This window comes from Bufo bufo, chromosome 3 (genome assembly GCF_905171765.1).
Source record: "Bufo bufo chromosome 3, aBufBuf1.1, whole genome shotgun sequence".
NCBI lineage: Eukaryota > Metazoa > Chordata > Amphibia > Anura > Bufonidae > Bufo > Bufo bufo.
The window spans coordinates 50,082,041-50,226,219 of record NC_053391.1 but is presented as its reverse complement, the minus strand read 5'-3'; positions in this window follow the sequence as shown (position 1 = coordinate 50,226,219).

The following is a 144,179-nucleotide window of genomic DNA, read 5'->3' as shown; positions in this document are numbered from 1 at the left end:
TGAATTCAATGTATTTTCTATGGAATTGCTCCATCATATATACAATGGAAAGGACTCCACCTGCATTTACTTCCATATTAAGACTCAGTGATATGCAAGGCGCCATGGAAATGAAGGAACACCATATTCAAGACTCATGTGATATGGATTCCAAAAACGCTTGTGCCCTTACTTTTATTTATGGAAACCTTTCTGTCTGAATTGTTTTTTTCTCTACTATGCAAACTTCCTTCCCAGTCCATCAGGTTGTATTCTTTTAAAGAAATGACTAATAACCAATACTATCACCTCTCCATAGAAAAAGAGAAAAATGTTTAATTGTGATGATTCCAACCGTTGTGATCTCCACTGATCACAGGAAAAAGCGTCCCGAGCCTCTTTTTTGAACAGAGTGGAAGTTTCCATGCTTCATTCACTGTCTATGGGACTGCTGAACACAGTGCTCGCATATCTCCTGCTGTCCCATAGAGGTGAATGGAGCAGTGGTCATGCTGCTAGTGGTCACTACTACTACATTTGCAGAGTAGACTCATGGACCCTTAGTCTTATGATTGATAGAGGTCCCAGCGGTGGGACCACCAAGGATCATACTTTTATAACCTACTGTATGTTGTGGATCGGTGATATTAAGACTGGGTTCATACCTCTACTCTAATATTCATTGTGATTTCTATTGGGGGTTTCCATCACTTTTGATGGCAGAAATAATTCAACATGTAGCAACATGATTACCCCTTTCTACCCCGGAGGTTTTCTGACTTAGCGTTTTCGTTTTTCGCTCCCCTCCTTCCCAGAGCCATAACTTTTTTTATTTTTCTGTTCACATGGTCATATGAGGGCTTATTTTTTGCAGGACAACTTGTACTTTCCAACGCCACCATTTAATATTGCATAGAATGTAGTAGAAAGTGGTCCAAAATTCCAAAGGTGGTGGAATTGGGAAAAAAAACGCAATTTTGCCACAGTTTTATGGGTTGTTTTTTTTACAGCAGTCATTTTGAAGTAAAACTGACTTGTGATCTTTATTCTCCAGGTAAGTACAATTTTGACTATACCACATATGTATACTTTTCCTTGCGTTTTGTTGCTGAAATTTTTTTATAAAAATTGCATTTTTTCTAACGCCTAAAACTTTTTTGTAGTTATGTGTGCGGAGCTGTATGAGGGCTTATTTTTTTTGGGGTGATCTGTACTTTTTATTGATACCATCCTGGGGCATATACGACTTTTTGATAACTTTTTTAAATTTTTTATGTGAGGAGAAGCAACCCAAAAAAATAAAAACCTGCCATTTTGACCATTTTGCCTTTTCCCGTATTGGATTAATACTTTTATATTTTGATAGTACAGGCGTTTACGCATGAGGGAATTCCCATGATGTGTATTTTTTCATTTTTATTTTATTTTTTATTCTCATTTTGGGGAAAGGGGGATGATTTGAACTTATATCTTTTTATTTTTTGTTATTTGTAAAAACTTTATACATTTTTTTCCAGTTTTTCATAGTTCCCATAGGGAACTATAACAATCAATCATTTGCATTGCATCATAGCATTGGAGTCTATGATGATTTTACTACTTTCCTATGGACCCTATTACAGGCAAGGGCTCCATAGGAAAGACTGTGTAGCAGCCTCCTTTTATAGACTAAGGCAGGGGCTGCCGCACACAAACTCTAGCTCCTCCAGATGCCACATGGGGAAGACGGTACATAACCGGAAGCGCGTGCTTTCAGTTTTCAACGTGCTCAGATGCCATGGTCAGGTTTGACCACGACATCTGAGGGGTTAAATGTCTGCGATCGGCATTACTTCCGGCTGTGAACATTAGCCGCAGGTGTCTTCCGTAGGAAACAGCAGGCACCCGGTTGCTATGGCGCCCGCTCGACTCGGTAGCGGGCGCCATCTTTAAAGACTAGTACTATTACGTCACATGTTGGGAAGGGGTTACTGTTAAAAAGAAAGAATCTTGAAGGATCCCATTAAAAGTGGTTGGAAGCCTTCTGGTCAACTTTTAGATGTGTTCGATTTGTCACAGCGTCATGGTTTCTATTATAAACCAAGATACTAGTGTCAATATACTGTAGCCTAACAAAGAGAACTGGTGGACAGAGGTGAGCAAATCAATTCTAAAATTCAACTCAAATTTTTCAAGCATTTCAAAATCTAAGGAAGCTGAATTTTTTGTTGATTTGATTCAGGAAATTCAGAGAGAGAGAGTTTTCCAGGCAATCAGAGCTCTTTCGATTTAGGTCTAATTTATTTTATTTTACAAAATAAAAAGGAATGGCCAAATCGACCAAATCGGACCATAATCAAATTTTAAGAAATTCGCTCATCTCTGTTGGACCACCTCGGGAAACAACTGCTTTTTGGGTTGATATTTTGTTACTACAGCTGCTGCATGTCCAGCATATATACAGTATTCTATATTTAGATTTTAACAACTCTGCAGTGTAGAGTTGCTGGAAGCTAAAAATTCTGTGTTAGAAGTAAGCAGGACCTGCAGTGCAATGTCTAACGTTAACTTGTCAGGTTATCCCACTGGGGAGTATCACATAGATATACAATTTTAACTTGTCTTGACAAGGTCATCATTAACATAAAACAGAAGCACAATTTATGAGATTAATGATATTGTTGCCCACCCTGAAAGTTGTGTCTGTCTCTAACGAAACCCAAATATCACTCCCGTTATTTAGAGTACTGTATAATGAAATTATAACGCTAAATTCCTGTTCCTCTAATTGTTAATGGGCGTCATTTGTATTTTATAAATACAAGTGCTTTTGAATTGTAGCATCCATTCTGTAATTTAATACATTTAAAGGGGTTGTTTCAAGTTAGTCCCCATCCACAGGATAGGGGATAACAAACTGATTGGTGGAGGTACGACTGCTGGGACTCCCACGATCGTGAGAATGGGAACCCTACTGTCCTGATGGGGCATCAGGCTGCACATGTGCCATGCCTCTCCATTCATTCTCTTTGGGACCACCAGAAATAGCCTAGCACTGTCAAGATATTCCCAGTCCTGTGTGAAAGGGGACAACTTGAAAACTTGGCATAACCCCTTAAAATGAAAGAGTGACATGGACTAGTAGACGTGACGTCGGGTATCATATGAAACTGTTTGTAGATCTGTTTAATCTATACACTCATGATATTATAATATATAGCTTAAAGGGGACCTGTCAGCAGGATCAACCCAGACATAGTGTCCCCTAGGGTTGATCTTGCTAATTAAAATGACATATAGATGGTGAAAATTCATTGCGCCGTTCCAGAGAAAAAAATAGAGTTTTATTCCATATGCAAGTTAGGAGTCCAATGCCCCAAGAGTCGGAGAGGGGGCGTGAAAATGCAGGAAGGCAGAGGTGCTGAGGTGCACAGTGTCATACTTGTGATTAGTATTTCAAGTGAGATGCTGTGAACTGTAATACCAGACACAGCCGCTACCAAAAGTAAGGGAAAATGGCACTCAGCGGGCACCACAACTAGTGTTCAGCGAACTTGTGCTTTCAGCGTACAAGGTTAGGGTTCGGGTTATCTAAGAATCCCGTTATGGATTCCGCTACCATGGACCATAACTGAATTCTATGCCAGCATGCACCACGCAAGCCTATAAGAGGCATTCCGTCATAATAAAGCCCATGGCCAGAATGCAATATGGAATGCCTCTTATAGGTGCATGCCATCATAGAATTCCGTTATGGTCCGTGGTAGCGGAATCCATGACGGGATTCTTCGATAACCCGAACCTTGTAGGCTGAACCTGACCTTACTGTGAATCAAGTTATACAAAATCTCTATGCCAGTTTAATTAACCCTGTGTTGACACATAGGGCGCTAAAACCCTTACAAGGAAGGGACCCTGTTAGGAGTATGTGATAGAAATTTGATTAGTGATTGTATTTTCTGCATTAGGGTATTAGAGTACTTTCACACTTGTGTTTTTCTTTTCCGGCATAGAGTTCCATTCTAGGGGCTCTATACCGGAAAAGAACTGGTCAGTTTTAATGCATTCTGAATGGAGAGTAATCCGTTCAGGATGCATCAGGATGTCTTCAGTTCAGTCTTTTTGACTGATCAGGCAAAAGATAAAACCGCAGCATGCTACGGTTTTATCTCTGGCCAAAAAAACGGAAGACTGCTGGATTCCGGCTTTTTTTTCCATAGGAATGTATTAATGGCAGATCCGGCATTCAAAATACTGGAATGGCGGATCCGTCCTTCCGGTCTGCGCATGCGCAGACCAGTAAAAATGTGAAACAAAATCGAATACGGATCCGTTTGTCTGTATGACAAACGGACAGACGAATCCGTTCCTGCAATGCATTTTTAAGATGGATCAGTATCCTGATCAGTCTGAAAATGCGATCAGTTTGCATGTGTTTTGCCGGATCCGGCAGGCAGTTTCGGCGACTGAACTGCCTGCTGGATTCCTCTGCCGCAAGTGTGAAAGTAGCCTTAGTGACCATTTCAGTCAACTGCCTCATCCCATATTTGTCTTAATATAAGTAATAAATAATATCGAAATCCAGAGAATCCGGGGGGACACCCGCTGATAAAATGAAAAAAGCTCCTTCGTCTCCAAACCCACAATAAAAATCCAGATGGCGGATCATAGAGAAGCATATGGTTTGGTCATATGTCAAAGTGGAGACAGATTTAGGAGCCTTCATATTGGTAAATTATACAGTATTTTTCCGCAGGAGACATTGAGGTCGACATTCATGAAAGCGTCACATATTACATGCACATTTTAAGTATAATCCATTACTCCAGAACGGATATCTTTTATCTCTCATATATATAAAAATGAATTCCTGTCTGTCTGTTCTTTATGCTTGGTCAAATGTCTGGACCAATCTGCACCAAATTTGGCACATAGGTACATCAGGAAGGTTTTCGTAAAGGTTGTCTAGAACGTGCCATTCTTGAGATATTCACAAAAATGTATTAGCCATTAGGAGCTTGCAGTTCATATCCTAACTGCCATACACATGGTCACATGAACCTTATTAGCCAATAGAAGCCCGCGGGTCCTTTAGTCTTGACACTGTTAAGGGCACAAGGCACCGTCAAGGTCACTGCTAAGGGGGCAGGGTGCTGTGGAGGTCACATTTTAAGTGGGTGGGCTGCTGTGGAGGTCAATGTTAAGGGGAGGGAGGCCTTTGGAGGTCAAATTTTAAGGGGACAAGGTGCTGTTGAGGTGACTGTTAAGGGAGCAGGCCATTTTGGAGGTCACTGTAGGGGGCCGGGCTACTATTATAGGAGACAATATGGATATCTTTTAATCACACATAAACATTAAATGAAATAGTCGAATTATACCCGCGTGAAGCCGGATCACTGTGCTAGTTTTATTATATATTCTATCCTGAATCTGTAAATGACGTGCTGCTCATATGTCGCTAATGCTGAATGGGCCTTTATTAAAATGAGAATTATCTGCTGGATATTAATTTTTCACTTTTATTTTAAACAAAATCATGAAATGATTCAGTCTTCTGCTTTCTTCCAGGCTCATATAATGCACAAACTAGAAATTATTATAATTATCATTATTATTTATTATTAAAGCACCATTCATTCCATAGCGCTGTACATATGAGAAGGGGTATACATACATAATACAGACAATTTCACTAAGCATAAACAAGACGAGCTACAGACTGGTACAGAAGGAGAGAGGGCCCTGCCCGTGAGGGCTTATAATCTACATGGTATGGGAGAAGGACACAGTAGGTGCGGGTGAAGTTGGTTGTGGCGGTATAGAGGCAGCAGGGTCACTGGTTGTAGGCTTGTCTGAAGATGTGGGCTTTCAGGTTTCTTTTGAAGGATTCCACTGTAGGTGAGAGTCTGATATGTTGGGGTAGCGAGTTCCAGAGTGTGGGGGGAAGCACGGGAGAAATCTTGGAAGCGATTGTGGGAAGAGGTGATAAGAGGAGAGGAGAGAAGGAGGTCTTGTGAGGATCGGAGATTGCGTGTGGGGATGTATCGGGAAAGTAGCTCAGATATGTAGGGAGGCGGACAGGTTGTGGACGGCCTTGTATGTATTTGTTAGTACTTTGAAGTGAATTCGCTGGACAATGGGGAGCCAGTGAAGGGATTGGCAGAGGGGAGAGGCAGAGGAGTAACAGGGTGAGAGGTGGATTAGTCGGGCAGCAGAGTTGAGGATAGATTGGAGGGGTGCGAGAGTGCTAGATGGAAGGCCACAGAGGAGAGTGTTGCAGTAGTCTAGGCGGGAGATGATGAGGGCATGTACAAGCATTTTCGCAGATTCAAAGTTAAGGAAAGCGCAGATTCAAAGTTAAGGATGCGGGAGATGTTTTTGAGTTGAAGGTGGCAGGTTTTGGAAATAGCTTGGATGTGCAGTCGGAAGGAGAGGGCAGAATCCAAGGTCACTCCAAGCTAGCGGACTTGATTGAGCGGAGAGTGAAATGATAGAAAAATAAATAAATGTAATAACAAAGAAAAAACAAAACATTTATAAAAGTTATTAATTTTCACTACATGACCTGCACAGATTTTAATTTACTGCAAATACGTAATGAAAGATTGTGTTCAATGACAGCAAGTGGCAAGCTTTGAGGAACTGATACACAAGCTCCTTGGTCACCATTAACCACCTCAGCCCCCAGTGCTTAAACACCCTGAAAGACCAGGCCACTTTTTACACTTCTGACCTACACTACTTTCACCGTTTATTGCTCGGTCATGCAACTTACCACCCAAATGAATTTTACCTCCTTTTCTTCTCACTAATAGAGCTTTCATTTGGTGGTATTTCATTGCTGCTGACATTTTTACTTTTTTTGTTATTAATCGAAATTTAACGATTTTTTTGCAAAAAAATGACATTTTTCACTTTCAGTTGTAAAATTTTGCAAAAAAAAACGACATCCATATAGAAATTTTGCTCTAAATTTATAGTTCTACATGTCTTTGATAAAAAAAAAATGTTTGGGTAGAAAAAAAATGGTTTGGGTAAAAGTTATAGCGTTTACAAACTATGGTACAAAAATGTGAATTTCCGCTTTTTGAAGCAGCTCTGACTTTCTGAGCACCTGTCATGTTTCCTGAGGTTCTACAATGGCCAGACAGTACAAACACCCCACAAATGACCCCATTTCGGAAAGTACACACCCTAAGGTATTCGCTGATGGGCATAGTGAGTTCATAGAACTTTTTATTTTTTGTCACAAGTTAGCGGAAAATGATGATTTTTTTTTTTTTTTTTTTTTTCTTACAAAGTCTCATATTCCACTAACTTGTGACAAAAAATAAAAAGTTCTATGAACTCACTATGCCCATCAGCGAATACCTTGGGGTCTCTTCTTTCCAAAATGGGGTCACTTGTGGGGTAGTTATACTGCCCTGGCATTCTAGGGGCCCAAATGTGTGGTAAGGAGTTTGAAATCAAATTCAGTGAAAAATGACCTGTGAAATCCGAAAGGTGCTCTTTGGAATATGGGCCCCTTTGCCCACCTAGGCTGCAAAAAAGTGTCACACATCTGGTATCCCCGTACTCAGGAGAAGTTGAGGAATGTGTTTTGGGGTGTCATTTTACATATACCCATGCTGGGTGAGATAAATATCTTGGTCAAATGACAACTTTGTATAAAAAAATGGGAAAAGTTGTCTTTTGCCAAGATATTTCTCTCACCCAGCATGGGTATATATAAAATGACACCCCAAAACACATTCCCCACCTTCTCCTGAGTACGGAGATACCAGATGTGTGACACTTTTTTGCAGCCTAGGTGGGCAAAGGGGCCCATATTCCAAAGAGCACCTTTCGGATTTCACTCGTCATTTTTTACTGAATTTGATTTCAAACTCCTTACCACACATTTGGGCCCCTAGAATGCCAGGGCAGTATAACTACCCCACAAGTGACCCCATTTTGGAAAGAAGACACCCCAAGGTATTCCGTGAGGGGCATGGCGAGTTCCTAGAATTTTTTATTTTTTGTCACAAGTTAGTGGAAAATGATGATTTTTTTTTTTTTTTTTTTTTTCATACAAAGTCTCATATTCCACTAACTTGTGACAAAAAATAAAAACTTCCATGAACTCACTATGCCCATCAGCGAATACCTTGGGGTCTCTTCTTTCCAAAATGGGGTCACTTGTGGGGTAGTTATACTGCCCTGGCATTCTAGGGGCCCAAATGTGTGGTAAGGAGTTTGAAATCAAATTCAGTGAAAAATGACCTGTGAAATCCGAAAGGTGCTCTTTGGAATATGGGCCCCTTTGCCCACCTAGGCTGCAAAAAAGTGTCACACATCTGGTATCCCCGTACTCAGGAGAAGTTGAGGAATGTGTTTTGGGGTGTCATTTTACATATACCCATGCTGGGTGAGATAAATATCTTGGTCAAATGACAACTTTGTATAAAAAAATGGGAAAAGTTGTCTTTTGCCAAGATATTTCTCTCACCCAGCATGGGTATATATAAAATGACACCCCAAAACACATTCCCCACCTTCTCCTGAGTACGGAGATACCAGATGTGTGACACTTTTTTGCAGCCTAGGTGGGCAAAGGGGCCCATATTCCAAAGAGCACCTTTCGGATTTCACTCGTCATTTTTTACTGAATTTGATTTCAAACTCCTTACCACACATTTGGGCCCCTAGAATGCCAGGGCAGTATAACTACCCCACAAGTGACCCCATTTTGGAAAGAAGACACCCCAAGGTATTCCGTGAGGGGCATGGCGAGTTCCTAGAATTTTTTATTTTTTGTCACAAGTTAGTGGAAAATGATGATTTTTTTTTTTTTTTTTTTTTTCATACAAAGTCTCATATTCCACTAACTTGTGACAAAAAATAAAAACTTCCATGAACTCACTATGCCCATCAGCGAATACCTTGGGGTCTCTTCTTTCCAAAATGGGGTCACTTGTGGGGTAGTTATACTGCCCTGGCATTCTAGGGGCCCAAATGTGTGGTAAGGAGTTTGAAATCAAATTCAGTGAAAAATGACCTGTGAAATCCGAAAGGTGCTCTTTGGAATATGGGCCCCTTTGCCCACCTAGGCTGCAAAAAAGTGTCACACATCTGGTATCCCCGTACTCAGGAGAAGTTGAGGAATGTGTTTTGGGGTGTCATTTTACATATACCCATGCTGGGTGAGATAAATATCTTGGTCAAATGACAACTTTGTATAAAAAAATGGGAAAAGTTGTCTTTTGCCAAGATATTTCTCTCACCCAGCATGGGTATATATAAAATGACACCCCAAAACACATTCCCCACCTTCTCCTGAGTACGGAGATACCAGATGTGTGACACTTTTTTGCAGCCTAGGTGGGCAAAGGGGCCCATATTCCAAAGAGCACCTTTCGGATTTCACTCGTCATTTTTTACAGAATTTGATTTCAAACTCCTTACCACACATTTGGGCCCCTAGAATGCCAGGGCAGTATAACTACCCCACAAGTGACCCCATTTTGGAAAGAAGAGACCCCAAGGTATTCGCTGATGGGCATAGTGAGTTCATGGAATTTTTTTTTTTTTGTCACAAGTTAGTGGAATAGGAGACTTTGTATGAAAAAAAAAAAAAAAAAAAAAATCATCATTTTCCACTAACTTGTGACAAAAAATAAAAAATTCTAGGAACTTGCCATGCCCCTCACGGAATACCTTGGGGTGTCTTCTTTCCAAAATGGGGTCACTTGTGGGGTAGTTATACTGCCCTGGCATTTTCCAGGGGCCCTAATGTCTGGTAAGTAGGTAAATGACCTGTGAAATCTGAAAGGTGCTCTTTGGAATGTGGGCCCCTTTGCCCACCTAGGCTGCAAAAAAGTGTCACACATCTGGTATCTCCGTACTCAGGAGAAGGTGGGGAATGTGTTTTGGGGTGTCATTTTACATATACCCATGCTGGGTGAGAGAAATATCTTGGCAAAAGACAACTTTTCCCATTTTTTTTATACAAAGTTGGCATTTGACCAAGATATTTATCTCACCCAGCATGTGTATATGTAAAATGACACCCCAAAACATATTCCCCAACTTCTGCTGAATACGGAGATACCATATGTGTGACACTTTTTTGCAGCCTAGGTGGGCAAAGGGGCCCAAATTCCTTTTAGGAGGGCATTTTTAGACATTTGGATACCAGACTTCTTCTCACGCTTTGGGGCCCCTAAAATGCCAGGGCAGTATAAATACCCCACATGTGACCCCATTTTGGAAAGAAGACACCCCAAGGTATTCAATGAGGGGCATGGCGAGTTCATTGAAAAAAAAAAATTTTGGCACAAGTTAGCGGAAATTGATTTTTTGGATTTTGTTCTCACAAAGTCTCCCTTTCCGCTAACTTGGGACAAAAATTTCAATCTTTCATGGACTCAATATGCCCCTCAGCGAATACCTTGGGGTGTCTTCTTTCCAAAATGGTGTTATTTGTGGGGTGTTTGTACTGCCCTGGCATTTGAGGGTCTCCGCAATCATTACATGTATGCCCAGCATTAGGAGTTTCTGCTATTCTCCTTATATTGAGCATACAGGTAATGAGATTTTTTTTTTCCGTTCAGCCGCTGGGCTGAAAGAAAAAAATGAACAGCACAGATTTCTTCATTCGCATCGATCAATGTGGATGAAAAAATCTCTGCCAAAAAAAGAAAAAGGAGGGGAAAGGCGTCTGCCAGGACATAGGAGCTCCGCCCAACATCCATGCCCACTTAGCTCGTATGCCCTGGCAAACCCGATTTCTCCATTCACATCAATCGATGTGGATGAATAAATCATTGCCGGGATTTTTTTTTTTATATATACAAAGTGTTTGCCAAAGTATATGAACACCGCCACCTCCTCAGCTCATATGCCTCGGCAAACGTATCTTTTACTGCAGAGGAGAAATCTCGTCTTGCAGCGCCGCATACACCGACTTGCGTGTAATCTGACAGCAGCGCAATGCTTCTGTCCGAATGCACATCAGTGCTGCAGCTAGTCGATCGGTTGGTCCACCTGGAAGGTAAAAAAAAAAAAAAAAAAGAGAAAAAACCAGGCCGCAACACAATAATTTTATTAACTTTGGAAGAGAACATAGAAACTTTAACTTTTTGAACTGAACATTAACCTTTTTGCTTACTGGTGTTTTTTTTTTTTTTGTTTTTTTTTTACCTTTATAGAACAAACCTCTCCTTCCCCATGGGTCAATGTGCAAAGCGCAAATCGCCCAAAGATGTGGCGAAGTACGTTATGCACTTTGTCCCATGTGAAAGGAGACGTTTGCAGCAGCTGTGAGTGAATGGGCCCTAATAGCCCTGTGTGCCTGTCCTGGTGAGATGTGATCCCTATGCTAGGTGTACCTGTGTGTGGTACTTCCGGAAACACTCTCCTAAGCATAGGGCAGGGTGGTCAGGGCAGTCAGGACAGAAATAGCGGGTGTCACGCCTTATTCCACTCCTGCTACAGACACGACATCTTTTTCGGGGTGACGGTTGGATTGAGGTACCAGCAACGACATTGGGGAAATGTCGCTCGTGTAGACGGCTAACTACACTGGTGGATGGGGCCACGGAACCTTCTGGATACAGGAGGTTCTCGATGATCTCTTCCTGGAATTTGAGGAAGGATCGTGTTCTCCCAGCCTTACTGTAGAGAACAAAACTATTATACAGCGCCAATTGAATCAAATATACAGACACCTTCTTATACCAGCGTCTGGTTCTGCGGGAAACTAAATACGGAGACAACATCTGGTCATTGAAGTCCACCCCTCCCATGAGCAAATTATAGTCGTGGACTGAGAGGGGCTTTTCAATGACACGGGTTGCTCGCTCAATTTGGATTGTCGTGTCTGCGTGAATGGAGGAGAGCATGTAAACGTCACGCTTGTCTCTCCATTTCACCGCGAGCAGTTCTTCATTACACAAGGCAGCCCTCTCCCCCCTTGCAAGACGGGTGGTAACAAGCCGTTGGGGGAAGCCCCGGCGACTAGGTCGCACGGTGCCACAGGCGCAAATCCGTTCTAGAAACAAATGCCTAAAGAGGGCCACACTTGTGTAGAAATTGTCCACATAAAGATGGTACCCCTTGCCGAATAAGGGTGACACCAAGTCCCAGACTGTCTTCCCACTGCTCCCCAGGTAGTCAGGGCAACCGACCGGCTCCAGGGTCTGATCTTTTCCCTCATAGACACGAAATTTGTGGGTATAGCCTGTGGCCCTTTCACAGAGCTTATACAATTTGACCCCATACCGGGCACGCTTGCTTGGGATGTATTGTTTGAAGCCAAGGCGCCCGGTAAAATGTATTAGGGACTCGTCTATGCAGATGTTTTGCTCGGGGGTATACAAATCTGCAAATTTCTGGTTGAAATGGTCTATGAGGGGCCGAATTTTGTGGAGCCGGTCAAAAGCTGGGTGGCCTCTGGGACGGGAGGTGGTGTTGTCGCTAAAATGCAGAAAACGGAGGATGGTCTCAAATCGTGTCCTGGACATAGCAGCAGAGAACATGGGCATGTGATGAATTGGGTTCGTGGACCAATATGACCGCAATTCATGCTTTTTAGTTAGACCCATGTTGAGGAGAAGGCCCAGAAAAATTTTAATTTCGGAAACTTGGACTGGTTTCCACCGGAAAGGCTGGGCATAAAAGCTTCCCGGGTTTGCGGTTATAAATTGTGTGGCATACCGGTTTGTCTCTGCCACGACTAAGTCCAAGAGCTCCGCAGTCAAGAACAGCTCAAAAAATCCCAGGGCCGAACCGATTTGAGCCGTCTCAACCCGAACTCCAGACTGGGCGGTGAAAGGGGGAACTACAGGTGCGGCTGAAGTTGGTGACTGCCAATCAGGGTTTGCCAGCACCTCAGGGACTCTAGGGGCTCTACGGGCCTGTCTGTGCGGTGGCTGCGACGGGGTAACTACTGCACGTGCCACCGTACCAGCTTCAACTGCCCTTCTGGTGCTCGCTACTTCACCATGTTGTACGGCAGTGCTGGTACTAGGTCCAGGAAGGGCTGCGCTGCTGGTGTATGCCTCACCACGTGATCCGGCAGCGACAGCCCCACTCTGCTGCTCTTGAAGCGGATCCTGCGTAACCTGTGGTCTAGCGACACGGGGCCGGGTACGCCTGGTGCTATCAGGGACCTCAGCCTCCTCGTCCGAACTTTGGGTCAGAGAGCCACTGCTTTCCACAGGTTCATATTCTGACCCGCTAGATTCGTCAGATGAGGGTTCCCACTCCTCATCCGACTGGGTCAGAATCCTGTAGGCCTCTTCAGAAGAATACCCCCTGTTTGACATTTTGGACTACTAAATTTAGGGGTATTCCCTGAGACTACCCAAGAAAAAAAGCAAACCTGTCTTACAAAGGGGAGGCTAGCGAAGTACCGGAGGCCGCTGCGGTTGATAAAAAATATCAAAACTGATTTTTTTATCGCCGCAGTGCGTGTACAGTGAATGTGCAGTGATCAAAAAACAAAAAATTTTTTGTCACTGCGGCGGGGCGGGCGTGGGTGAACGCACGTGTGGGCGACCGATCAGGCCTGATCGGGCAAACACTGCGTTTTGGGTGGAGGGCGAGCTAAGGTGACACTAATACAAGTATAGATCTGACAGTGATCAGTTTTGATCACTTACAGATACTATAAAAGTACAAATGCTGATTAGCGATACGCTAATCAGCGAATAAAAGTGACTGCGGTGCAGTGGGCTGGGCGCTAACTGACGCTAACTACCTAACCAAGGGGCCTAAACTATCCCTAAAACCTAACAGCCAATACTAGTGGAAAAAAAAAAGTGACAGTTTACACTGATCACTTTTTTTCCTTTCACTAGTGATTGACAGGGGCGATCAAAGGGGTGATCAAAGGGTTAATTGGGGTGCAGGGGGGTGATCTGGGGCTAAGGTGTAGTGTTTGGTGTACTCACAGTTCAGTCTGCTCCTGTGCTGGATCCAACCGACGAAAAGGACCAGCACAGGAGCAGACAAGCCATATAACAGATCATATTTACTAATATGATCTGTTATATGGCTTGTGATTGGATTTTTTGAAAATCGCCAGCCTGCCAGCCAATGATCGTTGCTGGCAGGCTGGTGACGAAATTGTTCTTTAACTTTTGCCGGCCCGCGATGCGCATGCGCGGGCCGGCAATACCCGAAATCTCGCGTCTCGCGAGATGACGCACGGATGCGTCCAGGAGGAATGAATCAACCACCTTCCGGACGCATCCGTGCGTTAGGCGGTCGGGAGGTGGTTAAAGGGGTATTCCCATCACAATGATCACAGTTTAATCTGTTAATAGGGTGCCAGTGATCATTTTTGTAAATATATTGTATAAGCAAATTCCCACCCTTCTTGATCAAATTCTTTCCCTCCTACCTCATTGTTGTTCTTTGGTTTACCCTAGTTACGGCAACCGCTCGCCTGCCGACTCCATGGGCCGCGCTTTCACAGATGAACCACATTGATCTAGTGGCCAGCCTCTCATTTAATTCATGAATGCGCACGGCCCCCGGCCGGCCACGCATGCGCTGTTCTTTATTCCTTTGTGCTACATCTGAAACATAGCCGCGCATGTTCTGTTTGCAGTGCAGACTTCAGAGATAGGCAATAAGGAGAAGGAGCGCTGGACTGACTGCTTCCGCTCTGCTGTGTAAGTGAAAGCATGTGCTCGGCGTGCTGCATGACCGGCCATGGGAGACTGGTCAGTGCACATCTGCCGCTCTGCATGCCACGTCCTCCAGCTCTCACACTGAGCAGACCTTGCCATTGTGCTGTGCCCCCTTGTCACTGGCACCTATGGAATGGAGGGACACAGAGGGGAGGACATTATGAAGTGGAGGGACATAGGGGACGACATTATGGAGTGGAGGGGGAGAATAGACAGATGTAGCAGAGCTATATAGGAAGCGATTCATCCACAGTGCTAGTGGGGGAGGGGAAGACAGATATAGCAAAGCTGTAAATAAAGTGATTCAAACACAGTGCTGGTAGTGGAGAGGAAGACAGATGTAGCAGAGCTGTATATGAAGCTGTTCAGGGAAGACAGATGTAGCAGAACTGCATATGAAGCGGTTCATCCACAGTGCTAGTGGGGGAGGGGAAGACAGATGTAGCAGGCTGTATATAAAGTGATTCAAACACAGTGCTGGTAGTGGAGAAGAAGACAGATGTAGCAGAGCTGTATATGAATCAGTTTAGGGAAGGCAGATGTAGCAGAGCTGTATATGAAGCGGTTCATCCACAGTGCTAGTGGGTTAAAGGAAGACAGATGTAGCAGAGCTGTAAATGAAGCTGTTCAGGGAAGACAGATGTAGCAGACTGTATCAGAAGCGATTCAACCACAGTGCTGGTAGGGGACTGGTGAAAAACAGATGCTTTTGGGCTAATGTATATTAGTGACTTATTGTTTTGCTACACAGATTGGGTTTGTAAAATATAAGACAGGTTTTGTGTGTAAAACTGTATTAGAATGCAGGACAACATGTTACTGTCTACTGAGCTCTCTGACCATTGCTCTCTGAGTAATGCTTCCCCAGCAGCAGGAATGGGTTTCACAGACACTGCAGGCTGCCAGACTGATGACTCATACTATCCACATGAACGGGCACGCAAGGACTGAGTTCTCAGTGTGATGTCATAAAGAGGCGTGGCAGGCCTTCACTCAAACTGCGGCAGGCCTTCACTCAAACTGCCTAAGCCCGCCCAGCCTTAGGGTCGATTCACATGTCTGTAGTGTGTTGAGGATCCGCAATACACCGGGCTGGCACCCCCACAGAACCGCCTATTCTTGTCCGCAATTGCGGACAAGAATAGGACATGTTCTATTTTTTCCGGAGCCGCGGACCAGAAGATTGGAGGCGCGCTCCGGAAATGCAGATGATCTCTAGTGAAGCAGTAAGAATATATTGTACCAAACATTAAACTACCCAAGGCCTGATACAGACAGGTGTACAGGTAGATTTCTATCCACAAAACACGAATGTACCTGCTCATCCATACGGCATCCAGGTGCATATGAATGAAAGAGTTCCGGATAGAAAATGGATAAGAATGGACCATGCATGATACAGAGTCGCCCACGAAAAAGTAGCCAGTTTCCAGTGATAGTATGACAAAATCAACATGCAAGTGGATTGTTGTTGTTTTTTTATTACCCACAAATGACAAAGGATCACATCTATGCATCTTTGCTGGCTGGATCATGTTGGTTGATACTGCTTGCAGCTCTTCAGCAGTGACGCTGCGGATAGTGTTTGTGATGTTCTCCTTGAGTTCATCCAGGGGATGTGGATTGTTAGCGGACACTTTCTGTTTTAAATTTCCCCACAGATAAAAATTGCATGTGGACAAGTCTGGGGAACGTGGTGGCCATAACTTCTCGACTTCTCGCTCACAGTTCACTCCTTCGTAAACACTCCATGAACCCGTCCAGTGAGTCCCGTGAGGTGCGGCATGTTGTCGCATCATGTTGGAAAAAGCAGGATTTTTTTAGTTGGTTGTAAAACTGTTCAAAGTTGTTCAGGTAAATTGCAGTATTTACAGTTGATTTGAAGAAAATTGGGCCCACTATTCGTGTTCCTGACGCTGCGCACCAAATGCCAATATTCTGGTTGTGAAGTGGGTTTCGTGAGTCAAATGGTGATTTTCAGAGGACCAGTGGCTCGTATTCTGGTAATTTATGGGCCCTGATGAATGAAAACAAGCTTCGTCCGTCATGAATGAAGTACAGCAATGGGTCCAAATGTCTGCCAGCAGTCATTGTTAGCAACCAAGTCCAGTAGTTTCTGCATTTCGCTTTGTCAGACTCTTTCAGTTCCTGCACACGTTATTCTGTACAGTTTCAGGTTCAGAGATTTCAGCACTCGCTGACACGTCGTTCATAGTACTCCAACTTGCCTTCGAGTTGATTTTTAGGGGGGGGGGGGGGTCCTTGTAATACGCTGCTGAATTTCATGCACAACTTCAGCCGTCATGATCGATGGAGGCCTTGGTTTCTTCATGTTTTCCAGAGAGCCAGTCTAATGCCATTTTTTGAACCAGACACTGAATACAACATTTAGCTGGTGATTTTAGCCTTTTTTCTAACATCCTTTGAAGGCTTTTAGTCACACAGTACTGTAAATAAAGTAGGCCTTTGTCTTTTGTTATGCACAATAAGGGTCTCCCTGTTGCTTCATGTTCGCCTAGTCAATTACCTTGCATGAGAATCTGGGTATAGTTATCACCTAGCTTTCTCTGGTTGATTAAAGTGGAGTTGCTGATTGTTGAGCCTTTGTATATCTAGATCTCACTCCATTCTGGTTGTTGGGTATGGTGTTTGCTAGATGCATTCCCTTTTGTTCTGTATTCTGTGATCTGTAGCATGGTCATATCTCATTTTAGTGTGCGTGTTTTCTGTTTATTCTGGGATCTATAGCTCCATCTTTCTAGCTGTGTTTGGAATTTGTCTGTTGCTGTGCTGTTGTATTGGTGGGTTGAACTCAGATAAGGTCAGATCAGTAATGCTCCATTTCTGTTCACAGACATATATCCACTATCCACCTGTATCTATACATCCACCATCCACTCCATTGCTGTATCATCTCTTCCATCTGTGACCCTCAGCATCCGTCCAGTACTGAGTTTGTGTCTTGTCTTTCAATGTTGATACATGCTTCATATATGTTATTTACTGTTAGGACTGCCATAGGTGAAGTCCAGTTCTGTGGTCTTGCATAACTGGTATCATTACACCAATAGGTAAAGGTCTGCTCAAGGCCTGATACAATGTATGTAAAAAAAAAAAAACATACACTGCAACTTACACTACAAGAGCATGAGCAAAACTTTCTAAAACAATAAAATGAAAAGAACAACAGAGTCTGGTCTGCATCAAGTCATTTAGGCAACTTTCCATAATGGGGAAAAGCGTCTATTTCATGACATGGGATGACGGTCCACACACCATCTTCCAGGTACCACATCTAATCTTCAGGAAATAGAACACCAATTATCTCATATCTGTAGGAATCCTGTGTAATGTTACTGCATCCTTCCATACGTAGAGAATAACAGTTCAATGGTGGTCTGCTGTATGCCAGTATTTATATAGTGATACATACTCTATGCACTAGCAGAGGTGATATGGCTAAATAATGCCAAACATTTGCAGTGAGCTTTTCTCACTGGGACTCAAAGCACAAGGATAGTTGCAGCGTTGGACTGGACCACCAGAGTACCAGAGGATCCTTCTGTGGGCCCAGGGTCTGATACCATAGCGGGCCCCAAAGGTCCAGGAGAAAAGTTCCTTTGGAGCCAGTTACTTACCACTAGGGTCTATTTATTTAAATCAAAACCTATTAGACTTTATTGATGATATGGGAGTTGGACCCTGAGAATAATATCCTCTGGTGGGCCCAAGGAACCGCAGTCCAACCGTGGATATATATGTGGCTGGGGAACCTCCTTAGGAAGTCTGTGGCGGCTACGTAACACAATTTTGTAGAAAGCCAATTTTTTCCCATTTTTGGAGTGTGGGAGGAAACCCACGCAAACATAGGAAGAACATGCAAACTCCATATTGTCCCTGGTCGAATTGGAACCCAGGACCCCATCGCTAGGAAAACGGAGTACCCACACAAACACAAAGAAAACATACAAACCCCAAGAGGATGTTGTCCCGAGTCATAAATCAGGACCCCAGAATTGCAAGGCACTAGTGCTAATGAATGAGCCGCGGTGCTGCCCAAATAAGCATAAAAAAGACTAAGGCCCTTTTCACACGGGCGAGTATTCCGCGCGGATGCGATGCGTGAGTTGAACGCATTGCACCCGCACTGAATCATGACCCATTCATTTCTATGGGGCTGTGCACACGAGTGGTGATTTTCACGCATCACTTGTGCGTTGTGTGAAAATCGCAGCATGCTCCTCTTTGTGCGTTTTTCACGTAACGCAGGCCCCATAGAAATTAATGGGGTTGCGTGAGAATCGCAAGCATCTGCAAGCAAGTGCGGATGCAGTGCAAATTTCACGCACGGTTGCTAGGAGACGATCGGGATGGAGACCCGATCATTATTATTTTCCCTTATAACATGGTTATAAGGGAAAATAATAGCATTCTGAATACAGAATGCATAGTAAAATAGCGCTGGAGGGGTTAAAAAAAAATATATATATTTAACTCACCTTTATCCACTTGATCGCGCAGCCCGGCTTCTCTTCTGTCTTCTTTGCTGTGTGCAGGAAAAGGACCTGTGGTGACGTCACTCCGGTCATCACATGATCCATCACCATGGTAAAAGATCATGTGACGGACCATGTGATGACCGGAGTGACGTCACCACAGGTCCTTTTCCTGCACACAGCAAAGAAGACAGAAGAGAAGCCGGGCTGCGCGATCAAGTGGATTAAGGTGAGTTAAATATATATTTTTTTTTTAACCCCTTCAGCCCAATTTTACTATGCATTCTGTATTCAGAATGCTATTATTTTCCCTTATAACCATGTTATAAGGGAAAATAATACAATCTACACAACCCCGATCCCAAACCCGAACTTCTGTGAAGAAGTTCGGATTTGGGTACCAAACATGCCGATTTTTCTCACGCGCGTGCAAAACGCATTACAATGTTTTGCACTCGCGCGGAAAAATCGCGCATGTTCCCGCAACGCACCCGCACATTTTCCCGCAACCCCCGTGTGAAAGGGGCCTAAGTACAAGAGATTTAGGCATTGGAAATAGTGATATTAGCAGGCAAATGGAAACTATAAAAAATTATCATCATCATTTTACAGGCTGGAGTAATTTTACAGATGCCTTATGTTCACATCTATGTGAATTTTTCATTGACAAGTGTGTACGGTAAATACTTTTGACACACTCGTATGTGATGTTAGAGGGGCAGGGTACTTCTTGCTGAATTTTGTTTGTTTTCCTTGAATTATATTACTGTACGGTAGAGAGCAGTAGTACTGTAAAAAAAAAGCTACACTCACCTCACAGATACCCTCCGCTCATATTTCAGTGCTGCATGGTTCCCCACTGCGATCTAGTTCCTGGTTCAATGACGATCATAGGGTAATGTGATTGCTGCAGGCAATCCCATGCCCTGTATGGATATTTCATAACTCAAAGAGGAAGTAGAGACCTGTGGAGCAAAGTTAGAATGGGAGCAGATGGGATCCTTGAGTTGGATTGAGCCCAGGAGGGGAGAGTGAGTGGAGGAGAGTGGTTGTGGTGGTGGCAACAGTGGGATTTGTAGCACTCATGGTGTCAGTCCTCAGTCTGGCGATCCCTGGGTGTTGGAAGGGCATTCCTTTTCTTCCCTAGGGGCACACCTTGGACTTTTAGGGTCTCCTGCCTGGTGGTGCCTGGGTTGCCCTTAAAGGTGAATGGTTGGCAGGGTGCGAAGCAGGACGGAAGGTGGAGGGCTGGCGGATGGATGGTAGAGTCAATGACGAGGTCCGTTTAGGTGCAATAAATAAAGTCTCTCTTTACTTAAAGAGGTATTCCGGTTGTTTCAAGTTATGCTCTATCCACAGGTAAGGGGATAACAGATCCATCAGGGTCCTACCGCTGGGACCCACACCAATCACGAGAATGGGGGCCCCGTACCCCCTGCAGCCCCCCTGAAATGAACGGAGTTGTCGGTCACACATGCGCACGGCAGCTCTATTCATTTCTATGGGAGTTCTGTAGATATCCGAGTACAGCACTCAGCTATCTCCGGAACTCCCATGGAAATGAGTGGAGTGGCCACGGATGTGTGACCAGCCGCCCCGTTCCTTTCAGGGAGGCTGCAGGGGATACGGGGCAGCTATTCTCGTGCAACAGCAATGATGGTAGTAATCCTTCCTGAGTCTCTCTCTAAACACACTTTGAAAACCTCCCAAATAACCACGGGCGTGCAATTCCATTCTCATTAACACTTTAACTCTGTTTTTTTTTTGTTTTTTTATATATATTTTTATTTTCCAAATCATAGTGTTAGTACATAAGACAATAATAATCATAACGGTATGCCTGACATGGCAAACATAAACATCCTTACAGATAGAAAAGTTCTATACAACATCCCAAGAACACCCTCACGACAAATATTAATGTCTATATCCCCCCCCCCCCCCCATTGGCTGCCGTCCACACCATCATTTAATGTTTACAATAATAACAATTTATGGCTATGTAGATCTGCGTGCAATTCTCTGTTTCCTTTCAATTTCCTCATAAACTCTAATTTTCTGAAGATATGCACCCCACTCCCTTATTGAGGGCGGGGAAACAGAGCCCCAATACTTCATCAATATAGCTTTAGCGACCATCAAACCCCGCATCCAAATCCGTCTGACCTGGGCCGGGACTTCCCCTTCTAACCCACATTCTCCAAAGAGCATTATCAGGATCCCTGGGTTATAATTCGTTGAGCTCTCCCTTTGTAGGGTAGCGAAAACCTCATCCCAGTAACTTCTTATTTTGCTGCAGCTCCAAAGCAAGTGGACATAGTCCGCATTAATATATCCGCATTTGGAGCAGCAGCAATCCCGCTCTTTATTTTGGAGAAATTTTCCTTGGATTTTAGGCGTATAGTAAAGTCTATGGAGGATCTTAAATTGGATTAACCTGTGCGCACTGGAAACTGACACCCTTCTCACATTCCTATAAATAGTAGACCACTGTAGTGGGGGGCAATTCAACTCTTGCTCCCACTTAACTGTGCTCTTGAAAGGTGTTACAGTTGCCAGTGCGATTCGGAGTTTTTCATACAGTCTGGATAATTTCACTTTTTCGAACTTCTGAGCGTCACAAAAATCAAAAAATATATTCTCTCGTGGAAAAAAAGGGCCTCTATTCCTAGAGGCATTAAATATATGTTTCAGACGTGAATACATAAATAAATCTAATGGTGAACTATCAGTAAAACCAAACTCCGATAGTGATTTAAACTGACCCATATAAAAAAGGTCAGACACCCTGTTGATACCCTTACGCACCCAATAACCAAAATCTGTAATTTTGAAGAACTCCTCCAGCTCCCTGTTCTCCCACAGAGGGGTGAAACCAAACGGACCGGAAGATTTAAGGGTCTTCTTCAGTCTGTTCCAAACCCTCTGCAGAGAGCACGGGATCAACAAGGACCTCCTCATTCCCATGGACCCATTCTCCAGGCATGCAAAAATATTATCCACTGGTTTATCAAAAAGTTTTGTTAAATATCGTGAAAGTAAACTCTCCTTGAAACAGCAACAACGCTGAATCTGTGCACACAAATAATAACCTTGAAAAAAGGGTAGTGACAGCCCACCATCTGCCTCCGACAACCATAGATATCTCTGCTTTATACGCACTCTGTTCCTTCCCCAAATTAAATCATTAATCATAGCCTCCAACCTATGAAAAAAGATATCATCTATCCAGATGGGTGAGGCACACACCGGAAATAAAACTATCGGGAGGATAATCATTTTAATCAAAGCTATTCTATCCGTCTGTGCCAGTATCAGCTTCCGCCAAGCACAGATTTTGTCCCTAACTTTATTCAGGACCGGGGCCAAATTAAGATCATAAAACCTATTTATAGGGAGCCCAATCTTAACCCCCAAATAATCTAAAGTATCATTGGGAACCAAAACACGAACTCGCCTCCCCTCGTCTACAGCCTTGCGGTTCAGCGGAAGAAGCGATGATTTTGACCAGTTAATTCTATAGCCTGATAGTTTACCAAAATCTTCTATTACCTCTATAACATACGGGAGAATTTTCCACCCCTGGTCCAAGAACAGAATCACGTCATCGGCATATAGACTTATTTTATCGCCCGCACCCGCAACTCCAAAGCCGTCTATACGTCTGTCTAAGCGAATCCGAGAAGCCAACGGTTCAATAAAGAGAGCAAAGAGGAGAGGAGACAGGGGGCAACCCTGTCGCATCCCCCTCCGCATCATAACGGGGGAAGATCTAATACCATTGACACTAATACATGCGACTGGGTGTGCATATAGCATTTGAGTCATTTCCAGAAAGGGCTTCCCAATGCCAAAATGGGACATTGTAGCCCACAGGAAAGGCCACTCCATCCTGTCAAACGCCTTTGCGGCATCTAAGGACAGAACGGAGTGGTCTATACTACCCCCAACAGACAGATTCAGATAAACCCTATATAGGCTCATCTGTATCTGTCGTCCCGGAATAAAACCCGTCTGATTGGGGTGTACCAAACCCGCTATGACCCTCTTTAGACGGTTAGACAAAATCTTGGCAAAAATCTTATAATCCGTATTCAGAAGTGATATGGGTCTATATGATCCCATATCACACGGATCTTTGTCCTTTTTCAAAACCAAGATAATCACTGCTTCCCCAAATGATGGGGGTAAAGCACCGCATCCGCAAGATTCATTCAGGACTAGAAGCAGAATCGGCAAGAGTGCGCTAGCGTGAAACCTGTATAGATCAAACGGCAATCCGTCTGGTCCAGGGGCTGATTTATATTTTAGGGAGGGAAGAGTCGCCTGGAGTTCCTCTAAAAGAATGGGGGAGTCCAAACGCTCTCTATCTTGAGAGCCTAACTGGGGAGCTCTAATTTTTGAAGATATTGATCCATAACAATCCGACTACACATAGACTCAGATTTATAGAGGGTAGAGTAGTATCTCGCAAATTCCTCCCTTATCTCCTGTGCAGAGTCCACACCAGCCCCCTGTAAATTCCTAATTTCTCTTATACTGGTAGACTCCCTCTGGTTGGCCACCAAACGAGCCAGAAACCGACCCGTTTTACCAGATTCGCAGAAACGATTCTGGCCTTGAAATAGAAGCTTATGTTGTGCTTTTTTATATAGTAGCGTCTTGAGCTGTAGGTTGGCCTCTTTTAACTCTTTAATAGATTGCTCCGTATAGGAGTCATTTAATGCAGCGCGTAAACTCCTTATTAAGTGTGTCAATTGTTGTTCACTACGCCGTGCTTCCGTTCTGAACCTATTAATTTTACTAAAGTATAGGCCCCTTATATGAGCCTTCAAGGCGTCCCATACATAGTGAATATGTGTCGATCCTACATTAAGGTCCCAAAATTCCCGAATATCCTGGTCTATTCGGGATTGCTCCCCTATCACATCAAACCAGTGCGGGTTCAGTTTGAAAGTTCTACCTGTATTTGGAGCCTCCTTAAACACAACAAGGACTGGGGAGTGATCCGAGATTCCATGGGGTTCATATCTCATTCTCAGGACTCGACCGCACAGATCACGACTTGCGAACGCCAAATCTATACGGGACATTGACCCGAATGACTGGCTAAAACATGAAAAGATTTTTTTATTGCCATATAGGTGGCGCCAGATATCGACCAGCGCCAACTCCTGGCATATAGTAGTCAAGGGGGATCCTGCGCGGCCGCGCCCGGAGACCGATGAGAACCGATCCAACTCAGGATCCGGTACTGCATTGAAATCACCTGCCACAAAAAGCGCACATAGATTTTTTGTAGAGATATATTGCACTAGCAGTGCAAACACTGTTGCATTAAATGGAGGGGGAATATAAATAAAAGCCAGAATGACCTCCTGCCCTTTCCAATACCCGTGGAGAAATACAAATCTACCCTCTTTATCAATCAAATTATCTAGAGGTTGGTACTCCATCCCGTGATGAATATATACACTAATCCCTCTTGCGTAAGAAGAGTAGCAAGCGTGGTACTCAAGAGATGCCCATTTCCTTTTCAATGTGTAAATCCTGTCTAATGTAGCATGGGTCTCTAGCAGTACCACAATCGCCGGCAGGTGGCGGACTACAAGGTCAAACACCACCGTCCTCTTCACCCTGTCTCCCAACCCTCTCACATTCCAAAATAGAATGTTACACGGCATATCCTAATAATAAATGAGCTTTCCATAACCCCCATACTTAACGGAGAAGCACTCGTATCTACACAGCAAACTACGGCAGCCAATCCCTCCCTTGAACCCCCCCCCCCAAAAAAAAACCCTATCTGGTTGACAGGGCATTTCACAATACCCATCAACCTCTCTCCTTCCACCAAACCTCCCCCCCGCCACCTCCCCTCATTAACCTCCCGCCTCACCTGCCTTCCGCGCCACTCATAGACCCTTCAAGTCCAACCATTGTGCCACTTCCGTCTGTGTGGAAAAGAACCGCACCGAATCATTATATACCACTCTCAATTTAGCGGGATATAACATTGAATAGTTAATCTTAGCTGCAAACAATCTTTTTTTCACCTCAAAGAAGGTTATTTTGAGTTTCTCGCGAAAAATCAGGAAAGATTGATATCAAATTACCGTTAAATTGTGTGTCTGCTATTTCTCTTTTGCGTCTAAGGACCCAATCCCGGTCCTTTGAGCAAACAAATTTTACCAGGATAGCCCTAGGAGGGGCCCCTGAAGGAGGTTTTTTTAAAGGGGATTCTATGGGCTCTTTCCACACAGAAGGTAGACACGTCATAGTCTGGTCCCAGATTCTCTACCAGCCATTTCTGAATGAAATTCGACGGGTTATCCTGTTCTGCCCCTTCTGGGAACCCTACTAACCGCAGGTTATATCTACGAGATCTGTCCTCCAGTTCTACCACTTTCCTTCTTAACCAAGAACGGTCTTCTTCTACCTCTTCTAATCTGTTCTTTAATAAACCATTCTCTACGGTGACAGAGTTGACTGCAGATTCCAATTCCTTCACCTTTAGTCTCAATTTCACCATTTCGTCTCTTATTATGGTGACATCACCTTGAACAACTGAAAGGGAAGAGGTCAACTCTGCCACCGAGGTATTAGTAGCGTTTACTACTCCCAGTATATCCTGGAGTTTTTTATTAATACTATCGAAACCTTCACTGTGGGAGGAACTGACCTTTGATAAACCCCGTTCTAACTGATCCGGAATTTCTAATCCTGACTCGGTCTGGGCGGTAGACCTGTGTACCCCTCCTCTAGTTTTAGGTGGTGGTGACTTCAAAAATTTATCTAATCGGGCCTGTGGGCTCCCCCCTGATCCTCCTTTTGGGGAAGTCACTCCTCCTGATTTACGAAACTTTGGCGCCATTTTTTAAGCTAAATAAATAGAAACGTACCCCTAAACACAAAGTAATTGCGCAATAAATACTAAATTACGTCCCCCAAATAGAAAGGCTGTAAAAGGTTACAAATACTTATATAAAGATCAACCCCTAGAACAGAGAGCGGTTCCTGACCACTAACAAACCAAGATATAACTGGTATTCATTCTATAAGAATCATGTGCGTGACAGTATGTGGCAAGGCCACTAATTAATGTCTTTTACTTAATTTAATTAAAAATACGTATTGCGCCTGGCTTCCAGGAGCGAACTAAATATAAGTAAGAGACAGGAATAGAGACAGGGGGCCTGCTAAACTAAGGCACAGGCATAAAAATATCCACAATATGTGGGCCCCCTCCCACCGCTATACCATCCTAGGAGACCCGCTATACAAATGAGGGACTCCTTTCGCGCGGGATAAAGATATAATATAATCCAGCGGCCTAGGTAGGAATCAACCCCAGATCACTGTGGGACCAAAGGGCTTATTACATAGAAGTCCTATAGGGGTAATATATTTTAAGCGCATGGGACCACTATAGTAGATCAGGGGAATGCCTTCTTAAACCCCATAGTCCTGCCCGACCATTAGAGCCCCCCAAATAGGACTGGTCCACCCAGGAAATAGAGCCAAAAAGGTTGTCCAGTCAATCAGCCCAAGACCTCTCAGCGCCTGGTATTGTTGAGTAAGTCAAACCCGCTTAGTACATCCGAAAGTACACCTAACAGTTGCTGATGGGACAGTGGGGAACAGCAAGCCTCCACCCGTGGTCTCCACTCCTCACAAGCATACCGCACGTCGAATCCAGGTGGGGGACCTCGCTCCAGAGGCCACAGAACACAGACCCCACTCACGGCTCCACCAACGTCTACAGCCAGTCACCACCGCTCGCCCGCAGCCAGCGGACGGTCAGAAGAGAGAGAAGCGCAGCGGTGCGTGCGGCTCACCAGACTCCACCGCAAGGTCAGCAGGGCCAGGATGGAAGGGGCACAAGATATCCACCATAGGATCAACAGGGCTAGGACAAAGCGTGTCGCACACTCCGGCTCCAGACGGGTCGCACTGTCTCCCGACATCCACTCAAGGTAGGAAAACTGTACCTCAGCCGTACATCGTGGGGACCTCAGCCGTACAACGCAGGGTCCATCACTTAGCCACTGCGTCCAGGAGTATCGACCGATGAAAGGGTCAGAGCGTCGTCCCCCAGGGCCCACGCCGGAATGCCAGGATCCCGTGTTCCACCCAAGGCAGCTCCCGGTTTGAGACAGAAGTGCACGCTCTCCCAGCTGGTCACTCGTAGGACTCCGCGTACCGCATCAGAGCAGGAGGCATGGAGAGAGGGGGAGGCGGCGTAGGGAGAAGCGCGACACGCACCCCTACGTCATGCCGCTACAGCTCTTCTGTAAGTACTTTAACTCTGTAATGCCCATTCTGTGGGGTGCACATCCTAGTTGTGGATGGACAGTCTGTCTCAAAGTGTGGTGGGTGCTGGAAACAATCAACCTTTTCCACTAAAGTCTGTTGCCATAAACGAGCATTACCTTATCTGTCTTTATTCAGTATAGCCTTGGTTCTCAACCAGCTATAAACATCTGTTGTCCTCCCTTAGGGGTGTTCTCTCAGTTCAGTGGCCCCTCTGGCAGCTTTCAGTCTCAGGGATGAAGATTCCCTGGTCTACCTCTAGTTTTGAGGTGCTTACATACATACCTTCCTCTAAACCTGCTTAGCAAAGACTCTTAACCCAGGGGATGGGACCAGTCCATCACCCTGGCCACTGCACTAAGACTGCCAGTTTTAACTATATGCTGCCAATACAAAATTATTAGGGATTCACAGTGCACAAATAAAAATAAAACACTTATTGCTTAGGCAATAAATTAGATTGAACTTTTTAGCATGGAATTAGCTCTTTAGCAGTGATCCGCTGGGTCGCTGCTTTAGCAGAATATAACTTTAGCTTTTTTTTCTTTTTTTTCAAAACTGCTCAGCTCCCGTCACTCATTTCAGGATATCTTGAACCAAGAGGGACACATCTGTGTAAGGGGACATAGAAGAACACTGTTTTAATGTAAGTTACGGCCTGCAGTAGTGAGTATGACTTTGTGTGCAACGGTTGAGATGTAGAACCTGCATAACACTTATGACTGAAACCTCTTCACTTTAGATATCAATGGGGTTTTCGCATGACTGGAAAACCAGTCTACTACTATTTATTTTTAGTGATTTTCATCCTGTGCTATCCTTGATGTGTTAATTTTAGACTCCCTCCCAATCTTATCTTGCATGTTACCTCCATACATTCTCAGGAATGATAAGATACAATTAAATGATAAGTTTAACACACTACGTTTTCCTCAGAATAGTTAAAAGCATTCAGAAAGACGTAGGCCCAAAATAGGGGAAAATCAGAAATGTTCTTGAGAAACAGTTCTGGCAATGTACTCATGCTCCTAGTCTTCAAAGGCAGAAACTGTCTATATTATTATAGACAATGTTTTAATGTAATGTAATTTTAGTGATGAATAAAGTGTGAATAATACATGTGCTCATATTTTCGTGTAAGATGGGTTTTGAAGAAGACATAATGCAGAAAACATGTAATTAGACTACATCAGTGCACATGTGGTAATGATGGAAACTAGCTCTCCTCCAGAAAGAAGAAAACTCAAAGAGCCCCCTATAAGTGACCACCCTGTAAATCAAAATCTGACTTAGGTAGCCACCTATAGGTGGCACTAAAGATTTTCTTCATTCTGAAGGAGAACTATTTTGCATATTTTTCCCCAGAAAGCTTTCCCCTAAAGACCTTCTTATAAACAGATGTCAAGAAGTTTATCTTACTAACCTTGATAACAGAACTGAACATAGTTGTCTCTTTAGCTACTTGCGGATCACCAGGCAGCTTTAAATTTTCTGCAGGTCTGCATGTAACTCTGCTATGTGTGCCATGTATACAGATCAGTAAGCAGCCATGATGCTTCCATTCTCTAGTCCTAGAGATCATATGATCGCCGAATGCCTGTTAACTGCAGTAGCTGCTGGGACTTAGAACACCCAAATTAGCTTTGCAGTGAGATTGTGCATCCCTGTCCAACATCTCAGAGGCTGTATTCCCCCTGTAACTGGGGCTAAATGTCAGCTCTAGTTATATAAATAAAATAAAAAAAATCCAATGTTAAAATAACCTTATAGGGGGCACAAAAAAAAAAAATATATATAATATATATATATATATATATATATATATATATATATACTGTATATAGACATTATAAAAAAATAAATAAAGCCAAAAAAGCAAAAATTTAAATAACTGAAGGAAAGGAAAAAAACAAAACATTGCTTTGAAAGCCATATGCACTAAAGAAGATGAAAATGTGCCTGGTTATGAAAGTGAAAAATGGCCTTGAAAGGTCTTGAAAGCATTTAAATAGGTACTGTAAACAAGAGATATGGTTGTTTTTTCAAGATGGGGGACTATGTATGACATATGCCACTTTATAGGTTGAGACAGAAAACTCTTCTTTGGTCATCATTGAGTTTGAATTCCATTAATTGTAAAACTGCATTACACATCATAGTAAATGTCTTATGCTCTTACTGTTGATGAGTAGACCATTTTAACGACCTTTCAGTTCCTGGATCTTCTCTTTAATCTTTCTTTAAGAAGTCTCACATTTGCAGTTGGTGTACCTGGAAAATGTATCTCTGCTGTCAGCATATCATAAAAGGTTATTGACTGAGATGACCTTCCTTCAGCACTGATTCCACCAGACATGGGATATAAGCCAGATACACGCTCATAGGGATATATCACAAAGGACATTTCTAATGCCACCCAAGAGCAGATCAGTGTGACTGATAACTAATTAGAAAGACAAACATAATTATCAAGGTCACTTTACTAAGCAACAATATGACCATTGTAACGAGGTACAAGGAATCATCGTGGATGATAGGTACGTGTCAACGAGGTTCCTGGCCTCGGTGGAGTAAGAGCCGGTTTTTATGTGTCAGAAGCAGTTGCTGTTTGACACCTTGATACTTAGTCTACTTTCACACTTGCGTTTTGGCTTTCCGTTTGTGAGATCCGTTCAGGACTCTCACAAGCGGTCCAAAACAGATCAGTTTGCATTCTAATGCATTCTAAATGGAAAAGGATCCACTCAGAATGCATCAGTTTGCATCAGTTCAGTCTCCATTCCACTTTGGAGACGGACACCAAAACGCTGCTTGCAGTGTTCTGGTGTCCGTCTGATGAAACTGAGCAAAATGTATCCGTCCTGGCACACAATGTAAGTCAATGGGGACGGATCCGTTTTCACTGACACAATCTGGCACAATAGAAAACGGATCCGTCCTCAATTAACTTTCAATGGTGTTCAAGACGGATCCGTCTTGGCTATGTTAAAGATAATACAAACGGATCCGTTCTGAATGGATGCAGACGGTTGTATTATCTAAACGGATCTGTCCATGACAGATCCGCACAAAACGGATAGCTGATCCCGCATGGCTCTTATTGGGAGTAGTCAAAGTGCTGGGTGGGTGACTACTCCCCATGTTCCAGGCCGGGTTTTGCCAGGCATAAAAACCAGCCAGTTGGAGAGGATTACCTCCGTCTGACAGTGGAGCTCAGGAGGTCTGTGTGCTGTGATATAAGGGCTTTGTTGGGATCTGCAGCTTGAGCCAGGCTGGAGGGCTCAGACCCCTGTGAGGGTGAACAGGCCGCCTAAGACCTGCCTGTGGACTTGGCAAGACAGAACTTCCAAGTTGTGAAGTAACACCCAGGAGAAAAGGTGACTGAAAAGGTGACTGTTTGTATATGAACTTTTCATGTGTGTGAACGATCACCAAGCAACTTGCGTTTTTGTTTTGCATTCACGTGTGAATAAACACTAATGTTTTGAACCAAGAACTTGTACTTTGCCTCTGTGCTGCACCTGCTAATCCTAACTACCAGAGTGAATCCCCACATTTGGTGGAGGATGCGGGCAAGTGCAGTGAGGCTGGCGTGAACGCCTATATATTTTTTGGTTTGCATTTTTGGTCATGGTTGTATGTCGTACATCAAACCAGTGGTATTACAACCCGTACCCCACGACAAAATGGAGGCTGTTGTGAAGTCCCTCGTGGAAGCTAATCTACAGCAGCGCGAGACCAACCTGCACCAACGGGAGGCGAATAAGCAGCAGCAAAAGACCAACCAGTTGCTGCTACAACACGTGATAGCTTTGCAGACAGCAGGAGCAACCCCAAGCGTCCACGATGCCAAGAAAGCAGTCCGTGCAGCGATCCCTAAGATGACACCTGCAGACGACATCGAAACCTACCTGGCGATGTACGAGAAAGTGGCCACCAGGGAAAAGCTGCCCCAAGACCAATGGGCTGCGGTCATCGCTCCTTTCCTGGCATCAGAGTCCCAGTGCGTATATTTCGACTTGCCGGACGATCAAGCGGCCGACTACCCGAAGGTAAAGGGTGAGATTTTGGCAAGACTGGTGGTAAATGTGTTGGTACGGGCCCAGTTGGTACGTCAGTGGGGGTTTAAGCAATCTGAGCCCGCAAAACCCCAGTATTTATGACTTACTCCACTTTTTCAAAAGTGGCTACAGCCTGATGTGCTGAGTCCCATGGCTGTGCTGGATAGACTATTGGCGGACATACTCTAGAGGGTGCTGCCACCCCCTCTCCAACTCTGAATCGGCCAGGTGTCTCCTGGAAATGGTGGACCTGGTGGAATGCTATGAGGCCACTAAGAATCTTAAGGGGCGTTCTTTCGGGAGGGGGGGCAGGTAAACCCCAGAACTCCCCACCCCAGGCCCAACGGTATGAGCCGGTGAAACCCACCTGGGAGGTTCCCACTATGGGCCGGACCCAGGTAATCTGCTGGCGGTGTCAGGAACCTGGCCATATAAGGGCTGAGTGTCCCCATCGGGTGGAGCCCATGGACACCAATTGTGGTTACCGTCAGTCACTGAATGTTATGAAACTGTGTGCCACAAGTACCCCAGAGGCTCTAGACCACTTGTGGTGCTGCTGGACTCAGGGAGCTTGGTGACCCTAGTAAGGGCTACCATAGTACGGTCCGCTGAGTATACTAGCCAGAAAGTTGGGGTAATGTGCATTCACGGAGACTTAAAAGACTACCCCACAGTGCTGGTGACTCTAACCATGGTAGTCGGCAGGTGGACCCACGAAGTGGCAGTCGTCGCAAACTTGCACTACGAACTCATAATAGGGAGAGACTTTCTGGGTTTCCCGGCCCTATGGCCGGTTGTGAGAGTGACTGGTACCCCTGAGTCAGGGGTGAGCCCAGGAGATTGGTCTTGTTTAGGAGGACGGCCAGAACTCTGGGAACCTGAGGCTGAAGGGCCAGCAGTAGGGGTGACTGCCACCTCGGTGGAAGAGGGGGAGACAACCCTGCGTAGGGTAATGGTGGGAGAAGTGGTGGAATTGCCACCAGGACCTGAGTTGGCAGACCTCAACGTCTCCGGGGAGAATTTCAGTACAGCCCAAAGCCGAGACCCAACCCTATCCCGGGCTGGGGAGAATGTGGTAATAGTTGATGGGGTACCCCAACAACCTGGGGCCGAGTCGATGTTTTCCCGTTTTGTGGTCAACCAGAATATGCTATATCGGGTAAACCAGCTGCGGAGTGAACCCATTGAACAGTTGGTGGTGCCCTGGGCTTATCGAAAACTCATGTTAGAGTTAGCCCACCAACATGTTCTTGGGGGTCATCTGGGACTGCAGAAGACACAGGACCAGATACTGCAACGGTTTTACTGGCCCAGTGTGTTTAGAGAGGTGGATGACTTTTGTCATTTGTTTTGTGACTTGCCCAGCCTGCCAAACAACTGGCCCCCAGCACCTGTTCTCCAGTCCCTTAGTTCCTCTCCCGATTATCGAGACTCCATTTGAAATAATCGCTATGGAGCTCGTAGACCCAGTACCGAATTCCGCTAGAGGGCACCAACATATCTTGGTAGTCCTAGACTACGCCACTCGGTATCTGGAGGTGGTGCCACTGCGACATACATCGGCCAAACTCATAGCAAAGGAGTTAATGGAGATGTTCTCCAGAGTGGGGCTACCTAAAGAGGTTCTGACTGACCAGGGGACAGGGCCGGCGCCACCAGTAAGGCGACTTAGGCAGTCGCCAAGGGCGCCATGCAGCAGGGGGCGCCCGGCGCCCGTTGCGGTAAAAAAATAAAAATAAAAAATTGCTTATTTAAGTTTCGGGGCGGCCGGCGCCGCCTGAGCGGCTGAGGCTGAGCGCTTGCCGCTCTAAAGAATCCTGCCTGCGCCTGCTGTGTCTGCTGTGTGCTGTTGTTAATGTAGCGTGGCCGAGCTCTGTTCGGTCCGCGGTACAGGAGCTTTTGTTTCCTGTACCCGGCCGGACTGACAGGAAGTGCTCACTTAGTGTGCACTTCCTTTCAGTCCGGCCGGGTACAGGAAACTAATGCTCCTGTACCGCGGACCGAATAGAGCTCGGCCACAATACATAAGAGGTGGGGGAAAAGAGAGTGACAAGGGGGGGTGGAATAATGTGTGACAAGGGGGGAGGGGGGTGGAAATAATGTGTGACAAGGGGGAGGGGGGTGGAAATAATGAGTGACAAGGGGGAGGGGGGGTGGAAATAATGAGTGACAAGGGGGGAGGGGGGTGGAAATAATGAGTGAGAAGGGGGAGGGGGGGGTGGAAATAATGAGTGACAAGGGGGGTGGAAATAATGAGTGACAAGGGGGGAGGGGGGTGGAAATAATGAGTGACAAGGGGGGAGGGGGGGTGGAAATAATGAGTGACAAGGGGGGAGGGGGGCTGGAAATAATGAGTGACAAGGGGGGAGGGGGGTGGAAATAATGAGTGACAAGGGGGAGGGGGGGTGGAAATAATGAGTGACAAGGGAGAGGGGGGGTGGAAATAATGAGTGACAAGGGGGGAGGGGGGTGGAATAATGAGAGTGACAAGGGAGAGGGGGAGTAATAATGAGAGTGACAAGGGAGGGGGGGTGGAAATAATGAGTGACAAGGGGGGAGGAATAATGAGAGTGACAAGGGAGAGGAATAATGAGAGTGACAAGGGAGAGGGGGAGGAATAATGAGAGTGACAAGGGAGGGGGGGTGGAAATAATGAGTGACAAGGGGGAGGGGGGTGGAAATAATGAGAGTGACAAGGGAGAGGGGGGGAATAATAAGAGTGACAAGGGAGAGGGGGGGAAGAATGAGAGTGACAAGGGAGGGGGGGAGAGTGACAAAGGAGGGGGGGAGATAGTGACAAGGGAGGGAGGGGGGGAAGAGAGTGACAAGGGAGGGAGGGAGGGAATAATGAGAGTGACAAGGGAGGGGGGGGAAGAGAGTGAGAAGGGAGTCCCCAGAGCCAGACCAAGAGCCAGACTGCAGCCAGAGACCAGATCATCTTATTGTCCTGGTGGTAAGTAGACAATGCAATACGTTTATTATGTAATTGTTTAGTTATTAATACTACATTGGAGACTAATTTACCTCACATTTAGGGTCCATTCACACATCCGTGTGTGTTTTGCGGATCCACAAAACACAGACAGCGGCAATGTGCGTTCCGCACTTTGCGGACCGCACATTGCCGGCACTATTGCGGACAAGAATAGGACATGTTCTATTTTTTTCAGGATCGGAATTGCGGAAATGTATGGGTCCGCAATTCCGTTCCGCAAAAAGGGACGGCTACAAGAAGCTGGATTAACCCTAAGGGAAACATAGCAGTTCTTTTAATTTAAAAGCTGAGAAAGGGGTGGAACATGATATGGGCAGATCATCTGATAAGGGGGGGCGTCAATTTTTATCTTGCCTAGGGCGGCAAAGATCCTTGCACCGGCCCTGCCAGGGGACCCCTTTTATGTCCAAGGTCATGCGGGAACTCTGTAAGTTGCTGAACATCAAGCAGATACGGACATCCGTCTATCACCCGCTAACTGTTGGCCTAGTAGAGAGGTTTAATAAAACGTTAAAAACCATGTTGAAACGAGTAGTGTCTAAGGTTGGAAAGGTCTGGGACCTCCTTCTGCTTTTTCTTATGTTTTCAGTGCGAGAAGTGCCCAAGGCCTCTACTGGGTTCTCGCCCTTCAAACTTCTATATGGCAGACATCCACGTGGTCTGTTGGATATAGCCAAAGAGGCGTGGGAGCAACAACCCACACCATATAAAAGCTTTATTGAATATGTTACCCAGATGCAGGAACGTATGGAAACCGTGTTGCCGCTGGTAAAAGAACATATGGAGGCAGCTCAGCGAGCTCAAAGTCGGGTGTATAATCAGTAGGCTCGGGTCCGGATCTTTAACCCAGGAGATCGGGTTTTAGTTCTGGTACCGACAGTGGACAGTAAGTTACTGGCTAGGTGGCAGGGACCCTACGAGGTACTCGAAAAGGTTGGAGAAGTAAACTACAAGGTACAGCAGCCAGGGTGGCAGAAGCCAGAGCAGGTGTAACATGTGAATTTGCTCAAACCTTGGAAAGATAGGGAGACCAGTACTGACAGCCCACGGCCGAGTTTTCTAGGAGGAGAGGTTCTGGCCCCTCAGTCTGATGTAAGGTAAGCGGTTGCCACAGTGAAGATTTCTGACAGCCTCTCCTCTAAACAGACTCAGGAGGCCAGGGATGACATTGTCACTGAGCCTCAGGCCAAAATCCGGTTGAAACCATGCCGGGTTCCTGAGGCTCGGTGACAAGCCATCTCGGAGGAAGTGCAGCTAATGCTGCAACTAGACGTCTTTGAGGAGTCCAAAAGTGAGTGGGCCAATCTGATTACCAAAGCCGGATGGGTCATTACGATTCTGTAACGATTTCCGGAAACTAAACAAAATCTCCAAGTTCGATGCGTATCCCATGCCCCGGGTAGATGAGCTGATTGAGAGGTTAGGACAAGCCCGGTATTTTTCTGTTTTGGACCTCACCAAAGGGTACTGGCAGGTACCCCTAACGGAGGCTGCCAAAGAGAAAACGGCCTTCATCACACCAGAGGGGCTATACAATTATAAGGTGTTACCCTTTGGTCTGCATGGGGCCCCCTCCACTTTCCAAAGGCTAATGGACATTGTGCTGCGACCACATCGTCGATATGTTTCGGCTTACCTGGACGATATTGTCATCCACAGTACCGACTGGAAAAATCACCTGCCCAAAGTGCAGGCTCTAGTGGACTCCCTTCGAAAAGCTGGACTAACCGCTAACCCAAAAAAATGTGCAATAGTCTTTAAATTGGTCAATGGTCTTTAAATGGTTGGTCATGCCATTTGGACACTAATGGCATATACACAGGATATTCCATAAAAGTCCAATCGGTGCACGTTTCATCTCTGGGACCCACTCCTATGTCAAGAAGGGGACCCCGTTGTGTGCCACCAGGAATGGAGAGGTGTCTGCTTCTGTGTGACGCTCTCCATTCACTTCAATGGGACTTCCAAAAATTGTCAAGCATGCTTACATGCTAATTTTGGAAGCATTTCGAAGTAGGAACTATTGGAAATTTGTGGCATGTTTGAGACTAGCATTGAGCGAATCAAATTATCTGAAGATATTTCTGTAAAAATTAAATTTGCCCACGAAGACGAATTTGCTTGTGCTTCATAGTAACAAATATATTTTGCCTGAAATGGCAGTAAAAAAATAAATAAATCATACTCACCTCATCCATTTGAGCCCAAAGATCCCAGTGCAAAATCTCATGCGCAGTGATATATGACATCACCACTCCAGCCAAGGTGATGAGGTCATCACATACCGTGCAAGATCTTCAATCAAGATGGCCGTTGTGGCCTCTTCGCAACAGCTGGAGTGCCAAAGGTTGCTGACCCCTGACCTAGGACAAACTCCAGGTGATGTTAGTAGCAAGTCTAATGGCCGTGAAAAGTGAGTTCCATAGAATGCATGCTGCAGATGGAAGTGAAAGGAACTAACATGGGAACCCAAGAGTGATACTATAGGTCTTGGCCGAGCGTAGAGCACAATTTGTTTGGTAGATAGAGGGTTTCTCCTTTCTATTCCTCTAATCCCGAACAGCTCATGATTTGAGGATATCTCATAAAGCAAGATGGCAGAGATGAAAAACAGTGGTCTAGGGAACAGTATGCAAAATGTATGAAATGTTGACCAGGATATATATCTCTGAAGACTTGTGATAACATTTTTAGCATGTAGTTTTATATTTCGAATATGTTACCTTTAACATAGTAACTTGTATAATCACCAGCCATGGAAATTTTTCAGAGTGGTTTTCAGCAGATTACTAGACACATCATGGAAGGGTCTGCAAAGAATTACCGACCTCGAAGAGTGAAAAGGTTGCATAGCCATGATTGTATACTTTTATCGAGTAAACACAGAAAGGTGTTTTTCATCTAAACCTACACCATCTATTTTATCTGATTTCTTGACTGATGGTCAGCAGATGTTTTCTGCAGAAAATTGCAGTGATTCTAAGATAAATAAGTAAAGAAAAATATGATCTGATAAAGATGCCAAAGGTGAGGTATGATGCTGCATCACATTGTCCCTTGTCTTAATGATCAATGCTCTTCAAAAACAATATGATGAGGATTGCAATTTATCAGCATCTGTTCCTCCGCTTGACATATTAGCAGAGATTTTGTGACCAATTCATCATGGTTGAAGTAATTGTTTACAGGTATATGGGCAATGGTTTAAGAAAATCATTATTATTAAAAGTATTTGCAGAGGACGTTGTCCACCCTTGAACTCCATTTTCTTTCTTTAGTCTACATAGGTCGTAATTTCTGTGCAGATTAATTTCCTAATATATGTTAGAGCTTAATTTTTCTCATACAGAGTACCAAATTCCCTGCCTAGATATACATTTAAAAAAATACACTGTAGGTGCATGTAGTCACCACTAGAGAGAGCTTAGGAGATTACTGCATTGCATTCAATAGCACACTATGTAGTAAAAACCCAAGCTCCCTCTAGTGGTGGCTAAAAAGAAAAGATAGTTTTGTTTTAAATCTATAACTATGGAGAAGATTTGGAGATTTGCATCAGAAAAAAAGCTCTAACTCTAGAAAGACGTATAGAGAAATGAATCAGCACAACATGATGGCAAAACGGGAAATTCTCCTCAAGCATACACCAAGTATAGATTAAGTTAAAAGGGTTGTGTTAGAATGAAAAAGGACTGAATTCTTTCCCAGAAACAGTGCAACCTCCATCCATTGGCTATGTCTGGTATTGCAACGCAACCCTACCCAAAGTAATCAGATTGACCTAAAATACCTAGCAAGATTAACACTGCTTGTGGTAGACAAAATGTAGTCCTAAACAAAAATAAAAAACGGAATTTTTTTTTTAGGAGATATCAATGTTGATTAAAGGGGTTTTCCAGACTTGTCCTCAGGGTAGATCAATAATAGCCCATCAGTGAGGGTCTGACACCCCAACGATCTTCTGTTCCCTGCAGCTTCTGGTGCTGGAACTAGCATATTGAATGAAACAAGAAGCACAGCTCCTTTCAAAGTACAGTGGTCATGACGGGTTACTAGAGATCAACTCTCATTTACTTCAGTGGAAGCATAGCTTCCTAGTACAGCCACTGTACTTTGAATGGAGCTGTGCATAACGTGTCAATTCAAAGTGCTAGATCCAGTGCCGGAGGCTGCAGGGAACAGCAGATTGTGGGGTGTGGGCTGTCAGACCCTCATCAAATCGTTATCAATATCAGAAGCCTGGAAAGCCCCTTTAAATGTAGTGTGTTAATGTACGTGTATTATAAATATGGTGGGTGGTGTGGGGCTCTTCTGCATATTACTTGAAGACCCATATCACCTTCAGTCCATCCCTGCAAACAGGAATAGGAAATATATGGGCACACATTACTGGGGATGGTCTACGCCACTGGCAAGAACAGCACAAATGTCAGTGAGTAATTCAAGTGATGACTTTGATACTTGTATCACTGGAGTCCTGGGTTCAAATCCAGCAAAGGGGAACATCTTCATGGAGGCTGTACTACAACTTTCTCCATGCCTGGATTCTCCAATTTTCTCCTGTAAAATTAGCCATAGGTGTGTATGGGATTAGATAATTATATTGTATGCTTTACTGGGGACAGGACCTAATGGTAGAGATAAAAAACAACAACTCTATAGTGCTTTGGAATATGTTGGTGCTATATAAGCTACAAGACATAAAAAACAAGACCATCATTCACACCAGCTTGCACATGGAAAGCCATGGCAAATAATGCAATTTCATAGATAATGCCTAACCAGTGAATCCAGAAACATACTAAAAAGGGTTGTCTCAACATGACAGTCCATTTCTTTATGCTCTAATACGCCCTATGCACATCTTAGAGGGGTGTTACTGGCTCGGGATTCCCCGCGATGGGCCAGCAAATATTACCACTAACAAGCACTGCCAATGGTTCCTCTTGTAATACTACACTTCTCCTGTAGTGGCCGCTAGTGATGAGCGGCAGGTGCCATATTCGATTTCGACGAAATTCGCGAATATTCGATAGAAAATTTGTTTAATATTCGTCGAAATCGAATATTCGTCATTATTCTAGTTATCGCGATTATTATGCGATTTAAATAATCGCGTATTGCGATTTTAACTTAAGGCTACTTTCCTATTGGTTTAATATCTAGAATTAGCGAAGATGACGAATATGACGAATGTATTCGTCATATTCCTCAAAGCGAAGATAACGAAGTATTCTACATCTTCGTTTTAGCTACCTATTCGTCAACTTCGCTAATTCTAGCAATCAAATAGGAAAGTTGACTATAGAGACAGCTGTGTTTAATTCGCTATGCGATTATATTACTTTGCTTTTTAAAAAAAAAATTGAATAGTTAAATACTTGATAAAAAAAAAAAAGTAATATAATCGCATAGCGAATTAAACACAGCTATCTCTATAGTCAACCTTCCTATTTGATTGCTAGAATTAGCGAAGTTGACGAATAGGTAGCTAAAACGAAGATGTAGAATACTTCGTTATCTTCGTTTTGAGGAATATGACGAATATATTCGTCATATTCGCTAATTCTACCAAGCCAACCATAGTAAACCAGTTGAAATAGCAATTCGATTAATTCAAGTTATTAATAATCGAATTGCGATTTCAACTTAGCACTGCTATATTCCATATGATATTAGGCTAGAATTAACGAATATGGAATATAGCAGTGCTAAGTTGAAATCGAAATTCGATTATTATAACTTGAATTAATCGAATTGCTATTTCAACTTGGACCTGGTTTACTATGGTTGGCTTGGTAGAATTAGCGAATATGACGAATATATTCGTCATATTCCTCAAAACGAAGATAACGAAGTATTCTACATCTTCGTTTTAGCTCCATATTCGTCAACTTCGCTAATTCTAGCAATCAAATAGGAAGGTTGACTATGGAGACAGTTGTGTTTAATTCGCTATGCGATTATATTACTTTGCTTCTTTTTCTTTTTTATCAAGTATTTAACTATTCAATTTTTTTTTTAAAAAGCAAAGTAATATAATCGCATAGCGAATTAAACTTAGCTGTCTCTATAGTCAACCTTCCTATTTGATTGCTAGAATTAGCAAAGTTGACGAATATGGAGCTAAAACGAAGATGGAGAATACTTCGTTATCTTCGTTTTGAGGAATATGACGAATACATTCATCATATTCGCTAATTCTACCAAGCCAACCATAGTAAACCAGGTCCAAGTTGAAACAGCAATGCGATTAATTCAAGTTATAATAATCGAATTTCGATTTCAACTTAGCACTGCTATATTCCATATTAGGCTAGAATTAACGAATATAGAATATAGCAGTGCTAAGTTGAAATCGAAATTCGATTATTATAACTTGAATTAATCGAATTGCGATTTCAACATAATTCTCAAATCCGACAGTACATTCTAGTATGGAGACGTTCCCATGGTGATGGGGACGCTCCATGAGCACGGAAGTCGTCAGAAGCGGCAACGGGCACTGACTGGAGCAGCCAGGAAGCCAGGAATCCTAAGGACAGGTAAGAACTACTTTTGGGAAGTGGGAAAGAAAAAATATAACAATAAAAAAACAAAAAAAAAACGAATATTCAAAATATCGAATTTATAGCACTATATTCAAAATATTCGCGAATTAGCGAAGTGGCCGATATTCGCAAAAAAAAAATCGATATTCGAATATTCACGCTCAACACTAGTGGCCGCCACAGGGGGTGGTAATTTCCCCCAAGAGAAGAGGGATATCAGTGATAAAACTACTTTAATAGAGGAATAACCATGAACATAATTGTCCTCTTCCTGCTCTGTAGCTCTAATCACTCTTCTGCCATCATTCTATGGGTCCATCAATGATCTCTCTGTGAGACTTTTCTGATCATATGTATAGATTTATATTGTAGCAGTATTTTATTTTTTTATTGCATAGGCACTTATCTCCCTTCGCTAAATCCTCAAACTGATCTTAAAATTGAGAGATTAGTCAACATGTCCTACGGTGTAGAACATGTCTAAGCCCGGACACCACGACAAGGTTTCTCAAGTAGCCCGGGACCCTACACTCTCCTACCTGAGCCGTATGGGCGATACCAGGAGCCAGTGGGCAAATTACAGGAGCATAAGGCCGACTCACAAACAACTCACCAGTTACCTCCAGCATGTGGCCATGCTTGCAATGGGAGGAGGGAGGAGTCTGTGAGTCCCACTCAAGACTTGCTGATATGTCCCAGGCCTCACAGGTGCACCTGTTATATTGTTATATTAATTATTACATCCGCACTTGTTACCTTGTGTAGGATGTCTATTGTGGTACTTGTGGTTCGCCGCGGGCATCCTCCATTGTATGCATTTTGCTGGGGATTGCCATTAGCAACGGGCCACAAGTGCAGGATTTGCTCCCCTATATATATATGCACAACTGCATGTGGGTTTGAAGCACCTCCTGCTAATGCCAACCTGTCTTCTTAGTTTGTATATATAGATTTCTGGAGGTGTATAAACTCCTATTTAAATGTGCCTGTTTTCCATCTACAGGCCACATTTAGGTGCACCTGTGAGGCCTGGGACATATCAGCAAGTCTTGAGTGGGACTCACAGACTCCTCCCTCCTTCCATTGCAAGCATGGCCACATGCTGGAGGTAACTGGTGAGTTGTTTGTGAGTCGGCCTTATGCTCCTGTAATTTGCCCACTGGCTCCTGGTATCGCCCATACGGCTCAGGTAGGAGAGTGTAGGGTCCCGGGCTACTTGAGAAACCTTGTCGTGGTGTCCGGGCTTAGACATGTTCTACACCGTAGGACATGTTGACTAATCTCTCAATTTTAAAATCAGTTTGAGGATTTAGTGATTCTGCAGAGTGCACCTGTGTTTGTTATTGTTTTGTTATATTGTTATATTAATTATTACATCCGCACTTGTTACCTTGTGTAGGATGTCTATTGTTGTACTTGTGGTTCGCCGCGGGCATCCTCCATTGTATGCATTTTGCTGGGGATTGCCATTAGCAACGGGCCACAAGTGCAGGATTTGCTCCCCTATATATATGCACAACTGCATGTGGGTTTGAAGCACCTCCTGCTAATGCCAACCTGTCTTCTTAGTTTGTACTTATCTCCATTCCTTTAAATCCTTTGTAAAGCACAGCAGGGAGTCACCCACATGACTTTCGTTCAGATAGTAGGGAATGATTAGAATCAATCATCTTGTATCCCCTGAAGGTCCTGCATTCATGTATCCTGACAATATGGGTTTTTTCTTGTGCTACAAAGCAATTGGATGAATTTTTGAGGCTTTTCACAGTTTTTGTTATGCTTGAATGGTTCATAAAGAAGAAATAAAAATAGGGAAAGCTCTGTTACTCTTGGCTTTAGCGCCCTATAGACCCACAGTCCGGTGGTTTTCATGGAGAGACAAGCTGCCTAAGCCTTCTAGTTGACAATCACACCAATTGGAGGATTTAACTATAACTTTTAACTCCAGAGGCTGAGCCATTAGATGTTTGATCCCAGCCTTTGTATAAAACAATCCAGCTGTTGAGGATTGATCCAAAGCCTCAGCGTATTGCTCTTGATTCCACTTGGCTTGCGGACATTTTGGATTACATAGGAGGATAAGTCTGATAAGATTATGGAAAAGACTTTTAGAAATATATGTTCTGCTAAACTCAAGACGGAAAGCCGATTGTCCTAAAGCATCTCTCTATCCAAATTCTAAACCTTGAACTCGGTTCTTCTAGTCTGCTCAGTATGTCACCTGCTATAGCAGCTTTTTGTTCTACAGAGCTGCTATTCATACTGTAAAGTAGGACATAAAGTTGTATTCATAGCCAGATATTTTGGAGGTTTTGGAGGACTGTTTTTAGACATACTGTATAGTCACCAATTTGCAGATACAGTAAGTATTCACATATACGTTTTCAGGTTACTGACGCTTCTCTGCCTTTTTTTTGCCAGCATGGAAGGGTATATCAGGGGAATTTCTTCTAGACTTCAAGATCCTCACCATAATGTATTTAACTCTGCTCCTTCCTGTCTTCTCATCTCACGTATTCTTGAATCTACTCTCTACCACTCTCCGCATCTCCTCAAACTCTGAGACACACAAGACTTCTCTAGTCTCTCCACTCTCTTCTGGAATTACCTTCCTCAACTTTACAAATTTTAAACGCTCACTGAAAAACTACCTCCTCCAACAAGCTTATACCCTAGCCTAAATAGTCGCCCTACTCGTATTCCATTACCACCAGTTAAGCAAATTTCAAACAAATTATAAAAAAACTGTGTAAACATATACAAATCGATTCTGCCCAAATTGAAAGGTCTCTTGCTCGTTCATGCCATCATTCATTCACTCATGCCATCATCAATTTCTTTTCCATAGAAACTCGGATTTTAAAGAATACACATTTTTGGAGAAATTCAGGGTGTATGAATCAATTTGTTCTTTACCTGAGTTAGTGCTTTCCATGAATTGTTATCCTACAGATAAGTCAATTTCCTCAAGACTCAACATATCCCGAAATGTGTGGCAAGAGATGACCAGCTTTGGAAAAAATAAAAACATGATATTGAGTTACTCAGAAGATCTAGCTATCTAGGTCTATCATATAGCCATCTATGAATGGACACCCAGGTCTGCATAGTCAAGATGTGGCCTCGCCATTGTTTATAGAGGGGTAAAAATATTAATTTTGCAATAGAGCTCATGTCTTTTCAAATAAAACACAATTGGAAAGGTTTTTCAAAACTGATGCAAAGGAAATCTCCTCTGTCATCTTTTGACTTTTGTTGCATCAGACTGGTATTGTGTGCTGGGATTTTAGTTTTAACTTGCGAGCACCTTCTGCTGCGCCCTTACCCTAATTCATCATATATTTGACTGAAGATGGTCCGTACTGTTCCATCCATCTCCTACCATTAGCAGCCAACCATATTAGATACTGTGGAGGACAGGCATGTCTTGTTCTACCAAACATAGTGATATGATGTCAATAAGTCATCTATGTCAAAAGGAATTAGAAAAACACAATGCCTACCTTCCAAAAATACTGCCACTGCTGTTCATGGGTTGTGCCTGGTATTGCAGCTCAGCCTTACTGAAGTGAATGGAACTGAGAGGTGGATTTCTTGGATCACTATGAATATTACTTGGATAATCGATATTAGGGGGATTGTGATGAAAGGGGTTATCCCATGATTAATGTAAATAATTAATTTGAGACATCATAGAGCACATGCCAATCTCTTCCTAACCAATCTAGAACCAGCCCTGCACCTCACATGGATCCAGAGCTTTCATCATTCCCTGCTCCAATTAGTCTGCTAGATTATCTTCAGGCTGGCAGCTCAGGAGTGTGCCCTTTCTTAGAGGATGTGTCCTTTCTCAGGGTGTGTGTTCTTGCCATTCCAGCTCTCTACCTATCACAGCTCAGGGGGCTTGTCCTTTCTGCTACGGCTCTCTCCCTGTCACAGGTCACAAGTTCAAACAGAAGATATCGATGGTGGCAGCTGAAGGATGCAACTGAGCATGTAGGACCACCTCAGTGAGGTGGACTGATAAATATGGAAAAAAACAAACAGCAGGTGGCGCCAAACAGATAGATTTTATTGATTAACTTAGTGGCTGTTTAAAATTGTTTACATTACATGCCATTATAAAATTATTCAGATCCAGTTGCTGGTTTTAAAAAATGTAGAATATTTTTCATGAGACAACCCATTTGATTGTAAGGGATCCACTTTTTTTTAAGCAATTGTTACCGGCTGCTCCCATTTGCTGTATGCAGTGAAATATTCCTAGTGCTGAAGCAATGAGCAGAAACAGATCTGTGCATTTATCATCCGGTCCTGAGCCGTCATGTTTGCTCCTTCCCAAATCCTATAATCCTAATAACAAAAAGACAATGTTTGATTACAGAGCAAAACATTTCGAGTCCATGTTTCATGCTTTGAATATTCAGCATTGAGCAATTTCAATGGTGTCTTACAAAATAAGTGCACTTTTTGTCTTATGTAACTGACCCCAGTCTTAGAAAGAGTGCCCCTGACATTTAATGAGGAGTCTAATATCTGGTGCTAGCAGAAGGAACACAACTTTCTGGCACTGGAAGACATTCCTCAGATGCTTGGAATAGTTGTACATAACATGGGTTGTTTTCTGCTGGATTTTTCCCAAAGTGTCCAGAAACTTTATCTTTAAGAAAACATCAAGCCGAAGCTGGCTTCTTAGAACTTCCAGTGACTCAGACACTGAAACAACGTCTTCCATTTGTCTGAGTGCATTTGGTGACTGTTCTTTGTGAGTACAGTATGCACTTTTATCATCTAGGTCAGGGGTGTCCAAACTTTTTTCGAGGAGGGCCAGATTTGATAAAGTGAACATGTGCGAGGGCCGACCATTTTGCCCAACATTCTTTGAACCATTAAAATTACATGCAAATTAACTATTTTATGCAAATTTTATTGCAAACGGCATACCTTTCATTTTGTGACTTGGATGACAAATCTAAACAGGTGTTAAATCACTCTGCTTTCAATATAAAAAACAGGAGGCAGCAATATGTCGGAAACAGTACATTACAAGGTTGTCTGTTAACTTTTAAATTCCAAAAATGTGAACAGGAACATAACACAAAGTATACACATATGTTCAAATATATTTATAACTGATTGACCAACTGACATTGAAGGGAACCTGTTATCAACTTTATTCCGCCAATACTATACTAAAGGCAGAATAAAGTAGAGACAGGTGAGTTGATTTCAGCGGTCTGTCATTTATAAGTTAACAGTAAGTGGTTGCCGAGAACCAACATCACAATCATTACAAACTGGGCCTGGAAAAGAGTCACGGCCACCTGAGAAGAGTCATGGTTATTCATGAATTCCTGCTCTCCTGCCCACCTATGACTGACAGTCTTCTACGTAGTTTTCTCCCATTCTATCTAGGAGAGAACTACCAGTCATCAGCAGATGGGAGGGGAGAGCAGGAGATTATGAATAACCATGACTCTTCTCAGGTAGATTTGACTGTTTTCAAGGCCTGGGCTGCAATGACTATGATGCTGGTTCTCAGCAACCACTTACTTTTAACTCATGAGTGACACACCGCTGACATCAGCATTTCTGTCACTATTTTATACTGCCCTCAGTGAGATTAGCATAAAGTTGATGACAGGTTCCCTTTAACTGAGATTTTACAATGTATTAATCTCAACTGAAAAAAATCATGCCTGCACTAATGTGAAGGGTGAAACTGAGATCTGGACTGCAGCAGATAGGCTAGATCTGGTTCAAAGGCTGTGGTTTTGATGCGCAAAATATCACGCAAGTGAGAGTCAATTAGTCTTGTCCGCATGCGATTCTTGTTAAGGTTCATAACAGAGAATGTCTTCTCACACAAATATGTTGAGCCAAACAAGCTCAGCATTTTCTTTGGTCGCTCTGGCCTTGTGGCTGTAAGTGTGGAGGCGCAGGGAGAAGGAAAGGCGACGTTAATTGGTGATGACTTTGATTATTATGTTTGGACCTGGAACTCAGTGCTAGAACGCAGCCAGAAATGTTTTAATACATTTTTTCTTCTACATTTGGGACCTTCACACTGTATAAATGTCCTCTGGGGGTAATGTGACCGTGGAGGTAGGAGACCTCAACAAACTGCAACTTAATCAATCACAATTATATGTTATGTGCAGTATGACCGATATTCTGGCCTTACAAGAGAAGAAAAGCCGAGATCTCGCGATGTCCGAGATCTCATGACGTCAGAGATCTCGTGACATCTGAGATTTGGGCTTTCCTTCTCCCTGAGCCCAAATCCCGTGAGATCTCGGACGTTGTGAGATCTCGGCTTTCCTTCTCTGTGAAGGCAAAGACCAAATCTCGCGTGATCTCGGACGTCGCCGCGAGATTTGGCCTTTGCTGATGCAGCCTCTTCCTGTGAAGCTGTGGGCTCCCGGTGAGTAGCTGGCGGTGACTGGTGAGAGGGGCCGGGGGCCGGAATACCCACGATTTAATCAAACCTCTGGGGGGCCGTTTTATTCCGGACGGCGGGCCGCAATTGGCCCGCGGGCCGGACTTTGGACATGCCTGATCTAGGTGATGGATCGGGACTCCTATGGTTCCAGGATCTCTGCTTTCTGCCATATAATGGGAACCTTCATTGTTCATTTCTAGAGGATAGGTCCTGGTCATGTGATGGTCAAGCAGGTGGGGTTTTATGCCCCAGTCTTAAAATGTAAGAGGAGCAAGATAATTTACATCAGTTTCTGGCATAATGTCTGTCTAGTACATTTGTCTGACACCACCCATCCTTTTCAAAAGTGGAGGCGTAAACACACTAAAAGTTGCAAAAACGTTGTGTAAATGATGATTTTGCAATAAAAATTGACTATTTGACATCACTTTCCTAGAGCTTGGGGCTTGATAAACTCCCCCCTGTAACTGTAATCAGCCATAGACCTACAGTATGATTTTTATTCCTTCAATTCTCAGAAACTGATACAAAGAAAACTGTAATGCTCCTTTAATTTTTTCCTGTATTAAAAGCAGAGTTTTCCAAGAAACTTTTACTGATGACCTATCCTCTGAATAGATCATCAGTATCTGATCAGTGGGGGTCCAACACCCGGGACCCTCGACGATCAGCTGGTTGAGAATGCAGATTTTCCTAGGCCAGTGATCAGCTCCATAGAAGTGAATAAGGCAGAGCTGCGATACCAAGCACAGCCACTATACAATACACAGTGCTGTGCTTGGTGAGCTGCGGGAAGGCCATGGCTATACTGAGAGCAGGGATGCCTTCTCAAACAGCTCTTGGAAAACCTCTTAAAGGGAACCTGACACATTGAACATTGTGTCTGAACTGCAGACAGCATGTTGTAAAGCAGGAGGAGCTGACCAGATTGATATATACTTTAATGTGAAAAGATTTAGTAAAACTTGTCATTTTTACATTTAAAGGGAGTCTGTCACCAGATTGTGACCTTATAGACCGCTTACATAGCGCTCTAGCATAGCAGTCTATGATTCTAATGGTACCTTTGATGTTTGCTTGTGAAGTTCCCCCAAGGCAAAAACGGACTTTTATTCATATGTAAATTAGGGCTCGCAAGTGCCCAGGGCGGCGTTCACCTCGTTGGAGCCCAGGCTGTTCTGCCTCTTTTCGTCATATCCCCGCCCCAGCCTCTTCCTCTGCCCGCCCCGCTCTTCCTTTGCGTCCTCCTTCTCTGCAGTGAGATCCCGCGCCTGCGCTATCCATTGCTTGGCCGGGGCATGCGCACTGCGATGCCCATTGTGGGTGTCTCTGGTCCGCCTGCTCGCCGCTGTTTCTCGCCGTTGGCCGGCGCATGCGTAGTAGCTACTGCGATGCCGTGCCCACAATGGGCATCGCAGTGCGCATGCCCCAGCCAAGCAATGGATAGTGCAGTCGCGGGATCTCGCTGCAGAGAAGGAGGACGCAAAGGAAGAGCGGGGCGGGCAGAGGAAGAGGCTGGGGCGGGGATATCACGAAAAGAGGCAGAACAGCCTGGGCTCCAACGAGGTGAACGCCGCCCTGGGCACTTGCAAGCCCTAATTTACATATGAATAAAAGTCAGTTTTTGCCTTGGGGGAACTTCACAAGCAAACATCAAAGGTACCATTAGAATCATAGACTGCTATGCTAGAGCGCTATGTAAGCGGTCTATAAGGTCACAATCTGGTGACAGACTCCCTTTAAATTCCTGCTCATTCTGGGCTCTGAGGTCCAGGAGGCGGTCCTATCAGTGATTGACAGCCTTTCCTCTATGACAGTGTATACAGAGAGAACTGTCAATCACTGATAGGACCTCTTCCTCATAGAGGGAAGGCTGTCAATCACTGATAGGACCGCCTCCTCATAGAGGGAAGGCTGTCAATCACTGATAGGACCGCCTCCTCATAGAGGGAAAGCTGTCAATCACTGATAGGACTGCCTCCTCATAGAGGGAAGGCTGTCAATCACTGATAGGACCACCTCCTCATAGAGGGAAGGCTGTCAATCACTGATAGGACCTCCTCCTCATAGAAGGAATGCCGTCAATCACTGATAAGACCCCCTCCTAATAGTGAGAAGGTTGTCAATCACTGATAGGACCGCCTCCTCATAGAGGGAAGGCTGTCAATCACTGATAGGACCTCCTCCTCATAGAAGGAAGGCTGTCAATTACTGATAAGACCTCCTCCTAATGGAGAGAAGGCTGTCAATCACTGATAGGACCTCCTAATAGAGAGAAGGTTGTCAATCACTGATAGGACCGCCTCCTGGACTTCAAAGCCCAGAGTGAGCAGCAATTTAAATGTATAAATTACAAGTTTTACCAAATCTTTTCCCATAAAACCATATATCAGTCTGCTCAGCACCTTCTGCTCTAGAACATGCTGCCTACAGGTTACTTTGCATTTTCATGGTGATTCCCTTTAAGTAGATCTTTGGAAAAACTGCTAGTAAAGATCCACTGGATCAGCTCAAATGAATTCTTCTGTAAAGCTATATCTCCAGTATATATGGACCCTGTAACATAGCGATATTTGCTTATATTCAGAGTGATATGCTTTTCTGTATAGCTTAGAACAATGTACAGGGTGGGCCATTTATATGGATACACCTTAATAAAATGGGAATGGTTGGTGATATTAACTTCCTGTTTGTGGCACATTAGTATATGTGAGGGGGGAAACTTTTCAAGATGGGTGGTGACCATGGTGGCCATTTTGAAGTCGGCCATTTTGAATCCAACTTTTGTTTTTCAATAGGAAGAGGGTCATGTGACACATCAAACTTATTGGGAATTTCACAAGAAAAACAATGGTGCTTGGTTTTAACGTAACTTTATTCTTTCATGAGTTATTTACAAGTTTCTGACCACTTATAAAATGTGTTCAATGTGCTGCCCATTGTGTTGGATTGTCAATGCAACCCTCTTCTCCCACTCTTCACACACTGATAGCAACACCGCAGGAGAAATGCTAGCACAGGCTTCCAGTATCCGTAATTACAGGTGCTGCACATCTCGTATCTTCACAGCATAGACAATTGCTTTCAGATGATCCCAAAGATAAAAGTCTAAGGGGGTCAGATCGGGAGACCTTGGGGACCATTCAACTGGCCCACGATGACCAATCCACTTTCCAAGAAACTATTCATCTAGCTGGCATGTTCCCTGAGTTTTTCCAGCAAGATGGTGCACCACCACATTTTGGGTGTCAGGTCCGAGCATTCCTAGATGAACAGTTTCCTGGAAAGTCGATTGGTCGTCGTGGGCCAGTTTAATGGCCCCCAAGGTCTCCCAATCTGACCCCCTTAGACTTTTATCTTTGGGGTCATCTGAAGGCAATTGTCTATGCTGTGAAGATACGAGATGTGCAGCACCTAAAACTACGGATACTGGAAGCCTGTGCTAGCATTTCTCCTGCGGTGTTGCTATCATTGTGTGAAGAGTGGGAGAAGAGGGTTGCATTGACAATCCAACACAATAGGCAGCACATTGAACACATTTTATAAGTGGTCAGAAACTTGTAAATAACTCATGAAAGAATAAAGTTACGTTAAAACCAAGCACACCATTGTTTTTCGTGTGAAATTCCCAATAAGTTTCCCCCCTCACATATGTGCCACAAACAGGAAGTTAATATCACCAACCATTCCCATTTTATTAAGGTGTATCCATATAAATGGCCCACCCTGTATTTAACAGCTCCATAATAGGGCTTTCATAGAGGTAAACGTCCTCCACTATACTTCCATCAGCCTCCGATTTCATACAGGAACCAGTATGCTTCATTGAGATGTATTCTATTCCTATCTTTGTAATGGACAATACAGTGGTCCCTCATATTACAATATTAATTTGTTGCAGGAAGACCATTGCATGTTGAAACAATTGTAACTTGAGTAATCAGTTCCAAAGCCCCAAAATGTCACCCAAGATAGGAGAAAATGAAGATTTAAGAAAAATAAGCAGATGACTAAGACAGATAAAACAAGTCCTTACATGTAACAGTCAGGAACAGCTGCTAACAATCAACGAACACAGCTATTTTACCAGAAAAGAGCCTGTAATGTAACACACAGGGCCTCTTTGGCTCTGCAGAGCTGTTAGCCTGCCATGAGCTGCCATCCGGTATGGTACCATATTCTTGAAGTATTTCTACCTATAAACAATGGAGTATTGCTGCAACATCCTCTCATCTAACATTTTTACTCCCTGGCTAATCCCTTTACTGGCTCCCCTTTGCCCAGCCACTGTAAACTCTCGCAGGGTCCCCTCCCATTGCGGGGTCATCTGTCACTAAGTAGAGACATTTATGGATATTTCTTTGGATCCTGTGTTATGGATCCTGTGTAACTCAGTGACCATGGAATCTGTAGGGTTAGAGAGAGGGATGGGGCTTCCTTTTCCCTTCGATCAGAGCCCCCATGACACAATTGAGAGGCTTTGATTATTTGCTATGACAGCCTGGGGCCTTGTGAAGGTTCCAACACTATAACTGCGAGCTGCCTGAAAAGCATTGCCTGAGGCATAGCCCGACAGGCAGCCAGTGAAGGTTCCAAATATTGCAACAGTATTTTATTGCAGTCTATGAGACATGTGATCATAAGACATGTACAAGTCTAGTAAGGAGAAAAAAGCTTTTAAAAAAATTAAAAAAACACAAAAGTATTTCTCACTCTCCTTTCCCAAATTAATATATATATCTGGTAGGTGGGCCCGACATATTTTTGATCAATAATATGCGCTAAGAGCTTCTCCACTGCTTTGCAGTAACTATATGGCGTCATGTATTTGACCCTGTTCACACATTTACCTGTTCACTTAGTCTTAGCGCATATAGTGGTGTGCTGCTACTGTTTTTGCTTGCTGTATTATGCCGGGTAGCTTGCACCTGCGATTTGTCTCAGGAGGTGCTGTTCCGTTTTTTGATATATATATATAGTATAGAGGACTAGGCATCCTCTGTGGAACTTAGCACTCCCCGCCCATCCCCCACCCCTTGGTGCTTTTAATCAGAGAAACAATGGAGCTGGACATTCCGTGTTAGAGTAGGTCCCACCTGATGAGAAGCGACCTTGCCGTCTGGTAGGTGGGCCCGACATATTTTTGATCAATAATATGCGCTAAGAGCTTCTCCACTGCTTTGCAGTAACTATATGGGTTCATGTATTTGACCCTGTTCACACATTTACCTGTTCACTTAGTCTTAGCGCATATAGTGGTGTGCTGCTACTGTTGCTATATATATATATATATATATATACAGTACAGACCAAAAGTTTGGACACACCTTCTCATTCAAAGAGTTTTCTTTATTTTCATGACTATGAAGGCATCAAAACTATGAATTAACACATGTGGAATTATATACATAACAAACAAGTGTGAAACAACTGAAAATATGTCATATTCTAGGTTCTTCAAAGTAGCCACCTTTTGCTTTGATTACTGCTTTGCACACTCTTGGCATTCTCTTGATGAGCTTCAAGAGGTAGTCACCTGAAATGGTCTTCCAACAGTCTTGAAGGAGTTCCCAGAGATGCTTAGCACTTGTTGGCCCTTTTGCCTTCATTCTGCGGTCCAGCTCACCCCAAACCATCTCGATTGGGTTCAGGTCCGGTGACTGTGGAGGCCAGGTCTTCTGGCGCAGCACCCCATCACTCTCCTTCATGGTCAAATAGCCCTTACTTTCAAAGTTTTCCCATTTTTTCGGCTGACTGACTGACCTTCATTTCTTAAAGTAATGATGGCCACTCATTTTTCTTTACTTAGCTGCTTTTTTCTTGCCATAATACAAATTCTAACAGTCTATTCAGTAGGACTATCAGCTGTGCATCCACCTGACTTCTCCTCAACGCAACTGATGGTCCCAACCCCATTTATAAGGCAAGAAATCCCACTTATTAAACCTGACAGGGCACACCTGTGAAGTGAAAACCATTTCAGGCGACTACCTCTTGAAGCTCATCAAGAGAATGCCAAGAGTGTGCAAAGCAGTAATCAAAGCAAAAGGTGGCTACTTTGAAGAACCTAGAATATTACATATTTTCAGTTGTTTCACACTTGTTTGTTATGTATATAATTCCACATGTGTTAATTCATAGTTTTGATGCCTTCAAAGTCATGAAAATAAAGAAAACTCTTTGTGTCCAAGCTTTTGGTCTGTACTGTATATATATAATAGGTAGTTTTATAACAAAAAACAATTTATTATTTGTGGTCCCATAATGTAAAAATAAATATAAATCAGCGATTTGCTGTTTTTTGGTCATTCTCCCCTCCCACAAAATCATTGAATAAAAAGTGATCAGAAATTCGAATGCACCCCAAAATGGTACCAGTAAAAATTACAGCTTGCCCCACAAAAATATGAGCCATCACACAGCTCCGAAGAGAGAAACATGAAAAAGTTTTGGATGTCAGAATATGAGCAATGCAAAAAAATAAAAAATTACATGTTTTTCTTTTTTTTTTTAAGTAGCAAATCATAAAATAACCTATATAAATTTAGTATTGTCATTATCGTACTAACCCACAAAATAAGTCTGTCATGTCATTTTAGGGCACAGTGAACACTGTAAACACAAACAATGGCGACTGCTTTTTTTTTGTTTTTCAAATTCACCCCTCAAAGAATTTTTTAACCATTTTCAAATACAAGCGATGGTAACTTAAATAGTGCCAATAAAAAATACAACTTGCCTTGAAAAAAATAATATGGCTATGTGAATGGAAACTTTTAAAAAGTCGATGGAAGGTGGTGAGGAAAAAATGAAAATGTAAAAGTAAAAACTACTTAAGGCAAATCATTGAAAAAATATTGTTTTCACCATTCATATTCCAGAAGGAGAATCAGTCACCAAACCAGAAGGGGGGTTTCTGGTACTATCCTCAGTAAAGCTCATCAATATCATATTGGTATGGGTCCAACACCCAGCATGTCCATTGATCAGTCAGTGGCTGCATAATGAGGGTGCCAGACCCTCACCTATCTGATATTGATGACCTATCAGGAGCACAGATCATCAAGATATGTATCGGAAATCCCTTTAATTCTATCATTATCAAATCTTAACTGCTCTCTAACAAAAACCTCTCATGGTTTCTGCACAGCATACTTCAATCCACTATAATCAAAACCCATAAATACAATTTTGGGATACTCTCAAGAAAATCGAAAATCAAGGAATGTACAGAAACCGTGCATACATTAGAGCTGAACCCAAAACCTCAGTGTTGCAAGGCAACAGCGACGACCACAGAGCCACCATACCTTTTTTTGAATTTGACTTCAATTTCAAACAGAAATTAAAATCAATGCAATATAATAACATGGTAGTAATACCCTTGAGATTCACAACGCAACCACTGGGAGCCCATCCATGGCATAGACATCTCATGATGTACTATCACAAAATTACTATTTTTTTTATTTTTTCTTGTGCCACAGATCTCAGGATATGTCGAACCAACATCAAAGGTAAGAAAAGGGTCATCTGTAGCATCTGCAGTAGGATACCGCTCAAGTTGAACAAAAGATAATGCTATTAGAGTAGAATGGGAACTACGTTGGAAATGGTAGGTCATTCGTTGCCAGATAAATTATTTTATGAGTAAATATGTCTAGTCTGGAAAATCCATTTTAGAGAATTCTTAGTAAATAAATGGGAATACCATATGGACCATCATGTATCAGTCATAGAGGAACATAGATGGCTACAAAGGGCTTCTCTCTCTGAAGAGCTTGGCACATCCATACATAACATGGATGGCTCATTAATTCCAGAGGGCACCATGTGATGCATCATATCCCCAGCAATGGGACCTCCTCCGATCAGCTAATTTTAGGGAGACCCTTCTAACAAAGCAAGGGCAACCACATTGAACAACCTCTTTAATGAGTCACTAACTTTTCACAATTCTTTTGATATGTCATAGAGACATATCAAAGGTTTAGATCTGTGGGGGTCTGAACGCTGAGACCCCTGCCGATCCCTGGAACGAGGGGAGAGAAGAACGGGCATATGACATTCTCTCTGAGGATGGAATCAAGACAGGTCCATGGACTTCTAAGAAGCCTATTTCATCCAGCCAGGTGAAAGAGCTCGCTATGCACAAGCTACTCTCCCCTCATTCTAGGGATTGGTTGGGGTCCATTTGCTAGTTAATGGGTTAATGTCTAAAACTAATTGATTTTGATTCGAATTTCAGGAAAAATTGCAGTGCAGGGATTGTAATCTGAAACTGAAGGGATCCATAGGCAGGGGCGGGCTGGGCCAGGGGGCCAGTAGATGTTCAAAGCTGCCGATTTCTGTGCAGCACCTGAACTCAATTGTATCTGCGTCCACTGGATGCAGATACAATTGACCATACAACAGCGCCGGCGGGACAAGGGAACCACTGGTTCCCTGCCCTACTATTCCCGGTGTATCGATGTGACGTAGGTGGCACGATTACATCATTGCACCTCCTGCAACGATCCACAGGATCAGACCCACCAGAAGAGGCTGGGTCTGCATCACTGCATCGTGGGACCGCACCAGGACAGGTGAGTATAGACTGCACTCCCCTACTCTTTCCATGTGCCCGAACCCTAATACTTTTTCCACCTTGCTTTACTTGCCCTTTATCATATTATATATTTCCATTTGGTAGTTATTTATCACCTTATTATTTATTTACTATCTGATTATACTGAGTTACTTTTCCCATTCATTTCCCTTTCCCAAGATTAGATTTAACGCAGTCCTCATAGTACAGAATGTGGAACGTAGCACTCATGTGACGTTGCCATGGATAGAAACCTCCCTTTCCCAAGATTAGAACCAGTGCTGTGCCCATAGTACAGAATGGTGGAACGCAGCGCTCACGTGACGTCACTATTGGAACGCACACGTTCCTCCCAGGTGACGCATGACTTCCGATCACATGACCGGAACTACCATTAGCCCATACGATTTTAAACCGCGGCAGTGCGATCCAGACGCCATGCATCCAGCGCCCCACATGCCTCCATACCCGTCAGAACAGGTACCGCCGACACTAACCAGCTCTAATAAGACTTTTATTCCCCACAGGTTATTGATATTCAGCACTCGACCAACATAGAGGATCACGGAGCGGGCCGCTAGGGGTGAAAATTACTATGTATTTTATTTTATGATATGGATGGATCATAACAGGCTGTAAGAGGCGAAAATGTTAAATGTAAAATGTTCATTTGGGAGAAATCTACATGTGTTATGTTATGTTTGGAGAACCTGCTCACACAGCTGCAGTAATCCAAATATAAATCACATATACCTCATTAGACCATATGGATTTCGTTTAATGTAACCAGTATTCAGACTATATACTTTGGCATATATGTGGTTAAACTAGTTTCAGATGCTCCAAACCATATTGCTCACCAGGTGGCATTTAACACTTTGTATATAGATTTAGCATGTAGTTATTATGAGATTGGGGGGCACTATATAGATAAATGCTCCATTACCCATGATCCAGCATTGCATATATTATATGGTTGATATGAAATAAGTGCCTAGCACTAACAGAATTCCCCATTATGGACTTTGTGGACTTCTGACTCCACATAGATTTGTTATTTAGCACCGACCTTTTAGGACTTACACATTGTAATATGTTTATATGTATCTAGCTTGATTGTTTCAGTAGTTCTAATCCAGCTCATGTCAATTATTGTGTTATAGATAAAAATGTGACCGCAGATGAAGGTCCTATGTGAGCGAAACGTCCGGTCTAAGAATACTGTTCTTACTCACTAAAACAAATATTGGGCAAACGGATGAAACTACTGTATGATTTGAATGAATAAATCCTTTTGAAATTGCAACACTGAAAACTGTGTGCCTCAACTTTACTACTAACCCTAATACTGGCCCCTGGCCCTAAAACTCTTAACCCTAGTACTGACCCTAACCCTAATGTTGGGGACGTCACCTGTAAGTTACAAAATGTAAATTATTATTCTGCTACTGACTGTTTATGACCAGTGCTGTAGTCACTAATGATGGGTGGTAGCATGCTGTTTTGTGAAACAACAACTCTCAGCATCCCTTTACTACTACTATACCGGGAGCTGTAGTTTCACACCATACAAGCTAATATGGCGAGGGCTGACCTGACTACTCAAATGGTATCAGTATTGAACTTTTAAAATCTTGTGATATATATATGTACTGAACATGGTTCTGGTTCTGCGTTTATGTAGTGAACTTGGTTCTGGTGCTGTATTTGACTTATGGGTTTGGTTCTGGTGCAGTATTCATGCAATGAACTTGGATCTGGTGCTGTATTCATGCAATGAACTTGGTTCTGGTGCTGTATTTGACTTATGGGTTTGGTTCTGGTGCAGTATTCATGCAATGAACTTGGTTCTGGTGCTGTTTTCATGGGGTGAACCTGGTTCTGGTGCAGTATTCATGGGGTGAACCTGGTTCTGGTGCTGTATTCATGCGGTGAACTTGGTTCTGGTGCTGTATTTGACTTATAGGTTTGGTTCTGGTGCTGTATGTATGTAGTGATCTTGGTTCTTGCTCTGTATTTGTGTGTTAAATGTGCATCTGATGCCATACTTCGATCTGATACTATCCATTCACATCTGAGTTCGGGCCACTGTCACAGATTCTGTCAAAAAGACCAGACAAAACTGTTTGTCCACTAAAGGAACAGCATCCCCTCTAATGACCATGTTGTTGCTACAGACTCATCTACTGTAGGTGGGACTACACATGTGTCTGTGATCTCAACACGAAAATACAACCAGCTACCACCTTATAACGATTTAAAGCCCATTTACCTATACCGCCTATATATGGTAGGTGGAGTTAAACAGGTTAAGGCTGAGCCAGTGCTGTGTGCTTGCCCCCAGGGTTAAAATTTGCCAGCTGTCCCCTGTCCGTAGGAGACAGTGCAGTTTGCATCAATCACTATGTAGGGCACAGGGCTATTTAATTGAACAGTGTCCTCCTTGTTTAATAGATAAGCAATTCTATTATGCCTTGATTCTCAAATTGGGGTGAATAAACTACTGTTATTGGGGTGTCCACCCTGCGGTCACTGGAACTGTTTCACTACCACAAAGCACCAGCTATTCATGTTGCTGTAATGCACAGTGATGTACACCGAGATACACTCTCCCTGCAGGCCGTGATATAGCTGATTTAGCGTGCTTCATGACAAATGAATTCAGAACTAAGCGACTGTCTTGAAAAAATTTGGCGAAATCGAATTACGAAAACTTCGCTCATCTCTAACATCCACAGTATTCCAGTGATCAGCACCATATTTGGAAAGATGTTTGATTTATTTTCATATAGGTGACTCAATGTTTATTACATTTCAAGTATTTTAACTGATGATTTATGAAAAACTTTAGTAAATTCAGTGTAAGAGTAACAGGCATCCATCAATAGTTTCTCAGCTTGAGACTTTTAAGATATGCTTATCGGAGACCAGTGATGATGACATAAGTGTTCCATGTATTTTATGTGAGGGTCGTTGACATGCGAATTGCATAACCTTTATGATCTACTCTTCATATAGTAGAATTCCTGAGCATTGCTGTAATTTCTGCTATTTTTTCCCCAATTAGTAAGTACTGAGAAGCCTTGGGCCACGGTCTACTGTGTGCGCATTGTACTAAGTAAATAACATAAATAATTATTATTACACAGGTCTAATTGTCCAGGGTGGGGGGGGGGGTGGGCTATGTGAAAACAACTGAACCCACTTAGAGGCCTTTAAACCTCAATATACATTTTAAGTCCAGACTCCAAACATGTGTTGTGAATTGAGAAGCAAACCACTTTGGTAAGTAGGGCAACCCTTCGAACATGTTTCTGCCTGTCAACAAGATGGTATTTTTAGAGAACATATATGGGAGCCATTATCTACATTGCTTGAGAGTTATGGTGTGTACCAAGTAGGAGGCTTTTCCACGGTGTAAATCTGCATAGATAAAAGTGAATGCCCAGCTCTATTCATTTTACCGTTGGTCCAACATTTTGAGCTGATTTATAGAGGTCACAGCTCAGTTTTCTTTTCTTTTTTTAGTTCCAGATCTTCTGATTTTCAACTTTTCTAAGGTCTTTTGTAATGAGGTTCATTTTGAACTACACATAATAATAAAATAATACAATCATAATAAAAATACTAATTATCAGCATTCTACAAACAAACAGTACATGTATAGACATTAGACATTACAAGATGACAAGCTAATCCACGACTCAAACGATAGCATGAAGAACCCTGCTCATAAGAGATTACAGTCAATCAGGAAATAAGGGAGGCACAAAAGGTAAAACAATGGCCCTGCCTTCTCTTCTCTACAAATTAGGGCAGTAGACATAAACCGGCAGGAGCCAATCACCAGCCAGTATCTATGTATGCAAAGATATGAAGCGCATGGAGTGTGGGGGATATGCAGTGAGCCCCTAGAGCAGGGTTTTTTGACTTCAGTCCTTGGGACACACCTACCGGTCAGGATTTGAGATTATCCCATGAATGAATACCTGTGGTCCTGATGCATGGACACTAATTATATCACATGCTCAATACTAAGGAAATCCTGAAAATATGACTGGTAGGTGGGTCCAGAGGACCGGAGTTGAGAAACCCTGCCCTAGAAGATGGGATTGGTAGTGGCCCTGATGATGATGTGTCACGGTGTACTTCCATAGGCCATCCCTGAGGTCGGTGCAGTAAAGGAAGGCCACCCTATATTTCCTAAGGGCACTCCCTGTCTGATGGTAGTTTGGGGGTGCCCTTGATGTTAATGTTCATTTGGGTGCTAGGCAGTGGCGTCGCCAGGGGGGGGGGGCCAGAGGGGGCCATGGGCCCCCCCTACATCAAGCTGTGCCCCCCCAACTAAGATGCCCCCCCCCAAGTGAGCCGCCGCACTGCCGCAGTCGGGTACAGGGAGATGAGCGCTTCCATTGCGCTCATCTCCATAGTAATCTGCCTGTGCTGCGGCGGTGCAGGGGAGGGAGAGGCGTGTCCCTTCCCCTTCCTCTGATAGGCTGCAGGCACTAGGCCGGCAGCCTATCAGAGGCCGGCGCAGGCGGGGCGATGACGTCATCGCGCCGCCTGAGCCATACAGACTGGGACACAGGCCGGAAGAGGCCTGCATCGCATCGCTGACATGGAGGTAAGTATAACTGTTGTTTTGGGGTTTTTTTGCAATATTTTTACAGGCACAATAAGGGGGGCTCTTGTTACTGGCACATTGGGGAGCTTATTAGTGGCACATTGGGGGGCTTATTACTGGCACATTGGGGGGGGCTTATTACTGGCACATTGGGGGGGCTTATTACTGGCACATTGGGGGGGCTTATTACTGGCACATTGGGGGGCTTATTACTGGCACATTGGGGGCTTATTGCTGGCACATTGGGTGGGTTTATTACTGGCACATTGGGGGCCTTATTACTGGCACATTGGGGGGGCTTATTACTGGCACATTGGGGGGCTTATTACTGGCACATTGGGGGGCTTATTACTGGCACATTGGGGGGCTTATTACTGGCACATTGGGGGGGCTTATTACTGGCACATTGGGGGGGCTTATTACTGGCACATGATGGGGGGCTTATTACTGGCACATTGGGGGGCTTATTACTGGAACATTGGGGGGCTTATTACTGGCACATTGGGGGGCTTATTACTGGCATGTGATAATGGCTTATTACTGGCACATGATGGGGGGCTTATTACTGGCACGTGATGGGGGGCTTATTACTGGCACATGATGGGGGGCTTATTACTGGCACGTGATGGGGGGCTTATTACTGGCACGTGATGGGGGGCTTATTACTGGCACATGATGGGGGCTTATTACTGGCACATTGGGGGGCTCTTGTTACTGGCACGTGATGGCGGGCTCTTGTTACTGGCACGTTATTGGGGGCACTTATTACTGGCGCATTATTGGGGGCACTTATTACTGGCACGTTATTGAGGGCACTTATTACTGGCACATGATTGGGGGCACTATAGGGGCATCTACTGAGGCCACAAAGAAGGGGTATTTTATATGGGGGGCTCTGTACAGTAGCATTTTATACTGGGACACATTATGGTGGGTACTATGGGGAAGGGGGAGATGAGTACTATGGAGTCCTCTACGGGGGGCACTAAGAAGGGGTATTTTATACTTGCAAATTATGGGGGACACTGACGGCATCTACATGGGCACGATATATATGGGGCATTTTATACTGGTACATTATGGGGGCACTAGGAGGAAGGGGGGAGAGGAGCACTATGGGGGCATTTACTGGGGGCACTATATAGGGGTATTTTATACTGGCACATTATGGGGGACATTAGCTCAACTGGGGACATTACAAGGGGGTATTTTTTGCATTGTCACATTATAAGGAGAATTATTTCTACTGGGGGGGGCATTATGGTGGGCTTTATTACTCCCCTATGGTATGAGCCCCTAGTAGCAGCACCAGCCTCTCCCTGCTATGCTATCCCTCTGCCCCTTCTCCAAATCCTTATTATAAAACCTTTCTCATTAGGATAAAACACAACATCAGCTCCGCCAAGGGCCAAGCCAAGTAATTGTAAGTTTTTATGTGAAATATGTTTATGTTATACACATATAGCCAACACTGTGCCACCAAGTATACAGTATACCGCTACACTGTGCCACACAATGTACAGTATACCTCTACACTGTGCCACACAATGTACAGTATACCTCTACACTGTGCCACACAGTATACAGTATACCGCTACACTGTGCCACACAATGTACAGTATACCTCTACACTGTGCCACACAATGTACAGTATACCGCTACACTGTGCCACACAATGTACAGTATACCTCTACACTGTGCCATACAATGTACAGTATACCTCTACACTGTGCCACACAATGTACAGTATACCTCTACACTGTGCTACACAATGTATAGTATACCTCTACACTGTGCCACACAATGTACAGTATACCGCTACACTGTGCCACACAATGTACAGTATACCTCTACACTGTGCCACACAATGTACAGTATACCTCTACACTGTGCCACACAATGTACAGTATACCTCTACACTGTGCCCCACAATGTACAGTATACCTCTACACTGTGCCCCACAATATACAGTATACCTCTACACTGTGTAGTCTGTTCTATAAGCACCCTTGTTCTGTGGCGGCGGACAGAAAATAATCTGGAAGTGCCCCTCTCGAGACCAGGCTCTGGATCCGCCACAGTTTAGAAATGTCAAATGTACACTCCTGTGAGAGGCGGGGAGGGAGATCTGTGGATGACACATATAGCATAAGATGCTATATACGGTATGTGGCATCCACAGATCCCCCCATAGCAGTGTCATTCACAGATCCCCCTCCCTATAAAAGTGTCATCCACAGGCAGCTAGGACATGTTGAAATCTGAGTATTTTTTTTTTTTTTTTAAGCCACAGACAGCAGGACTTTTCTTCCCTGTTGCGGTTTTAGGTATTGGGTAAAGTATCACAGCATTTTTAAGCGTACTTGTGTAAATGTATCGTTGTTATAGCTGCCCCCCCCCTACTTTTGTCCTGGCCCCCAGTGTGCCCCCCCAAAATTTGAAAGCTAGAGACGCCACTGGTGCTAGGCAGGGCAAGTGATGGAAATGCAATTGCCAGGGTGTGGTGCTGAGAGAGTCAGAGACAAGGCCAGATGGTACTTAACAAAAGGAACTCTTAGGCACTCACTATTCTGGGGGTGCATAGGGTGTCTTTACTTGCTTTGCCCATGAAGGAGCAGGATCTGGAACACTTTAAGCTGGGTTACCTGGCTAACTATCACACTGTAGCCATGCAAATCCTCCTTCAGATCTTCTTCTCTTTCATCTCATTTAGCACAGGGAGGGCCTGAAGCTGGAGTATATGGGAGAGGAACACATGGAGACTGCTCTTTCTTCCTTAGGCCCTACAGCTACTCTGACTGGAATCTTCTGGAACTATGGTTGGAGCTGGCCCACACCCTGAGCTCCAGAGAGGGCTGGCCTGGGATTAGTTTTCTCTGGCCTTGGCTGGCTCATGCTGGAACAACTGAGTGTGTAATACATAGCATTAACACTACAAAGATTATATAACAAACCAAACTTTGCAGAAACACCCAAGTCTGGGGTACTGCAGATACTGTTATATGAAGGGGTCAGTTAGATTATGGAATGTAATAAGCCAGGGTAAAAAGCTTTTGTTTTAGGGCACACCAGGGAACGTACATAGAAATCATGCGGTCCCATATGAAAGGTCATTTTTCTAGTTAACATTTTATTCCCACGGCTAACCTTCTCTACTTTTCCGCTCAAATTGGGCCACCTAGATTTACAGATGAGTCATTTTTCTTTAGTCTAAGCTGAAGAGTAAAGTGGCACGAGATGAAGCCCTGATGCTCTATCAGGAGTTGTTTATGCTATATGTGTCCATATGTGGCCACCCAGTGATTGTGATGGGAGTTTCCTGCATGTCAATGGTTTTGCTAACATGTCACAATAATGTAATGAAATTGTATTATGAGAAATCAAGGTAATTAAAGGGGTTTTACAGTAATAAAAAATTATTTCCATTACATGTCAAATGTAAAATTAGTTGACTTACTAATATGCATATGTATCCTTGCTTATGTTTCCTCTTGGCTACTCATGTCCTGACGTGTGCGTGTCATTAAATTACCTGCTTTAAAAAACAAGAAACAAAAAGAAAACTGCTTTTGCAATGGTCTATGGTCAAGCAGGGTTAAGTAAAAAAAAAACTCTCTCCCATCAATGGTGCTCTGGTTCCTGCTGGAGCAGAAGTGTGACATGCCATCTCCATGTCCATCACCGTGCTAAGCCATTCCCTTTCTCTGGCTCTACATTGGCTGCAGTGAGAAGGGGGCTTGATGACTTAGCTAGTGAAAGGAGTCAGTCAGCCAACCCCTTCATGTACTGTATCACCCAGGTCCTGTACCGACACAGGAAACTCTTTGTCCACTCGTTGCAGCCATATTGCACTTATTAGTGTTGGTCGAGCACCAAAGTGCTCGGGTGCTCCAGAAGAACACCTCGGGATGCTCGGGTGCTCTACCGAGCACAATGAAAGTCAATGGGAGAACCCGAGCATTTAACCAGGCAATCCCTGCTCTGAAGAGGGGAGGGTGTCTGGTTCATAGTAAAAGGTCAGAAATTGATGAAAACACCACTGAAATGGTTCGGAACAGCATGGGGAGGTTGTCTCGCTGCTGAGAACGATGTTGTCCGAGTAGTACGCCACTTTTACAGACTGACAATAATACGCACAAAATCGAAGATAAAATCGATTTTAGAGGAAAAATTGTTAGGAAACATTCTTTCCTATATATTTACTTGTATATAAAGTGCAAGTGCTGCCATAAATTACAAGGAAGAGGCACTCCGATACAACCTGTATATCACATAAAGGAGGGCCTCATTCAAATTGTGGTATAATTGGTCAGGTAGTGGGACTTCTTCACTTAAAAGCCTATGCAAGGGAAAGGGCTGCCACAAATTACAAGGAATCGGCACTCCAATACACTCTTTAATACACATAAAGGAGGGCATCATACACACCTGTAAAAAATTATGATTGCTTGCCTGCTGGTCTCAAAAGAGTCTCAAAAACATTAGAAGCAAGGGACTGCTGGTGACCCTCTAAAACATTAGATGCGAGGGCCTGCTGCTGATCTGACCATCTAAAACATTAGGGGTGAGGGTCTGCTGCTGAGTTGATCATCTAAAACATTAGGCGTGATGGCCTGCTGCAGAGCTGACATCTAAAAATTTTGTGGGCGAGGGCCTGCTGCTGAGCTGACCATCTAAGGCTGGTTTCACACGGGCGCTGCGGAAAAATGTGCGGGTACCTTGCGGGAACACCCGCGATTTTTCCGCACGAGTGCAAAACATTGTAATGCGTTTTGCACTCGCGTGAGAAAAATCGTGCGTGTTTGGTACCCAAACCCGAACTTCTTCACCATGGTAAAAGATCATGTGACGTACCATGTGATGACCGGAGTGACGTCATCACAGGTCCTTCATCAAAGGAGACACAAGGAGATGCCGGGCTACGCGAGCAAGTGGATTAAGGTGAGTTAAATTTTTTTTATTTATTTTTTAACCCCTCCAGTGCTATTTTACTTTGCATTCTGTATTCAGAATGCTATTATTTTCCCTTATAACCATGTTATAAGGGAAAATAATAATGATCGGGTCTCCATCCCGATCGTCTCCTAGCAACCGTGCGTGAAAATCGCACCGCATCCGCACTTGCTTGCGGATGCTTGCGATTTTCACGCAACCCCATTCACTTCTATGGGGCCTGCGTTGCGTGAAAAACGCAGAATATAGAACATGCTGCGATTTAAACGCAATGCATAAGTGATGCGTGAAAATCACCGCTCATCTGAACAGCCCCATAGAAATGAATGGGTCCGGATTCAGTGCGGGTGCAATGCGTTCACCTCCCGTGTGAAAGAGGCCTAAAAAAATTTGTGGGCGAGGGCCTGCTGCCGAGCTGACCATCTAAAAATTTTGTGGGCGAGGGCCTGCTGCCGAGCTGACCATCTAGAAAATTTTGTGGGTGAGGGCCTGCTGCCGAGCTGACCATCTAAAAATTTAGGGGTGAGAGTCTGCTGTTGAGCTGACCCTCTAAAACATTATGGTTGAGGGTCTGCTGGTGACCCTCAAAAACATAATGGGTGCGGGCCTGCTATAACATTATGGGTGAGTGCCCGCTGCTGAGCTGACCCTCTAAAACATTAGCAGCAAGGGCAGCCTAATAAGCATGTTGATATGATGGAGGAGGAGGACGAGAAAAGAAGGAATGAACCATATACCCTTTTTTTTTTTTTTTTTTTTTAATAGTGTTTATTTAACATTTTGCATAAAAAATACAACACTCCAATGGGGAGAACAAGGAAGAGAACAAACTTCCATGATACAACACTCACATCAGCAAGTCCGTTATTCACGTATATCTTGACCATAAAAGACATATAAATGGCTATAGTACAAAGTGTCACTGTTGTCTCTAAGAGGCTTCTAGAACTTGCTCCACCCATACACTCACACATACATACAGTGGGTGATACATTTGCCACCGTTAATGACTCAAGTCGTGCCTTCAGCTTGGACCCAAAGGCCCCAAATATCATCAAATCGGTCAGACAATCCCCTCGCCTCATATGTCAATTTATACATTTGCAGGTCGTTATTTATAAGGAGTACCCATTGGCTCACTGTAGGACACTTGGGCGGTTTCCAGTTCAAAAGTATATTTTTCCTCCCATAAAACATCAACAGTCTTAACAGTATTCTATTGTATTTAGAAGGGGTGGCTTCAGAAACTAACCCTAGTAGGCATATTACAGGATTACAAATCCCTGGGAGCCCTAACCTAGCATTGATAAAATTACAAATTCCCTTCCAGTATGTCTTTATCACCGGGCATAACCACACCATATGGAAGAAAGAGCCCCTCGCCTCTCCACATCTATCACAACCCGGACTCGGTAATTGTCGCATCTGATAGAGACGCAGTGGGGTCAAGTACACTCTGTGCATCCACTTCACTTGGATGAGCTGATCTCTCGCACTTATAACCGACGACCTCCATCTCAGACGCCATTCCTCCAAATGAGAATCCTCCAATTCTGGAATATCCTCAGCCCATTTAGCAAAGGAACGCTTAATAGGAGATTCTTGCATTTTAACAATTTCAACATAAAAGGAGGAGATAGGTTTGCAAGGGATTTTCCTCCTAGCTATTGACTCTAATGGGCCGCATTCTAAATTTAGGGATAGGGCTCTAAATTGTTTCTCGCAGGCATGTCTCAGTTGGAGGAAGCGATAAAAACTCGTCTGGGGTAACTGGAACTCAGCTCGCAGGCTCTCAAAGGAACGGAAGGTTCCTTCCTGAAACAGTTGTGTTAGATATTTAAGACCCTTCCTAGGCCAGAACTCAAAGTCAGGAAGATGCAAGAGCTCTGGGAGAAGCTTGTTACGCCATAGTGGGATATAAGGGGACCAGGTGCCACCCTCCAGGCTTTCCGTATGTATCTCCACAAACCTCACCCAGGCCTCGCTAACTGTTGCCATAGAGTCCGTATACGTCCCCAGTCCTACGGGTTTCCCCCCCCTGTATACCAGATTAGTTAGCGCTTCATATGAACCAGCCAGCGCCGCCTCTAGTACCACCGCAGGGTTATTGGCATCCGCCCTAATCCACCAAGATGCATACATTAGGCGCGTGGCTATATAATAAATATACATATCTGGTAGCTGCAAGCCCCCCTGAGTGTAGGAGGCCTTCAGCGTCTTTCTCGCTAGTCTGGGGGACCGATGGAGCCACAAGAAACGGGAAAAGGATCTATCTAACATATCAAAATGTGACTTAGGGATCCTCACTGGGGCTGCTCTATAAATATACAGAAGTTTGGGTAGTAGCACCATCTTGATAATATTAATTCTCCCCACCAAGGTCAGCGGAAGATTCTCCCAGGCTTCCAGCTTACGCGTGATGTATTCCATGGTGGGCCTCAAGTTCAATTGACAGAACTGTCTAGGGTCCCTATGGATATATATCCCTAAGTAGAGAAATTTATCTACCACTCTCAGGGGAGATATCGGGGAAATATCCACCTCTTCATCCATGTCTATTACACATAAACTAGACTTGGCCCAATTAACCCGTAAACCCGAGTATTTCCCATATCCATCCACTACATCTAGCAGGGTTTCTAAGGAGGGGCCAGGGTCCGCCAAGTAGACTAACAGGTCATCTGCGTATAATGATACCTTCTCCTGAATCCCCGCTACCGTCCACCCCTCTATCAAAGAGCTGTTATTGATTAATTGTGTCAAGGGTTCCATTATCAGGGCGAACAACAATGGGGACAAAGGGCACCCCTGTCTAGTGCCTCTATGCAACCTAAAGGGCCGGGATATGACTCCATTCACTCTAATCCGTGCTATAGGTGTCTGGTATAACAATTGAACCCACTTGACAAAAGAGGAAGGAAAACCAAGACGGAACATTGTCTCCCAAATAAAATTCCACTCCACAGAGTCAAAGGCCTTCTCATTATCTAGGGACGCCAAGACTCTTGAACCCGCATTATCGTGTCTAACCTGCAAATTAGTGAATAGTCTCCTAAGATTTATATCAGTCGTCTTCCCGGGCATAAAACCAGATTGGTCCGGGTCAATAACAGACAGTATCACCTCGCCAAGACGCTTAGCCAGGACTTTAGCCAAGATTTTCGCGTCCGTGTTTAGGAGGGAAATCGGCCTGTATGATGCACACTGATCCGGAGGCTTCCCGACTTTGTGAATAACTACGACAGTCGCTTCCCCAAAGGAAGAAGGCAACTTCCCGGACTCACACGCATACTCAAAAAGTCCGAGTAAGCGTGTAGATTGTAAATTAACGTCTAACCTGTACCATTCAATCGGGAAGCCGTCCGGTCCAGGTGACTTCCCAGGAGCCATGTCCTCGATTGCTGCCCTTACTTCTCCAACATCAATAGGTCTCCCTAGATATCTATTATCAGCCGCAGCCAAAGGAGAAAGAGGAATGGATTGAAGGAATGAACGGATCCCATCTGGGGAGGAAGTGGATTTAGAACTGTATAAGTCAGTATAAAACTGAACAAACTGTTCACAAATGTCCTCGGGTCTATAAACCTTCAAGCCATCCCTGCAGGTAATGTGTGGGACTACCGTCTGCTGCGTCTCAGTCTTAGCCAGGAAAGCCAAGGCTCTCCCATTTTTGTCGCCGTCTGCAAAGACCAGGCGCCTCTGGAATAGCAATCTCTTCTGGGTGTACTCTGTGAGATGCAAGGTAAGTTTCCTTTGTGCCTCATCCCATGAAATACGGTTCTCATCATTAGGGTCAGCGATGAAGGTCTGCTCCTTATCTACTACCTCGTTTTCTAATTTAACTCTGGTGGCGCTTAGCTCTTTTCTGTAAGAAGCAATTGCCTGAATCAACGTACCACGCAGGACAACTTTAAATGCCTCCCACTCCACCAGAGGGTTGGTAGAGCCCTCATTGAGTTCCCAATAATCTTTCATCCCCTGCTGCACCGCCCAAACCACCGGCTGCACCTCAAGCCATTTGCTATTCAGTCTCCATTGCCTTTCGGCAGGTGTAAGCGGCTGTCTCAGAACCACCAACAGGGGGGCATGGTCAGAAATGCCTCTTGGCAAGTATTCCGTGGCTACTAGCGAGGGTAGCAGCTCCCTACTGAGAAACGCTAAATCAATCCGGGAGAGTGCTGCATAGGAAGCCGAATAGCAAGAGTATTGTCTAATATCCGGGTGCATATATCTCCAACCCTCTGTTAGGGCAAACACCTCTGCCCAGGAATTCAACGCATCAGTATGTGACCCCCCAGGACGAAGCCTATCCATTGTCCGGTCCAACACCGCATTATAATCCCCAAGTACAATCAGAGGCACCGGAGGCAGCGCTGCCACTCGCTTCATAATTTCATCCAACACATCCCTCTGAAAAGGGGGGGGGACATATACTCCTATCACCACATACTCGATGCCCCTGATTGCAGCATGAAGGATCACAAAACGTCCCATCATATCAGTCTGAACAGAGCAGGAACGAAAGGGAAGGGATTTCGCCACCAGAATTGACACACCTCTCGCTCTGGAAGTATATACCGCATGGTAGGCTGCTCCCACCCAAGGCTTTTTCAACGCTAGGAGCTTCCTCCCCTGCAGATGTGTCTCCTGCAATATCAACATATCGGGGTTATGTTTCTTTATAAAATTAAAGACCAGTGATCTCTTAATTTTATCATTTAGTCCCCTGACATTCCAGGAGACAAACCGACAGATAGCCATTACGGCGGAATGTCAAAGTTATACCATCCGAGGAAAATGCACCACCCAAGCCATACAAACACACAATCACACCCATACATCAAGAATACAGTGAGAACAACCCAACATGCCCAGAACAGCGGACAAATCCCCCCACCCTGCCCAGATAACCCCAACCTATCCAAGCTTGAGTTTCCCATGAACAATTTCTTCTCTAATAGATCAGGACGGGGAGGCCCGTATTGCCACCCACCACTCTAGGTAAACCCAAGAACTGAACCTAGGCAGTAGGGCAATACAATTTTAGCACAAACAGCTCCCCATATAAAGTGACCATCCGCAACCTAAAATAAGACTCTCAGAACATAAGTCCCGTTATACTCAGCCCCTGCGATCAAGCCAGTCAGACGCTTCCTCTGGGGAGGTGAAGAATTTCACCACTTCACCATCCTGGATTCTGAGACGTGCTGGATACATCATGGCATAAACCAGGCCTTTCTCCCGCAGCCGAACTCTCACAGCCGTGAACTGTCTGCGTTGTTTCTGCACCTCTGTAGAAAAGTCCGGGTAGAAGGAAATCCGGACGTTGTCCAAATGAATGTCCTTCATACGACGGGCCGTAGCCAGGATAGCGTCCCTGTCTCTATAATTTAACACCTTAAAGATAAAAGGACGTGGCGGGGCTCCAGGGGGCAGAGGACGAGTAGGGATCCTGTGCGCCCTCTCCACTGCAAAAGTCCCTGATAGGGTAATTGGGTTCAGGAGTTGCTTGATGAGACGCTCCGTAAATTCCTCAGGGGAAGGGCCCTCTGCTCTCTCCGGTAAGCCCATAATCCTAATATTATTTCTCCTGTTTCGGTTTTCAGCGTCCTCCACTTTTGCCGCCAGGGTTTTAACTTGGTTTTGCAAATCACGGATCACCGAATCCTCACGTTGGACCGTATCCTCCACCTCTCCCAGCCTCCTCTCCACCTCAGTTGTCCTCTCACGGATCTTGTCAATATCATGTCTGAGGAGAGTTAAGTCGGCCTGTACATGGTCAATTTTGACCGTGAGTGTCGTTTGGCAGCTGGTAATGGCCGCCATGATTTTGGCAAGGTCTACCTCCGGACGCTCAGCAGAAGTTCCAGAGTTGTGGCCATCTGTCTGGCTCATATTGTCAAGCATCAATTTGGGAGGGATAGCAGGCCCAGAGGTACCCGTTTTTCGGCCCATAAAAGCTTCAGCAACCAGCTTGTGGCTTAATATAAGTGTCAAGTCTCTCTCTGCTGAGGATAACGCAGACACAGTGACCCCAACTAGTGTCACACCGCCCCAGGTGAATCCCTATAACGGCAGAGTAGATGAAGAAGTTCTCTACCTGGGTAACGGCCTATAAGGGGAGAGGTATAGCCCCCTGCAGCTCCGCAGCCAATATGGCGCCCGCAGCGCCTAATGTCCCGGGGTCACAGGTTCGCCGTCCGGTCAAGGATAGAGTGAAATGAACCCACCGGATTAACGTTCCAGATCCCGCTTGGCCTCTGAAGTAGGTAGGTATGGCAGGGAACCTCCTCTCACCAGTTCCCCCACCGATCGATCCGGCCAGCCGGCAGGAATGGCGTCAGGAAGTGCCGTCTGGTAAGTAGGCCCAGACCCAGGGCTCTTTATCCAGCAGTCACCGCAGGGCACCGGGACAGGTAAAACTTACTGGGGGCACTCACAGAGGTTCACTGAGGGTCTTTAGGCAGAAATTCACAGTTTATCCAAGCGGATGGTCAGGATTCAAACAGGATAGAATCGGAGCTGAAGCGATCAGCGTCTTCACTCCATGCCGGTCAGGCCACGCCCCCCCCCATATACCCTTTTTAGTGGTGAAAGGGGTGCATGGGAATGCAGTGTATTCAATACACCATAAAAGCCACATTTAAAGTGCCTTTATGTTCAGCCACTTTCCTCTGGTGGAGTAGAGAAGTCAACCGGTCAGCATTTTCAGTTGACAGGTGGATGCGCTTATCAGTTATTATGCCCCCAGCACCACTAAATACCATCTCTGACAAAACGCTGGCGGCAGGGCAGGCCAGAACCTCCAAGGCTTAGAGTGCTAGTTCGTGCCACGTGTCTAGCTTGGACACCCAATAGTTGTAAGGCACAAAGGGATCACTGAGGACACGGACACGGTCTGTTACGTACTCCTTTATCATCTTCCAAAATGTTTCCTTCTTTGTGAAACTAGGCCGCGCATCAGGTTGAGGGTTCTGGCGGGGTGTCAAGAAACTGTCCCAGGCCTTGGAGAGTGTTGCCCTGCCTCTGTTGGAACTTCTGTGTGTTCCCCTCGTCTCCCCTCCTCGGTTGGCCAAGGAACTACGTACTCTGCAGCCAGCGTTGTCAGCTGGAAATTTTTTGAGCAATTTTTCCACAAGGACCTTCTGGTATTGCACCATTTTGCTCGTCCTCTTCACCACAGGAATGAGAGATGAGAAGTTCTCTTTGTAGTGGGGGTCGAGAAGGGTGAACAACCAATAATCGGTGTTGGCCAAAATGTGTACAACGCGAGGGTCACGGGAAAGGCAGCCTAACATAAAGTCAGCCATGTGTGTCAGAGTCCCAACAGACAAGACTTTGCTGTCCTCATCAGGAGGATGACTCTCAATTTCCTCATCCTCTTACTCCTCTTCTACCCATCCACACTGAACAGATAGGATAAAACTTCCATGGGTACTACCGTCTGTAGCGGAGGCAACTGTCTCCTGCTCCTCCTCCTCCTCATCATTCAATTTGCGCTGAAAAGACGAACTGAGGGTGGTCTGGCTATCATCCTGTGTACGGTCTTCCCCCATTTCCACCTCTTCCACATGCAAAGCGTCCACCTTAATTGTGAGCAGCGAGTGTTTCAGTAGACACAGAAGTGGGATGGCTACGCTGATAATAGCGTTATCGCCGCTCACCATCTGTTTTGATTCCTCAAAGTTGCGTAAAACTTCACAGAGGTCAGACATCAATGCCCACTCATCACTTGTGAAGAGCGGAAGCTGACTGGAAAGGCGATGACCATGTTAAAGCTGGTATTCCACTACTGCCCTCTGCTGCTAACAAAGCCTGGCCAACATGTGGAACGTGGAGTTCCAGCGCGTGCTCATGTCGCACAACAGGCGGTGAGCTGGCAATTGCAAGCGCTGCTGCAGCGTTGCCAGACCGGCGGCAGCTGTTGATGACTTGCGGAAATGGGCACACACGTGGCGCACCTTCACCAGTAGCTCAGGCAAATTAGGGTAGGTTTTTTAGAAACTGCTGAACCACTAGGTTGAACACATGGGCTAGGCATGGTGTGTGTGAGCTTGCTGAGCTCCAAAGCCGCCACCAAGTTCCGGCCATTATGAGACACAACCATGCCTGGTTCTAGGTTAAGTGGCGAGAGCCACAGCTTAGTCTGGTCCCTTATCCCCTGCCACAGCTCTGCGGCGGTGTGCTGTTTGTCACCTAAGCAGATCAGTTTAAGCTGGACCTGTTGCCGCTTCCCCACTGCAGTGCTACACTGATTTCATCTAGTAACTGGTGCTGCAAGATGATAATTCAGATGTTGAAGTGGAGGAAAAGGCGGAGGAGGAGAAGGGGGGGTTGCAGTCACTAACGTAGGTGGTGGCGGAAACCCTGATGGAAGTAGGGCCTGCAATCCTTTGCGACCTGTGCCATCCAAGGGTATGACTTGCTCCCGGCCTCCACAACGTTCACCCAGTGTGCCGTCAGGGAAATGCAGCGTTCCTGGCCAAAAGCACTTGTCCATGTGTCAGTCGTTAAGTGGACCTTCCCAATAACTGCATTGGTCAGGGCACTGGTGATGTTACGGTACACATGCTGGTGTTAGGCTGGGACTGAACACTGTGAAAAATATTGGCGGCTTGGGACAGAGTACCGCGGGACAGCCGCCACTTTCAGGCTGCGGAAATCCTCAGTGTCCCCAAGCCTAAATAGCAACATTTCCAGGGCCAGCAATTTGTGGTGGCTGGGTATTTACGCTTTCGTTCAAAGGCCTGTGGTATAGACATCTGAACGCTGCGCCGGGACACAGAAGTGGATGTGCTAGCTGGATGTGCTTGTGAAGGTCCAGGTGCATTCCGGGAGGCATCCGAACCTGCGTCTTGGACAGGGGATGGGCCAGCACGTAACACAGGGGAAGAGGAGGCAGTGGTGTGACCCGCAGACACTGTTTGTGGACCCAGGCGTTCAGCCCACCTATTAGGGCGGATCATGCTGGTGTTCATGAGGTTGCTAGTGTTTACGCCCCTGGTCATTTTGGTACGGGACAGGTTGCAAATGACAATTCTTTTATCGTCCGTGGAACACCTACCACTTGGCAAGGGAGATTGCCGCAAGGGGGTGCTCTGGGGAACAGTTGAGGGCCTGTTTGGTGTGGCCCACCTTCTCCCTTTTGCCACCCCACTGCCTCTTCCAGCCTGCTGTGGTGCTGCGGATCCCTCCCCCTTTGTACTGCTGTCCTCGCTCGGCTTGCCACCTTCCCAGGTTGGGTCAGTGACTTCATCGCCAGCACCTCCTCTTCCACTTCCTCACTCTGGTCATCCTCATGACTTGTTGACCTAACAACAACCTCAGTTATTGACAACTGTGTCTCATCCTCATCGCGAACCTCTTGAGACACTAATTGCAGTTGACTTATTGGCAACTGTGTCTCATCATCATCATCCACCTCGTGAAACACTAATTGCCGTTCCCCACCATCATCTTCTTCTGACTGTGGATGCTCCAGAGTTTGGGAATCAGGGCACATGTCCTCATGTCCCTCTTCAAGCGGGCTTGGCGAGAGGCCCAAATTAAGGAATGGCGATGAAAACAGCTCCTCGGAATATCTGAGTGTGGGATCACTTGTTTACCAAGATTCTCCATGGTGGGTGGAAAGAGTATCAGGGTGAGGATTCTGTTGACCAGACTCTTGGCTACTGAGACTGGACTTTGTGGAAGACAGGGTGATGCTTAACCGACTTGAAGCATTATCTGCTGCAATCCAACCGACCATCTGGTCGCACTGGTCTGACTTCGAGAGTGGTGTCCTGCGCCACCCTGCAAACTGGGACATGAAGCTAGGTATTGTGGATGAGTGTGTTTCTTGTGCTCTGGAAGTAAGCACAGTTTTACCGCGCCCAGGGCCACGGCCTCTGCACGCACCATCAGCAGCACGGCCACTTCCCCGTCCCTAACTGCTCACCTTGTGCATATTAAATGGTATATATGCTTGCAAGTATGTCACACGTACAGTAGCGCATTTTTTGTAAGTGTATGCGCAAATAAAGGACACAGAATGTTACAGATATTTTTAGGATGCGCACACGTTAAACAGGAGGTATAGCGCAAGTAATCTCGCTGTCACCACGGCCTAATAAAAAATTACACTGAATGAATGTCACTGATATTTAGGACGCACACACGTTAAACAGGAGGTATAGTGCAAGTAATGTTGCTGTCACCACCGCCTAATAAAAAATTACACTGAATGAATGTCACTGATATTTAGGACGCACACACGTTAAACAGGAGGTATAGCGCAAGTAATGTCGCTGTCACCACTTCCTAATAAAAAAATTTATGAATGTCAGTAATACAGTATTTTGGATGGGCAAACATTATACAGGAGGTGTAGCACAGGTAATGTCGCTGCCACCAGCAGCAAAAAAATTTGACTGAATTTCACTGATATTTCGGATACGCAAACGTTATACAGGAGATGTAGCATAGGCAATGTAACTGTCTGCAGTGGACACCGTCTACGGATAAAGTACACTGGATGTCATGGATATTTTTAGGCTGCGCACACGTTAGACAGGAGATGTAACTCAGATAATTGCAAGCTATTTAGCGCGGGTTGTGCTAAAAACATATATTGCTGCCAGATACAACAATAGTCTTTAAAAAAGACTTTTGGGTCTCTAACAAGTTTTAGCAATTTAGCGCAGGTTGCACTAAAAATATATATTGCTGCCACACACAATAGTCCTTAAAAGGACTTTTGGGTCTATAACAAGTATAAAAAAAAAATATTGCTATTTCAATCCCTACACTATCTCTCCCTTCTGCTCTCTAGCTCTCCCTGACTAATACTGAGCCGAACACGTGTCATCAGGTGCTATATAGCACCCGATGACGCATTCCGGCCAGCCAATCACTGTAATGCCAGCAGCCAACATGGCTACAGCATTACAGTGAAGGGCAATACTTACCTGCATGTTTATTGGCTGCATTGCAGCCAACAAACGTGTGGGGAGGAGACTCAAGCATCTCGCTCGAGCACACGCGGTATTCGGCCGAACACCGCAATGTGCCGAGCATAGCGATGCTCGCCCAATACTAGCGCTTATTGGTGCAATTTTTGCCAAATATAAGGGAACGCTGAAATTTTGTGCAACCAGAACACTAATGTTTTAGTAATGCATCCCAACCTGTGATATGACTGCACCATGTTTTATTTTTGCTTTATTGTTCTTTTAGACATAGTGGGGAATTTATTAATATGTGCCCACCATGAAGGTCGTTCTCCCATATGATTGGGTATTTTTTATCCTTGTGTAAAGTGTACTAGGTTTCTCAACTGGGTACATGGTAAAAGAACACAAGGTCAGACCTGACAGTAGAAAAGTGCTAAAAAAGTGTCCAAAAAAGGGTTGCATGGGCTGCATAAACATGGCATTTGGCCCATATTTTGCAAGCTGTTTAAAATACATACTTGTAAATTCCTCAGAAATGAGATAATAGTACGCTAGCTTACTTGGAACACAGACCATGAGATTTGCCAAAATAAAACTCTCAGCAAAAATATACATACATCTCTAGATTACCGTAGTTGATGCTCTTCTTTGACCACTCCGCCGTATAAACTAAAACACTACACAAGGGCTGCGTGGATGCTATGCTTGAGAGGAGGGCAAGAAAACACATACGAGTTACATCTGAGGATTAAGAACTTGTCTTGCTGCAGCTGCTTCTGCTCAGAGAGCTCCATAATGTGCCTTAATGGTGATGCTGCTGACGTCAGGATCCTCCAGCTTCGATGAAGGGGCTGTCAGACATGTCATATGAGGCACCGCTTTTCAAATTTCAAAAATGCTTTTGAAAACATTATTAGCTAAAACTATTTTCACCACAGCAGGTAGATGCTAAACAAATAATGGCCCGCCAGGTCCCTTCATGAAGTCTTATTTTGGCATTTTTCAAAGGAGATTATTTTAAAATAACCAGAGTTTTGGGAGAAGAGTGTAGACTATAAAGCACGCAACACACTGCCTTAGTGAGAGAGAGGATGATGGAGGTGCCTGAAATTTTTATTTTGAGTTTCATTGAGGTATGTAAGGAGATTGTCGTGAATGATTATGTATACACAGTGCAAAACAGTTATATTTTCACCAGGGTGGCCTGGCCATTCAGGTATTCCAGTCCACTCACACACACAGCTCCATTTCATATACAGTAGACTCACAATTGGGTTGCGATAGAGGTGTATGGTCTCCATTGTATCTCAATGTGACCCTGATTTCATATAGTCAGAATTTGGCTGTAATAGAGCTGTATGGTGTATAATGTATGTCTGTAAGCCCCTGATTTCATATAGAGTCACAACTGGGCCCCATAGAGGTGCATGATTTTTACTATATGTCTGTATGCCCCTGATTTCATATAGATTCACAACTGGACTCCCATAGAGGGATTTGGTTTCTAGTAGTATCTCTGTATGCTTCTGATTTCATATAGAGTCACATTTGGGCTCCCATAGAGGTATATGGTCTCTACTGTATCTCGGTATGCCCCTGATTTCATATAGAGTAACAATTGGACTCCCATAGAGCTGTATGGTTTCTAGTAGGAACTCCATATGCCCCTAATTTAATATAGAATCACAGTTGGGCTCCCATAGAGGTGTATGGTCTCTACTTATTCACCGTATGCCCCTGATTTCATAAAGAGTCACAATTGTGCTCCTACAGAGGTGTATGGTCTCTACGGTACAGTATCTCCGTATGCCCCTTATTTCATATAGAGGCACAATTGGGCTCCCATAGAGGTGTTTGGTCTCAAGTAGTATCTCTGTATGCTCCTGATTTCATATAGAGTCACAATTAGGCTCCCATAGAGATGTTTGGTCTCTACTATATCTTGGTATGCCCCTGATTTTATATGGAGTCACAGTTGGGCTTCCATAGAGGTGTATGTTTTCTAGTAGTATCTCCACATGCCCCTAATTTATGATAAAGTTGGGCTCCCATAGAGGTACATGGTCTATACTTGGTCTCCGTATGCCCCTGATGTCATATAGATTAAGAAGGAGATTTTTTGTGCTGGATTCCATATTAATCTAATATACAACAAAAAGTTGATATGTTCCATCAGACTGCATAGAGAAATTTAGCAACCCCCTTTGCCAGAAAACTAGCGTAAAAAAAAGTTGCAAGTAACAGTTTACCTACATTGTGAGCAATATTTGAGCTAAAAGTATGCTCAAATTAAGTTTTCATGCCACCCATGACACTTTCTGATAAAAGAACATTGCGTAGCTGGAGAATTATCATCATTCACATCAGTTTTCTAGTTTAAATAACTAAAAACCAGCGTAGATTTCATTCTAGGTGCTTTGACTGTTGGAAGATGTGCTTAATTTATGACAAGACGTGCGCCTCAACATAAATTGCATCCACCGATGGCGCAGGGGATATCAAGAAAGCATGTAGGAAATGCCAGTACAGAGGTACTCAATGGTTCATGTACCCCAAATGCCGGATGTACCTTAAACAGTTATGCCAATGTGGGCTTAAAGGGGTTCCTAGGATTTTTGAAGCAACCAAAGACTTTCATGGGGATTTCTGAACTGTATATGTGATAAACTGTCTTTGTTATCCATATCAACCAATCACAGCTTGGCTTTCATTTTTCAGGAGCATTGCAGTAAATCCCCATCTTTTTATGTAATTGTAGCTATACACTATATTTACATTTTCTTTTGCAGAAGACATAATGACACTAACCAAGAAGCGCTTCCATCAGTCTGATGTGAGGAGCTCTCAATGGTCAGCATTGCATGGCAGTTTTCTGAGCAGAGTGCCAACAGTGAAGAGGTTTTCTTGGAAGAAAATTTCAACCCTATTCTGGTCTGATATGATGTGGCACCCTAGGCAGGGTCTAATCTTTGCCAACCCATCATCCCAGCCTTGTTTCAACTGCCAACCTTGTCTACCTCTTTCCTTCTGACATCCTTGAGTGGGAATCTCTGCATGCAACTTGTGAGCCAAAAAGATCCTTGGTAAACTTCTTTCCATAAACGGAGAATAAGCTACTTTTCCCTTACACAATATTCTATTAGTCTGTCAATGATGAGCGCTAAATATAGAGCAGCCAGTAGCGGACCATAGAAAGGAATACACCAAGCTCCAACACAACACAAGCGTGCAGCAGCAGTGGGACCTCCATCTCAGTATGGATTCCAGCATTTGCCAGACCTTGCTAATGTGCTGATGGCAACCCTATGTAACATTTCTATATCTGCCTTAGAAGATGTGATGCAGAAGGATGATTACTACCTCTTTCAGATGTTTTTGGCTACAATAGGGCTAATCATCATGTCATCCCTGTGAGGTCAGCAAAGGGCATCTCTTAAAGGCTTATTATACTGTAGAAGTAAAGGAGAGAAGTACTAAGGTACTAAGAGAGTGGTCATAGATTGACTCCATTTTGTAGGCGATTAGCCTACTTACATACCTAAGTGTAGTAGGGATGATGGTGAGACGCTCCTGGACGCGCGTTTCGCGGTCTCGCTTCCTCAGGAGAAGTCACTATTATGTATGTAACTATTACATCGTATGGTACATTGTCATGTTTATATCACTGAGAACTACTGAATAGGTGTGGATAAGTAGAGCACAGTAGAGGTTAGAGGCGGTATATGCCCCATATCCATCTGGATTTGTGTTGCTGCTACTTTTAACTGGTCACCATTCTCTGAATTGGCAGTCCTGCCAGCATCATTTTTGTAGATGGCATAAAACACTTTATTGTATGTACTTGACTAGGGTCGATAAGGTGGTGAAGCTTTTGTGGATTCCCTGCTAATATTATTGTGTATGAATTATGATGGTATTATTATTATTTTTAATCATGTCTAATAAAAAGTCTTTTATGGTTAAAGGAAATTAATTTCACTCCTTTGTTGTTGGGTTAGTATTTATTATTGAGTGTTCCTGTGAGGATTTAATTAATTTTGGACCTATTGTGTTGTTAATCATATAGGCTTAGTGTTCTTTTCTTTTTTGGAAGGAAAGTTAATTTGAATATCTTTCCCAGAAGGTTTGCAAATTAGCTTTACTTCCAAAAAGAAAAGAACACTAAACCTATCTGATGCCAGCAGATGTAAGATTTGCATAAGCCCACTCAGTTAAACAAGGCATTTATTTTTCTTGAGACAAAGGAGAACTGGCTTGCATGTCTCATTCAGAGATACACTCACCTAAAGAATTATTAGGAACACCTGTTCTATTTCTCATTAATGCAATTATCTAGTCAACCAATCACATGGCAGTTGCTTCAATGCATTTAGGGGTGTGGTCCTGGTCAAGACAATCTCCTGAACTCCAAACTGAATGTCAGAATTGGAAAGAAAGGTGATTTAAGCAATTTTGAGCGTGGCATGGTTGTTGGTGCCAGACGGGCCGGTCTGAGTATTTCACAATCTGCTCAGTTACTGGGATTTTCACGCACAACCATTTCTAGGGTTTACAAAGAATGGTGTGAAAAGGGAAAAACATCCAGTATGCGGCTGTCCTGTGGGCAAAAATGCCTTGTGGATGCTAGAGGTCAGAGGAGAATGGGCCGACTGATTCAAGCTGATAGAAGAGCAACGTTGACTAAAATAACCACTCGTTACAACCGAGGTATGCAGCAAAGCATTTGTGAAGCCACAACACGCACAACCTTGAGGCGGATGGGCTACAACAGCAAAAGACCCCACCGGGTACCACTCACCTCCACTACAAATAGGAAAAAGAGGTTACACTTTGCACGAGCTCACCAAAATTGGACTGTTGAAGACTGGAAAAATGTTGCCTGGTCTGATGAGTCTCGATTTCTGTTGAGACATTCAAATGGTAGAGTCCGAATTTGGCGTAAACAGAATTAGAACATGTATCCATCCTCTGATGGCTACTTCCAGCAGGATAATGCACCATGTCACAAAGCTCGAATCATTTCAAATTGGTTTCTTGAACATGACAATGAGTTCACTGTACTAAAATGGCCCCACAGTCACCAGATCTCAACCCAATAGAGCATCTTTGGGATGTGGTGGAACGGGAGCTTCGTGCCCTGGATGTGCATCCCTCAAATCTCCATCAACTGCAAGATGCTATCCTATCAATATGGGCCAACATTTCTAAAGAATGCTATCAGCACCTTGTTGAATCAATGCCACGTAGAATTAAGGCAGTTCTGAAGGCAAAAGGGGGTCCAACACCGTATTAGTATGGTGTTCCTAATAATTCTTTAGGTGAGTGTATGTAATATCAGGACATCCAGTACTCTTGTCTTTTTGGAAGGAAGACTAGCCTGCAGGTCTCATTTCCAGAGGAGTATTACGTGTGGGTCTCTCTCTCTCTCTCTCTCTCTCTCTCTCTCTGCGATTTGCTGAAACAAATCACAAGAAATTTGGGTTTGTTAAAATTTGATTATTTTGGGAAATTTGGGATGAATTCTGGATCGGTAGAGTTGATTTGCTTATCTCTAGCTGTAAGTTATTTTCTTTAGTGACATGCAAAGCTACAGTCTATGTTGTTTTACTACTGTACCACAAGGGTGATGTGAATATTGGATGAACAGTATCTGGATTTGCTCTTTACCACTAAGCATGGCTGCATCTGTCTGGCCTTCTCACCTGATGTGGAGTTTATGAGAAATGCCTCCTGCTTTTTTTTTTTTTGCATCTTTCAGGGAGGTTGTCTGAGAACATCTGTGCTTATAAACAGTATAGCAAACTGTGCATTGTCAGCTCGATAGACAGGCAAGCCGTCAGCGAAATACCAAGGTTAAGCCACGAACATTTAGAGCTCTGTCATTTTTACTTTGTTATTTTCTTCTCTATTATTTTACCACTTAAGATTATTATCACTGCTGAAAGTGTTTGTCAGCATCATGCCTCCTATTTTTTCGCAACGTGCTCAAATTAAATCCATCTTTTCTAATATAACTTCTTATGTTATCACAAAGTTACGTGCCGGCAGAGGCATATGCAGGATTTTGGCATGGGGTCTGTAGGGTAGGTCACTGGTATGGTCATGCAGAGGAACTGTAGTCAGTGGATGCACACACACATTTCATATACATAATAGGATGATTTTATTATAGAGTGTTTAAATAATGTCGCTGTATAGTGTGGCTCCTCTCCACCACCTGACATGCTGCGACTATAAGGGGTAACCCTCTTCACCACTTGACATGGTGTGACTAGAAGAGGTAAAAGTACTCTACCTCAAGCTTGACTCTCACTCAGGCAAAACAATGTCATACATATCCTAAACAATCGCATCGGGAACATCAACGTTACCACCACTTACTGAATATGGGCGATATGCCACACACACAACATACTGGTTAGGTAATGACTGCAATTTTGCAAAAATCAGGTAACATAAGCCATATTATACTGAAAAACTTTAGGGTTCTTTAGGGCAACTAGGCAAAGTTATTAAAGTTTATGCGGTTTTCACCATACTTAAATATTGATGTCCTGACCTCAGGATAGTTCATCAATATCAGATCAGTGAGGTCCAACACCTGGTAGACTGCTAATTATTTTCCTTTTCCACTCCAGTTAGTAGATCTAAGGTTACCCCTCGATGTTCACCAGAGCCCACTGCAAGGCAGGTTGGAATTGGCTGCTTGGAACCCAGGGTAAATCTGTGGAATAAGGTGGCAGAAAACAGGTGCAAGCTCACAGGTAGCAGACTTAGGCTATGTTCACATCAGCGTTCAGCCTTTCCGTTCTCCTGCTCCGTTATAGGAGCAGGAGAACGGAAAGGACGGATTCGGCACATAACTGAGCCGAGCGGAGCCTACGGACCTCATAGACCCCCATAGACTATAATGGGGTCCGTTAGGTTTCCGCTCAGAAGATGATTTTGGAGCGGAGACAAAAGTCCTGCATGGGTGTCCGCCTGCTGAGCGGAGCGGAGGACAAACGGTGCCAGACTGATACATTCTGAGCGGATCCGCATCCACTCAGAATGCATTAGGGCTGAACGGATCAGTTCGGGGCCGCTTGTGAGAGCCTTTAAACGGAACTCACAAGCGGAGCCCCGAATGCTAGTGTGAAAGTAGCCTTAAAGGGGTTGTCTCATCTCAGCAAGTGGCCTTTACTTGCATTTACTTATACATGCCACAGAAGGCTTTAGAACATATAACTGCATTGCTGAACGGCAAAAATATTTTACTTTTGCCACTAATACACGGCAAAAAGGGCTTTAGAACATATAACTGCACCGCTGAATGTCAAAAATATTTTACTTTTACCACTAATACACAACAAAAAGTGCTTTAGAACATATAACTGCACCGCTGAACGGCAAATATATTTTTATTTTGCCACTATTACACGCCAAAAAGGGCTTTAGAACATATAACTAATGGGACTAGACATAATGGAGCAAGGGGCTTCACTGGGAACTCATCAAGAGGCAGGCTTGAGCTCTTCATGAAGGCGGGCTCAGGCACTAGCAAGAGGCGAGCTTGGCTCCTATTGCCGAGAATCATGACCCGCTGGGCACTTTGTAGCCTAATTTGCATTTCAATTGTAACACCCTAGAGTGGAATTACCACATCTGCACCTCACTACTATCTCCTATGTTTAACCTAATGTCATCTGTGTATTTATTTCCAAGTGTTTTACAAAGTGCATTTCCTTATTTGTAACTGTTATGTTTAAGTGTAATGTGCCTGGTTCACCAGCAGATGGCAGCATAAATGGCAGAGATACAGGTACATAGAATCGAACCTTCCTTTCCATTCTACCACTCTCTCTGTGGTGTTGTGAGGGTTTTCCCACTTCCTGCAGGAAGGGTGGGGACCAGTTTCAGTCAGTTCAGCTTACCCCCTTCTAGGGGAAGGTCTAGTTTTAACCCCTGCCAAGGGAGGGTGTGCAGCAGGTGCACTTCCCTGCTGGACATGCCTTGTCTTGGCCAGATAGAGCACCGTCAGCTCTGCTGGACGCGGAGGCCAAAGCTTAAAGCCTCAGAAGCCAGGAGGAGTTTTCCCTGGACAAATCTAGAGACAGACTGGACTACAGAGAGAAGTTGCAGCACCCAGGGAAAGCTGAATTATACAGCTACCATGTCAGCACAGCAGACCAGAGAGTAATAGATGTAGCAGAGATGAGTTTCCATGCCAGAGTTTACATGTTACCGCCTGCTGGGAACCAAGACAAAGCCTGAGTCTGTTTGCAGAAACGTTTATTCAATTAAAGCTGCTATCAACTTCATCACAAGGTTTCGACTCAATTTATTTCTCCATCCCCTTCATCAACAACTCCCCCTTTTTTTATTGCTTCGGAGCCAACGCCTAGGGTCCAGCGTATCCAGGTAGGAGCACCGTGACACGTGCACCTACATTAAGGGACATTTAAACCATCCTACACCAATCTGGAATTCCTACATGTGGGTATCATCTATTACATCACTAAAAGGGGCCCTGTGCTTCACTGCAACTGGCATCACGAAAACAAGTACCTTTTCCTCTTAAAGGGCCCTGGGGGGGAGGCGCCCGCTGCACAATTAAGCTTATTTTTATGAAGGTTGGAAACAGTGTGAAGATACAATGTGCTACAACATAGTTTCTTTGGTTTTATACCCATGAATCAAGTGACGCTTCCCTTTAAGTACATTACATACTATTTGTTACCACTTAGATTTAAAGAAGAACTCCACCAAAACGTATTTGTGGCTTTCTAACTTTGTTTTCTTCAGCTCTTATTCATATTGTCCCGATGTAAAATCAACAATGGGATGGTTATTTCAGAGTTCTCAGAGGAAAATTATAACGTACAGTAGATCTACCCTTAGAGAGTTTTCCCAGGACTAGAAAAAAAATGTGCATACTTTCTTCCAGAAACAGCTCCACACTTTATTGAAGCTGTTTCTGATATTGCAGCTCGGCTTCATTGAAGTAGCTGAATATTAGGCTTTACCATGTTCTGCCTGGGAGGAAAAGAGAGGCTGAGAAGCTGTAAGCTGTAAAGAAACTTTTTGCTTGAGACAACATATCGGCTCTTTGATATCTTAGTCCTATGAAGATGACAGATTTCAGTACCTAAGAGCTGTGATCAGTCTTTATCCTTCCATGATCTTATTATGTGTAACAATTTTTTTATTATCCCACTCGACAGTTACATTAATGACGTCACCCATCAGTATGTCACGTTTTTTTACGTATCTGGTGCAGGTTTTAGTCTTTCCTTGGCAGAAATGTCCAAGACCTGCAGGGATATCCTTTAGTGTTTTACATTGTGAGTGTGAAAAAAGGGATATTATGGTAAATTGCACCAAATCCCTCATAGTCTATAACATGAATAGTAAGAGAAGTATGACTGGAAGCTTCCGAGAGAAATACACGTAATATGCTAACTCAAATAATCCACTTATTATCACAAAACTGAAAGGGGTGTTTGCAGAACGCCAGCCCACAGGGGGAGGGTGTGAGGTGGCCAGAGAGAATGGGAGTGGTGGAGGTGTCAATGGTGAAAAAAAAGATCAAGCCATTTCAACGCCCAATCCTTTTGTTCTGGCAGAAGATAGAAGCCAATCGAGCATGCAGGTATGGCCGGTCAACCAGGCATTCGACTGACAGCTTTTGAAAATGTAGGGGCATTATTAGTGGGACTGGCAAAGGTAGACATCTTGTATGTTCATCTCTGGTACCCAGGTCTATTGTTAATCAGTCATTCAAACCTATTCAGATAGTTGCATAGGTTATCTATTTAGGAGCAAGAAGGAGCCAAGCATACTATTACTATGGGGTACTCTAGATTTGATAGCTTCCTCTCTTCTGTGAAGGGTTTACACTAGATTTTGGAAAATGATTGCAAAAACACTTGTGGTTGAGGTCACGTCTCCTGACCTCAACAGCTACTACAGTGGCCGCTTAGAATAAATAGCCAAATCTCTTACTGAAAGGTACGGCTGCTGACATCATCAGTAAGCTTGTTATTCATATCTCTCTCCACCAGAGACAACCCCAGACTATCTTTTTGGGCTAATCATCTTTCTATGGCATACAGTGTTATCTGGTGATATCCTCATTGAGTAGTAATTTTTATTTGAACCTACTGAGCCTGGGTCCATTTTTTTGCCCTCACTGTATTCTCTTCTTCAGAGGCTTTGACTTGTTCACCATTACTTATCCACAAATTTTGTTTAGGACTCCAATTTCTCAAAATAAAAATTTCAATATATTATATTGACAAGCTGGCACCGTTCATAGCTGTGCCCACCGAGTGGAAGAAGCTGTGGTTGGCATGCATGCACCATTTATCTTGGTTTGCTTGTTCTGGCTTGGACTGCACATTTATTTTGCTCTGGCGGTGTAATTTGTATACACTGCTTCTCTGTTTGCCAGTGCAACGATGCTGGTTGTCCACAAGACTGCAGAATTTGATTTCACCTATAGTAGTCAGTAGAAATGAGCAAATCAAAGCTGATGAAGTGGAATTCGTTTAGAATTTGAGGAAAAATTTGATTCGCAACGAATGCGATTTTCCTCCTGCTTCGTGGTAACAAATCGCAATTTTTCATAAAATGGCGGCTACACGTGTGAGGACTGAAAACATGGGGCAAGGAACTCTGGGAAGGCGGTATCACCCAGATTAACATGCATGCATGCAGCCAGCCAGCCCTGTGATGTCACAGCCCTATAAATGCCGCAGCCATTTTAGATTCTGCCATTTTCCAGTGTTCTGAGTGCAGGGACAGATGTGGGAAGGCGCTAGGGACAGCAATAGGAAAATCCTAATTGTGAAAAAAGAAACTGAAAAAACTATTTATAAGTGCAGGGAAAGGATAGGGAGGAATCATTTCACAGAATCTTAGTGCAGGGAGAGAGGTCAGAAGACGCTAGGGATAACGATAGCAAAAGTGCAGGGAAAGATTATTTGGGGATACAAATAGCCATTATACAGCTCTGTCATTCCAGGAATTTGTTCATGGGGTGCAAGTGCTATGTGGAAAAGCTTTAGTGGCTTATATCTGTGGAAAAAGAAAAATATATACGCACTTCACTGCTGCAGTTTTTTCTGGTGAAAGCGTATAGTGGCGTATTTCAGTAAAAACAGAAAAAAATATACGCACTTTACTGCTTAATTTTTCCCTGGTGAAAGCGTATAGGGGTGTATTTCAGTCCTACAAGAAAAATATATATGCAGTTCACTCTTTAACTTTTTTCTGGTAAAAGCGTATAGGGGCGTATTTCAGTAAAAAAAGAAAAAATATATATACGCACTTCACTGGTGCATTTATTTCTGCTAAAAGCGTTTACTAGCCTATTTCAGTAAAAAAAATATATATATTCTCAGTTCACGTCAGCGGTTATATGTGTTGAAAGCATACAGAAAAAAAAAATATATACGCACTTCACTGGTGCAGTTATTTGTGGCAAAAGCGTTTAGTGGCCTATTTCATTATAGAAAGAAAAATATATACACACTTCACTGTTGCATTTATTTCTGCTGAAAGCGTTTACTGGCCTATTTCAGTGCAAAAAGAATAATATATTCTCAGTTCACGTCGGCGGTTATATGTGTTGAAAGCATGGCTGGGAGTCAGCAGGGTGGCAGCAGTGGGAGGTCGGGAGCCAAAAATTTTTTTAACCGAAAGGTGTGCTTTTGGTGGGTTTGGAACTAATGGTGGTCTGTGGATGGCACTATTACTGGGGATCTGTGAAGGACACTGTTATGGGGGGATCTGTGGATGACGGACACTGTTATGGGGGGATCTGTGGATGACGGACACTGTTATGGGGGGATCTGTGGATGCCGGACACTGTTATGGGGGGATCTGTGGATGCCGCACACTTATGGGGGGATCTGTGGATGCCGGACACTGTTATGGGGGGGATCTGTGGAAGACGGACACTGTTATGGGGGGATCTGTGGATGACGGACACTGTTACAGGGGGGATCTGTGGATGACGGACACTGTTACAGGGAGGGATCTGTGGCTGGCACTGTTACAGGGGGGATCTGTGGATGGCGCTGTTACAGGGGGGATCTTTGGATGGCACTGTTACAGGGGGGATCTGTGGATGGCACTGTTACAGGGGGGATTTGTGGCTGGCACTGTTATATATGTGCCATCCACAGACCCCCCAGCCCATAACAGTGCCATCCACAGACCCCCCCAGCCCATAACAGTGCCATCCACAGACCCCCCACCCCCACCCCTTAACTGTGCCATCCACGCATTTTTGGGGGGGGGGAAAAGTGCGTCTTATGGGGCGAAAAATACGGTATATGTGGTAAAACCTATAGTGACGTATTTCGGTTGAAAAACAAAATATATTCAGCGTTCAGCGCTGCAGTAATAATTGTGGTAAAATCTTTATTGACGTATTTCGGTGGAAAAACGAATTTTATTCAGTGTTCAGTGCTGCGGTTATATGCAGTAAAATCTTTATTGAAGTATGTCGGTCGAAAAACTAAATTTCTTCAGTGGTCAGCACCGCGGTTATATGCGGTAAAATCTCCATGATGTCTCTATGATAAATCTGCAGCAAGGGAGCCCTGTGTGGCTTCTACACATTTTCAAAATAATCATTCAGCGGAGCGAATAGATGCCGGGGACACTCCATGACCTTCCCAGAAGCTGCTGTCAGGAGCAGCACTTCATTTCTGAGACATCCGTATAATGCTGTCACGCCCATGTTTTTGGTCGTGACTCCTGGATCCGCAAGCAGTTGCCTGCGGTTTGGTTTTATTGTCAACCACATGGTGAGGGCTGCTTGTATGTTGTTGCCTCACGTGTGGTTGCCGCTGGCAACATGTTTTTACTTGGCAGTATAGCAGCCTGAGCTGTTGCTAGGCAGCTTGCTGTCAGGTGCATATGTAACATCCTGAAGTATGTCACTAAACTTCTTACACCCTGCTTCATACTGTTAGGTGTGAATGTATTATCATCTAGTAAAACATAACTGTGCATTTGCCTTTATATATATTTCTATGCCTGTATTTTATATATTTGCTGTAATTCCCAATGTACACCAGCAGGTGGCAGCAGTATGCAGCAGGTCATAGGTAGTATCTAGACTGGAATAGTCCATTCCAGGCTAGCCCCCCTTTCTGAGGAGGAGTGGAATGTTCCCACATCCTACTTCAAGGGGAGGAAGGAAAGTTCTAGTCAGAGTGTGAGCCACCCCCCTGTTGGGGTAGGCTGTGTTAGTAGGAGCTCCCAGAAACAGGGATCCCAACCTAGGATCCAAGCCTCGGCTGAGGCCCAAGATCAACCTTCCCAGACTGAGTCCCCTACCTCAGCTGGTGGACAAGGAAAGCAGCTCTTCACAGACATATAGATCTCCAGGAAGACAATACCATTCCCTGCGAGCAGTTCTGTAAGTACAGATCCAAAGACAAAGAGAAGCTAAATACCTCATCAGCTAGTCAGGCCCAAACTAAGCAGACTAAAGACAGAGCAGAAGATAGATACCTGCCAGATTCTACTAGGCGTATGTATAAGAAGCAGAATATATATAAATTCCTGCCACATATTGCCACTACCTGCTGGGATCCTAGACTATTGCTGTACCTGTATGGATCAAAGCTGCATACCACCAAGTAAAGACAAGTTGAACCCTATTATCTGTGTATATTCCAATTATTCCTCAATTACTCCTGCTAACCACACTCAATTTATTGCATGTGAGCCAGGATACAGGAGTCCAGCCGTACCAAGGTAGGAGACACCGTTGACACTACCATATCTGCTACACAGAGACATTATCCCCCTCTGGTATTCCTCACCTGGTACGTGAGCTTATACCATCTTAAAGGGCCCTGCTACAGTACCTGCGCAAGCTGCAATTGGCGTCACAAACTATTACACATATAAATTGACCCACTGCATAGCATTCCCACTGACCCAGTGTCTTGCTCATTGCACATGCGGGTACACCTGGCAACCTCTCTTGGTATGTGTGCACTTCCCGGTGTGTTGTGCACGAGGTTGTATGTGTGCATTGTGACACTTTAGGTCACTTGCGGTTGCCCCTGCCAACGTGTGGTGTAGTGTACATGTGGTGGCAGTGGCTCGGCCTTCTGGCTGTTTCCCTGGACATGGTTGCCACGCATGTCGTTGCCGGCGGTAACAGCTGCACTTTGATTGTTGTTTGTACACTTCCCCTTTAAGTGGCAGTCTTCCCTTGCCTTGTGTAGGAAGGGTTAACTCCCTTCCTTGTGTGTGAACACTGTGTGTCTGGGTGTGGCCACTTGGGGCTATTTAGCTCCTGCTGGAAGCCAGAAATCTGAGGGGTACTTCAGCCATGGTTGGCTGGAGTCATCCTCCTGTTTATATACCATCTGCCAGTGAGGGCCACCCTTGTGGTCATAAGTTTATGTATGATGTTTTGAAGATGTTTCTGTGGTCTCTTTGTTTATTGCAGCTATGGTTTCCTGGGTTCCTGTGTGATGTTGGTGTGTGCTGTGTCCGTTTGTGTTGTTGTGGACAGCAGCACTTGTACATGGGTTCCAGGCTGTGTGTCTGTGGCAGGTAGGTGTTGTACTTGTTTCATTTTCCTGCCATTGCCATATGCTGTTTATGTTCCCCTTCCTTTGCAGTCTGGCCAGTGAGACTCCTGTTCGTCCGTGTCTTGGAGGAACAGGTCGTCTTACCCTGCTACTAGTCCAGGGCCACCCTGAGGGCTAGTAGGGATTATAGGTTCCAGAGTATAAGCCCTCCCACCATCAGGGTCGGCTCATACGGCTAGGAGACATGGTCAGAATTAGGGACTTATTAGGAGGTAACCTGCTCCCTGATTCCTGTCCTGGCCTAGCAGCGACCACCATCTTCTGTCATCGCACGGCTGAGGGTTTTTCCCATCCTCAGCCGTGACAAATGCGGGGGGAATCCAAAGACTCTCTCCGTGCTCTGTTATATGCGGTAAAATCTTTTGTGACTTATTTAGGTGGAAAAACAAATTGTAATCAGTGTTCAGCGCTGCAGTTGTATGAAGTAAAATCTTTTGTGATGTATTTAGGTGGAAAAACATATCTTATTCAGCGTTCAGCACTGCAGTTATACGTGGCAAAATCTTTTGTGACGGATTTCGGTCGGAAAACAAAATTTGTTCAGCGCTGCAGTCACAGTCATATGTGGTAAAATCTTTATTGACGTATTGCGGTCGAAAAACTAATTTTATTCAGCGTTCAGCGCTGTAGTTATATGCAGTAAAATCTCCATGATGTCTCCATGATAAATCTGCAGCGTGGGGGCCTTGTGTGGCTTCTACACACTTTCAAAATAATTATTCAGCGGAGCGAATAGATGCCGGATGACCAGGACGCTCCATGACCTGCACAGGATCTGCTGTCGGGAGCAGCAGTTCATTTCTGAGACATCTGTATAGTGCGGGGGGAATCCAAAGACCCTCTCTATCTCCGTGCTCCGTTATATGCGGTAAAAATCTTTTGTGACTTATTTCGGTGGAAAAACAAATTGTAATCAGCGTTCAGCGCTGCAGTTATATGCGGTAAAATCTTTTGTGACTTAGCTAATATGGGTCATGCTGCTTCCACCTCACCACTATGTCATAGGTCCACTCTGTGGACTTCTCATGCTGTTTCCACCCTCCCCACTTCATGACTGGTCCACTATTTTGGCTTTCGGCCTGGCGGACATCATCATTTATTTGACACCTCTTCTGATCTGTCAGAAAGAAGGAAAAATGAGATGCACAACGGATCCTGTCTGTATAGATGCTTTAAGGCCTGTATGGTCCCATCAGAATTGGCTTATGATTTGGTAGCCAGAATCAGGAGTGGGTACAAAACACAGAAGACATGCAAATATTCAGTTTACATGTTATCTCTGTTTTGGATCCACTCCTGTTTTTTTCGGGCATTGGCAATACTGATGGATTAGTGACCAAATGCTGACCCAGTGAAGGCGGGTGCTCAACAGACAGGATCCGTTTTTTGGGGGTTATTGTTGTGACGGATCAGAGGAAGGGCAAAATAATCAGTGACGTCAACACAAACTTACTGCTGACACTCTCTCCACTCTGTCGGGGGGCTCTACTTGTATAAGTGTTTAATAGAACAGGTTCTGTAGACATCTATGTGGACACAGCTGCCGACAGTGTAAAAGGAGTACGCTTCTTCTTGACGCTAACATCTACCTGTAAGGCTGAGTTCACACTTGAGTTATTTTGTCGGTTTTGGCCCCGTGACTGCCCAAATAAGTGAAGTGTGCAGTGATTCTAAGAGTGACGCCTGCCATCTGCATGTCATACTGACAGTATTATTTCACTACCACAGCAGACTCCCTATGCGTGTTACTGCAAAGCACAGTGTTCTACACCCCTATAAAGGCTCTCTGCAGCCCTCAAATAGACGTTTTTTTTATGTAATTCGCCGTAAATAAATTCGGAACAAAGCTAATTTTTTCGAAAAATTCACCGAACCGGTAGAATTTTTGAAAAATTGGCTCATCTCTAATAGTCATCTTTTCCAAGTACTGATGATTAGAGATGGCCTTGCGGTTCGCCGGCGGTCGTTTTTGCGGCGAACTTTGCTTGTTCGCGATTCGCTGAGCATATGGCGATATTTGCACGTGCCATTTTTTTTTTTTTGCATAGCGCTGAACTTTGACCCATAACACATCCATCAGGTGGTACAGGACAGCCATTTGACACGTTTCATCACATGGACATACCCCCTACCTTATAAATAAACCTGATCTGGCCGCCATTTTACATTCAATCTTTTGCCAGTGTAGGGAGAGGTTGCTGTGTGGAGCAGGGACAGACTGTTAGGGCCACCATACGCTAGCTAATAGGGCCACAAAAGTCCTTTTAAGGACTGGTATAGGTGTGCTATCGATAGGTGTGATATACTGAGGGGTGTAATATACTTATAATATACTTTCTAACATAGAAATTATATTATAGTGTATTTGTATTGTGCAGCAGTTGTGTGCGGTTCTGCTGTGATACCGCAGCTATATAGAGGGACAAATGCTATTGGAGTAACTAATTGCAATGGGTGTGATATACCTGTTGCCCCCCAAAAAACTGGTTGAGGGCTGCGATATACCTGCTTCCACAAAATCCTGATTGAGGGGTGCTATGTACCTGTTTCCGCCAAATATTGATTGAGGGGCGCTATTTACGTTTCCGCCAAATACAGATTGAGGGCTGCAATACATCTGCTCCCACAAAATACTGATTGAGGGCTGCTATTGCTATATACCTGTTTCCGCTAAATACTGATTGAGGGGTGCTATTGCTATATACCTGTTTCCACCAAATAGTGATTGAGGGGTGCAATACACCTTTTACCGACAAATACTGATTGAGGGGTGCTATACAATGGATGTGCAATATAGATGTTTCTCTGCTGTCCATACATACATGCTACAGACATAGTGCTGTGATGTCACAACAATACTTAGTGCACCAATCAGTAATATCTAATGAGACCTTAAAAAATGTGAAGTTGTGTGCACTGCTATTCGGACATGCATGTGAAATGTTATCAAATACACTGCTGTAATGTCAAATTACTTACAGTGATCAGGAGTTCTTCCTCAACGTCGCGAACATTGCTGCCAACCATCTTTTCTGATCGCATCCTACTTCGGGTCGGTGGAAACCAGTTACATTGCCGATATTTCGCAATGATAAAAATAATGAATGGAGATCGCAAATTCGCATAATACATCTGGTATGTCACTGTCCATGTTGTGGGACGATTTGTGCACTTCTAGTAAGTATTTGGCAAATATGACCTGAAGGTTTTTCAGGTTCGCCTGCCATTAAAGTCAATGGAGCCCGCCGCGAACTTGCGGTTCGCGAACATTTGATCGCTTTTGCGTGACCGCGTTCACGAATCGTCCCGGCCGATGTTCGTCCATCACTACTGATGATGTTTCCCAGTACTCTGACAGCCCCAGGAATTACAGTAGAGCCAAATCGTATAACGAGCAGACAGTCACGAGAATAATATTATGAATCATGTATCAACACTGGCAAGCATCAAATATCAATAGATGACAGGAACCTAATGAAGCAGATATCAGTCTGGCATTGGAGCAGGCAGAAGGCGGTGATGGTATACAGACTGAGAGCAGATGAGACAATGCAAAGAAATAAACACAAACAGAAACGGACTATAATCTCAGTACTACACATCAAAACAACAGGAAGAATCTAGGATCCAAAGGCAAATCAAAAACCAACTCAGCAAACAAAGTCTGAGTTCACAGGGCAACAACAAACTTGAATACTGAATAAAGTAACAGGCACTCAATCACCGGGAATTGCACAAAGGACAAATATTTATTACATCCGAATACATATAAAAACATATCAATTTGTGCAAAGATAAATTTAGATAAAATAATATTATGTTTTCCTGTTCAACTCAGTGTGGGCAGGAAAACATACCGTAATATCATTTTATCTATATTTATCTTATAGTATAAGATTATCTTTTGGTGTACACATTTGTTGGATGAAAGAGAAACAGCTCCCTCTCTTGGACCCATTAGTGTGGACAAAGGATGAGATGAGTTCCTGTCCTCCTCAGCTATACAAACGTTACCCTTAGGCCTCATGCACACGACAGTTTTTTTTTGCGGTCCGCAAAAACGAGTTCCGTTTTTCCGTGATCCATGACCGTTTTTTCGTCCGTGGGTCTTCCTTGATTTTTGGAGGATCCACGGACATGAAAAAAAAGTCGTTTTGGTGTCCGCCTGGCCGTGCGGAGCCAAACGGATCCGTCCTGAATTACAATGCAAGTCAATGGGGACGGATCCATTTTGACGTTGACACAATATGGTGCAATTTTAAACGGATCCGTCCCCCATTGACTTTCAATGTAAAGTCAGGAGTTAATATACCATAGGATCGGAGTTTTCTCCAATCCGATGGTATATTTTAACTTGAAGCGTCCCCATCACCATGGGAACGCCTCTATGTTAGAATATACCATCGGATTTGAGTTACATCGTGAAACTCAGATCCGACAGTAAATTCTAACACAGAGGCGTTCCCATAGTGATGGGGACGCTTCTAGTTAGAATATACTACAAACTGTGTACAGCAGCCTGGCAGCACCCGATCTTTTACAGGGGGCTGTGATCAGCACAATTAACCCTTCAGGTGCCGCACCTGAAGGGGTTAATTGTGCGTATCTTAGCCCCCTGTAAGAGATCAGGGGCTGCCAGGCAGCAGGGGGCAGACCCCCCTCCCTCCCCAGTTTGAATATCATTGGTGGCCAGTGTGCGGCCCCCCCTGGCCCCCCCTCTATTGTAATATCATTGGTGGCCAGCGTGCGGCCCTCCCCCTCACCCCCTCTATTGTAATTTCATTGGTGGCCAGTGTGCGGCCTCTCCTCTCCCCCCCCCCCTGCCCGACCATTGGTGGCAGCGGAGATTCCGATCGGAGTCCCAGTTTAATCGCTCTGGGGCTCCGATTGGTAACCATGTCAACCAGGACGCTACTGCAGGCCTGGTTGCCATGGTTACTTAGCAATATTACAATATTAGAAGCATCATACTTACCTGCTGGCTGCTGCGCTGTCTGTGTCCGGCCGGGAGCTCCTCCTACTGGTAAGTGACAGATCATTAAGCAATGCGCCGCACAGACCTGTCACTTACCAGTACGAGGAGCTCCCGGCCGGTCACAGACAGCGCAGCAGCCAGCAGGTAAGTATGATGCTTCTAATATTGTAATATTGCTAAGTAACCATGGCAACCAGGCCTGCAGTAGCGTCCTGGTTGCCATGGTTACCGATCGGAGCCCCAGAGCGATTAAACTGGGACTCCGATCGGAATCTCCGCTGCCACCAATGATGGGGGAAGGGGGGAGGGGAGGCCGCACACTGGCCACCAATGATATTAATACAATAGAGGGGGGGCCGGGGGGGGGGCGCACACTGGCCACCAATGATATTACAATAGAGGGAGGGGGGGTGGCCGGGGGAGGCCGCACATTGGCCACCAATGATATTACAATAGGGGGGCGGGGGGGGGCGCACACTGGCCACCAATGATATTCAAACTGGGGAGGGAGGGGGTCTGCCCCCTGCTGCCTGGCAGCCCCTGATCTCTTATAGGGGGCTATGATATGCACAATTAACCCCTCAGGTGCAGCACCTGAGGGGTTAATTGTGCGGATGACAGCCCCCTGTAAGAGATCGGGTGCTGCCAGGCAGCAGGGGGCAGTCATGTACACAGTTCGTAGTATATTCTAACTAGAAGCGTCCCCATCACTATGGGAACGCCTCTGTGTTAGAATATACTGTCGGATATGAGTTTTCACAAAGTGAAAACTCATCTCTGAAAAAGCTTTTATGCAGACGGATCTTCGGATCCGTCTGTATGAAAGTAACCTACGGCCACGGATCACGGACGCGGATGCCAATCTTGTGTGCATCCGTGTTCTTTCACGGACCCATTGACTTGAAACACGGATCACGGATGCGGCTGCAAAACGGTGCATTTTCCGAGTTTTTCACGGACCCATTGAAAGTCAATGGGTCCTCGAAAAAAAACGGAAAATGGCACAACGGCCACGGATGCACACAACGGTCGTGTGCAGGAGGCCTTACTGAATGGGACAGGAAATCACAATACCATCTCGTGGTGATTTTAATTATATATTTCAAACAGTATTTTATTTTTTATTATTCATTTATTTTATTTTATATTCTGTATGCCTGGATATCTTTGCACAAATTGACATGTTTATATGTATTTGGATGTAATAAATATTTGCAATTCCCGGTGATTAAGTGCCTGTTAGTTTATTCGATGTCCATTCACACATATTTACAGACGGTGGGTAGTCTGATAACGGTGCACCTAAATCCAGAGACCAAAAGGGGAGAGCCGCTATACACTTATACAAAAACTTCAATACTGGCAGCAATAAAGGGCAGAGGCCTACAGATCCCATGCTACACTGACAACCGAACATAGTAGAACAGAATACTAGGAACATAAGGATTCTAGATACAAAAGCACAGAGCTCACGCTATATCTGGCAACAAATGAGCAGAAAATAGGAACATTTAGAGGAAGGCTAACCAATCAAAAATTCCTCCTTAAATTAACCAAGCTGAGCAAGGTGGTCATCTCACCCACATCAGGTATAAGGCAGATACATGGCAACTGACCCAAATAATGTTAGTTAACAGGAACACATGACGCAGAAAGAAAATCCCTGCATGCTCTTAACAGCCAGTGGGTAAGCAGAACATACAAATTTGGATTTTCCTCTTCTGGAAACTATAGAAGAAGCTTCACCAGATTAGATTAATGCACAATCCTTGGCCCAGAGTTGGCAGTTGAACAGCATATGCATGTCCATCAGACTTTGATTCAAGAGGTGTACTTGACTTTCAGCGATCAAGACTAGGGATGAGCAAACTCCAACCTCACTGGGTTCGGGTTCTTTTATAGGTTCCGTTATAACGGAATTTGAAGACGGAATGCTAAGCAAAAGCCTTTAAGAGGCACTCTATTTTGATCTGTCATAATAGAAGTCTATAGGCAACCATAACGGATCCATCTGGTTTCCGTTATGCAGAACTTTGTTTTCCATAGACTTCTATTATGACGGATCAAAACGGAATGCCTCTTAAAGGCTTCCGTTTTGCATTCCATCTCCGAATTCCGTTATATTCCATTATAACAGACCCTATAACGGAACCTGAACCAGGTAAGGTTCGCTCATCCCTAATCAAGACACAACTACATTGATAGTATTCACATATAAACTGTCAATACCTTGTGGGACTGGGTGAGACTTCAGAACTTCTCCAAACTTTAAGTCCTAGTGTATGTTTTATCACTTCAATTCACCTTTAAGCCTTATTTACACTGTCAGTATTTGGTCAGCGGTTTCCATCAGGAATTTTGAGCCAAAACCAGGTTTGGGTCTAAACACAGAACAGGTCTAAATCTTTCCATTATACCTTACGTCTGTGGAGGCTCCAATCCTGGTTTTGGCTCACAATCACTGATGGAAATCACTGACCAAAATACTAATTTGTGAATAAGGCCTTAACTAGATTTTTAGTCTTGCTTTTCCTCCAATGCATTACACTGTTGCTGATGTTCTCTATGTTATTGTGTGTGGTAAAAGTGAATAAGAAAATTATATTTTTGAAGTTCTGGAGAACCCAAAGAAAACTCACACAAACATGAGGAGAACATACAAACACTGTAAGACCAGAGTGCTAACCACTGATGAATTTACCATCATTAGAATGTTATTAAATAGAACATAAGTTGTGTAATGTACTGTACATATGATAAGGCTGTATTACACCAGGTGATTCTGCAGGTGATTGTCGGGAAGGAAGTGTTCCTTCCTGGCAATCGCCTGCTCGCTAGTGGAGGAGACTACTGCTATTGCATGCATCGATCTCTTTCGCAGTATAGGGAGGACAGCTCGTCATGCCATCACTCGTCCCTATGCTGTCTAGTTATTTGCCGGCAGTAGATCGTGATTAGACAGGACAATCTGCCGTCGGCAAGTCTTAGGCCTCTTTCACACGGGCTTCATGTTTTTGGCTCGGATAAGATGTGAGTGCGTCGCGGGAAAATGCGCAATTTTTCCGCGTGAGTGCAAAACATTGTAATGTGTTTTGCACGCGTGTGAGAAAAATCGGCATGTTTTGTACCCAAACCCGAACTTCTTCACAGAAGTTCGGGTTTTGGTTAGGTGTTGTGTAGATTGTATTATTTTCCCTTATAACATGGTTATAAGGGAAAATAATAGCATTCTTAATACAGAATGTATAGTACAATAGCGCTGGAGGGGTTAAAAATATATATATTACTCACCTTAATCCACTTGTTCGCACAGCCCGGCTTCTCTTCATCACATGGTCCATCACATGATCTTTTAGACGGGCGAGATTTCCACGCGGGTGTGATGCGTGAGGTGAACGCATTGCACCCGCACTGAATCCGGACCCATTCATTTCTATAGGGCTGTGCAGATGAGCAGTGATTTTCAAGCATTGTGCGTTGCGTGAAAATTGCAGCATGCTCCTCTTTGTACGTTTTCCACGCAACGCAGGCCCCATAGAAGTGAAAGGGGCTGCGTGAAAATCGCAAGCATCCACAAGCAAGTGCCGATGCAGTGCGATTTTCACGCATGGTTGCTAGGGGATGATCGGGATGGGGACCAGATTATTATTATTTTCCCTTATAACATGGTTATAAGGGAAAATAATAGCATTCTTAATACAGAATGCATAGTACAATAGGGCTGGAGGGGTTAAAAAAAATTAAAAAAAATATTAACTCACCTTAATCCACTTGTTCACGCAGCCCGGCTTCTCTTCTGTCTTCATCTTTGCTGTGCAGTAGGAAAAGGACCTGTGGTGACGTCACTATGCTCATCACATGGTCCGTCACATGATCCATCACCATGGTAAAAGATCATGTGATGGACCATGTGATGAGCGCAGTGACGTCATCAAAGGTCCTATTCCTCAAAGAAGAAGAAAGAAGAGAAGCCGGGCTGCGCGAACAAGTGGATTAAGGTGAGTTAAATTATTTTTTATTTTTTTTTAACCCCTCCAGCCCTATTGTACTATACATTCTGCATTAAGAATGCTATTATTTTCCCTTATAACCATGTTATAAGGGAAAATAATACAATCTACACAACACCTTACCCAAATCCGAACTTCTCTGAAGAAGTTCGGGTTTGGGTACCAAACATGCCTATTTTTCTCACGCGCGTGCAAAACGCATTACAATGTTTCGCACTCGCGCAGAAAAATCGCACATTTTCCTGCGACGCACCCGCATCTTATCCGGGCCAAATACATGACGCCCGTGTGAAAGAGGCCTTAATCTTACAGCATGCTGAAAAATCACAATTGCCGGATGTTCATCAGGTAATCAGTGGCAGTATTAGACTGCCAGATGATCGCCAATGAACGTTACTACGAATGCCCGTGATCTGCCAGTGAAAATCTGCCAGGGTAATACAGGCTACAGTCGTATTAGTGACGGCAGTAGTGTCACCCTGTACTGTAGAAGGAACTGTACTAATTTAAATGGAAAGCAATGTTAAAGCACCGGAAAGATAAGACAGTAAATTGCTCAGAGCAAAGGATTATCTGCTCTTCTGCAGGACAGGCTTCTTCATCTTGTAGAAACAAGCAAATTACAGGAAGAAGGGAAATGTAATACACTGTGATACAATCAAGGAGCCTCCTAGTAAGCCGTGCCTCTTGCATTTGGTGAAAAAAAGAAATTTTATTAGAAGACAAACCTTTTAAGCAAGAAATTAGAAAAACTATTGATGGACACTTTGAATGCAGATACAGAAGCTAGAACTGTTTGACATGTTATTTGCCAGAGAGTCCTAAAAGTACTAGACAAAGTGAGGACCATTATCATCTTTCACGTATGATGTCCACTTCCTGTATATTTTGCTCTATTTTCTAACTCCCACTGTTGTCCTTACCCATATGCCTGCAGACGATTTTTCAGCCCAATGGTTGTCTCACATCCATTGTTTTCTTTGTAACATAGTAACATAGTATATAAGGCCGAAAAAATACATTTGTCCATCCAGTTCGGCCTGTCATCCTGCAACCTTGTAGAACTGGTAGAAGTATATATTTGATACCTGAATAAGTTTCCTCTATAAATGCTCATGCAGTATCATCTTGGGTCATGTTCTGGGTCTATGGGCTAGTGGGGGGGAGGGGGTGCATGGGGGTTCATATACGGATATTAGTAATTTGCCTACAGTATATGGACTGATTGTATGTCTTTCATGGACATTTGACTCTTCCAAGTAAAAATCCCAAGGCTACTCATGCCTAAAATCATGTAAGATGTAGTATGTAAGCCCTGATCTAACCCTGTACCGTATTACCCTAACCACGTTAGTAGAGTGGTGGCTGAGAACGTGCATTGCCGATCCATTCAAAATCTATGGGGCTGATGGAAAGAGCTGGGTAGAGAACTTGGCTGTGTTAATCAGGCCCTTAGACTTTGAATAGAATTTGTGACTATAAGTCCTTTAGGGGCCATTAAGAAGGAACAGCACAGGGCAATGATCAGGAATGAACTGTTTGTTCGCTATCATTGCCCAATTTTTCAGATGCACTAGAGCTGCATTTAGATTGTGAGCCCCATTGTGGACAGCTTGATGCTAATGTCTGTAAAGCGCTGTGGAATATATCAGCCTACCATAGTGGCAGACCGTGCCACTGCTATGGGGCCCAGGGCAAGAGGGGGCCCAGTTGGGATCATCCCCTCTTTTACTGGGGGGAAACTTGGTCAGGACTCTACCCTCTAAAAGAACAACTTTTAGCAAATGAAGCAGTGGAAAAAATGTCCCAAAGGTCTCTAAAAGGTATTTAGGCGGAAACCCTTCTGTCCTGTGTGTGTGGGGGGGGGGGGGCTGGTTTGATCCTTGCTAAGGGACCCTTACTTCTCTATGTATGCCACTGATCAGCGCTATATAAGTTTGTAAAATAAATACATTTACAGTGCCGGTACATGCAGCCATCACTCCGTCTGTATGGGGATGAATGATCGCTACTCTAATTATTCATTCCCATGCAGGTCTGTATACAGGGCAATGTTCTGCCATCAAATTATGATTTTAGGTGCTGCATAAAAGATGTGATCAACTGACAAACGAGCAAGCACTGATCGGCAGCACTTCTACACAGGGAAGTTATTGGAACCAAGCATTTGTACAAACATCTGTCCTTGATTCAGTCTCCATGGAGAGTGCAGTCACAGGGAAACATGTATATACGGAAAAGCCCTTTAAGGTAAATGCTTGAGAAATCTGGCAAGAAGAAACCTTTGATTCATTGATTCAATCATGATGGAGGTGTGGACAGGATTCACATGTGGCTTTCAAGCAAAAATATTGACATTGTAGGTGTAAATAATAGGTATAGAGAAGGTTGTAGATAAGGGCATACATATCATAGAGGTAGCCCATGGGGCTCCTGAAAAGGGAAGACCTATGTTACAGTAAGGCAGTGGTATCCACATCTTAAGTGGCAACAAAAACCTGCACAGTCATCTACCCTAGTCTCCACTGGTACGATCATGTTAGCAAGCAAGAAAACGGATAGAAGTGTGTTGGTGTCCAGAAGAGCCTGAAAGAGGCCCTATTTTTTATATTTTCTTCGGGGTCCTCCCAAGACCAAACTTAAAGGGGTTGTGCAAGAATGAGGGGGAAGGGGTGGGCAACCCCCCCCCCCCCCCCCCCACTTGGCCAGACCTGTAAAGGTAAGCCTACTTACCTGCTTCCTAGCGCTGGCTCCCAGAAGCCTATGATGCTCCACTGGGCTCCCTCTTTATAAACATCTGGTTTGACATCACCGCATCCAATCACTGACTGCGAAGGAGACTGGTTCCCCTTGCGTCAAGTGACCATTTGTCATGACGTCAGGGGAGCCAGTCACCGCTGTGGTCAGTGATTGGATGCGGTGATGTCAAACCAGATGTTTGAGCCCAGGGGAGCAGCTTAGACCTGGAGGAGAAGCAGCAGGGAGCCAGCCTCAAAAATCAGGTAAGTAAGCTTCCCTCTACAGGTCCTGCAAGAACTCCCAAAAGCCCCCATCCTTGCACAACCCTTTTAATGTTCAGGGCATATTGGTCGTACCTGCTGAAATGGGGACTACACAGTAGATAGCCTAGAATCCAAAGTACAATCCAAATATTAAGTGTATATAACACTATTACTTAGATATTGTACTATCATTTTATTTTAGTTATGGAGCTGTTATTTGGTCACTACATGAGGGTGTTATTTAAGCACTGTACGGTGGTATTGGTGTATTGTCACAAGGCTGCACAGGTACTGTACAGTTTATTATTGTTACAGTACATTATGGTGACAAATCTGTGTAGCATTTGTTTGTCAGCCAACTATATAGAATTTATACTTGGTCACCATATAGCGCTTACAATTACACGCTGTGCAGCTGCGTCCTTCCGTACCTAACCTCTTGGCTGGATATATGTATCACTAGATGACTAGCGTTCCAATAAAAAATCAAAAACAATTTTGCAATATTGTATCACAGGATCTATGCGTGACCACCCAGGGGTTTTTATGTGAATGGCAGCCCGTCAAGGGTTTCGCTAGCATGTTGCAATATTATATTGAATTAGTTTCACAAAAAATTGGAGCACTTAACCAAAGCAGAGCTAAGGTAAGGGTGGTCACATCTGTACGTATGGTTGATTGTACACTGTGTGACCTAATACTATATGGGGGGTCACCCACTTTCTATGTACTCCATGAGTTGTAAAACTCACCGTGAAAGAATTTCCCTGTGACTGATTTTGGCTGAAAAGAATCAGACGCTTGGCCTATAAATTAATGACTTGTGAGTCTGACGTATGGACTCCATGTGAAGGAAAACAAATGACGTCCGCCCACAATGGATGGGCTGACACTGCTCCTTGTAAATGTGACCATAAATGATCACTGCTTCGCGTGAAGACAAAAACAACGGCAGGCACCTGACTTGTGTTTTTGCAGCTGACCTAAATCATTTTGAGTCTGTGGAGATGACTAATGCTGACCCACGTTCATTGAAATCATGTGAACGGCTTACAGTCTCGGTACTGGAATATCACAACTAGACTTGGAAAAATAGCAACCCGTCGAGTCTTATACCTTCATTTACTATGAGAAGTTTCTGGCAAATCAACTCTCTACACATCCCGGGAGACCCTTTCTTTGCCAGGTGAATACTAGCCCTAGCACATAGTTTTACAGTGAGCTACAAATATTCTCATATTTGCAAGATGATCTCATAGGCTAAGATGCTTGTGTTCTGCTTAGTTTGCCATTTTACATGTTCTCCGCGAGCCAATACTCAGCGCTTCATGCCATCTCCGAAAATATGTTTACAGATTTGTGTTTTCAGCTGAAAGAGCTCAACATATGGCGAACTGGATATGATTCACAAATTTTAATAAGTACAAATGCTCTGTGTTTAACAATTCTGTCAGTGCATCAGTGGCTAACGCGCTCCAATATTAACACACGTTCCAGAATGACACATAATAACACCATTATTAATCAAGCAATCACACTGTTATTGGTGCTTAGGGTCCTGATTGTGAAACACTATGCAAGTCCCGCACTAACAAAATAATCCAAATATTTGCTCTTAAATTTGATATATCTTTGCTTCTTTTGCTCTTAAAGAGGTTGTCCCATGAAAAAAAATATTCTACATTTTTTAAACCAGCGCCTGGATCTGAATACTTTTGCAATTACATGTAATAAAAAATGTTGTATAGCCACTGAGCTAGTTATTGAAATCTATCTGTAGAGCGCCACCTGCTGTTTGCTTTTTTTAATTTCTCTGTCCTGCTCGCTGAGATGGATGCACATGCTCAGTTCCATCCTTTAACTGCCACCAGTTACAGTAGAAAGGACATGCCTTCTAGGCTGACAGCTTGATAGAAATCTAGCAGAGCAATTGGAGCAATGAATGGGGAGATCGCTGGATCCATGTGAGGTACAGGACTGGTTCTAAGTTTGTTAGAAAGAGACTGCCATGGAGCAGAGTTAACAGTCACACTTGGTAAGTTATCACATGTAGTTAACGCATTGTGACCGTGACTGCTCATAGGATAACCGTTTTAATAAAGCGTTAAAAAAAGTTTTGTTTCACACATTTTGCAAAGGGCTTGAGTTTAGTAAAGTTTGGACTTAAATAGTCTCTATGTTGATCTAAACGAAGATACAAATAAAACTTTCCTGTGGTAGTTGCCAATGTGTAATCATGGTGGGTACGAATAGAATAGAGTATCTTCCTGGCTCTGTATCTATAATTGGATGAAAGGGGTTATTCCAGGAAAAAGCTTGGCACCAAAAGAGTCATAAGTGGTAAGGTGTCCTACCTAATATCTTGATCAGTGTTAAGAATAAGAAGCTACTCATTCTGGTGGAGTGGTAAGTATAACTGTAAGAAAAGTAAGTGAACTAGAGATGAGCGAATTGATTCTCATGAATCAATTCATCTCATTAGCAAGAGTGCTTCATCTGTTAGGGGTGCTCTCCATAAGTGAAGAAGCACTCACTTGCCTGTTGACAAGACCGGAAATCTCACCTTGACAATCTTGTGCCTGCCTAGGCCTCATCATCAGCATCACCTAAGGTTTTACCCAAAGTCAAACCAGTGGTTGGACACTAGTGATGAGCGGCAGAGGCAATATTTGAATTTGTGATATTTTGCGAATATTTTGTAGAATATTCGTCATATATTTGAGAATTCAAAATTTTATTCTTGATTGTGAAAATCGGCAATGTAATATTTGCGTAATGCGCGTGAAATACAGGTGTGGGTCACTTATGCTACATTTTTCAAGCTGGTATAAGTTTCCTGAGATTGGAGAAAATGGTTGGCACGGCGGAACATTAGAATAGCTTTATATGCAGATAGAATGCTCCAATATACAGTTGCAAGAAAAAGTATGTGAACCCTTTGGAATGATATGGATTTCTGCACAAATTGGTCATAAAATGTGATCTGATCTTCATCTAAGTCACAACAATAGACAATCACAGTCTGCTTAAACTAATAACACACAAAGAGTTAAATGTTACCATGTTTTTATTGAACACACCATGTAAACATTCACAGTGCAGGTTGAAAAAGTATGTGAACCCCTAGACTAATGACATCTCCAAGAGCTAATTGGAGCGAGGTGTCAGCCAACTGGAGTCCAATCAATGAGATGAGATTGGAGGTGTTGGTTACAGCTGTCCTGCCCTATAAAAAACACACACCAGTTCTGGGTTTGCTTTTCACAAGAAGCGTTGCCTGATGTGAATGATGCCTCGCACAATAGACCTACAGAAGACCTACGAAGTCTCAGAAGACCTACGATTAAGAATTGTTGACTTGCATAAAGCTGGAAAGGGTTATAAAAGTATCTCCAAAAGCCTTGCTGTTCATCAGTCCACGGTAAGACAAATTGTCTATAAATGGAGAAAGTTTAGCACTGCTGCTACTCTCCCTAGGAGTGGCCGTCCTGTAAAGATGACTGCTAGAGCACAGCGCAGACTGCTCAATGAGGTGAAGAAGAATCCTAGAGTGTCAGCTAAAGACTTACAAAAGTCTCTGGCATATGCTAACATCCCTGTTAGCGAATCTACGATACGTAAACACTAAACAAGAATGGATTTCATGGGAGGATACCACAGAGGAAGCCACTGCTGTCCAAAAAAACATTGCTGCACGTTTACAGTTTGCACAAGAGCCCCTGGATGTTCCACAGCAGTACTGGCAAAATATTCTGTGGACAGATGAAACCAAAGTGGAGTTCTTTGGAAGAAACACACAACACTATGTGTGGAGAAAAAGAGGCACAGCACACCAACCTCAAAACCTCATCCCAACTGTGAAGTATGGTGGTGGGGGCATCATGGTTTGGGGCTGCTTTGCTGCGTCAGGGCCTGGACGGATTGCTATCATCGAAGGAAAAATGAATTCCCAAGTTTATCAAGACATTTTGCAGGAGAACTTAAGGCCATCTGTCCACCAGCTGAAGCTCAACAGAAGATGGGTGTTGCAACAGGACAACGACCCAAAGCATAGAAGTAAATCAACAACAGAATGGCTTAAACAGAAGAAAATACACCTTCTGGAGAGGCCCAGTCTGAGTCCTGACCTCAACCCGATGGAGATGCTGTGGCATGACCTCAAGAAAGCGATTCACACCAGACATCCCAAGAATATTGCTGAACTGAAACAGTTCTGTAAAGAGGAATGGTCAAGAATTACTCCTGACCGTTGTGCACGTCTGATCTGCAACTACAGGAAACGTTTGGTGGAAGTTATTGCTGGAAAGGAGGTTCAACCAGTTATTAAATCCAAGGGTTCACATATTTCTCCCACCTGCACTGTGAATGTTTACATGGTGTGTTCAATAAAAACATGGTAACATTTAATTCTTTGTGTGTTATTAGTTTAAGCAGACTGTGATTGTCTATTGTTGTGACTTAGATGAAGATCAGATCACATTTTATGACCAATTTGTGCAGAAATCCATATCATTCCAAAGGGTTCACATACTTTTTCTTTCAACTGTATTTGCGTTTGCGAATTTTCGGGAATAGTAAGGGGTAGGCAACATTTCTATTGGTTGCTAGGGATGTTGCTAAGCTGTGACAAAGCCTTCTCATTGGCCCACAAGCTAGAAGAAGGGAGGGATGATGACCAAAAAAATGAATATTCGATTTTACGAATATATAACGCTATATTCTAAATATTCCTGAATTCTCGAAGTGCCGATATTCGTAAAATTCGCTATTCGGCGGAGCCTAGCCGTGATTGCAGATGGCTGTGTGAGACCTCGGCTCCTCCGCACTCAGGCGAATCAAACCACTTATACAGCGGTGAACCACCTAAAAATGGTCAAGTACGGGAGAAAAAGGGTTGCTGATACCCCTGACATGCCGAGAACCCAAAAGAGCCAGCAAGCTATGCAGCGTTTTCTCAAAAAGAAAGCCCTCATCTCACCAGGCGCAGGCTCTAAGATGGCGGCGGCGGCAGCATGCGCCGAAGAAGGAGAAGACTCCGATGCAGCCAGCTCGCAAGGGGACGTAGTGGAGTCTCGAGACCCCTCTCCGGTTTCGAAATCCTTTCTCACAAAGGTACTGGGGCAGGCGCTTGAAAAGGCAATAAAACCAGTGCTTACTGAACTCTCAGATATCAAATCGGAGATCGCACAAATGGGGCATAGAGTAGAAACGCTCGAAACCGCAACACAGGAGCTAGTGACACACTCCACAGGAGTGGCAGAATACCTCGACTTCCACACTACAGAGCTAAACAGAGCGATGCTAATGCTCGAGGACCAGGAGAACAGAAGCAGAAGGCGAAATGTTGGCATAAAAGGACTACCCGAGTCCTGGGCCTCTGAATCCCTGCGCAAGGTAGCTCTGGAAATTTTCGCCGATCTTTTAGGCGAGGAGTCGGCTGCTTAGATGGTAATCGAGCGGATCCATAGGGCCCTGAGGCCAGTCCCGAAGCTGAATGAAAGGCCCAGAGATGTTATCTGCAGCCTTCTATCGTTCGTAGATACCGCTCGCATAATGGCGTCTGCCAGGGAGAAAAGGCAAATAGTGTATGACGGAGCAGATATTGCACTGTACCAAGACATTGCGCCTACTACACTTGCAAAAAAGGCGCATCATGAAGCCACTTCTGGACGAGCTGAGAGCGCAAAAAATCCCATATGTATGGCTATACCCTTTTGGCATTGCGATCATAAAAAATGGAAAACGCATTGCGATTCATACCTCAGGCGACCTGGAAAGAGCCTGGGATGCCATAGGAATACACCCGATAGAAGTCTCCTCATGGATGCCGATTGCGCAACCAGCTGACTTACCGAGTCTTCCGCAGATGGAATCCTGGAGGAAGGTGCAAAAGTCGAAGTCCAAGTCGAACAGAGCGGCGTCCGAGATGCGTTCACCTCCAACCTGAAGACAGAATCAGGGATCGTAGGCCCCAATTTACAATGGAAGGCCGGATTAGCAATTGCTGAACGCTGACCCATGGAGAGATGCTACCTCACACAGGGTTTGAGCTCTGAGTTTTGGTCATCATTAGTACTCTGATGTTTGATAAAAAAAAAAAAAAAAAGTTTATGTATTTGATTTAGATTCTGAGGCATACCTAAAATGTATATGATTGGGTTGATGTCAAAACGTTCCAATAGATACTACCCCCTTATCTCTTAGTGCTTTACTAATTCTCAGCAATCGAATTATCACTATATTTCCCCCTCCCCCCCCCTCCCCTCCCTCCCCTTCCTCCCCTCCCTCCCCTTCCTCCCCTTCCTCCCCTTCCTCCCCGTCACCCTCCCTCATTCCCCCCTCCATCTCTATCCTCTCCATCCACATCCCTTTTTGCACTTAAGCTTAAAAAAGAAAAATGGTTACTATAGTCCCAGTTTGCTGGTAAGGAACAGAACACACGTAGATATACATCCCCAGCTATCCTATATAGGTATATGATCTGATAGAATTTAATATGTTTTGACAGATATTACCCTATCCTCCCCAAGGAAAACTACGAAATTGGATTAATTTTGCAGGATCACCAACCAGATACTGAAATGTAGCTTGGTTTGCAAGCTTGGAGTGCGTAGGCTAAGTCAAGTTTCTTACTCCTCCCCCCTGACTCTATTACACTCTCTCATCACTACATCTCCCCCCTTCCCCCCCTCTCACACTTGACTTAGCAAACTCCAAGCTAACGATTATAGTTGAATAAGATATTGTTGTAATACTCAATACTTGCATTTTTATATATTTTTTTCCTTCTTTCTGTTCTACTCTATTCTATTCCCTACTACCCTCCTTCCCCCTTTCCCCCTTTCCCTATTGAAAAGGCTCACAAACTTCTTACACTAGTGAGGCAATTTAGGGTCTCCTTACTTAGGAGAAAATGGCCGAAGTAAAAAATAACAACTTTCAACGTTAAGGGCCTCAACTCACCTCAAAAGAGGGGCCAGGTGATGCTAGCCATAAGAAAAATGGGTTCTCACATAGTCTTTTTACAAGAGACTCACTTACGCCAGAAAAAAATACCAAAATTACCATCTCGCCCATTTAGCCAATGGTTTCACAGCACTCACCCTACTTCAGCCTCCAAGGGAGTTTCTATTGCAATTTACCACTCCACACCTTTTATACTAAATCAGCAGCTCACAGATGACGAAGGCAGACTTCTGATTTTGAAAGGGGAAATAGCCTCACGAAAATACACTTTAGCTAACCTATACGCCCCAAATACGGCTACGGTACAATGGCTTCTCAAAGCTTTGGAAACCATTAAACACTTTGCAGAGGGTCAGGTGATCCTGGGTGCGGACCTTAACCTGGTATTAAACCCAGACCTCGACTCCTCTACATCCAAATCACATATCGCTCAGAAACATATTAGTAGGTTACATAGAAAATTGCAAGATTTACAACTGATTGACATATGGAGAAATAGCAACCCAACAGTTAAGGATTATTCCTTTTTCTCTAATCCACATGGCTCCTACCAGAGACTTGATCACATCCTGACATCTACCTCTCTTTTGCCTGTTTCCAGCGCTGCCGAGATTGGGAGTATCACCATCTCTGACCATGCACCCTGCCACGTGACCCTCGCCCTGGCCTCCCTACCAAGAAGAGAGTGGAATTGGAAACTTAACAAATTTCTGTTGAACAACAGACAACATGTAGAACAGGTTAGGTCTCAACTGGAGTTGTACTTTGGGATCAATTCCGCCGCACACAGCACTTCTACTATTGAATGGGAAGCTCACAAAGCTTACGTTAGGGGGTGCTTTATCTCTATTGGTACCAAGGTCAAAAAGGAACATCAGAAGGTTCTAGACTCCATTCTAGTTCAGATAATGAAGATAGAAAAGCTAAATAAATTGTCTACATGTAGAAAGAAACAAGAAGAGCTAGTGGAACTCAGATCCCAACTTAAAAAACTGTTAGCCCAGAAAGTGAGGAAACAGATGCTAAATTTTCAACACAAAGTGTACGCACATGGTGACAAAAGGAGACAAATTGATGTCCTCGCTATTAAAAAAGACTAAAAATATAACACACATCCCCAAGATAAGAAAGGTAGACGGCAACACCACACAAGAAACACCCGAGATAGCAGAGGCTTTCCAAAAATTTGCGGACCTATATAACCTTAACCTCGGAGCACTATGACGTCATCGGCGCAGGCGCAGTGGAGATGTCTGAGCAGGGAAGCGATCAGACATTCACTGCGCATGCGCCGAATACGAGAAGCATCGCATTCCGGAGGAGATGGGCGGGCTGGAGGGACGCGCTGGGCGGCGGCAGTTTGTTAAGGTAGACGGAGCCTCTAGGTGCTAATCACGCCCCCATAGCAACTAGAGGCTCATTTGCATATCTATATAAGTTCTTTTTTTAGCTAAACGGCAGGACAATAAAGCTCTTATATTAGGATGGTTAAATAGAGCAGACACTAGCGGATCGCTAGTGTCTGAAAGCTAAATAGGTGAAACAAAGTGATAGAAACCCTTTAAGTGCTGTGTGCGGTGAATTGAGGAAGGGGTGCAGCCCTGGTAGACCTTTGACTGATTTCGAAAAGATTTTATTATCTCCACTTCCTAAACAGAGGAAAATTGCAGCAATCTATACTTTGGTGGGAGCCGAGGGCGAGGCGAAAAAACCTTTATACATAAGAGAATGGGAAAGAGAGCTTGACACTGTCTTCTCGGACCAGGAACTTAAGAAGATCCTAGCTTTTTCACATGGAACGTCACCATGCCTACGCCTACAAGAAAACCACTTCAAGCTTCTCTCCAGATGGTACAGAACCCCAGAGTTCTTACACAAAAGTGGTATAGCCCCCGACCGGCTGTGCTGGAGATGTGGCAAAGGAGCAGGATCATTATCTCACATATGGTGGTCTTGCCCACTGATCACACCCTTTTGGGAGAATGTTACTAAGATAATAAATAAAGTCTCCACCCCTGAGTTAAAGATCACATTAGAAATGGTCTTCTTTTCACTATCAACTGACCTATATAGACCATCTAAACGCAATTTAGTAACCCATCTCATCTCGGCAGCCAAAGCCATCATACCTCTTCATTGGAGGAATACCAATACTCCTTCAATACAAGAATGGAAAGCTAAAGTTAATCAGATTTGTCAATTTGAAGAAATGACGAGTTGGATTAACAGAAGCCATGAGAAATTCTCGAAAACTTGGCAACCTTGGAAGTCACTGAATGATGGTGAGTGAGGTGATCTGCTATAGCGATGTATTAATGGCACATTCAGAGTAGATTGACATCACCTGACTAGCAGGGCAAATATCTGCTCAGTCTCTCAAAATATTGCTAAACTTACTAGTTTTAGTAATCGACGTGAACCCCCCTCCCCCTTCCTTCCCCTCCCTCTCTTCCCTATTCTCTCTCTTTCTTTCTCCCCCATCTTATCTTCTCACTGTCCTCTCTCTCCATACTGTTCTACGCTTCTGTATACATTCATTTAACCGCCTCACGTCCGCCCATAGACTATAAACGTCTTATGGGTGGACGTCTATTTCTGACAGCACGTTTTAGAACGTCCTGTCAGAAATAGCAGCTGCACGCTAATCGTGCAGCTGCTGATCGGGTTGCCCGCTGTCAGTGACAGCAGGGCAACCCTAAGACAAGGCAGGGACAGTTCCCAGGTGTCCCTGCCTTCACGATCGCTGCAGACACAGCGCTCACCGAGCGCTGTGTCTGCAGAGAAGGAAGCGCACAGCGCTTCCTGTTCCGGCCCGGCGGTCATGTGACCGCCGTGACCGGAGAGTGCAGGGGCTGTGTGAGGTCTCTCAGAGACCTCGATCAGCCCTGCTCTGAGGCTGTACAGCGCAGGATTGCTGCTGTACAGCCTCTATAGGGGTGCATTTGTCCTGTAACTGGGGCTACTATGTCAGCCCCAGTTACAGGAGAAATCAACAGTGAAAAAAAAAAGGAAAAGTGAAGTAAATGTCCCCCAGAGGTCTTGTATGACCTTATGGGGGACGAAAAGTGTAAAAAAAAATAAAAAAAATAAAGGGTTGAAAAAATATAAAAAAATAAAGTTTCACATGTAAAAAAAAAAAAGTTCCCAAGTAAGGAATAAAAAAAAAAAATTAAAAATAGAAAAAATCAAATAAAATAGACATATTAGGTATCGCCGCGTCCGTAAAAACCAGCTCTATAAAAGTATTACATGACCTAACCCCTCGGATGAACACCGTAAAAAAAAACTGTCAAAACAAGCAATTTTTGTCACCTTGCATCACAAAAGGTGCAACACCAAGTGATCAAAAATGCGTATGTCCCACAAAATAGTACCAATAAAACCGTCACCTCATCCCGCAAAAAATGAGCCCCTACATAAGAAAATCTCTTAAAAAATAAAAAAACTATAGCTCTTAGAACATGGAGACACTAAAACATTATTTTAAATAATGATAAAATATCATTTTTTTGGTTTCAAAAATGCTATTATTGTGTTAAAGTGAAACAAATAAAAAAAAGTATATATATTAGGTATTGCCGCGTCCGTAAAAACCAGCTCTATAAAAATATCACATGACCTAACCCCTCGGGTGAACACCGTAAAAAAAAAAAAAAAAAAAACTGTGTCAAAACAAGCAATTTTTGTCACCTTGCATCACAAAAGGTGCAACACCAAGTGATCAAAAACGCGTATGTCCCACAAAATAGTACCAATAAAACCGTCACCTCATCCCGCAAAAAATGAGCCCCTACATAAGAAAATCTCTCAAAAAATAAAAAAACTATAGCTCTCAGAACATGGACACATTAAAATATAATTTTTTTGTTTCAAAAATACTATTATTGTGTAAAACTTTAATAAATGAGAAAAAGTATACATATTAGGTATCGCCACGTCCGTAACAATCTGCTCTATAAAAATGTCACTTGACTGAACCCCTCAGGTGAACACCGTAAAAATAAATAAATAGAAACTGTGCTAAAACAACCAATTTTTTGGTCACCTTGCCCCATAAAGTGTTATAATGAATGATCAAAAAATCATATGTACCCAAAAATAGTACTAATAAAACTGGCACCTTATCCCCTAGTTTCCAAAATGGGGTCACTTCTTGGGAGTTTCTACTGTAAGGGTGCATCAGGGGGCTTCAAATGGGACATGGCATCTAAAAACCATGTGGAGTTCCTTTTCTTCTGCGCCCTGCCGTGTGCCCATACAGCAGTTTATGACCACATGTGGGGTGTTTCTGTAAACCGCAGAATCTGGGTAATAAATATTGAGTTTTGTTTGGCTGTTAACCATCGATGTGTTAAAGAAAAAAATTGATTAAAATGGAAAATCTGCCAAAAAAGTGAAATTTAAAAATTTGATCTCCATTTTCCTTTAATTCTTGTGGAACGCCTAAAGGGTTAACAAAGTTTGTAAAAATCGGTTTTGAATACCTTGAGGGGTGTAGTTTCTACAATGGGGTCATTTATGGGGGTATCCACTATGTAGGCCCCACAAAGTGACTTCAGACCTGAACTGGTCCTTATAAAGTGGATTTTGGCAATTTTCTTAAAAATTTGAAGAATTCCTTCTAAACTTCTAAGCCTTCTAACGTCCTAAAAAAATAAAATGACATTTCCAAAATGATGCCAACATAAAGTAGACATATGGGGAATGTTAAATAATAAATATTTTATGAGGTATCACTTTCTGTTTTAAAAGCAGAGAAATTGAAATTTAGAAAATTGCGAATTTTTCAAATTTTTGGGTAAATTTGGGATTTTTTCATAAATAAAGGTGAAATATTTTGACTCAAATTTATGACTATCATGAAGTACAATGTGTCACGAGAAAACAATCTCTGAATGACTTGGATAAATAAAGGCGTTCCAAAGTTATTACCACATAAAGTGAGATATGTCAGTTTTGCAAAATTTGGCCTGGTCAGGAAGGGGGCAAAGGGCCCAGATGGGAAGTGGTTAATGTATAATTTGATCAATACCATGTAGCCAAGGCAACCCTGAATAATCAAACTGAATGCAGCTTGGATTTATGATTAAATATTTGGGAGTTGCACAAGGATTTGTGAATCCCCCAACATCTCTGGCTACTATTCTTTGGATAACTTTGATGTCACTTTATGTAGTTAATATTTGTTATGCCTGATTATATGTAACTTCCCATCTATAGATTATCAATTTATGGCCACCAGGCTAATGTTGGTTTGTGTCTATATTGAAAAATTCAGAAAATAAAGAATTAATAAAAAATAAAAAAATTATTATGTTGTTCAAAATGTAAAAAAAATTAATAAAAAATAAAATAAAAAATTCGCTATTCGAATATTTGCGCTCAACACGATTGGACACAGTGGCTCCACACCATCTAATCATAACAATTAATATAATTGGTTTAGAAAAAGAGGAATAAATCAAGATATATTTTTTAAAATGCTTCCTTTGACACTGGAGCCAATGTGTCCAACTTTGAGATAAACCTTAGGGTGTTACCCTGGCGTCTCCTCATATTCACTAGTGTTGATCGAGCACCAAAGTACTTGTGTGCTTGAGTAGAACACTTTGCGATGCTTGGGGGGTCTACCGAGCACCAGAGCACAATGGAAGTCAATGGGAGAACCCCGGGCAACCCCTGCTCTTAAGAGGGGAGTGTGTCGGGACTCTAGTTTGGCTTAGGAGTCCCTGCTCTGACTTTATATATAGCTACAGTCAGGTCCATAAATATTGGGACATCGACACAATTCTAACATTTTTGGCTCTACACACCACCACAATGGATTTGAAATGAAACAAACAAGATGTGCTTTAACTTCAGACTGTCAGCTTTAATTTAAGGGTATTTACATCCAAATCAGGTTAACTGTGTAGGAATTACAACAGTTTGCATATGTGCCTCCCACTTGTTAAGAGACTAAAAGTAATGGGAAAGAATAACAATCATAAATCAAACTTTCACTTTTTAATACTTGGTTGCAAATCCTTTGCAGTCAATTACAGCCTGAAGTCTGTAACGCATAGACATCACCAGACGCTGGGTTTTATCCCTGATGATGCTCTGCCAGGCCTCTACTGCAACTGTCTTCAGTTCCTGCTTGTTCTTGGGGCATTTTCCCTTCAGTTTTGTCTTCAGCAAGTGAAATGCATGCTCAATCGGATTCAGGTCAGGTGATTGACTTGGCCATTGCATAACATTCCACTTCTTTCCCTTAAAAAACTCTTTGGTTGCTTTTGCAGTATGCTTTGGGTCATTGTCCATCTGCACTGTGAAGTGCCGTCCAATGAGTTCTGAAGAATTTGGCTGAATATGAGCAGATAATATTGCCCGAAAATTCATCCTGCTGCTTTTGTCAGCAGTCACATCATCAATAAATACAAGAGAAGCAGTTCCATTGGCAGCCATACATGCCCACGCCATGACACTACCACCACCATGCTTCACTGATGAGGTGGTATGCTTAGGATCATGAGCAGTTCCTTTCCTTCTCCATACACTTCTCTTCCCATCACTCTGGTACAAGTTGATATTGGTCTCATCTGTCCATAGGATGTTGTTCCAGAACTGTGAAGGCTTTTTTAGATGTCGTTTGGCAAACTCTAATATGGCCTTCCTGTTTTTGAGGCTCACCAATGGTTTACATCTTGTGGTAAATAGTAGTGATGAGCGTCAGGGGTCATATTCGAATTTGAATATTCGTTATATTCTACGATTTTCTACTCGAAAAATCGGCAAAGTAATGATCGCGTAATATGCAAATTTCTCGTAATGCGAATTTTCGTAATGCGAATTTTTATCGCGAATTTTTCAACTTACAACTATTAGACAAAGAAGATTATTGCACTATATTAGCTAAATTGCTCTATATTCGTTTTTTTTCGAATATTCGCTATATTGCTATAACTTCGTTTTTTGAATATTCGGAATATTCTAAAACAAGAATATATAGCAATAAAGCAAATATTCGAAAAAAAAAAAACGAATATTACGCAATTTTGCTAATATAGTGCTATAATCTTTTTTTTTAATAGTTGTAATTTTTTTCTCATCTGAACTTCAGATGAGAAAAAAATTACACCTATTAGACAAAGAAGATTATAGCACTATATTAGCTAAATTGCTCTATATTTGTTTTTGTTTTTCGAATATTCGCTATATTGCTATAACTTCGTTTTTTTAATATTCTTAATATTCTAAAACAAGAATATATAGCAATATAGCGAATATTCGAAAAAAAACGAATATAGAGCATTTTAGCTAATATAGTGCTATAATCTTCTTTGACTAATACTTGTAATTTTTTTCTCATCTGAAGTTCAGATTGGAAAAAAATTACAACTATTTAAAAAAAAGATTATAGCACTATATTAGCTAAACTCTACATGACGTTGCTATATATTCTTGTTTTAGAATATTACGAATATTAAAAAAACGAAGTTATAGCAATATAGCGAATATTTGAAAAAAATGAATATAGAGCAATTTAGCTAATATAGTGCTATAATCTTCTTTGTCTAATAGTTCTAAGTTGAAAAATTCGCGATAAAAATTTGCATTACGAAAATTCGCAAACACTACTCCTAAAGTCAAATATACTGCAGCCTTCTCATTGCCCTACAAGCTAGAAGCAGGGAGGGATCATGTGTACTGATTTAAAAAAATCTTGAATATTCGAAATTACGAATATATATATCACTATATTCGAAATATTCGCGAATTTTCGAAGTACCTAAAATACAAAAATTAGAAATTCGAATATTCGTGATCAACACACTGGTGAACCCTCTGTATTCACTCTGGTGAAGTCTTCTCTTGATTGTTGACTTTGACACACATACACCTACCTCCTGGAGAGTGTTCAATTTTGAAAAAGATATATTTATGGTGGTCCAACTCGCATCCACCCAAACTGATCAGTGAGCACCCCATCTCCTTCATTGTCTACCAGGCACAGCTCTGCACTTTTCTTTCTGCTTGAAAATCTGCCATAAAACTCAGATTTCTGCATCAGATTTTCAGCTGCGCATGCTGTGCATTCGCCTGTGCAGATTTTTCCATGTGGAGATATGAAAGCCGTATGGTGGGAAAATTGACATGCTCATTTTATAAAAGGGCTGAATCCTGAATTCGAGCTGCACAGGCTGTGGATTTGCCTATTTAGCCCCATTTAAAAAATATCTGCACTGTATAAAGTATGCTATGGATACCCATTGGGAAGCAGAATGCACAAATTTTCTTTTTACCTGCGGATTTCGGCACAGAATATGCAACAAAATCCTCGTAAAAAATCCACCATGTGAACATACCCTTAGTAGCAGCTGTGTTTGATATTGGAGCTCAGTCCAATTCACTTGAATGGGGCAAAAGCTGCTCTGAGCTGCAGTACCAGACACAGTTCTATAAGGCTACTTTCACACTAGCGTTTTTGCTTGATCCGTCAGGGTTCAGCAAAAACACTTCTGTTACTGATAATAAAACCGTCTGCATCCGTTATGAACGGATCCGGTTGTATTATCTTTAACATAGCAATGATGGATCTGTAATGAACTCCTTTTAAAATTAAATGGGGGATGGATCAGTTTTCTATTGTGTCAGATTGTGTCAGATAAAATGGATCTGCACCCATTGACTTGCATTTTTGGTCATGACGGATCCGCCTTGCTCCGCATCCCAGTTATGAGAACGGAACGGAAGGCATTTTGGAGCATTCCGCTCTGTTCATTTACATTTTGTCCCCATTGACAATGAATGGGGACAAAATGGAAGCGTTTTTTTTTTACAGTATTGAGACCCTATGACGGATTATTGAGACCCTATGACGGATCTCAATACTGGAAAATATTAACGCTAGTGTGAAAGTAACCTAAAAGTATGGAACTCTTTCTAGAAGTGGTGAATGATGCTTCTACTGTAAATGGTGAATGGAGCTGAGCTACAGCCTACAGACAAGAGCGGTTCTCATAGAAATCAACCATGTTTTCTTATCCTTTTAGCCCAATTAACTAGTGGTACTTGCAGCGTACCATATTATAATGGTCATACATTACATCATAGACTGCAATTTAACTAATTGTAAGGCTGTTACCAGCCTGCATTTGTGGGAGGGGCGTCTGGCTATTTAGTCACCTCCCCTCCGTTCAGCCGGGCGCCCGAGCCTCACGCATCATCAGCGTATCGCGTTCCTTCCTCCGACCAGGGTCTTCACTTCCGGTATTCTGGGTCACGTGTCGCCGGCGTCCGCACCGCTACGCGCAGCCTGCCAGGTAATCAGGGCTCAGCCGGCTCCGTTCCAGCTGTGCCTCATGCCCGTCCTGGTCTCCAGCCCTGGGTGCGGGGTTGTGATGCCGCTCTCCCCCAGTATGTTCCGCTTTCAGAACTGCGGGCGGCTGGGCTGGGGGGAGCGGCATCTTAGCTTCTGCGATCTGAGCCGGTCACATGCCGGCTCAGGATGAGTTTTATAAACATGCTTAGATTGGGCAGTTGTTATCGTTCAGCATGGTCTGATTCCTAAATATTCCCTGGAATCTAGTTATGCTACCAGGGCTTCCAGCTCAGGAGGCGTCCTAAAATTGTGGTCTTATGATGCAGGCAGTATTCCTGTGTCTCAGGGGGGGGGGCACAGTTTCATTAGTGCTCCACAACCCACAACAGTTCATCTACGATAATTAAAAAAAAAAAAAAAACAAGCACAGCCCTTGATATACATGCCCATTTAATCTCAGAGCAGCTATATTTAGGCTGTACAAAAAAAAAAAAAAAAGGGGCAGCATCATAATACCAGAATTTGCAGTTTAGGTGCAAGGGATGTTTTCAATTTATTGTTTTGTGACAGCGGGTTTTGTCGTCTCAAATCTACTTCTGTCCCATGGTCTTTTCATTTTCCAGGGTCTTTTGTTTCATCCATATTTTCAATGTTCCTGGATCGCCCAGGTTGTCAGTGTTCCTGGATCGCCCAGGTTGTCAGTGTTCCTGGATCGCCCAGGTTGTGAGTATTCCTGGATCGCCCAGGTTGTCAGTGTTCCTGGATCGCCCAGGTTGTCAATGTTCCTGGATCGCCCAGGTTGTCAATGTTCCTGGATCGCCCAGGTTGTCAGTGTTCCTGGATCGCCCAGGTTATCAGTGTTTCTGGATCGCCCAGGTTGTCAGTGTTCCTGGATCGCCCAGGTTGTCAGGGTTCATGGATCGCCCAGGTTGTCAGTGTTCCTGGATCGCCCAGGTTGTCAGTGTTCCTGGATCGCCCAGGTTGTCAGTGTTCCTGGATCGCCCAGGTTGTCAGTGTTCCTGGATCGCCCAGGTTGTCAGTGTTCCTGGATCGCCCAGGTTGTCAATGTTCCTGGATCGCCCAGGTTGTCAATGTTCCTGGATCGCCCAGGTTGTCAATGTTCCTGGATCGCCCAGGTTGTCAATGTTCCTGGATCGCCCAGGTTGTCAATGTTCCTGGATCGCCCAGGTTGTCAATGTTCCTGGATCGCCCAGGTTGTCAATGTTCCTGGATCGCCCAGGTTGTCAATGTTCCTGGATCGCCCAGGTTGTCAATGTTCCTGGATCGCCCAGGTTGTCAGTGTTCCTGGATCGCCCAGGTTGTCAATGTTCCTGGATCGCCCAGGTTGTCAATGTTCCTGGTTCGACCAGGATGTCAATGTTCCTGGATCACCCAGGTTGTCAATGTTCCTGGTTCGACCAGGATGTCAATGTTCCTGGATCGCCCAGGTTGTCAATGTTCCTGGACCGCCCAGGATGTCAATGTTCCTGGATCGGCCAGGTTTTGTCTGCATTTTTATTTTTATTTTTTTAGGGTTTTACTTTTATTCTGATGTCGGTTGTTCCTTCCTTTAGATTGGGCAGTTGTTATTTTTCCTTCCCTACTTCATTTTCATCTAGGAATTTCGAGGCAATTCCAGGTAAGTCAGCTCAGAGACGGTCACTGGGGTAGGGTTAACTGTCAGTTTGATACTCAAGTCCGTTCTTTTTATTAGTTTCCACTTAATCGATCGGGGTTTTTGGAAGTCGTCTTTCCAAATCCGTTCACATTCCGTCAGGTTATCATGTCTCACATGTCCGATATGGAGGACAACCTCTCCATGCCAGGATCATCCGTCTCGGGGCATTGTAGCAACACATCTCTAAGGAGCTGGACTGTGCCAAAGTTAATCGCCGAACTCAATCGCAGGGGGATCCGGCATCCCGCGACTGCCCGCAAGGCCGAATTATACCGGCTCCTGATGACCACTCCGGGTCCGACAGCTGAGCAGTCCAATAGCGACTCCATCCGGCTGGCTCTAGCTCAGATCCAGTCATCCATCACCGGACTCGTTAGCTCAGTCACGGACATCCAGAATAGGGTCGCGGTTTTAGAATCCAGACCAGCAGCCTCACCGCAATATCCGGGTTCGGCAGTCATTCCTGCCATTTCTCCGGACGTTGCAGGTAGGCCTTCTGCCACCCCCCAAATTGCTCCTTCCCATTTCGTTCCGGAGCATATTAAGAAGGATATCTTGGCAGGCAAGGACGTTAATTTAGCATCCATTTTGATTGCCTCCCAGGATATCTCCGAAAACCGGGTGATTAATTGCGGGGAGGTTTCCGTGGTGTTGAAGGCCAAGGATGCTCGGTTAAATAGGAAGTTGTCGGTTTCCGAGTTCGTCCTGGCCTTCAGCCTCTACAGGGATGTAATATGCTCCGCCCATCCCAATCGCAGGGAAGAATTAGATACTTACTTGTACCCGATTACGGATTTGGGGCACAAGTACGGCGGCTCGGCATTTTACGATTATCATCGTTCGTTTTCTGCCAAAGCCGCCGCAGCCCTGAATCAATTTCAGTTCATGTCCAACTGGGCAGAATTGGACATGGAGTTATTCTGCCGGCACTTCGCAGGTCTGAAGGCTCCCCTGTGTGCCGTCTGCCAGTCCATCTTTCATTCCACGGAATGGTGCCCTAATCCGGTGCAAGATCCTCAGTCAGCGCCCACTCCAGGTCCGTCCGGGTCCTCCAGGTCTTCCTCATCATTAGATAAACTGGGTAGGCCCATTGTGTACCTTGGCAGTAGCCAGGTGTGCAATAATTTTAATGCCAAGGGCTGTGCTTTCAATGCGTGCCGGGCACTGCACATCTGCTCCCTTTGTTTTCGGGCCCACCCTTGTCCTTCCTGTCCCAGGAAGTCAGCCAGGGACTCCTGACTAGCCGACCTCAACTTGGAGTTACTGGCTGCACTCCTGCAGGACCACCCTGATCGTTCCTTTGTCGCCTTCTTATTGGATGGGTGCAGAGACGGGTTTCACACCGGCATTATCACGCCCCCTCAGGGCTGCTGTTTGGGCCCCAATCTGCTATCCGCCTCCAGTGACCCTGAGGCGGTGTCCACTCTCATTCAGGCAGAGGTCGACAAAGGGTTCGTCATTGGTCCTTTCCTTCAGATCCCATTCCGGTCGTGGCGCATCAACCCTATCGGCCTGGTCACGAAGTCATCTTCAAATAAAAAACGTCTCATTTATGATCTCTCCGCGCCTCATATGTCCGCCGTCTTAATTCACTCATTCCGTCTGAGGAATATTCAATGCAATATTCCTCAGTTGACGAGGCCATCCAGTACATTCTTCAAGCAGGTGTCGGGGCTTGGTTGGCCAAGGTAGATATTGCCGATGCCTTTAAGCTGCTTCCAATACACCCGCAGCTTTGGAAGTACTACGGCATCCAGTGGGCAGGTAAATTTTATTTTGCCAACCGGCTTACTTTTGGCTCCAAGAGCAGCCCCTGGCTTTTTGAACAGCTTGCTAAAGCCTTGCACTGGATTCTCAACCATCACGGTGGCTTATCCATGGTCGTTCACTACCTGGACGATTTTCTCCTCATTGAAAGGCCCAGTCAGGTCCCTTCCATTCCCCATTCACTTCTGGACATTTTTTCCCGACTCCAGGTTCCCGTGGCCACGGCCAAGACTGAGGGTCCGGCCACTACAGTCACCTTCCTGGGCATTATTCTTGATACCGTTAGAATGGAAGCTAGCCTCCCCAGCGAGAAGTTGCTCAGGATTCGCTCAGCCATCTCCCGGGCAGTCCAGTCTCACTCGCTGACCAGGGCGGAGCTCCAATCCTTGCTGGGGATGCTTAATTTCGCCACCAGAATTATGCCTCAAGGAAGGGCCTTCCTTTCCAGGTTGCTATGTCTCCTGCCCTCGGCCCCGGAACAAGATTCTGTCGTCCATTTGGACAGCCAGGCCATTGCAGATCTCGACATGTGGAGCAGTTTTCTCGCTAACTGGAACGGCATTTCCTTGTTCGTTCCGCAGTGGGATTCCTCTTCCCCCATGGTTTTCTCTGACGCCGCCGGTTCCTCCGGGTTCGCTGCCATTTTCAGATCTCATTGGCTGGCTGCCGGATGGCCGCCAGAATTAGCCTCGGACTCTGCAGCTCTAAAATCTTTTGGAACTATATCCCATAGTGGCGGCTGCTCAGGCCTGGGGTCACCTCTGGTCTAACTCTTCCGTGACGTTCGTTACGGATAGCCAGACCTTGGTGGACATCGTCAACAAGGGCAGAGCCCAGTCCCTCAGGATCATGGCGTTATTACGCAAATTAGTGTGGTTATCCCTCCACCATAATTTTCACATGCGCTGCGTACACATCTCAGGCGAGCAGAATAGGGCTGCGGACGCGCTTTCCTGTGCTAACTTTGCAATTTTCTTTCAGGAAATGCCCGACGCGGATCGGTCAGGCACCCCGGTGCCTCAATTCAGCACCCTCACTCTGGTTTAGGTTCGCTCTTAGAGGAGGACAAGGGCCTGGTCGCCAAATCCTTGTCACGTAATACGGCGAGGAATTATCAGGCTGGTCTAAGGGCGTTTGATAAATTCTCTAGGAATCATCCGAGGGGTCAACACGCCGAGATCTCCTACATCATGGCCTTCCTGGCCTATTGTCATTCGCATCTCTCTCTGTCGTATGGTACCATCAGACTTTATTTGGCCGGACTTCAACATCACGCTATGCTGGCCAATCCTCGTCACAGGTCCTATTTTTCCATCCAAGCTATTAAAGCCACCCTTCGGGGCATTCAAAAGGAAGGGAAGGGATCCGTGAGCCATAGGCAGCCAGTATCCGGCCAGTTGTTAAGGGATCTCTCCTCGTCATTGGATGGTAATCCTTTTGGGCCCTCCACTAGCCTGATTCTGAAAGCGGCTATGTATCTCGCTTTTTATGGGTTCCTCCGGCCCGGAGAGGTTCTAGCTGGTCCAAATCGGAAAAACCATCCTCTGAAGCAACATCTGTCCTGGGGCCAGGGCCATTACACTCGCCCAGGGTTTAGGCTATGACCCCAAGGTAATCTCAGGGCACTCATTTCGTATAGGGGCAGCCTCCGCTGCTTCCCGTCATCAGGTGCCGGCCCACGTCATCCGGTCCATGGGGCGGTGGCGATCCTCCTGCTTTACCAGGTATATACCCAATCCCCAAACCGAGATATCCCATGCCTTTCGTTCTCTGGCTTGTAATTTGTAAATAAAAGTGTTGTACCTACCTGTTGTTTTTGCCCCCTTTTTCCCTCACTGGTGTACCCGCGCCCGTGGCTTCCGGCACAATTCAGCCACTATGTTCAGGGCAGGTTTCTCTGCGTACGCCGACGTTGTCCTAGCCCTGACCATAAATTGTAAGGCTGTTACCAGCCTGCATTTGTGGGAGGGGCGTCTGGCTATTTAGTCACCTCCCCTCCGTTCAGCCGGGCGCCCGAGCCTCACGCCCCTCCCTCCCGACCCTTTTTCTCAGGTTTCCATCAGGTATGCCCCCTTTTTCCCTCACTGGTGTACCCGCGCCCGTGGCTTCCGGCACAATTCAGCCACTATGTTCAGGGCAGGTTTCTCTGCGTACACCGACGTTGTCCTAGCCCTGACCATAAATATAGTGCTATAATCGTTTTTTTTTTATAGTCTAATTATTTTTTTCTCTTCTGAACTTCAGATTTGGAAAAAATGAACACTATTAAAAAAAAATACTATAACACTATATTACCTAAAATGCAGTCTATATGTGTATTTTACGAATATTCGCTATATTGCTATAACTTTGTTTTTTAGAATATGATGAAAAAGTTATAGCAATATAGCGAATATATTCGATATTTAGAATTTTTTATATATTTTTTTCAATCTGTACTATTATTCCACTTTGGCATACTCCTCCCCGACAAGCGTCCCCATCACCATGGGAACGCCTGTGGGTTGGAATATACCATTGGATCTGGGTTTTCACGATCTCAGGAAAAACTTAGATCCGATTGTATTTTCTAACCCACAGGCATTCCCATGGTGACGGGGACGCTTGTCGGGGAGGAGTATGCGAACAACTGTACAGATTGGGAAAAAAACGGCGAATATTCTAAATAACAAATATATTCGCTATATTGCTATATATTTGTCTTTTAGAATATTCATCATTTTTTTTCCATATGAAAACATGATTCCTTCCTGCTTAAGTTGCTTGTGGGCCAATGACTTATTGACCCACAAGAAAGAAGCAGGGAGGAATCATGTTTTCAGATGTTAAAAAATGACGAATATTCGATATAGCGAATATATAGCACTATATTCCAAATATTCACGAATTAATATTCGCTATTTGGGGGGGAAATGTTAATATATTGTTGATTATTGTAATACGGACCTTTGGATGGTCTGATATTGTATATGTTTTTTTTATATAACAGATAATAAAAATGAATTAAAAAAATAATTAAAAAATATTAGCTATTCGAATATTCGCGCTCAACACTACTGCCTATCTGTGCCATCGTCCATCCTCTCGCAGGTCTGACCGGGGGGGGGGCTCTCTGCCCTTATGTTCCTCTGTCGGCTGCTGTGGCAGGGTGGGGGGAGGTAGGAGCAGTTGCAGCTCCATCAGCAGCAACTTGAGTCTAGAGTCGCTGATGAGAAGCTTTCTTTACTCGCCTAGTGAAAAAACTACTCACCAGCAGCAGCAGCTAGACCTGGAGCAGTACCTGAACCAGCAAGTGGTGGCATACTTGGACTGTGCCCCGCCAACACACATTGAAGATCCGCTGAACTACTGGGCAGCCAAACTGGATGTGTGGCCTCAACTAGCAGATTTTGCCATGGAAAAGCTGTCCTGCCCGGCCATTAGTGTGGTATCAGAGCGAGTGTTTAGTGCGGCAGGGGCCATAGTTACCCCAAGAAGAACTCGCCTGTCCACCCAAAATGTGGAGAGATTGACCTTTGTCAAGATGAATCAGGCATAGATCATCCATGGTGCTACACTTGATCATCCATGGTGCAACACTTTGACAAAAGAGACTTCTTTCTTCTGGCTACCTGCCTCAGCTACTATTCTGATGCAGTGATGAGCGGCAGGGGCAATATTCGAATTCGCAATATTTTGTGAATATTTTGGCAGATATTCATCGTATATTCACGAATTCGCGAATTTGTGATCTCCAGTCATTATTTTCTTGATTGCGAAAATCGGCCATTCAGAAAATTAGCGATAAAAATTTGCAATACCAAAATTTGTGATCAACACTACTCCTAAACTCAAAGATATTGCAGCCTTCTCATTGGCCCACAAGCAAGAAGCAGTGAGGGATCATGGGTACTGATGAAAAAAAATCTAGAATCTTCGCTATTACGAAGATATAGCACTATATTCTAGATATTCGCGAATTCTCGAAGTGCCAATATTCGCGCTAAAAATTTGCAATTAGAATATTCGCGATCAACACTATTCTGATGCTGCCACCCGCCTGATGCCACACATCTGATGCCAAGTGCTCCTTCTTTCACCCACCATCTTCAGCTGGTACTCGTATTGCCTCTCACCTCCCCACTCTGTCACCGGGTCACTCCGTGGTTTTCTGATTCTGCTGTCACCTCCACGCTATGTCACCTTGGCACTCTGTGGTCTCCTGATGCTGCTGCCACCTCCACACTATGTCAACTTGCCACTCTGTAGTCTACTGATGCTGCTGTTTCCACCTCCACACTCTGTCATTGTGCCACTCTGTGGCCTCCTGCTGCTGCCACCACCTACACAATTTGTCATTGAGCCACTCTGTGGCCTCCTCCTGATGCTGCCGTCACCTCCAGACTCTGTCATTGGGCCACTCTGTGGTCTCCTCATGCTGCTTCCACCTCACCACTATGTCATAGGGCCACTATGTGAACTTCTCATGCTGTTCCCACCCTCCCAATTTCATTACTGGGCCACTATCTTGCCTTTCGGCCTGGCTGACATCATCATTTATTTGACCCTTCTTCTGATCTGTCAGAAGGAAGAAAAAATGAGACGCACAACGGATCCTGTCTGTGTAGCAGCTGTAAGGCCTGTATGGTTCCATCAGATTTGGCTTGTGATTTGGTAGCCAAAAGCATGAGTGGGTAGAAAACACAGAAGACATGCAAATATTCCATTCACGTGTCATCTCTGTTTTGGATCCACTCCTATTTTTTTGGGCATTAGCAATACTTATGGATTACTGACCAAATGCTGACCGAGTGAAGGCAGATGCTCAACAGACAAGATCCGTTTTTTGGGGGGTTATTGCTCTGACGGATCAGAGGATGGGCAAAATAATCAGTGATGTCAACACAAACTTACTGCTGACACCCTCTCCACTGTGTTGGGAGGCTCTACTTGTATAAGCGTTTAATAGAACAGGTTCTGTAGACATCTATGTGGAATCAGCTGACTACGGTGTAAAAGGAGTGCGCTTCTTCTTGGCGCTAACACCGACCTGTAAGGCTGCGTTCATACTTGAGTTATTTGGTTAGTTTTTGCCCTGTGACTGCCCAAATAAGTGAAGTGTGCAGTGATTCTAATAGCGACACCTGTCATCTGCATGTCATACGGACTCACAGTATTATTTTACTACCATAGCAGACTCCCTATGCATGTTACTGCAAGGCACAGTGTTCTACATAACTATAAAGGCTCTCTGAAGCCAGGAAATAGCAGTTTTTTAACGTGATTCACCGTGAATAAATTCAGATTGAACCGAATTTTTTTTTTTTATTCGGCGAACCGGCCGAATCGAATTTTTGAAATATTTGCTCATCTCTAGTCATAGTTTCTGACAATTCTCTATATTCTATGGATATCCTATTGTAATCTAATAATTATAGGAAAGAGTACATTATTTGCTAGAGCTGTCAGGTTCTTGTCTGTAACATGTGATATGACAGTAAGTTCAAGGGCATGCACAACAACAGTCCTACTGTATGGATGAAAAGACTGAGATCCTAAGATCAAAGGAATTATTATTTGACACAATTATAACACAGGAAGGATATTCAGTAAATGGAATTATCTACAATGAGATTGCCGCCAGAAGATAAACCTGAGAACTGACACTCCTAATTTGTCCCTAATATACTGTACAAATGGACAGACAAAGCATAATGAGGGAGGTGAGGAAAGTCTTTGAATCCTTTATCAAATGGACTATTCGCTGACTGACAAATCATAATGAAATCTTTGAACTTTAAAGAATTGATCCTACAAAGGAAAGAACAAGAAGAAAATCTCAGAATGTTCTTCTTACATAAACTCACTCAGGTCCTGGCAGAAGTCTTCTGTTTTCTCTAGTTATTCCCAGGATTTAAGATTTAGATTTATTTGAAGACTGTCCAGCTGTCACCTGGAATTGGTCTAAGCTTATGAAGTGTAGACGATATATTACTATTATGTTAAATTGTATCTCATGTTTTGTATACTGTATTTGGAGCTATGGTAGTTCGGAAACACGGTGCATAAGTCTGCTGTATCTACTGAACAGATTTGACCTGGGACTACTGCAGAGAGTGTTGTCCTGACAGATCCCTGGCCTTCACCCTTTAACACCTATAAAGAGATCTAGGCTCCGTCTGCTGGAGAACCACCAGACCACTAACTTTTGACGTAGTCTCTGTTTGGAATATTGCTGACCCAGGGGGGTCAAGAGACACCAGTGTGAAGCACCGAGGGATCAGGCAAAACCATAGTCAGGGATAAACCAGGGTAAGAGCAGGCAGAGTTCTTGGAATACAAAGTTAGGGCAGTGTCAGCTCTGAGTCAGTATGAGGAACATGCAGAGGTCGGATCAGGAAGTGAAGGGTCAGAGACAGGGGAGAGTCCACTACATGGACAGGCATAACAGCAATGGCTCACCTTAGCAGAAATCTAGTTGACTGGACCCTATTGATCAGGCACCTTCTGAAAGACGAATGTGCCTAATATAACCTTGCAGTAGGTAGCCATTAGCTGAGGATTGAGATGCAGGGGCAGTAGCTCTTTAAGAGCCAGAGTAGGCAGGCACATGTCCTACGGGTGAAGGGAGGCATGGTAGGCCCTAACCTGTGTAGAGTGGATGGAGTTGTGTTGCTCCTGTGATTGAGCCTGCCAGAAGGAAGCAAAGGAACTCAGACAGACATAGACCACTGGTGGATTAGAACATTGTGTCTGCCTGAAGCCACCGGTAGGGGAGCTTAGGACATCAATGCTTTAACCAGGCACCAGTGATGTCCTGTAAACCAGTATAAAAAAAGACTAGGTGCTAATAGTCCTTTAGGCCCCAATTGTAATCTGTGACAAGTGGGAGAGGAGAGCTGGCCAGGAGACAGAAGGAGGAGGCTACTGCTCAATGAAAATAAATGTTATCCAGGATCATGGGTACCTCCATTCAGATATGCTGCATCTGCCATCTGCTCTTGCACTGGTCCTGGATGTCAGGATAACCGTAAGCACAGTGGAGCAGATATATCAACACTACTTGTCCTGGAAAGTGTCTTGATTTGCTCCAGAATTTGTGGGGCATGCTTGCTGTACCAAATACTGTATATGAAGTTTATGCACCACAATTTTGTATAACTTATGACATGCTAGATTTGGGGTTATTTTAGACAACTATTTCGCCAATTTTTTATTTATTTTTTCTGGGGATAACCCCTTTAAGATCAACTTATGTTTGTTTCATGAAGCAAACTTGTGTTTGTAATCCCGCACATAGTGATATCACAGTGTGCTATCTCTTGCTTTACATAGGACTGCAGGTAAATTAATTCATGAAATGACTAATTCAGCTCTGCTAGGAAAATTTTCTTAGCTCTGGTGTGATGCTTTCCACGGATCTATAAAGAGACTCAGACTGCTCTGTTGGCGCTATGTCTCGGGGGCCTGAAGCAGGTAGTGTTAGCTTACACAGGAATATCGTAACTGGGTACATAGCTAAGACACATATCTGTTAAATATGTTTGAACAGCACTAGACTAAGAGATAATTACAGTTTACATTCTGTGGTGCGGCGTCATTGAACAGGCACCGTCTATGTGTATCTGTACTGTAAGTCATCGGAGGAATCTCAGCGTCAGGCCACTCACTGGTTACACTTCTAGGTGTTAGCTTTTTGGGAGTATGCTCACGTATCTTATAAAATAAGCTTATGTTGGTTCATTACTTGGAAGGCTTACGGTTCAAAATAATGTTCTGTTCAGTAGCGATTAGTGTAATAAGTTGCGCTTGGTGCCCTGTCTGAAGGCTCTTTCACACACGGGCAATTATCATGGACGAACCAAATGTTCCCAATAATTGCCTGATCAGTGAGCCGCTGTGACAGCGGCCTTTACTTATATGGAGCAATCATCTCCTCTGTATGGGGACAAATGATCGCTACTGTGATTGTTCATCCCCATAAAAGATGTCATCACTAGTGATGAGCGGCATGGACAATATTCGAATTCGCGATATTTCGTGAATATTTTGTAGAATATTCGTCATATATTCGAGAATTCGAGATTATATTTTTGATTGTGAAAATCAGCAATGTATTATTCGTGTAATGCGCGCAAAATACTGGCGTGGGTCACTTATGCTACATTTTTCAAGCTGGTTTAAGTTTCCTGAGACTGGAGAAAATGGTTGGCACGGCAGAACATTACAATAGCTTTATATGCAGATAGAGTGCTCCAATATATTTGCACTTGCGAATTTTAATTAAAATTTAATTAATGATGCACATATTTTTTCGCAATACGTGCAACTTGTGACATCACAGCACTATGATGAACCTATCAGCTACACTATAGATCAATCTAACCTACACTGACTATCTCCCCCTAACTATCTGAATTATATATATACAAGGTAAATGTCTAATGTAATACAACAAAGCACAGAGCACAGCAATGACACTGCTGTCTCTTTCATAACTGCAATAAGCTTTAGAAAATAGCTGCTGGGGAGGTTCTTATATAGTAAGGGGTAGGCAACTTTTCTCGGGATGTTGCTAAGCTGTGACAAAGCCTTCTCTTTGGCCCACAAGCTAGATGATCACCTGATGTGTACTGTGTTAAAAATAAAATAAAAAAAAATAATAATATTCGTTATTACGAATATATAGCACTAGATTCTAAATGTTCGGAAATTCTCGAAGTGCCGATATTCGCGATAAAAATTTGCTTTTTGAATATTGGTGCTCAACACTAGTCATCACTCAACAAAAGAGCGTTTGCTTGTTCTTCATGAGATCAGTGGCAACTTTACATGGGGCAATTATCACATATTCCCGAAAAAAGGAGACACCTCCCAGACTGCCCAAAAAGTTGGCAAACCTCCCAGAGGTCAGCTTTTGTGGTGCACTAGAGCAAAGGAGCTTTTGGGTCTAGACATTTGCCCCTCTTGGTAATAGGCAAAGCCATCGACTCCCTACTTTATTGCACTTTAAACGGTTAACTCGCACAGTGATTCATGTTGTTGTTTACATCTACAATGTTTGATATTGTTGAACTGAATTATATGTGTTTATTGTAATAAATCATGTTCATTTGCACAGCCAGCAAATACTGAGAGACTTTGCACGAAGAAGCTAGTCATTTTCTACAGTCAGTATAAGAGAATATGCAGAATTAGGTTTTGTAGGGAAAAAAACTGATACTGAGAACCTTTGACCATCTGATTAACCCTTTGAACACCAGAGGTATTTTTTTTTTCTTTTTCATTTTTTCGTTTTCATTTTTCTTCCCTGTCTTCCTGGAGCCATAAATGTTTTATTTTTCTGTTCACAGATCCATAAAAGGGCTTGTTTTTTGTGTGACAAATTGCACTTTCTAATTCCACCATTTAATATGCCATACAATGTAAAAAAAAAATCCAAATGGGGTGGAATTGGAAAAATAAAACACAATTCCTCCACTGTTTTACAGGATTTGTCCCTAAGGTGTTCCCTTTGCAGCAAAACTGACCTGTGTCCTTCATTCTCTGGGTCAGTATGATTGCAACAATACCACATATGTATAGGTTTTATACGTCTAAATACTGTAAAAATTTATTAAAACTTTGAAACAAAAAGGTTTTTAAATCACCATATTCTGACCCCCATAACTTTTTTTTATAGTTATGTCTACTGAGCAATGTGGAGGCTGATTTTTTTGTGAGATAATGTGTAGTTTTTATTGATACCATTTTGGAGTGTGTCTGACTTTTTGATCACATTTTATAAAATGTATTTTTGGTAAGAAAAGCAATGAAAAAATGGCGACGCGGCAATTTTGATACTTTTATCCTTTACGCCATTCGCCATATTTGAAAAATATTTTTATATTTTAATAGTATGGGAGTTTTTGGACACGGTGATGCCCATGATGTTTATATTTTTTATTATTTATTTATTTATTTATTTTAATTTCAGTAAATAGTATTTGATACACTGGCGATTTTGCAAGTTTTCCCACCTACAAAGAATCTAAAAAAAAATACAGAAAATCACATTGTATGATTTTTAAATAATTTATTTGCATTTCATTGCATGAAATTTGATCACCTACCAACTAGCAAGAATTCTGGCTCTCACAGACCTGTCCTTGATCTGGGGCACCATGCAAGATCTCACCTTGTGGGGTAAGAATGATTCTGAGAAAGGTCAGGAATCAGCCCAGAACTTATTTTGCTTACTGTATATATATTTTTTATTTTTTTTACATTTTTTTCTTACTTTTTTATGTTTTTTGTAGCCAGTATGGGAGGCTACCATGTTCACAACTTTTTTTTATTCAATATCACCATACTGCAAATAGTAGCATAGTAATATTTAAATTGCTGATTTCATATGTTGGCCTTCCACCTGCTGGCCAACATAGGAATTGCAACTCTAATATGCTGGGTCTCTTCAGAGTGACCCAGTCTATAAGAGTGAATAACCAGCATTCCCAATCGCCGCACAGGGAGGGTTTTTCACTCTTTAGATGCCGTCATCTAAAGACTGCAATGGCAGCGATTGCGATTATTGCTATTCACGGTCATTCGCCGCAGGCCTCTGCTGTTTGAAAGCGCCATGTTTAAACATCACTCCAGCACCGTACATGTGTTGCACTGGTAACGAAAGGGTTAAGCTCTGTCTAGCTTCTTGTTTACATTTGAAAGCTTCTTAGTCACTCCCATTGACTTTAATTGTCGCCCAATACAAGTCTATTGCAGACCTGATTTGCAACAATGTTTATGTTATGTTGTGTTTCTACAGCTCCACCCCTCCTACTAGAAGGTTCTAATTCAGCTAGAAACTGTAGCGACCAGTCAGAGTCTTTTGTTGTTTGCAGATAGGGACCATTTGTCACGATCCCTCAGGTGACTGGTATCAGGAGATCAAGGAGACTGGCTGAGCGTGGAGGAATCTAACAGCCTCCTTGATTTCTCTTGATTCAGTGTTAATAGGGTTAATGACCACTTCCCTTTTCTCAGCTGTTGCTCAGTGGTCATCACTTCTACCCTTCATAATCTGACCACACCCTTCTGACTATGTGGTAGATAGCTTCATTTGAATTTGGCTGAGCTGGTGTGAGGTCGTCTCTGGTGTTCCTGTTCAGCCATCTCTACAGAAGTTAAGTGTCGCGTTTGTTTGTGTTTGTTATATTCCCTGTTGTTGTATCTGGGCCTCAGACAGAGACTTCCATTCGTCCATCTGGGGAGGAATGGGTTGTCTCTGGTCCTAACCTTATTCCAGGGCCTTATAGGGAAATCAGGGTTTCCTGCATATGAATATTCCTACCTTCAAGGTCTATTCATATTGATAGGTAGTCAGGGCCCTGATTAGGCTTGTCGAGGAGGTGACCTGTTTCTTACCTAGTTTCCAGGCCCAGTTACTGTTCCCCTTCCCTCCTGTCTTCAGTGTGGAGTTTCCCTCCCATACTGATCGTGACATTATCTACCACCATAAAAACCGCCATTTTGTTCAGGTTGGTGTAGCTATGGATCCTATGTCTGCACTGGTCGAACAGCTGCAGGGACTGTCATTGGAGGTAGTTGACCTCCGTGCAACAGTCTTATGGATGCAGAGACCACAGGCGGCTGGTTCCAATGGTTGGTACCAGGTCTGACCTGAACCTAAGGCTGCCCTCCCGGACAGATTTTCTGGGGTAGTGACAATTTCATTCGGTTCAGGGAATCGTGTAAGCTGTACTTTAAGCTGTGTCCATACTCTTCTGGGGATGAGTGTCAACGTGTGGGTATGATCATTTCTTTGCTTAAGGATGATGCGCAGACTTGGGCTTTTTCTCTGCCGGATCACCGTCTCTCCAGTCGGTAGATGAATTTTTTAGAGCCTTGGGTCTTATTTATGATGACCCGGATTGGATCTCTCAGGCTGAGACCAAGTTACGTGGTTTACAGCAGGGAGAGCGCTCCGCAAAAATCTATTACTCTGAATTTAGGAGATGGGCTACGGATACGAAGTGGAATGATCCTGCTCTCAGTAGCCAGTTCTGTCAGGGTCTATCTGAGAGGCTGCAGGACGCGTTAGCCTTTCATGAAAAACCTGAGTCATTGGAAGCAGCTATGTCCCTTGCTGTACGTCTGGATAGATGCCTGAGGGGGAGATCTAAGGGTCCTCACCCTCAGGATGCACTGTGAAATAAGGTGGCAGCTTCCTTTGACACTTTTGGTAAAGAGACACCTGTGGTTACGCCTTGTGAGGAGCCTATGCAGTTGGGGGGAGCTACTCCTGGGGCTGCTGGTAAGAGCTCTAGTCATATGAAGGGAGTCTGTTTTTGTTGTGGAAAAAAGGGACATTTCGTAAATATTTGTTCGTACATTCAGCGTCAAGGTGTAAACAAAAGAAAAATGCTTAATCCCCAAATTACTATTGGTGGTGTGGGTGGGGAACAAGAAAACTTACTTTTGTCATTTAATGGTAGTACCTGATTTCTCCTGTCTGCCGAGGTGGCGCTAGAGTCCAAAACTGTGGAAATCAAGGTATTTATTGACAGTGGGGTTGGGGTTAACCTGATTGATGGACAGTTTGTTTGTATTCATGGGTTGACTACTAGTGCACTAGAGAAAAGCATTTCTGTCTTTGCAGTTGATTCTGCACCTCTTACCCCAAAATGCCTGTCGCAGGTGGTAATTGACATCCATTTAAGAGTGGGTGATTTCCATCAGGAATATGTCTCATGTTTTGTGTTGGAGGGTCTGCCTGCTCTGATGGTTTTGGGCTTGCCATGGTTAAGCAAACATAACCCTACCATCGACTGGCAAGCGAGACAGATTCTCGATTGGAGTGATTTTTGCACGGACAACTATCTTAATGCGTCTTTCTCTGTGGTCACCACTAAAGCTGTACCCTCATTAATTTACGAATTTTCTGATGTGTTTTCTGAGTGTGGTAACCTGGAGTTACCCCTGCATTGGGAGTATAATTGTCCCGTCATTCTTATTCCTGGAGCTAAACTTACCAAATCTCGGTTGTATAGTCTTTCGGAGCCCGAAAGAAATACTCTTGCATAGCCTATCACCGAGAGCCTGGCGAAGGCTCATATCAGACCATCCAAATCCCCAGTGGCTGCTGAGTTTTTCTTTGTAAAAAAAAAAAAGATGGTACCCTTAGACCATGTCTGGACTTCCGTGAGCTCAACCGTATTTCCGTCCGTGATCCTTCCCCCTTTCTTTGATTCCGGATTTGTTTAATCAAATTGTCGGTGCCAAAGTGTTCTCTAAATTAGATCTTAGGGGGGTATATAATTTGGTAAGGGTCAAAGAGGAGGACGAATGGAAGACAGCCTTTAATACCCCTGAGGGTCATTTTGAGAATCTGGTCATGCCTTTTGGGTTAACCAATGCTCCAGAGTTTTTCAACACTTTATCAATGACAGCTTTCATCATCTGGTGGGGAGATTTGTTGTTGTATATCTGGATGACATACTAATTTATTCTCCAGACATGGAGACTCATCAGGATCATGTGAGACAGGTGTTAAAGATCCTAAGAGAGAATAAATTGTATGTGAAGATGGAATAATGTGTTTTTGCTGTTCAGGAAGTGCATTTCCTGGGTTACCTGCTCACATCCCCAGGTTTTTGTATCAATCCCAAGAAAGTTCATGCATTGTTTGACTGGGATCAACCCGAAAATCTGAAAGCACTTATGCAATTTTGGGGATTTCTCTGTTTGGTCTGAGGCGGCATTACAAGCCTTTTCTGCTGTGACGGAATGTTTTGCTTCAGCCCCTATTCTGGTGCAACCGGACGTGTCTCAGTCATTCATTGTAGAGGTTGACGCATCCGAGGTAAGGGTGGGAGTAGTTTTGTCGCAAGGTCCTTCACCTAGTAAATGGGGCGCATGTGCTTTTTTTTCTAAAAAAACTCTCGACTGCTGAAAGAAATTATGACGTGGGTAATAGGGAATTGCTGGCCATTAAGTTGGCTTTTGAAGAATGGTGCCATGGGTTGGAAGGAGCAATTCATCCTATTACGGTAATTACTGATCACAAAAATCTGGCTTACCTTGAGTCGGCTAAACGACTGAATCCAAAGAAGGCCAGATGGTCGCTGTTTTTCACCAGATTTAACTTAATTGTCACCTACCGCCCTGGGGTTAAGAACGTCAAGGCGGATGCTTTGTCACGCAGCTTTCCTTGGGGGGGGGTGATTCTAAAACTCCTAGTCCTATTTTTTCTGAAGGGGTAGTCATATCTGCCCTACAGTATATCCTGATCTTGAGGCTAAGGTGTTGGAGGCCCAAGAGGATGCACCGGACTCTTGTCCTCCAGGTAGATTGTTTGTTCCTTCAGACTTACGTCGCAAGGTATTTGAGGAACATCACTGTACTGTCTTGGCTAGACACCCTGGGAGTAGATCCACTGTCAATCTCATCTCACGCAGATTTTGGTGGCTGGGGCTACGTAAGTGTGTTGAGGAATATGTGTCAGCCCTTTTGTACCTGTGCAAAGGTAACGTATACTCGGCCTTCTGGATCTCTTCTTCCGTTACTCATCCCGTCCAGACCTTGGACGCATTTTTCCATGGACTTTATCACGGATTTACAGAAATCTTCAGAAAAAGACGTGATCCTGGTGGTAGTTGATCGGTTTAGCAAAATGGTGCATTTTAAAGCATTGCCTGCTCTACCTAATGTCAAAACTCTTGCACAAGTTTTTGTCGATAACATTGTGAAACTACATGGCATTCCCTCTGATGTGGTGTCTGATCGGGGGACTCAGTTTGTTATCAGATTCTGGAAAGCGTTCTGTACTAAACTGGAGGTACAATTGTCTTTTCTTTGGCTTTTCATCGTCAGTCTAACGTACAGACGGAGCGCACCAATCAGAATCTGGAGACTTACTTGAGATGTTTTGTTTCGGAGAACCAGGAGGATTGGTCTACATTCTTGTCGTTAGCTGAGTTTGCCATTAATAACCATAGACAGGAGTCTACTGATAAGTCGCCGTTTTTGGGGGCATATGGATTCCATCCGCAGTTTGGCACATTTTCTGGTTCTCAAATTTTCGGTATTCCTTAGGAGGAACGATTTTCCTCTTCTTTGTCTTCTATTTGGCGGAAAATTCAAAATAACCTGAAAAAGATGGGCAACAGGTATAAGCGTGTGGCTGACAGGAGACGTATGAATGGTCCGGACCTGAGAGTGGGTGATTCTGTGTGGCTGTCCACAAGAAACATTAAGCTTAAGGTACCTTCTTGGAAGTTGGGCTCAAGATTAATTGGTCCATATAAGATCACTGCCATTGTTAACCCTGTAGCCATCCGTCTTGAACTTCCTCAGGCTTTGAAAATTCATAACGTATTTCATAAGTCGTTGTTGAAGAAATGTGTCGAAACTGTTGAGTTCTCCTCCTTGCCTCCCGCTCCTGTCATGGTGGACGTTAATTTAGAATTTCAAATCAGCAGGATTTTGGAATCCCGAGTTCTCCAAAGATCCCTCCAGTATCTCGTCCACTAGAAGGGTTAAGGACCAGAGGAGAGGGTGTGGGTTCCAACGGCCAATGTTAATGCGAATCGTCTGATGAGGGCCTTTCACAAAGCCCATCCTGATAAGGTCGGTTCTAGGTGCCCAGAGGTAACCCATAGAAGGGGTGGGTACTTTCACGGTCCCTCAGGTGACTGGTGTCAGGAGATTAAGGAGACTGGCTGAGCGTGGAGGAATCTAACAGCCTAATTGATTTCTCTTGATTCAGTGTTGATAGGGTTAATGAGCGCTTCCCTTTTCTCAGCTGTTGCTCAGTGGTCATCACTTCTACCCTTTATAATCTGACCCCACCCTTCTGACTATGCGGTAGATACCTTCATTTGGGTTAGGCTGAGCTGGTGTGAGGTCATCTCTGGTGTTCCTGTTCGTCCACCTCTACAGAAGTTAAGTGTCGCGTTTGTTTTTATTTGTTATATTCCCTGTTGTTGTATCTGGGCCTGAGACAGAGACTTCCATGTGTCTATCTGGGGTGGAATGGTCCTAACCTTATTCCAGGGCCTTATAGGGAAATCAGGGCCTAGGTTTCCTGCATATGAATATTCCTACCTTCAAGGTCTATTCATATTTATAGGTAGTCAGGGTCTGGATTAGAGTTGTCTAGGAGGTGACCTGTTTCTTCCCTAGTTTCCAGGCCTAGTTACTGTTCCCCTTCCCTCTTGTGTTCAGTGTGGAGTTTTCCCGACACACTGATCGTGACACCATTGTTTAGTAGGAGATACTCTTCCAGTCTGCATATATTAACCAGTGTTAAGTAGGACTGCACTAGTGACCAGAAGACATTGATATTAGGATACTCTGCTACAGACCCTAGGTCACCAGTCCTTTGACCATGGAGCCAACCTGATAACTGTGCCACAGACCCTGGACCACCATCCCTTTGACCAGGGTACTAGCGCTCTGAGAGAGAGAGGGACAGACAGACTTTCCTCAGCATAGAACCTTCTTCTGCAAGGAAGGAAAAGGGTGAAGCCATCTCAATGCGTTGCTTATATTTTTTGCTCTTGAGTTCCTCCAGTAAAGAAGCACACTGATTTACTGCAGACCCTGACTCTGGACTTATTTTTCATTGGGGTGTACCATGCCTTACCATCTCCTTCGGAGAGCAGCAACATGTGATTACACCTCAACGGTGTCTGCGTGATTCCAACATAGCATTTCACTTTCTTCCATTAAGTTTTACTGTATGTTGTGCCGGCTTGCTGCATGAGATGTGTTTAGCCAAAAAGGGGAGTAATTATGAGGCACTGAAAGAACCCTGTGAGTAACTGCTACCACCTTTATTGCTACTACCACTTCTGTCCTCCCTCCACTTCTTGGTCAGTACAGATCTCTTTACCTGCTTATCTGTCATTCTAAGGGTGGGTTCACACCTGCCTTGGGGTATTCCGTTATAGGTTCCCTTATAACAGAGTTATAACGGTATTCATAAGACGGAATTCATAAGACAGAATTCAAAGCCTTTAAGAGGCATTCCGTTTTGATCGATCATAATAGAGGTCTATGGGCAAGCATAACCGATCTGTCTGGTTTCTGTTATGCAGGACGCAAAACAAAGTCCTGTCGACAGTTTACTTCCTCTCCCATTCACACTCCTAAAAGGAAGAGATCATGCATAAATAGGTTCTCTTCATTTTAGTTTCTGTGAGTTGCTGAAAAATTAAGATAGCTGCACTCATGGCATCTCTCCACCTCATCTAGTATCTGGAATGCTAAACAAGTGTCAGAAGACACCATTATTACCAATATTAGAGATGAGCGAATTTCTTTAAAATTCTATTTTGGCTGGTTCGCCGAATTTTCAGCAAAAATTTGGTTTAATCCGAATTTATTCATGGTGAATAACATTAAAAAACTGCTATTTCCTGGCTGCAGAGAGCCTTTATAGTGGTATAGAACACTGTGCCTTGCAGTAACATGCATAGTGAGTCTGCCCGTGGTAGTAAAGTAATACTGTGAGTCAGTATGATATGAAGATGACAGGCGTCACTCTTAGAATCACTGCACACTTCACTTATTTGTGCAGTTACGGTGCCACAACTGACCAAATAACTAAGTGTGAACTCAACCTTACAGGTCGATGTTAGCATACAGAAGAAGCACACTCCATTTACACCGTCATCATCTAATTCCACATAGATGTCTACAGAACCTGTTCTATCAAACGCATATACAAGTAGATCCCCCGACAGAGTAGAGAGGGTGTCAGCAGTAAGTTTGTGTTGACGTCACTGATTATTTTGTCCATCCTCTAATCCGTCATAACAATAACCCCCCAAAAATTGATCCTGTCTGTGTAGCATCCGCCTTCACTCGGTCAGCATTAGGTCAGTAATCTATCAGTATTGCTAAAGCCAAAAAAAACAGGAGTGGATCCAAAACAGAGATGACACATGAATGGAATATTTGCATGTCTTCTGTGTTTTGTGAAAGAACAAATGGAATCCAGCTCCTCATAAAAATATGCTTTAATCGACTTCCATAAAATTCGACATCAAATAGGACAATTTGCTGTGACGCATTGCGGGCTGTTACATCTTAGCCCTTCATCAAGACAAACAAACAGACTTAAAAACCTAAATTTTATACACTGGCATGAAAACGCCCACTTGATTGAATAATCCACACCACCAGGAATCAGCACCTGACGGTAAGTAGAATCTAACAAAAGGGAAATTCAGCCACGTTTTGAATAAGAAGCATGATTTAACCCTACAATATAAATGATAAATTTTCTATCTGTATTGAGTTTTCATTCCACTTGGCTGAATTTCCCTTTTGTTAGATTCTACTTACCGTCAGGTGCTGATTCCTGGTGGTGTGGATTATTCAATCAAGTGGGCGTTTTCATGCCAGTGTATAAAATTTAGGTTTTTAAGTCTGTTTGTTTGTCTTGATGAAGGGCTAAGATGTAACAGCCCGAAACACGTCACAGCAAATTGTCCTATTTGATGTCGGATTTTATTGAAGTTGATAAAAGCATATTTTTATGAGGAGCTGGATTCCATTTGTTCTTTCACTGTTTGTACCTGACCGAGTCCAGGTCTGATTTTCCGTGCTGCACTGGGAGGTGGCAGGTGAGAGCTGCAGTGATTTCCTTTCACTTCTGTGTTTTGTACCCACTCCTGCTTTTGTCTACTAAATCATAAGCCAATTCTGATGCGAAATAGGGACCATGTCATGCACGCCTAATAGCTGTTACATAGACGGGATCCGTTGTGCGTCTCATATTTCCTTCTTTCTGACAGATCAGAAAAAGGGTCAAATAAATGATGATGTCAGCCAGGTCGAAAGGCAAAATAGTGGCCCAGTCATGAAGTGGGGAGGGTGGGAACAGCATGAGGAGACCACAGAGTGGCCCAATGACAGTGTCTGGAGGTGGCAGCAGCATCAGGAGGAGGCCACAGAAGTGTCACAATGACAGTGTGGAGGTGGCAGCAGCATCAGGAGGCCACAGAGTGGCACAATGACAGAGTATGGAGGTGGCGGCAGCAGCATCAAGAGGAGGCCACAGGGTGGCACAATGACAGTGTGGAGGTGGCAGCAGCAGCATCAGGAGGCCACAGAGTGGCACAATGACAGAGTGTGGAGGTGGCGTCAGGAGCAGCATCAGGATGAGGCCACAGAGTGGCACAATGACAGTGTGAAAGTGGCAGCAGCAGCATCAGGAGACCTGAGTGGTGAGGTGGCATCAGCATCAGGAGACCACAGAGTGACCCATTGACAGAGTGGGGAGGTGGGTGGCAATACGAGTAACAGCTGAAGATGGTGGGTGAAATAAGAAGCACTTGGCATCAGATGTGTGGCATCAGGAGGGTGGCAGCATCAGAATAGTAGCTGAGACAGGTAGCCAGAATAAACCGGTCTCTTTTGTCAAAGTGTTGGTGTGGCACCATGGATGATCTATTTTGATGCATCAGGCATTGGTGGGTGGAAATCCTGGCTGATCCACGCCTGATTCATCTTGACAAAGGTCAGTCTCTCCACATTTTGGGTGGATAAGTGAGTTTTTCTTGGGGTAACTATGGCCCCCGCCACACTAAACACCTGCTCTGATGCCACACTACTGGCCAGCAGGACAGCTTTTTCAGGGCAAACGATGCTAGTTGCGGCTACAAATAGTCCAGTCCAGTAGTCCAGCGGATCTTCAATGTGGGGTGGCAGGGTGCTGTCCAAGTATACCACCACCTGCTGGTTCAGGTCCTGCTCCAGGTCTAGCTGCTGCTGCTGCTGGTGAGTAGTTTCTTCACTAGGCGGGTGAAGAAAGCTGCTCATCAGCGACTCTAGACTCAAGATGCTGCTGATGGAGCTGGTACTGCTACTGCCACCCCACGCTGCCACAGCAGCCATTGCAGAGGAACGTGAGCGCAGAGTGCCCCCCCAGTCAGACCTGCGAGAGGATGGATGATGGTAGAGATAGGCAGCGGCCAACTGACTACATAGGATTAGTGATGAGCGGCATAGGCAATATTCGAATTCAAGATATTTAGCAAATTTTTGGCTGAATATTTGCCATAAATTCGCAAATTCGATAATTCGTGATCTCCAGTCATTGTTTACTTGATTGCGAAAAATCGCCAATGTAATATATTCGCAATAAATTCAAGATAAATTCGCGATTAGAATATTCAACACTATTTGCGAATATGAATATATAGCACTATATTCTATATATAAAGGTAGAGAAGTGTGGGGGCGATCCACCTCCAATGAAGATAAAATGAAAAAATTCCACAGCACATCCAAGGCGTAAAAAAGTAGAAAAAGGCTTTATTCACCAGACCCGCGACGTTTCGATCCACTTTCTGGGATCTTTCTCAAGCAGTGACATAGTAAGTAGTGCATTGTGCATATTTATACAGCTTTACATAATTAGGTAATCATCAGAACAATTACATTAATCAAATTCAATCATCTCAAAATATCAATATAAAAACAATATCCATGTACTTATACAATCTCATTCCATGGTAAAATACAACATAGTGATGTAATCACCAATGCCACTTCATAGAATCATCATTAGAATAATAGAAACATATCACCTTATCATAATTGTGATTACAAACACATGTGAAGGTCTTCATAATGACCAAAAGTGTACAGGTGTACCTTAAAAATATCTTGATGAGGCAGGTCCTGGAGCGGGCGATGGCGATGGTCCACATGGACCTCGGCGTACTGTTCATCGTAATGCGCATGTCAAAAGACCTTTCAGAACTTCCAGGTCATGTGATCGCGCATTGATCATTGAATTGCGCATGTCACAGGACCTTTCAGAGCCTCCAAGTCATGTGATCGCGCGTCCGATCACGTGATCACAGATATGGCCACGTCACCCGAACCCTCACGATATCTCAAGCGTTCCACCAGACTGTGGAGCGCACGCTTAGCTGTAGCTGTCCTAGCAACCAATCGCACTATATTCTATATATTCGCGAATTCTCGAAGTGGCTATATTCGCAATTAAAATTTGGGTCCAACAAGGTGGAGAGCCAGAAGTCATCCCTCTGCCGAATGGTGACAATACGGCTGTCACTACGCAAGCAAGTGAGCATGCATCGGGCCATTTGTGCAAGTGACAAGATACCGCACACTACCTTCCCCACTACTTTTCCTGTTAACCCTGCCAGAACGAGACCACAGTTATGTGTCAATACATAAATCAAGATTGCCTTGCTATTGAAACTTCCTCCGTGATCTCTACTCAACTTCTATTGCAGGCTTGATTTCAGGATTTTGCGGGTCTGGTATCTTTCTCGCTGGAGT